Source organism: Aptenodytes patagonicus, chromosome 1, assembly GCF_965638725.1.
Source record: "Aptenodytes patagonicus chromosome 1, bAptPat1.pri.cur, whole genome shotgun sequence".
Lineage (NCBI taxonomy): Eukaryota > Metazoa > Chordata > Aves > Sphenisciformes > Spheniscidae > Aptenodytes > Aptenodytes patagonicus.
The window spans coordinates 178,517,175-178,661,353 of NC_134949.1; the positions used below are offsets into that span (position 1 = coordinate 178,517,175).

At 43.5% G+C, this 144,179-nt stretch overlaps 1 protein-coding gene across 2 annotated transcripts; it reads right to left on the reverse strand.

Moving 5' to 3' along the window:
• Window positions 1–20,922: 20,922 nt before the first annotated feature.
• NDFIP2 (Nedd4 family interacting protein 2) lies at window positions 20,923–73,579 on the reverse strand. Of its 2 annotated transcripts, XM_076362308.1 has the most exons (9): window positions 73,460–73,579; window positions 54,114–54,270; window positions 48,609–48,736; window positions 44,623–44,682; window positions 41,343–41,430; window positions 32,039–32,163; window positions 28,811–28,877; window positions 24,950–25,055; window positions 20,923–23,073 (listed from the first exon to the last, which is right to left on the reverse strand). In XM_076362308.1, exons 1-8 carry the CDS (start codon window positions 73,493–73,495, stop codon window positions 24,952–24,954), a joined length of 765 nt encoding a protein of 254 aa, XP_076218423.1. In that variant the 5' UTR covers window positions 73,496–73,579; the 3' UTR covers window positions 20,923–23,073; window positions 24,950–24,951. The 2 variants fall into 2 exon arrangements, with proteins under 2 accessions (XP_076218423.1, XP_076218432.1); XM_076362317.1 differs by lacking the exon at window positions 44,623–44,682.
• Window positions 73,580–144,179: the final 70,600 nt, after the last annotated feature.

The window sequence follows — 144,179 nt, forward strand, 5'->3', positions numbered from 1 at the left end:
TACAGATGAGCCACTATATCTGGAAGTTTTCTATTTTTTCAGTGGTATCAGTGTGTCTAATAAAAGACATCATTGCCTCTCCCCAGAGCTCTTGGTTCATATATATTTCCAGATCAGCATTTTTAGCTATTACATTTCTAATCCAGCCTTTCAGAAAGCTGATGGGAAAATAAAAATTAAGAAGCCACCGATCACAAGCCAGAGGGAGATGTAAATAGATAAATAGACTGGAAAGCCGTTATAACCCTAAGAATCACTTGGTCCTTGCCAGTTGCAGTTTTTGTACTCAGGCGTATACCTGTTTTGATAGCTCTCAGTATTGGCATGTGCTGAGGAAGAGAAAAGGGAGGGAAGCAGTAACTGGAGTTCCCAGCTTACCTGTGACAGTGTCAAAGCAATTGCAACAGACTGGGATGCAGACGGAGCTGGATCCCACTTCCAGCTGCGGTGGAAGATGGCCAGGAGGGACAGTAAGGATGTAGGATCGCCGGTCCACAGCAGAGCCGTGACTCCTCGAGGTGTGAGGCTGGCCTCAGAACTACAGGCAGTCTCTGCCTTTGCACCGTATGTAGGGGCTCTGTTCTTATTTTCACTAGATTCACGCTCAGGCTCATCACCACCTCCTACCTTTGGTCTATTCCTTCTCTGGCCTTCCCTCCACATCCGTTTCTGTGCTCCTCCACACTTCCCTGCCCCGCTGCACCGTCAGCAGCCCCTGCCGAGCTCTGCTCTTGTCCCTCTGTCTCCTCCTGGGCACGTCCTGCCCTGAGCCTTGTTAGCTCCCGCTCCGCACCGCTGAGACAAGAGCTGCTGGGCCCATCCAGTGCTCCTTCCTCACCAGAATGGCAGCAAACTGTCCCCAAGGCACCGCTGCTGTCACCAGGGGCTGGAGAAGGATGGCTTCTCATCTGCAGGGGACGGCTCCTCCAAGCCCCAACCCCAGCTCCTGCTCACCCCTTGACCTCCCTGTGCATCACCGGTAGCAGGAGGCTGCAACCAGCAAAGGCAGACCCATTGGCTGAAGATGTGTTAGACCATGGATACCTACTTCCAACAGCATGTTTTTCCCTACACAACACGAATTTTCTCACAGACAAAGGGTCTCTCACGTCACCATGAATGGGGAGCGGCGTGCTGCAGCGGGGAGCAGGAGAAGTGGGGGACCGCAGAGAGCAATTCATCACTCCGAGCACAGGGGCAACACAAGAGGCAGGAACATGCCCCAGTTTTGTAATGTGCTCAAGGAGAAACTCGGGAACTGTAGTTTTCTGAAAAATCACATCTATAACGATGTGACCCCTTTTTTCCCTTTTCGATCTCCTGTATCGTCTTTTTTCCCCATACACATACACGTCTTGCGTATTGTCCCAGCTGCAATAACAGTATTTGCCCTACAAACACCACAGAGAAAAGCTGCAAATATTGGTTATTCTTAGAGCATGTTTTTATTTCTTCCAGTAGAATTTAAATCTTTTTTTGCAATTAGCTTCCAAAGGGTTAACTTAAGATGATTTTTAAAAAAATAAAATAAAAGCTTACAGCTCCTGAGATAGTATCAGCCCATTAAACATAGGTAAGAATATGAGAGGGAAAGAGAAGGGAACAGATATTATATATGTAAGGAAAATTAAAACTCAGGATGTTGGGCGTGGGGGGAATGTGCTTTGAAGTACAAAAGATCCATTGTTAATGTGGGACAAAACCTCCCCAGTATGGGACAGAGATAAAAAGGAGGGAGTTTCTAACAGATCAAGGTCAACCAAGATATATGAATAACATAAATGCTATTAATCTCGTACAGCATGAATCAGAGAATTGCAGCAGGGTATAGCTGTGTGGCGGAGTCATGGCATGAGTGTTTTATGCCACTTTGTATTAGATAATGAGCGTATTCATCACAGACTCCTACACATCATCCAAACTGGCAGAGAAGGAGCTTTAAGGAGCTTGAGAGAACAAATCAAAGAGCTGGATCTAAAGCTCAGAAAGGTAATAGGGATGTTCAAATACTGCCCCAAGTTTAGGTATTTGCAGGCATCCATACAATCTCACTCTGCAGGAAATGGCGTGAGAAAGCAGCTCTTAGTTGGACAGCTTGCTGCTTATTATCTATGATGCTGCCTCTGTCATAACAGCCGATTTTACCAATTAGAAAAGATGTAGAGCAATACAGGAAAAGCCTACGCTAGAAAAAGTCTCTCTTTCTTGCCTTTTTTTTTTTTTTTATTTTTCTTAAATTCTCATGGCTGCAAATTCAGAGACACAAAGAATCAATTTTCATCTTGGAGGGCTTAATTTAAACATTGTTAGGAAGCAAGAGACTGAGCCATACTGGAGTCAAAAAGTACATAACCAGATGTAATTCTGATTTCACATGTTGCATTTCCACACATTTTAGTCTCCTGAAATTCCAGAGACACATGTGTTCCACAGGAGAGGCTTAAGGGATAATTTATCTTGGGGAGGAAGGAAATGAAAATGTATACATGTGTGTATATAATTTTGACAACAATCTGCAACCAGATTGTTTGCAGTGGTTTGCACTTCCATTTATTTATTCCAAACAAACATTTTAACTCAATGACATGGAACTATGTAGCATGGTTTTCCTGACTGTTATGCTTTTCAGATTTTTGAAAGAAAGCTGAAATACAGTTGGGACCAAATTAAAATTCCAAAACCGACTAATTCCTTCTCCCTGAGGTTAGCAGGGTTTTCTCAGCATGAACCTAGACTTGCATTCAATTCTACATTTTGGTGCCATGTAATCAATGGAAAAGGGCAAGCCCCATAATGGGGCCAGCTCTCCACAATGAACACATCCAAACTTAAAAAAAGAGATTTTGAAAGAGGGGTTGGTTGTTTGCAATGCAGTAGCATCTAGAGGCTACACTGCATTTGGAGCTATTCTGCACCTACTCTATATATGAATATACATACATACATAAATTCATACTCTGTGTGTGTACATATACACTATGCATGCACGCATATGTGTATTGTACATATACATACATGCAATATATACTATAAACTGCTTCTCTACCTGATCTTGAGGAGATATATTGTTTGAGCTTAGTGAAGTGAAGCTGCAGCAGGGGAGGGAGGAATAAAAAGAGAAGGAAGGGCTGGAACGGTTCAAGGTAAAGCACTCCTCAGCAAACATCTGAGGACTGTTCAAAGGCAACGCCAGTACTAGGAGCATGAATAATTCTGTCACTCCTCCAGCCTACTTACTAAATGGGCTTGAGCAGGACAGGAAGAGCAATGGGAGATCAAAGGAAAAGCAGCAGATTTGTCTAAAAACTGTCAGCACAATCATCAATTTGTGTAGGGAAAATCAGGTGAAAGCACAGAGCAAGATTCAGACCACCAAATTCTCCTTGTGGTTATCTATATCCAAGTAGCCAAAGGATCCTAAAAGCCTGTACTGTCCAGCAGCACCTAAGCCTGAGGATCCTACAGTCCCCCAGCGCCTCCCTGGTGAGCCCGGGAGTTTCCAGAGCCCCTTGTCTTGAGCACACTCCTCTCTGGGAAGAGACACCCGTCTTCCACACGGGCTCTGCAGACTCCTGCTTCACGTCCTGCAGGCCTTATCTACACTACTAAATATAATAGGCCTGGGATGGCTAAACGCTCTTCCTCTTAAAATAGGTGCTTGCTGCATCTGGGATCCCTTCTGGGAATTCCTCTGGTGCCCTACGTGGACGATGTCTCTGGAGAAGGCGTTTCAGGCTCATCTCACCTACAAGTCTACCTAGAGAGCCCGTGGTGCAGAGAAGTACCTTGCCACCGGTCTGCCCTGCTGCCAGCACCCACTACCTCGCCTGATGGGGACAGGCCACCAAGAATGCAAGTCAGAGGAGAAGGAGGAGTCGTGGGCAGAAGGAGCCTGACTCAATGGGTTGATTGTCAGGGCATTAAACTGAGAGGGGGGAATCGGAAATACCAGACCCAGCTTCCACAATTTTCTAGCCGATCCTTGTCTATGATAAGACCAGTCTCCTTCTTCTCCCTGAAAATTACCGGCTACACCAAACAGGTACCCTCAAGCAGCCATTGCTCACAGACAGCTGGGCTGCCCTAGAGAGGGGAAACTGAGGCAGCCACTATTTCTGTAGGAGGGGAAGAACCATCGTGAAAGGAGGCACAAGATATGGCACTTTCCCATGAAAAACTGAAGTGGGTCAGAGCATCTTCTTCCAAGCTATAGAGAATTAAAATATGAACTCTTCACTCACGACAGCAGCCCCACAAAGCTGGGAAGGCAATGGGAGATGCTTCAACCTTCACTCCTGCCCCGCTGTACAGACGCTCAGCCAGGGCATAAGAACAAACAAAAAAAATGGTACTATTCATAGTCGCCTAGTTATGGAGTTGTGAACATAACATTTGGTGTTTTTTTCAATGTAATTGCTACATTCAGTTTATTCGGATGTGCAAGACCAAAAAAAACACCTCTCAGAGGCTTTTACCTCATAGTTAAATATAGTGGTGAAGCAGTTAACATAGTTATGTATCACTGCGTTGGCATGGGGTTTTTATCTTTTATTGGCATCATTTTATCCCTGGAGACAAAAGGAGATTGTTCTCACTGTGTGTAAAAAGATCTTGTTCTGGCAAGTAGGGTTTTCCCAGTCAACAAGTTTAAAATCCTTAGTAAGGGAGACGTACGCCGTGTTGGGACCAGCCTGCTAAGCATCTCCGTGTGGCAGCGATCACTTCGCCATTAACTGCTCCCAGGGCTGCTGCAGCACGGAGCCTGTGCCTGCTGTCAAACGAGGCGGAGGAGAAAGCCAAACCCGCAACCCCCTACCATACTGTTACTGCAAAGACGGGGGAAAAGAGCTGATTGGTTTTCTGTAGACATAACCTATACCGTAATTGTTAGAAACTACGTGGTGAGAGGAAAATACGTGTACATAGAAGCCATTTTGTTTGCTAAAAAACACAAAATCCATATGAAAACAAAGGCTCTGATTCCCTGCTTCGGTTGCTTTTGTGTGCTCTAATATAAAAGATGTACAGGATTTCCCTTTTAATTTGTATCTTCCTGGTTGTATAAATAGTGCAATACATAATTACAGCAGTCAGAGGCATTAGGGATAAGAAGGTATTTACATCAGAGATGTACATACAAGATTATGTGTGCATGGTAAATTTTTATCTCCATCTTTAAATAAATATTATGCTTCATCCACACCCAAAGTCTTGAAAGAAAGCTGGTTTAGTGTAAACAATTAACTTCCTGGCCAATTGTTGAATTATTTGATGACTTGTTGCTGAGAAATTCAGATTCTGTACTGTCGAATACACCTTACAAATTTTGATTAGACAGATAATCCACCCTAGATTCACCCAGACATTGTAGTTTATTTGTAGTCATACCACAGTGCTTGGCTGACCTGGTATTTCAGTTGTTCTCATTTGCAGAGGCTATAAAGTGATTTGGTTGCTACCAGATTTGTCAGCAGTTAGAAATACAGGCATGAACGATGGCAGCCTCTGCTGTATATTTCATGAGTGCCCACAGTTCAGCCCTTCTGCAAAACATGCTTCGGATCTCAGATTACACTGAAAAATAAAGTCTCTAGCAGTTGGAGCTGCAGTCAACTTTCAAAAAGTTTACTGAGCATAAGACGGTGCAACAGTGATTACAAACCCAACCAAAGCCCCAGGCTCCACGGCGATATGAACCACCCAGAAGGTCATAGCTGAACTGCGATCCTATAGCCATGACTATTTTCCAGATGCAAAGAAATTCATCATCTTGCAGCAGATGGAAAACTAAAAGCTATCTCCTTGCCCTGCGGGGATCAACCTGCAGCTGCATTTCCCTCTCTGCCTTTTCTCTGCAAGGCCCAGCTAGCTATAGATGTGTCGATAAATTCTTTGGGTTTTTTTCATTTTACTTAAGCCTTGGAAGTAAACCACTGAAAAAATTAAAAGGCATTTTTTTCCAAAGCAAAATGGGACTTGAAGAGAGGTGTCCTCATTGACATTAAACCAAACCAAGCCAATATCTGTTTCAGGGCAAACAAAATGTTCAAACAGCTGTGCTTTGGCATCATTTGCAAAATGAAGGCAGTAGTGCTTTTATTCAACAGCCTGCATGCAGGATTTGGGAGATACTGGTTCAACCTCTCTCTTTCCCTACTGGGATGTGAAATTCTCAGCAGCCATCTCTCAGGAGAGGATCCTATCCGCCCCGACAAAGCAGCCCTGCTCTGCCAAACTCTCCTCCCGGAGCTGTTCCACCCCTTTGTATAAAGTAATTACTTAAATATGCATTGAACAAAGAGAGAGGGAAATGACTTTAAGGCCTATCAGTTAGGGCACTCTACTGGGAGGTAAAGCAAACCAGTGAATAATTCACTAATGATGTCGTTATTTCAGTGACCCAATAAATTTTTATTGGGGAAGAAAAAGTCATCATCAGGGATTGCGAAAATAGCCCCCAGACACCTTGTTACTTGGGGGCACTGTTTTGGGGGGGTAATTGTCATGGTTCAAATGGATACAAATTAAAAAAATCCCCTGCAGGTGAAATGAGAGTTGAAGCCTCCCCAGGCAGGTGCTCTAGTGACAAAATTTTTGGACAAAATGGGAAGTGGAGTTTGTTTGTTTGTTTGTTTCAGGGCCTTAAAAAGGCTCACATCTTAAAAGAAAATAATTGCAACTAAGGCTTTTAAGGAATTCAAGTCAGCCCACATCTTTAATAAACTAATTAAACATAGGGCCAAACTGCAGAGTTCCTGAGATAATTGTTTTAAAAACATCCTCCCTGCTTTATTTGGAGGCTCTGGACGCCGGTGGCAGGATACCTCTGGGTCCTGCCGACGTCTGGTACGGCTCCTTCGCTTGCCAGCACCGCAGCCCAGGAAGAGACGGAGGTGCCGGCTGGGCAGATAGACCGCCTGAGAGCAACTTAGATGCCACAAAAATCAATAATAAACTCCCACATTTCCTGATATATAAGAAAGGAATAAGACCAAGACGCTCCATGGTACCACATTACAGGCCCCAAGTCTTGCTGAAGAAGGAACTGGAAAATGCAGCTTAATGAACCAAGTGTCATCAGGAGTAATGACCATGTCTATCAAGGAAATTTATGCCCGTAATATTTCCGGCTTCGAACCATAGTAAAGCAAAGGGAGGGTGGCTGGCTACAAAAGGTAAGTTATTGCGACAAAAAGCACGTTGTTGGAGAATTTAGACATTCCTGCTGCAGAAGGAGGTGACGCGGTGCCCTGAGGAGAGCTCCTCATCCCACCTCCTCCTGGCCATGGAGAAGTGTCCCTCTGCCTTCCAGAGCCTGAAAACTTTGCCATCTGTTCTCACTTGAAGAAAAGTCTCATTTTATCTTTTCCATTTGTTTTAAGCTGTTTTTAAACAGAAGAGGCTCAAAATACAGGCTGTGCAATAGCATATGATACAGTTAATTTCTCTCGCCATCTAATGTTAACAACATATGGAGACTGGCCTGAGCTGCCAAGGACATAAATCTATCCTTGCCTCCCAGTTTGTTCACTGAATCTCCATTTTTTATTACTGCACATTCCTCCACAGGCCTTCACCAAAACACCTGGTGGGGACCATCCAGAGGAATGAATCTCACTGCGCAGAAGAGACTCCTCTTCCCCCCACCTCCAAAAAAATCCCATCTCCCATCAATCTCCTTTCCCCCAAATCTGGATTCCCATTTCTATTGATAAAGCACATGCCATTAATAAAATTGATTCATGTTTACAGTGTTATACAAATGCCTACAATGCACCGGGTGTTTCTTTAACGTTGTTTGATTTGTGGGTGACTTCAGAGCTCCTGACAGCAAGGGACGTTAGCATCAGCTAAGAGCCAAACCGACGGCCGGCAGGTATTGCGCAAGCTTCCTCGCCATTTTGCCAGCTGACCTCACTCCTGACCCGCCAGTTCGCTGCTATTCCCTTCCCATGCCAAACTATGCAGCGGTTTTGAGATGCACACAAATAAACCGTCAGGCTCTTTCCAACACACTGAACTAACCAATGTTTGAACTCAAGTTTCAGGCTAAAGAAATGACACAAACCTTGAACTGATGCAACCAAAGTTTGGCATTTTGAGGTCACTTGTTCAAATGGTTATCACTCTTGTACCTTTTATTAGTTACCGTAGAGAAATAGCAGGTGCAATATTGGGAAGCAAATTGTCATGACAGTTTTTTACAGAGTTGCAAATGGGCCTACCGACAGGGCAGCTCACTGGAAAACCACTGGAACAGGAAGCGTTGCTGCGGATCTCACATGGGCGTTTTTCTTTCACTTTCAGAGTACAACTTCCAGACAAACATGGATGTTTTTGCCCTTCTCCCTGCATACAGCATTAAACTATGCATTTTTAGGTACCGTAGACATGAAAGATGGACTCTGCTTGCAATCAACACGTGCATCTGGTCTCTCACAAAGCCTGTATGTGAACTCTAAAATGGAACAAAAGTCTGAGATATGAAACCCACATCTGCCTCAGGTAAAACCAGATGTTAATTGATGCTTGTTTATTCTCCTCTTTATGTATCCTGTCTCTTTACAACATATGTAATGTATACATTTCATCTTCACTGTAGCAGTACAAATGTCTTTCAAGTCTGTCAGAGATGGAGGACTAAGCTGTCATCAGTACAGTCTATGAATTCCTTTCTGTTAAAGCAAAAGGTAAGTAATTAAAGTTTACTGGTGACATTTTCTTTAAAAACCTCTTAGCTAACTGTCTGTGGGACAAATTCTGACCAGAGTTGTCCATAGAAGTTAACTCAGGAATATTTTCATAAAAAAATCTGACTGTATGACCTTGAGCAATAATTCTGTTTTTCAGTACTTACTGGAATATCATATGATGAACTGGATTATTCATTAGAAACTTCTTTTGCTATATTATCTTGCATAGTATGAAGCCATCTGGGTTTCAAAGAATGTGTAACATTACATCTTAACTTTACCTTTTTCAATCACTTCTGTTAATTAGTTTAACCCAGGTTTAGAGCTTTCCCTGCCCCCAGTTCTAGTTCTTAATCCCCCCTTTTCAGGAATACATTAGAATCATAGAGTCATAGAATGGTTTGGGTTGGAAGGGACCTTAAAGATCATCTAGTTCCAACCCCCCTGCCATGGTCAAGGACACCTTCCACTAGACCAGGTTGTTCAAAGCCCCATCCAACCTGGCCTTGAACACTTCCAATGATGGGGCATCCACAGCTTCTCTGGGCAACCTGTTCCAGTGCCTCACGACCCTCATAGTGAAGAATTTCTTCCTTTTATCTAATCTAAATCTACCCTCTTTCTGTCTAAACCCGTTACCCCTTGTCCTATCACTACACGCCCTTGTAAAAAGTCCCTCTCCAGCTTTCTTGTAGGCCCCCTTCAGGTACTGGAAGGCTGCTATAAGGTCTCCTCGGAGCGTTCTCTTCTCCAGGCTGAACAACCCCAACTCTCTCAGCCTGTCTTCATAGGAGAGGTGCTCCAGCCCTCTGATCATCTTCGTGGCCCTCCTCTGGACCCGCTATAACAGGTCCATGTCCTTCTTATGTTGGGGATCCCAGAGCTGAATGCAGTACTCCAGGTGGGGTGTCACGAGAGTGGAGGAGAGAAGGAGAATCACCTCCCTCGACCTGCTTGTCACACTTCTTTTGATGCAGCCCAGGATACAGTTGGTTTTCTGGGCTGCAAGCGCACATTGCCAGGACATGTTGAGCTTCTCATCAACCAACACCCCCAACTCCTTCTCCTCAGCGCTGTTCTCAAGCCATTCTCTGCCCAGCCTGTATTTGTGCTTGGGATTGCCTTGACCCATGTGCAGGACCTTGCACTTGGCCTTGTTGAACTTCATGAGGTTCACACGGGCCCACCTCTCAAGCCTGTCCAGGTCCCTCTGGATGGCATCCCTTCCCTCCAGCATGCCAACCGCACCACACAGCTTGGTGTTGTCAGCAAACTTGCTGAGGGTCCACTCAATCCCACTGTCTGTGTTGCCAACAAAGATGTTAAACAGTGCCGGTCCCAATACCTGAGGAATGCCACTCGTCACTGGTCTCCACTTGGACATAGAGACGTTGACTGCAACCCTTTGAGTACGACCACCCAGCCAATTCCTTATCCACTGAGTGGTCCATCCATGTCTCTCCAATTTAGAAACAAGGATGTCATGCGGGACAGTGTCAAATGCTTTGCACGAGTCCAGGTAGACGATGTCGCATGTTCTTCCCTTATCCACCAACGCTGTAACCCCGTCACAGAAGGCTACCAAATTTGTCAGGCACAATTTGCCCTTAGTGAAGCCATGTTGACTGTCACCAATCACCTCCTTATTTTCCATGTGCCTTAGCATAGTTTCCAGGAGAATCTGCTCCATGATCTTGCCGGCCACAGAGGTGAGACTGACTGGCCTGTAGCTCCCCAGGTCTTCCTTTTTCCCTTTTTAAAAATGGAGTTTATGTTTCCCCTTTCCCAGTCAGTGGGAACTTCACCAGTCTACCATGACTTTTCAAATATGACAGATGATAGTGGTTTAGCAACTTCATCCACCAGTTTCCTCAGGACCCACGGATGCATCTCATCAGGTCCCAGGGATTTGTGCACCTTCAGGTGCCTTAGATGATCTCTCATTAAGCCTAAAGAATACCAACATGCAGTAAGTATTATGTCAAGTAAGTATCTTTTATTTGTATGGAGCAATTAATCTAGAGGTTCCTATGTTTGGAGAAAAAACCCAATGCTCAGAGCACCAGGCGGAGGAGGAGGAAGCAGGAGTGAGCGCTGTTATGCTCCATCCAGACAGACACTGGGATCTCTCCTTGTAAAGCATGACACACTGGATCCAAACCCATTGCTTTTCTAGTGCTCAGATGCATTACACTTTTCAAAAGCAGTGAAAGAAAGAGTGCCGTAGGCTGCAAACGCTATTTTATCACTATGTCAACAATAGTGTGGGCCTCAGCATTTAGCAATAGCTGTTTACTTTAGGCCTGAGAAGTCTCTCACCGGTCAGGGCAGATGGTGCATGCCACCAGTTTCACCACAAGGTGCCTATTTTTTTTGGTGTTGACACAGCAAGGTGCAGAAATGCCATGTCCAGCCGCTGTATTTCACGGCTGGCGAGTTCAGGTCAAGCTCTCTCTGCCTCGCTTGGGTCGCATCAAGAGGGGATGGGGAGGAGAAGGCGGCCGCAGCGCAGAAAGCATGAGGAGCTCCCTCCACCTCCACGCTATTTGCCAATGTGGAAAGGAGTCTCACAAATAGGTCACTCATTAAAAGTTTATATAGCTGAATTCAGGAAGCCTCCTCTCAGTAGAACAATGGTAAAGGGGAAAAAAAAAAAAAAAAAAAAAGGTTTTTAATGAGCCTTCTGGGTGGGCACAGCCACTGGGCCGGAACATGAAGCCCAGGTGAAGCATTACCTTCCAGATACCCATCCAGCCCCTCAGAGAGCAGCCGGTTACCACTTACCCTTATGTCAACAGCTCTGCAATCCCTTCTGTACCTCTTTACAGAAACCCAGAAGAGGAAAACTTGACTACAATATTAAACAAGTCACGTTTGCTGCATTTTCTTTTTAACCAAAAACCCTAATTGAGATTTTAAAAAAATCAGACTAAAACCCAGTCCTACAAAAGAGGCCTCTCTTCTTAACTCGCCCTCTCTTCGAAAGCAAGGGGACCACTTACAAACACAAAGCAGAGATTATGTGCTAACGTTGGCAGGATTTGAGGCCTTACAGCTTGTGAAGCTATCCGAAACGTGGTCTCTCTGGCTGGGCAGGGCGAGTGCATTAGGTAACACACCTTCCTTTCATAGTTGTTTGGACCCGGGGAAATTTTCAGAGCTCGCTGCAACTCCCTTCCTTTGTACGGAAACCAGCCTGGCAGAAGATGGGACATGGAACAGAGTCAGGAGTGGGGAGGCACTCCTACATCTCACAGGATGAAAATTACATATTTATGTGCACCTTCTGCTACCTGCCTGGAAATCACACAGTCACAGCATTTTAACTTGTATAGTGGTGGCGAGGGCAGGTTTGAGCTTTGAAGTGGTGGTAGACCCTCCTGTTCCCCAGTGGCCACAATTAAATGCTCCTTGAGTCCTTCATCTTATTGCACTATGTTTTGGATCAATTCTCATTTCATATAACAGACTAAAACGTTCAGGCTTAACCTTCCAATTCACAAGAAAATCCTGCTTAGTTTGGAGCAACTGAATCAGTTTCCCGGAGCTGACAGAGGGAATCTGCACAACTTCTTGAACAGTATAGAGGCTTCTTCCAGGGTTTGATCTGATTGAGCTTGCCGCTAAGTAAATTTGTGGCATCATGAAAATAGGTTTTAAGGTTATGCCCACGTTGCTTAATGAAGGGGTCAGGGATTGAATGCAAGCACCGGAGCCCCGATCTTCTGCACTGCTTAGCTGTTAGGTCATTCTCTGGTGCTATTTTGGACTGCTCTAGCTAAGCTCTCTCCCCATGACTGAACTTGGACGCGGTTCTGGCAAGAAATTATTCCAGAGGAGGCTCCCAAAAGGCACATGGTTAAGACTGCACCAGGCTTGACTCTCTTTCCTCTGCTACTGTCTCAGTCCTCCAAACACTATCTCAGCAGCCTTTGAACCCTTGAGCACTCTAAGATATTGCGGATCGTCTGCTTCACACTAGAAAAGCACCAGTCTGAAAAGCTGCAATATAGGCCACATTTCAGGTGCTTTGAACTAAAACATAAATGCAAAACAATGCTTCTGTCTTAGGATCCAACAACAGCCAAGGCCACGTGGTGTGGACGCATGCAGTGTGGATGCAGCCAGCCTGGTGCAGGTCTGCTGGGTCGCAGTAGCGTGGATGTAAACCACTCTTGCACCACTGGCCTGGGGGCCAAGGATACCTTTCTGCAGCTGACATTTAGCAGTGTACTAAGACTCCCAGGCTGTTTCTGAAAATTGGTGTAATTCATGACAGCACAAGTCCCTAAGCCCTATCTAGAAAGTGTTGTCTAGCCGCTGAGCAGCACCCCGGCAGCAGGGTTTGTTATTCTTCATGCCAAGCTGCTAAGTAAGACTGAGAACTGGTAGAGCTCTTGCTTTTGTGGGGTGAGGATTCAAGGATCAAACGTGGCTGTAGGTCTCGGAGCACTTGGGTGACCTCTTGAAATCTCAAAATTGCTACAGTAGCAATTAATCCCAAAATAGCAGCTACAAATACTGTTCATAAACTAGGTAAGTGATCTGGGAATATGACAAATTTTGACTAGCCACCCCCTGCGTGGCACTCAACACACCTTGCCAGCTCTATCATGAAAACATACAGCCTCCAAAAGCCATACCAAAATGGAGTCTGGCCATAGAAATTTGTTTATCTGGTCTTTGTAAAGAACTTAGCCGCTTTAATCACAACAATATACCAAAATACTAGGGAAAGGAGTCCCACAGTTCAATGGCATGTTTTGTGAAAAAAATTCGACTCTGCATACTTGCTTCATTGTGTCCCCCTCAGTTCTTGGATCAGAATGGAGCGAACAGCTGATATTTATTTGCTTGTGAAACAAAGTCTGTAGGAAAACAGGATTTCACAAAGCCCAGACCATTCCATTCGAAACACCACAGACTGAAGTCTACTGCCAAATACAAGGCAGGATCCTGGGGGGACTCGGGGGACTGGCAACACTGGAAGTTGTGGTATCCTCAGCCACAGGACAGATGTGCCCAAAGGGCAGGAACACTGGAAGCTGGGGCAAATTGCTCAACTGAATTTCAAAGAAAGAAAAGCAATTTTCCTATAAACGAGGAACTCTTCAGCAAGCTCCAGTGTGACCAAAAGCTATTGTTTTCTTAAGAACCTGCAGGGCACACTTTTTAAAAGGTACTGAAAGGTGCAGTTTGCAGTCCAAATACTTTTCAACACCAATTCAGTTGGCTCCATTTTGGACATACAGTGTTGGGTGGAAAACAGCATAATTTGCAGACGCATCTCAATCTGACTACAGCATAATCCTTGGTGACTAGCTTAGACTAGATGACTGAACTTTTAGGCAACTGAAATTAGATGACGTGAGTCCTGCTGCAAGTGATCCAGATACTTAAACCTACAGTTAGTCTGAAATAGGAGTCACAGGAGAATACCCAGTTGCCATGAGTGGAAGAAGAGTCCTTGTGGAAGTGACAATTTTAGGAATGATTAATTGAATTGGTAGCACCCAGTGCTCTGAGCCCTAAGATACTTGAACAAGCTGGCAGGAAATAGTGGAAGACCCACCATCCCTTTTCAGTGTTGGAAATGTGGGCAATTCATTAGAGATTAGACACACTCTCTCAAAATGCTTTCTCCCCTTCATCACTTGACAGCTGAGCAGTTTGCAGGGCTGCTCAGTTACCCAGAGACCCGGGTTACATCCCTCCTCATACCAGGACTTGCCTGCCAGGAGGGAGCTCAGAGCTCTGGGCTGCTGCAGAAGGAGCCACTGAGCACATCCCTCATCGAAACCTGGTCAGAGATGGTGACAAATGAGGATAATGAAGCACTGGGACAAGTCACCCAGGGAGCATGGGGAAATCGCTGCGCTCTGGGGTTTTCAAGACGCAGCTGACAAAGTCTTAAGCAATATGGCCTGAATTCAGCACTGGCCCTGCTTTGAACAGGAGTTTGCACCAGATTACCTCCTGTGGTCCCATCCAACCCAAATGACTGATTCTGCGGTGAGTGTGGAAACTATTGGTCCAAAGGAAAGCAGGTAAGAGGCTACCCAACACTAACCTAGCTATAGCACTCAGATAGGAGTTGGGATACTCGGGGAAGGAGATTTTCCTTTACTCTAAACATAGAAGTGATCCTGAGAGCAGGTACTCAGCTTCAACCTGTTGTATACTTGAGCAATACATGTAAAACCAGGTTCATAAAGGAACTTAAATGTTGAGTACATCAGCCTGATACTCATTTCTCACTATCACGAAAAAAGGTCTTGTTAATATGGATATTCAAGATGTGCTGAAGAGTGCTGATGCTCAGAGTGGCCCAAAAGGCATAAGCTTGAGCCTGACCAAATTTGTTTTACCTGAGTTGCAACCAGCCATGTCAGACCCAAGTTGGCTCCACATAGAAATTTCTGCACGGTATTTCCCAGCAGTCCAGATACTAGAGAGACAGCCTAGGAAACCGAAGACAGCTCTGCATGCAGCTAGCTCAGTTGCAAAGGACTTACCAGCTCAGGATCTGGGACATAGGGCAGCTGTGATAGCACTTCCAAACTCAGACCTAGACCAAGGCTCATAGCAGTATAGTTGCTGTGACTAAACTGATGAGCGCAGAGCTGGCAGCCAAACAAGACCAGTGCAGGTGTCAGCCTGTGGCATTCACTGATTCATCACGCAGATAAGCTGCCTCTGGATAGCTGGGAGTTAGCCCTATGGTATTTCTCATTCGAAGGGCAAAACAATTCTGTACTAATTAGGAGCACAAATACTACTGGATTGCGTTTTATGCATTTCACAAGCCCCAAATCTGGATTAAATCACACACACTAGCTGTTTAATCACTTTTGTAACGCAGATGCTGTATAATTAGAAGCTCTGAAAAAGATGGGGAGCGGGACTGTGCTAAGCACTGCACAAACGTTAACACAGGCCTCAAAAACCAGAACAGAAAAAACCCAAGGAAATAAAGATGCAAAAGCCACCATTGTCACTGCAATTTACAGTTTAGGGCTGAGCTGCAGAAGTATTAAATGGTCTGCTGAAACTTCCAAAGCAAACCAAAAGCAAACCTCACTAGATTTATTTTTTTTTTTTTTAAAAAGAAACCCACACCCCCATCTTTTCTCATGATATCTTTGCAGAAGAAATGTATACTGTATATACAGAAAATACAGTAGGTCACTTTATAGGTATGGACCACAGACAGAGATCAAATTCTATGTATAGTACTTCTATAGCCCAACTATCATCCTGAGAAAGGCTTTACAATAGCAGCAGGGAAATAACAACAAACATACAAAAAATGCTTTGTAATAACATTTACTGACTGCAAACTTAGGAATTACTTCTAAGTTACTTGATTTTTGAAAGCAAAAAGCAAATGAAGAACAATGTATCTTCCCATATTCTAAAACTATTCATTTTTATACTACAAAGTCAACAAAGCTGAAGGATCTTCTTGCATTATGCATCTTCAAGAGAATTGAGGAAGGCAAGAATTATGTATCTTGCATCACACATACATGTCAGGGTTACCCTATATACCCAGTCTTAAGAACTATATTTGCTTCACAACATCCCGTTGAAGAGTCTGCTTGGGGGGGGTGGGGGGGGTGGGGAGGGAACCACCACTCTACATTTCTCAGAAAATGGCAAGTGCACAAAATTTTAAGTTAGTTCTTACCATAGGACAGATATCTTCCTTGTCTTACAAAATCATGAATTTTCTCTGTAGGAAATTTTTATATAATGGATTATATGTACGTTAACTGTGGGAAGACTCTAAATACAAATTCAGTTATAAGAGCATAATTGATAGAACACTTTCTTCTGCTGAGTTTTTATTAACACTGATGATTTGCAAGGCAAGACCTTGCAGAACTAAAGTTAGTTTTGCATGACAGGCTACAATGAAAATCAAAAAGCTGAGAGATTGAATTTTTTTTTTTCCTTTTATTTCTTGGGTATGCCGCCTTGATCAATTTGATTCTTAAATTCTTGGTAACTCATTGCTCTTGAAACCTCCCTAAGTAATTTTCACATTCACAGTTCAAAGAAGCACAACCCTCTAAGAACAACCAAATTAAGTGACTCAGCCTTTGAGAACTGCAACATTCACCCTTTAGCTGTCTACATCCCCCAAAGGAAAAAAAACTTCATACAAGTTAAATGTAAAAATCAAAGTTAGAAGCAAGTAAAAAACCCACTCCAACATGAAAAACTTAACACAGTACTTGAAATTTTTCATTCACTGAAATAATGTATTACATTAGACGGTATTAGTAAGAGCTATCAGTGTTCTGCGCTATGTTCCTCCTACAGCTGTCGCTGTAACTGAATAGATAACATAACTAGTAACAGCAGTTTCTCTTAAAAAGTGCAAATTTCATGAGTAAAATGGTAATTCCTAAGAAGCCAGTCACAAATCTCAGTGATCCCTTTGTACCGGGTAGTTATAGAGAGGTCCACACAAGATCAGGATCAAGCGTTCATGAACGCATCACACCCATCTAAGAGATTTTAAAACACATGCTGGGAGGGAACATACCTTTTTCCACCCTAAACTGAACCTCGTGTAGCTACCACTAAGTGAAACAGTAAGAAAGCTGCCCAGCATCACGAGATTTGTGACAAAATATAAAGTTGACAACACTGATTTCTTCGTTAAAGTAAACCTCAGTGTCGCAAGAGTTGAGAAGGCTGCATATGCCATGCAGATTGTATAATCAAAAACAGGGCTGCAGATTGCATTCCTGATGGCAAGGCAGGGAAAGAGCCAGAGGCATTTCCCATGGGGCCAGCTAGGCTAACAACTGCTGGCCAAGCGCCTTCGCGGACAGCCAGCTGGGATCTCCTTCTCTCTGTCCAAGTGGAGGAGAGTTTGCTATTCCAGTTGTCTGCAGGAAGGAAAGAAAACCTAAGGGCCGTTTTCACAGATTACGCAGGTACACAAAGTGGCTGGTCAACCGGGGAGGAAGGGGGTGAGGAGTGCACTCAGATGTGCTCCCATCATCTTGCCAGAAACACCTGCTACATCAGCTGTTGCAAACCCAGAGCTAAAGATCCAAGCACTCCTCCTCCCCTTGTTTCTCTTGCTCCCTTCACAGCGAATCTCTGCTTAATACGCAGCAACCTCAGCTTGAACCTGTGACGTACCCAGAGCACACTGCGTAGCAGCACTTGCCATCCTTATGAAGGAGGAATCGGGCAGAGACCGGAGCCAAGCCGTATGTAACCTGCCGAGTCCAACACGTCATGTCAGCTTTCAGTCAGAATTCGGAAACATTTAAGTCTCCTGAATGCATACACTTAAATTTTTTTAACCACAGGATTATGCTGTCAGTGCTTCTCGCATTTAACATATGACCATGTTATGACGAACACCAGCAGAACTGGAATAAGTGTTGTGAGTTCCCTACAAAGAAAAAACCCAAAACTTTGACTCCTTGGGGAAAAAATAGCAGCACTTGAGAATCCAAAGTAGAGTAACACTACAACTGACTGCCGATAATTATTTACAACAGAAATTCTCAGTTTTGCTTAGCCATGGTGTCAGACTATCCTCAAAGTAGCAGCTTTTAAGTGGGATCTGATTCACATTTCAGGTAGAAATAGGAGTATTTGGCTTATCAATTTAATCTGCAGAAATGATTTCCATTGTTCTGTGTATACAGAGAAGTGAACTGATAGGGCTGTCTTCAGAAGTTCCTTGTTCTGAGAGATAAGAGGTAAATTTGACCCATCAAAAACAACTCGCCATCCCTTAAGACGAAAATCCGTATGAAGACTTTCTATGAAAGATGCAAGAGACACTGTCAAATTAATTCATTAATTAGAAGTCAGTTAGAAACTCCGAGAAGAGCAGACCAGCTAAGCAATGGTCCCGCAGGTGCTCATGCTACCAATTACGGAACAATTAGCACTGGCTTTATTCCAGTAACGCTTCCACAGTAAGACCTGCAGACTTCGCTCAACCACCCTGTCACTACTAATGGAAAAAACACACCTAAGACTTCAGACTGCAGGAGCGAGCTCTCATCAGCTATGTACAGCAGCACAAGTGGACAGACCAGCAGTGCTGCTGCAATTATATTAAACGACAAGACTCAATTAATGCACACATGCAAGTGAAGCTTGCTTTATAGTTATTTTACTAATAAACAATTTATAGCAGCAGCAGCCTGTTCCATGTGAAACTGGGCATTTGGAAGTCATGGGACTACACCAACCTAGAAAATTAAGAGGGATGGGCATCTGTGCAGCCATGTATAATGAAGAATCAATGAACAACTTCTCGTATTACACTAAGGATACCCCCACAAACACAGTGTTTCTTTGACCACAAGAAAAATTAAGAGTGAAGACTACAAGAACAGATGTAAAAACATGCGGGTAACTGTAACCATGCCCCAATATAAAAGAACCAAAACATTTTAAACTTTTTTGAATATATACACCTTTCTGTTTCACACAAAAAAAAAATATGAACAATAGCTGGAGAGCTGATGCTGTTTGCAATACTTAAGCCTCACCGCATGCAAGTTTCCTTATGTAGAAAATATACCATAGACAAAAATTCAGGAAAGCTGGCTTTTCTTTCATTTGGGAAGGGTAGGGGGAAAAACCCAATTACATATGAGAAAAAATGTTTAAACTTGATCATGCAGACACTTTAGGAGCTAAAGGAAAATATGCCTAAAACAAATTCTGCCACTGTTTTAATTCCACTTGCATATGCAATACTTACAACGGGTGGATGGCGCAGTCATATATTCAAGCGTTTTCAGTTGTCTGAAAATCATTGATTTTAAAAAGATGGCTTACCTATAAAATATGGACCTATGAAAATACAAAGCATCACTGCAGTTAAGGGGGGGGGGGGGGGGAACCAAACTTAGAAATTGCTGGGTGGGTTATTTATTAACTACAGCCAACAGGCAGTAGGGCAGCCTTCTGCCTGTCCTTGCAGGGCACGTAACAAGTGCACAGAGAAAGGAGAAGGGGCATGGAAGTGGAAAGGATATGCTAAGTAGAGAAAATACAGATGGTAAAAGTACCCTTGGAAGTATAAAGGAAAAAAGATAAGGATCCTGGGATGGTGGAAAAGAACAACATACATAGGACAAACAATACACTGGACTCCACTGCTTCTCGGTAGCTTGCACATATGCTAATCATGTTTTAGCAGGATTAGAATTTTTTTTTTTCTTCCTTATTGAGAGAGATCTATTTCCATACCTTCTCTTCAAAAGTCCGGGAAACAATAGTAATTTCATGAGATGAACTTTTTGTTCAAGTGAACAATGCAATCAACCACACAGGAGGGACTAATGCAGAGTGTTATGGGAAAACATTCTCAAAAAGTGGAAAAGAGATTAAAAGCTTTCTGATGTTAGGATAGCACGTTAATAAGACCACTTTTCCTCACCTGTTGTCATCGTTCAAAGGGAGGGAGGCGGACCCAGAAAGAGTAGGGTGTTGAAACCAGGTTAGAAGGTGTTGCAGGATGAGGACAGCGTCCATGCTCGAGGTGGGGCAGCAAAGTGAAAGCCTGGAGACAACCTCCTCTCCATAAGAGGACTGGAAGTGTGAGTGATGGATCACTTCTGAAATGCATTAATAGAATCGCAGGCTACTGGAATCATATTCGAGATGCCCATCTTCCTGTGGTGTCCACATCAATAAAAGTAGATGACAAAACTAAAGAAATTACATTCATGCCAGTTGCTCGAATAAAATGGAATTTTCTCTCCCCACCTCCCCTCCCCCAGCTGTTTTTGCCCCAAACTTCAAAGCCTTTTTTGCATTCATACAAAATCTGTTTACAGTCAACTTCACTGCAATACTGGAGCTTCCCCCCCGCCCCGACTAGGACACAAAGCAAAGCTGGCCAGGTGTCTCTAAACCACAGAGCCAGCTGCTCCTAACCAAGCTCACAGGAAATAGCAAGGAAAATATGCAGCATTTGACACATCTGGAATAGATTGCAGAGTCTTTGAAAACAGCGTCCCAATTCCCTTCCTCCTGCTGATGAGATTTCAGGCTACCAAACTGCTGCATCGACTATAGAGGATTAGATAACATGTGTACACTTTTAACCCTACATATTCTTTCTGTCCAAATGAGAATTTTTCCAGGCTAGTCCAGAAAAAAAAAACCAAACCACAACAAAACCAAGTATCTGTATGAAGCTTTCTGTAAAATACAGTGGAGCAAACGGAAATAATTCAATCAGAAGACTTGTACTTTATTTGGGAAAATTGATATAGTTGGAAAATAGTACTAGCTGATATTGGTAAACACAGAAAATGAATCAATATTGCATGCTTTGCACAGTTATATTAACTCATTAAAAGAAATGTCCTTACAGGTTGTTGCCATAAAACATGAGATGAGAACGGGAAGTGTAGAGAGGATTGGTTAGTACCTATTTTGCCAAGAAACTTCTCTGTAATTCCATGTTGACACAAATATTGCAGTGTGCATTTTCCAATGCGAAGTACAAAAAACCCAAAAAGCGTAAGTCATAATTAGCAAAACAAAGCCATGTTTTATTATCCGCTTCTTTTTCATATGGACAATGAACGCAAAAGAACACAGAAACAAACAGATAAGTTTAGAAGGAAATCCCAATCGGATATTGAACATAATACTTAATTTTTATTCTTTCCATAAAAAGCTGGGCAGTGGAGGTGCCCCTAAAGTTTTAGTCACTTTCAGTATCTCTGAAAGATTAAGAAAATGAATAATGTGACCAGTTTACATATGTATATTTTAAACATTCATTATAGATACAAAACTGAATACAGCACTAGCTTAAAACAACATAAACCTCACTGGTTTTAATGTTAGTAATAAAAAGGCAGAATTCTAATATAAAAAGAAAAACTGGAGGAAAGTATTTGTATTTTTTTTCCTCAAAGGTGCAACCAACAACCAATGTATTTTTGCAACTGAGATTCCAGTTGTACAAAGGACTGAGAGATCTATTCTCCTACTTAAGGAGAAGCATAAATTTCACAATCTTTAAAGGAAACCACACATGCATGAACTGTAGACAGTACCCCTTAAAGAGATGATATTTGTAAGAAAGTAATGGTATATCTTAAAGGAATACTGGGAGAGGTGCAACACACATTTTCTACTTTCAGAGCTTTGAAAGTAAGATTTTTTTTTTTTTTTTTTTACCCCCTTCATAGATTATTTCCAAATTACCTTACATTTAAATTAGTTTATTCTTAGGAAATGGCAAAGTATTTATTCTAAACAAGCACTGTAAGATAGCTATATGAATTTTTGAGAAGCCCTCAGGGTTGTTGTTGTATTTACACTGAACTCAAGACTTCTTAAACAGAGCCAGTGTTATAACCCAGGGAATACATTTGCGATACTCTGTTTCAGGAACAAAGGTGCACCTACGAGGATCCAGCTGCATAACCAAGGACTAAAGATGTAAGGCTGTCCATCCCTGCTAACATGAACAAACTCTGTCTTCTAATGGGATCATGCATATGAATAACGACTTTCAGGCTCAAGCCCAAACCAGCTAATAATAATAATAATAATTCATGTGAGGAAAGTTAGGATGAGACAAACAATTCAATGCCTTTACCTCCAAAATTACATCTAATAGTAACTATACCCTTAATAGCCAATTAACAAGAAATATGTAGGTAGCTCTAAGATTAAACAAAATTTAGAGAATATGCTGTTACAAAATATATTTTGACATATTTCCTAAGAAGCAATTCAAACAGTCATTTACGCAGAGTTATTTACAGGGGACTCAAAGTGGAGTATCGGTTTTAAACAAACCAGTATATTGGTTTGAATTTGATAAAATATTGGCGAATACAAGTTCGTGACAACAAGGAACTTTGGGGTTTAGTAAACTTAAAAGTGTTCTACACAATCATTAGATGAATCTAAATTATATAAAAAACTGTCTGAACTGGTTAATCTGAATCATTGAATGCATTTCATTGCACTCAAAGTTCAGACCAACAAGTCAGTGGTACATACACACTGTGAAACAAGTTACCACTTAAATCTTTCAGATACAACAAGCACAGATTAACTGAGTCTGACTGTACCTAATCTATACTAACAGATAGTTTGTTCTTAGTTCAATACTATCTTTTTAATAAGCACATATGCAAATGTGCTAGAACAAAAGGCAGCAATTATAAATATTTACTAGAATGACCAGAACTGGTATTCGATTATAAACCATCCTGTCATTTGTTTTTGAAGCCGTTATCTTCACTAATTTGTCTTCTGGTTTTAGTAGTCTTCTATCCTATCAACTTGGAGGGTTACAGATCATCTGGAAGTTTCACTCTGGTATAGGAAAGGAATGTCTGTTCGATGCAGTCTGGAGATAAAGAAAGAGTTGTACTTCAGTGCATCGCAGTGATTCACTAGAAGTAGCGTTGCTAACTGATGTTAAACCTAGAAGCAGCAACAAAACAGCCTTTTTACCCCCCCACGTCAGGATGGAAGAAAAATGCGAAAACTTACAGTTATTGTGTTATCATTTCAAAAGAACACCTGAGAATATTTTGTAACTGTAGAGGTAATACTTGTTATTTATTAAAACTAATAGTCGCTGTAGAGGAAGTTACCTGTCTGTGCAAGAACAAGGGTAGTTAAGTGTGATAGCAGTTAATTTGAACTTCTTGTTTCAATACTGAAAATGCTTCAAAAAAAAAAAAAATTTATGTGTCCAGCTCTCTAAACACTCCACAGACCTTATCAGCCCATACATCTCAGTCATGCTTACAGGTAAAGGAAAAATTCAAAGCCACTGAACTCAGACAGGACAACTCATTAATTTCAGTTAATGCTGAATTAAATAGTGTTTTGTCCCAAAGCAGAATTTTAACTGCAGGAGAGCAAAGAATCCCAGACCACATTATCCTACACTCATTATTCTCTTCAAACTACAGTTTTCAAATACCAATTAGTCCTAACGATTATTTTTGAAATAGTATTTTTGAACTTTATTGCACTGAAAGCTAACAGATATTTTCAGTCTCGTCTCTACAAATTTTGGTGTTCTGAAGAGGTTACCACACTACTAAGAAAAGGAGTGATATGTAACTATTGTAAAAAGGAAACGCTGCCATGTAGATGCCAATTTAGGTTGGTTACTAAAAGGCAACATACACCTTAGTTATTTAACTTTAACTTACCACATAATTTTGACAAAATGGCACATTACAAAGAAATATTATGTTAAGAGTTATTTTAACAGATTTCTTCCATGATCAAGGACTATACAGTATAGCACAGATACTTATCATTAGCTGTTTTTACATGTATATCACTGTCTTATATAAAAGGAACCGTGTTTTTTTAGGCAAATACTGTCTCAGTTTTTTTCAGGCTTCAATAATGTGTTGCTGGTTACTTCATATTGATCCTGTGACCAATCTTGGAGAAAAGTTATGAAAACGTGCTTTATTACAGCAAACATAGACATAGCTTCTCAGTTAAGTCAAAATACAGTATTTAAGCATTTTAAGTAAACTGCAGAGTAGTGAAAATGCTAGGCTTAAATTTATCTTGTCATGCAGTTTAAGTGAAAAAAGTTGAACACAAACAGAGACTCCTGGTTTAAGTTCCATAGCGAAGTCCAATAGATCCACCTAACGGATAAAAAGTATGAAGAACAACAACAACAAAAGAGTGGATGTGTGCCACACTGATTAGTCAGCTACCTGAAGGACATACAAAGCACATTGTTGCATACACAATAATCATACTTGTACATGACCGTCTTAATCCAGTCATGTAAAGAAAGACAATACTCATCTATTGTTTGCATGTTCAGACCCATGTCAAATCAGATTTAATATGCAGGCAGATTAGTGCTTCCTAACTTGCTGACAACAGGTTGACTACTAAAGCCAGTTTTCTAACACAAAGGACAGTATCCTGACAGGCAGCAGATACTGCTACTTGCTTAGGAAAACAACAGGTTCCTCTTCGTTTCTGTTACTGAACAGTAGTTCCAGGGAGGACTGGAGGCAACAAGGATGCATTATTTACTTTCAAATTTCATGACTTCAAGAGACTTCAGATATTTCCAAGTCCATGTAGAATATATACAACATTAATGACAGATGTTAAAAAAATCATGCAACTTCTGTTTTGTGACAGAAGTTTGATTATTTATTTTTAATGTAAGTATTTCATTCTCCTCAGTTTTCCTGGGAGAGATAATCTTATCACTAAAAGTTGCTTACCTTCAGTACAAGAAAAAAAATCTTGTTCTGTGAGCAGCTGCCATGCTTTCAGACATATTTCTGACTTTAAGATAATTAACAAAGCCTCGAAAGAACAGGAGGAGTCCTGAAAGTGTAGAAAATGCACAAAATGAAGTATATCAACCTACGTACACGCTATCCCACATTATTCTTATTAAAATATTTTTTAAAAATCTAGATTATAGTAAGTAAAGCGAGGTCTTTATGCATAATTCACAAATTCAACAAGCACGTCTTCTGCTTTTATCTTGTGATATTAGGATATAGCCTTATGGAAGGCTTTTCAGAAATTTTACACTCATTCTGGGTTCAAGTATCATCTGCTAAAAAGACTGCATGAGAGAACTTAAAAAGAAGGGGGGGAAAGACAAGAATACATGCTGCACATTCTTTTCAAGTAGAATTCTTAAAAAAAGTTCCTACTGTGTTAGATGACTATCTGAACCACAAAACGTACAAGATAAACGTACTGAAAATGAAAAGAGGGAAAAAAAAAAAAAGACAGACAGTACAGATTGCTCTAGCAACAAGCCAATAATAAATTAGAGTAGATTATGGCTTGAGATTTAACCATGCAGGAAAATGCACCTGTCCAAGAGGAGGAAGACCAACAGTCGATTCAAAGAAAATTACTCAACATGTGTTATGATTACTTTTTTCCCCCGTCAACTCCACATTTCAAATTATTTTAAAATATTTAACTGCATTTGAAAGAATATTTCAGTTCTGATAAGAGGAACAAGAGATACAGAATAGTCACACAGAAGTTACAGTTGCAACAATGGAAATCACTAACATGATGTTGTCAACATCATTTTATCAATTCAGAGATTCACTGGACATCTGAACAAACCAACCCAGAAAAACACATCATTGCAGAGTGGACACAGTTCTTTGGTCCATTTTCCTCCATTAAGTAAACTTCAACAGATTAGTTCATTCATCAGTTGGATCAGAGAGAATCCAACACAGATAAACCAATCTGCCCAAAGACTTGCGGAGGGTGTGTGGGTGGGTGGTGGGTGTCGAAATCTGAATTCCATGTCCAGTGGAGAGAAACACGAGCCTAGAGAGCAATTCTCCTCATTTAATGAACACACAGGTACCTTGAAGATATATGCTTATGTGTATATATACACATATATACATTAAGATTCCAAAGGTTCAAACGAAAAACTAAACTGAAGCTTAACAAGTTTAGCAAAGGATTTCATCCTTTTCATCATCTTACGTCCTAATAAACAATCTCTATGGTTACATTGATATTTTGCTATGTGACGCACTTTTTCTTCCTGCTCTCCAGGTTGAGACTGATTTTTTTTTTTTCCTATGCTCATTTCTTCTCTAAGTTCTTTTTACTTGTAAATTCTTATTTTATTTACTTTCTTTTTGCTTTTTTAAAACCAAAGCCTCATTAGGACACACACAAAAAAAACCCCAAACACAGAGAATGCTCTGCTAACCACTGGAACTTTGACCTAAGCCAGACACATTTCTGTAATTAAGGTGAATTCTGCACAGAGAAGAAAGCACTAAGATCTGGATCAAAAGTCTACTACAAAAGCTGTTACCCAGACATTACCAGAGATAGTCCCACGTTCAACTGAAAAGCAGCTGAAACAGCAAAAGGTGGGCAGGCAGCTCTTCAGGTGCCTGAAAGCATACTTTCTGCATTACACATGTTGGAAAACCAGTCCAAGTTCAACCCATATTTTATATTTCTCTGTTCAGGGAAGAAAAAAACCCAACACTTGGCATTGTGTTCTTCAAAAAGAAACACTGGCTAACATTCAAATTTAAAAATTAGAATTGTCTCTCTCAAATTTGTTCACTGTACACAACCGCTCCTCGGAAGTAAACCACTTCACTTTTCTGTGAAGCGTGAACAGTTTTTTCCAGACATTGAAAGGGAAAGGAGCAGAAACAGGTGAACACCAGAAGAGGGGAGAAGATGGCAACAGGTGGGCTCAAGTATGTCAAAGGACTACGCAAAAAAAAGAATGCAACTCAGTTCATTCACTTCTGAAGAGATGCAGGATATGCTACTTCGCGTGCTCTAACGGGAAAGTTGTCCGAAACAATGAAACACAGATCTGGTTGGCAGAGCTCCCATGACTTGATAATACTCCTCCATGTCCTGCTAAGTAGCTCTGTTGGGTTAAATCCTTCTATGGTGTTCTAGCAATCTCAGTATATCCACTTTATCAGTTTAAAAACACTGCTGGCGTATTTCATGCAAAACATTCGTAAGACAAGGGAACGCTGACTGCTGGATGCATACTGCATGCCTCACAGTGCCTTTTATTCCAAGGCGTATTATAAACTTTGTTGAGTTAAAGAAAAAAAAAAACAAAACAACCTTCGAACAGTTAAGGCTGAAGATAAGGCTTTCCTAAATCTAAGTGAGCTAACTTCTGAACAAGTGCTGCAAAAGACTAGGAAAAAGAGGAACTACAAATGCACAGCTTTTTCCATAGACACAGTGGGGGAAAGTGGTAGGGGAAGAACACGCTATTTTCATCCAAGTGAAAACAACATCAAACCCCAATTTCAGGCACCACAAGGGTTTGTTTTAGTTAAAGGTTTATCTGGAGATGTTTGTACCTGTAAAGTCATTTCACTTGCTACTTAAATGCAATCACCTCAAGCAGAATATGAAAGCGTCCAAGGGACTGGTGCTGTGATGCGTTAAACATCTGCAGTTTCTATGTATCTCAAGCAACCAAGTGCATAACAGTAGAGCAAGCGGGGTATTAAGAACTCTGATGAATGCCCTCGAACTTTACTAAAAGGCAGATAGAGAAAGTTTTAGGTAACATCGTTTAAGGTTTCTGGCATTTCTTGTGAGATAAATAGCGAGTCACAAACAGGATCTCAGTGTTAGTTCGGGGCGGGGGGGGGGGGGGGGGCGGCGGCGGCGACGCGGGGGGGGCCAGGTTTTGTGGGTTTTTTTTTTAATTTCCTCAACATTTCATCCTAACATTTGCTGTTAGCCATTTGAGTCAATTGACTTAAAGGGAAGAGTGCCACCTACTGAACCAGGAACAGTTTACTATGCTTCCAGAGCTAGAAAATAAAACGGATAGTAGCATCCACTTCTGTAAAAGAAAATCATTCCAGATTCCATATTCAAATTACAAAATCCACAGTAGGAAAAAAGGTATAGTGGTTGGGGTTTGGTATATCCTAAATAAAAACAGACAGAAGAGCAGAATTTGATGCGTCTAAGACTTCGAACATGGGCAGACAGACCTCTTAAGAGAAAGCTGACATCATGGGAGCACTGTGATCAGAAAGCATGAAGCCACTCTCTTGTCCGACTGAGAAACTACTGATGCAGTATGCATTTCAAAGGACTAGGAAAGGACATTTCGTGACCTATGTACAAGACAGCAGACTCCACCTTCCTAGGATCAGTCACACTTCTTAAAATTTAGTACTTGACATACAGGTTTATACGTGTAAGTACTCGGTATCACTCACTTTTCAATATGTTCTCCACATAAAGCCGAAGTTTCATTACACAGTTCTGCACCCCTAGATCAGTAGAAGCAGCTTAAAAAGCACAAGTTACAAGTCTCAGGTATGTACATAATTACATATGTAGGACAAAATTTTTTGAGCTGAAGGTTATTTGAATAGTCCGCAGTTCACACAATAACACCACTATGGTAACCAATAACCTCGTGAATACTATGGAAATAAAAACAACACACGAAACTACCAGCAGCTAAAGAAAAACACATAACTAAACATGTTACAGAACTCTTACTTACAATGACATGATTCATCTTTAAGTACTTCCACATCAAAACAGAAATGTTTTCAATTGCCACTTACCAAGTACAAGAAATATCCACCAAAGCCAGTACTGTCCATTGAAATATCCAGTAAAGTAATCTGAAAACTGAAATTCATACACGAGGCTTAGCTGCAGTAAGACAGATGACTAAGACACATTTAACGCACTATGCAAATACAGAAAACACAGAGGAAAAAGCAAATTTAAATAAAAGTAATATATTCAACTAAAAAGCAAAACTGGTATTTGTGCAGCAGTTTAATATACAAATAACACTTCCAGTATCAGTTGGTCTGTGGCAAAGTTATTTTAAAACCTCTAAAAAAAAAAAAATATGTGTGTGTGTAAAAAAAAAAACCTAACCAAACTTCTATTACTTGCCAAAATCATCTGACATTTTCTATTATAATGAATCACCACTTGTCAATTTTCCTCCCCCCCCCCCAATGCCTGCCATCCCAAACACATTACAGCAGCCTGCTGCTTTAGATATTAACACCAAAAGCCACATTAGTTTAATCTTATCAGACAGGGATGTTCTGCTGACCCCTCAAAAGAAGAGCTTTTGACCTTCTGTATACCCCCTACTGTTAATCGCTGCCAAGAATACCAGCCCCATAAAGACCCCCAACTCATTAAAGTCTTTTCATTTTCAAACCAGCATTCAGTTCCCAGCAGTGAGCTGAACGCAGCTAAATGAACCTTGAAGTGGCATTTCAACTGTTCCTGTTAGTGACCATGGTAGACAGTTTTGTCCTCCCTGTGATGTGGGAGGCAGCTGGAGGGCAGGGTGTGATGGTATCGGAGACAGGTATCTGTGCCTTCACCAGACTCCAGACTGCATGCTTCACTGATAAAAAGGCTAATCAAATGTCTCCAAAACTCACATAAGAAGTAGGAATGGGGAGATGTGTAAAAAGTTGCCAGAAGGAATAAAATAACCTATTTAGTAGCTCTGCACACTTTTTGTACACTTCCCATCCTACTATCATTCAGTATGTTTACTGCATCCTGCCACAGTGCTTCTCATTTGCCACTTCTAGGACATTTCAGTAGTATCAAGCAAGAAAACACGTAATTCAGTTTACTCTTTAAAAAAAAAAAAAAAAGAAGAAAAGATACTGGGCCACATACGCAACCAGATAAAAATCCAAGACATTTAAAGAGCTCTAGATATAGTTCTTTTTTTCTTCAAGTAACTGTGCAGAGATCCACATGTTTTCTCCAGAATAAAGCCAGATCATGTGAATTCTTTAAAGGTTTAATCCTGTACTGTATTCATTTCTGTGGGCAATCCAAGAAAAAAATATCACGAAACAGAATTGCTAAGTTGAACTAAAGAACTGGTACTTACATTATCCTTATATAAATACCAGCATTTCTATGATTCAGCAGAGTAAGCATTTCTATGATTCGGCAGAGTAAGCATTTCATATTTTGACACTTCACTAAAATATCAAATGAATATTCGATTCCCAGGAAGTTGACAACATTATTAATCCCATCTCACTTGATAGTCAGTATTTTGAATTCCCTAAACATATATGCCAATACACTTTTTTTAAAGTTACAACTTCATTTAATTGGAAAGGTTTACTAAAACCAGCAATCAAATACTGGCCTATGTGTGTTACTCTCACACTTTCTTTAGGCAGAAGCATGGTTGCAGAATTTCCCCAACAGAAAAATTGTGCTTTTGTTCTCCCCCCCTCCCCAGTAAACACGGATACAGAGAGAGCATATGTGAACTTGGACTGTTTAGACACTATAAAGTTTTGTACTACTGACCCTGAGTGAGAAAGGGCAGCACAAGCCTTCAGAGGAGCTTGAAACAAAAGAACAGAACAATCTTGTGCACACACGCGTGCTTGTGTCTCACCATTAAAACAAACCTTATGAGCTTTCTGCTGTTGTCTCTAAGAAAGGGAGACAACACAGGAAGATGATAATCTTCACTATGAACCCCCCCCCGAGGTCTTGGAATTGGTCAGCTCTAATATTTTACAATCAGTAACAGATTGTATACAAGAATTTAAATATAGTCTAGAACACAGTAATTCTTCAAGGAAGTTCAGCATATATTAATTTTGTGTTTGTTATGAGCACATTTTCAAGCAGACGGGAATAATAAAACTGACACAATGAGCAAGTTCTGCCCTCTGTTTGGTATGCCTCAAGGGAAGTTGAAAATATCCTCAACGAATGCATAGTTGAAAAATTCATGTCTTCTTGCTCCCTTAAGATAAATTCCATCCCAAACCCTGAATTCCAACTAAATACTCCAGAATCACATCTGGTCCAGTAGCATTCCCCTGCCCTGAAGAAGCAAAAAAGAAAAGCAAAACCAAAATCACCCTCAGCTCTAAGAAGGATGCAGGACATGTCCAGGAAGGACCATGCAATCTCTTCTCTCTACAATCCTTGTACTATCGTGCTAAGACCAAATCAAGTTAAGTTCCTAGCACAGACACAGGAGAGGGGGAAAAAAAAAAAAAAAAAATTATTCAGAGTTGGCAGGGCATAAAAGATGACTAAGTTATCCAAGAGCTCTTTCTTCATTAGACAGGATGAGATTTTAAATGTTGTGTCTAACAGACATGTAGAATTCAAGGAGAATTCTTTCTATTCAGAAAGAATCATTACATTTCATCTAGCATCCACTTAGTCAGCTAAGTAACTTCCATTTGGCTAACGTACCTTTCTGAAAGGTATCTAGTCTTGCAGTGAAAATATCAAGAAATTGAGCATCTATGATGCTAAAAATGTGACTAACTTCATATTCAATTTTTACTTGATTCAGTAGGTATCTTACAAGGAATAGAATCAGATACAGGGAAGAAATGTTTTCTGATCCATTCCTCCCCCCCCCCCCCCCGCCCCCCGCCCCCGATAGGCTGAGTCATTTATAAATCTTTCATATAGGACATTACAATACCAGTGTCATTTTAGGTACTTGCTCCACTTCTTCTGTATGCTTTTAAATATTTGTACAAAGAATGAGTCATTCTGCATTTATTTTAGTGGAAGATAAATGTAAAATGCTGTGTCAGATAAAAATAGATTAAGCTTCATCATTAGTAAGCACGTATGAATATATAGCAAGTAAATTCTCTACTAAAGTGGAAGTCAGAGAAAGTTCTAGGCACTCTGTTAAGCACTAGACTTTAACATACTGAATTTTAATTCCGTTATTATATATCCTTGAATAAATTGTTATGGTTTGGTTCTACAAACAAAGTCTGTACAGTGTGAATCAAGAAACATACCCGTACAATGAGAATCCATTTGATCAGGGACAGACCAAATCCACAGATTGCACCATACCTTCCAGCTATGGTATTTGTTATACAGAAGGATAAACAAAATCCAATCCAGTTGAAAATAAATGCCACTATAAAATAAAAGAAACAGTAGCTTCTGTTAATCTGTATAGCTAAGCAAACAGACTTAACACTAATTTCACTTTTAAACTAATAAGGACATGCTTACACAGTCAGTAATTCCCTTCCGGTAATTCAGGCTTTCAGAGATTGACTTTGAACCCAGACATTCCCCATGGTATAGTCACTTAATAACAAAGCAAATGGTAAACAGGCTGGAACCTACTACTTTAAACAAGAGAAAATTCCAACATAAAAGAAAGTATTACATTGCTACAGAATCTAACCAGGTGACACTAGATGTGAAGGGTAAATGCAAACAAAGGACTATAACATACAAGACTTGCATTAAAACAAAGAAAAAACCTTACTACACTTTTATAACCAAAAATATAGTTATATGCACACATACGTGCATGTATCAAGGCTGCATATTCAGCTTTATCCAGTTTGGATCGAACAGAATAAAAGTATCCGCTCTTGCTCTGTAAACATAGTATAGAAATGAAGATAAGTTGAGAAGCTGATGTTTCAATTGGTTACTGTCTTCTCTTTTAGATCTATATTCAAGCATAAGATATAAGAAGCCTTGGAAGTTTTACATAGAAGCTTAAGAAATCAAGAAACAAAAAGGACATTGAGCATAACTACTGCTGTTACTTCAATTAACGCTTTTACATAACTCCCAGTAGTTTTTAAAGTTTCATATCTGCATATGTACTTGGCAAATCAACATCATCACCTGTATTGAATTCAGTTTGCGTGCATTAGGTCAAAGTGTGGGAATTCCCAATTAGGTGATGTCCCACCTTTGGGAGTAAGTGAGGGCAACTAATGAGAAAACCATCAAACAGAATAGCTGGGGGAGCTGGTGGAAGAAGGCAATTCAGGAGTTCTGGAGAGGACAAGACAGTGGAAAATTGAAAACAGTTGGGAAGCCCACAATAAACACAAAAACCACTGAAGAGGCAAGCAGGAATGGAAGGGGGGCAGAGGGGAACAAAACCCCTGCACACAAGTCCTTAATGTTTTAAATCCCCAAACTTAGGGGAAAAAAACAAAACCCACAAAATTCAGACATTAAATCACCACAGAAAAAAAAAAGTCTGTCTTTTCAGTAAAAGTTTGAACACTTATAGCAAAACATTAGGAACAGAAAATTGTTCAATAGCTTTCTTAAATAAAAGTCAGTTTGGGAGGATTATCTATAAACAACCACTTTTTTTGTAATTTAAAACCTTGTTACAACTCCTCCAACAATCCACATGAAGATGCAATGATTTGTCCACAAATGCAAAATTAATCTGTAAAACTGCAGTGGGATTCCATGAACTGTAAAGAAATTGAAGTTCCAAGAGAAGTTTTGGAAGACTTTACATCCACACAGTCATTTTGTACAAGTGAGAAAACATCTTGCCTCGGACAGAGCCAGAGGTAACAGATGGTGGCAATGAGAAAGCTTACTTCTATGCTAATTACAAATCTTAAAAAAAAAAAAACAAAAACCAAAACACACCACCAAAAAACCCACAACACAAAAAAAACCCAAAACCAAAAACACAACTTCGAATAAAATATTGGTATACGCAGAGAAGAAAAAAAGAGAGCATTTCTATTACATAAGAACAACATTGTGACCCTAACGTTTACCTATCTTTACAAAACACAAGTGTTTACATTTGAGAAAGCTTGGATACATTGTTTTGAAAACAGCATTTCCCTATTTCAAGCAAGCTCTCCAAATCCACCATACTTTTAAAAGCAACAGATTTCAGAAGCTAGTTCTGCAAGGCGCCTCTGTTCCTGTCGCAGCGTAACAGCTTACTGCTCTCTCCCTTTCTCCCCACTACTCAAGCTACAAAGGGTGACTTCAACTGTGACTCCAAAGATAGGCATGCAAAAAAGGACAGAAGATAGACACGTTTCTAATGGACTATGCAGACTAGAGGAATTCCCAGAATACTTACTATTTTAATAGGTATATGTTAAAAAATAAGGATTTTTATAACACCTGAACTAATTTGTACATGCATTAGAAAAGTTAGAGATTTCCCAATCATAAATATAGGAGAGGGAAAAAAATTAGTTCTTATAATCAAAGTTGAATACAGTGACAACTTTACCTTTCTTTCAATTTGACCTAAAGGAATATTAAAAATAGAATCCACAGTCACTGATGAGTCTTAGGTGGGTATTTAACACTAAATTGTTTGCCCAACTCCTGAAAGCAAAGGCATCAGCATGTTCCAATGTTGTTCACAGTAGCCTTTTTTCCTTTAACCAGTGTGCTCTTCCATCAATTTATATAAGCAGACAATGCAAATGGGAAAGAAAAGGCATAAACCATTACAAAAGTTGTAAACTATGCAAGTTCACATACCCCAATAAAAGTAGACTATATACGAAAGAAAAATCTCACCATTTAAGTTTTGATCTGTAACCATCCACTAGAAAAATTCTGCAGCGAGGACCTAATCAAAATTCCCTGTATTCAGCAGTATGAGGAACATATTACTTCCACCTCTGTAAAACCTAGGCAACGTATTAGGGAGATTCTCCCAACATTGCCTTGGTGTTGCATCATCTTAACAAATTTAAGATGGGCAACAATAACATCTACATGTTTTCAATCTTGCCCGTTGCTTCTCCCTCACCTCCCCTGTGTCCTATTACTACTCCAAAAATCATCTTCACTGTCTCATTCTGGTTGCAAAACCCATTCTTTCCTTTCAGAGATGCATCTCCAGCTTCTGAGAGGACTGCAACAAGTTAAGATTTTTATCTATCTTCCGATTGTTTTTCTCCGTATTAAGATTAGCCTCATCTACCTATCTGTATCTTATTCCACAATGATTTCCACGTATATCCTCTGCCAGTCATGCAAGTTGTCTGAGCTTTGCAGCCTACGCTGCATCTGCTTAAGAGTTACTAACGTTATTTTCTGTGTAATTCCTGCCTCACCTAATTATTGCAATAAAAGTTGTCCATAATTTTCATCCCTATATTGCCATAGAGAAGCCACAGCACAAGTTTCTCCACCAAGCTGAGAGAGAAAATACAATGGTGAGGGGACAGAGTTAGCAAAAGGAAGCATCTACTATTTTTTTTAGATGTATCTACTTCCTTCTCTATCTACTAAATAGAGGCAACTAAGTCATTGTGTGAGCTTCTTACTGCAACAAATGCAATCCTCCACTATTTGCCTGCATCCACTCACTTGCGAAATGTAAATGACACCGTTCAGCAGTTAAAGAGATGACCTTGTCCTTCATACTGCTTCAGCTTCCCCTGACATTCTCATACAGACAATGCTCCTGGTCTGACACTAGAAATCACTATCATAAAGAAGAAAGCCATTCCCAAAAATGAGATAGAAAGTCTAACAAGCTGCTACAACCACATCATGGTTTTAATGAAAAAAGCGTTCTTAACTTCTGTTTGCCCATCCTCTTCATGCAGGCAGGTTCTGTGCTCATCTTCTAGATTCCCGCTGCAAGACTAACCACTCTGCAGCAAGAATTGTTTCCTATCCCAGAGATCGCTAGCGTTTGGATTCATACTTACGCCCAACTTTCAACTATTGTCCTCTTTCTTTTAATAGATTTCAGGCATTTAGATGAAACTCACACTGACTGCGCTGGCATCATGATTTCAGTCTCTTTCTTTGCTACTCTAACACCATACAGACAAGTGGGACTGATAAAGTAAGATTTCTGAGTTTTACACATTCCTGAAATGTCAACAAGAGGAGAAAGTAAGTCTATATTAATGTAAGTCACATAAAAAGAATATAACCATTAAGAGTTATTTCCTCATGAAAACAAAACTCGTAATGAAAAACAGGTAAAAAGTTGCTTTTTGGGAGGAGGAAACTTGGACTAAAGGTCTTTTTTAATAAAAAGTCTTCTTGATATCCAATGTAGCGCCCACAACAATTACGTTATACTTGTATTTCTCTTTATGGTTTGCAGTAAGATAATCCCAGCCAAAAGCACAGGGGTGTTCTAAATGTTGTAGACGTCTTAGAATCTGACACGCAAAATAAGGCTATCCATCAGCTATTTCCACACCCAAAGCCCTCTTCTGAGGGGAAGTGGTCAGCATAGGATTTTTCATATCAAAAATTAAAGTTAGAAATCAAAAGTCTTTTCTCTATTGGCAATTCCAAAGAAGCTGGAGTAAAATAATTCAACTTGGTTTTGACAAACAAGCTTCCATTCATTGCCATTCTTCATTCTCCAATAACTACAGGGGCGAGGCAAAGATGATGTATGAAGCTGTACTTTGTCATTAATAATTTATTAATCCATGCTTGCTTTTTGTCAGTGCTCATTAAGCTGCAAAGCAATATTGACACATCCTTTCACTCTACTCCCACAATTTACAGTAAACGAAGAAAACTTAGTTTTTCAAGTTTTTAAGCAATCTTGTGCAAAGGTTTTGAGTTGTACATACTGCAATACATCAGAAGATGCAACCATAATGACAAGCATACTAGAACAAATCTGCTTTTTCCTCAACTGTTCTTGCACTTCACTTGCTGATCTTTTTTAGCTTTCCACAGCCACACATTAATCACTTATGTTTATATTCAGTATCAAGAAAAGAAGCCAGCAAAACTGGTCTATGTCGGTTCCAAATATTAACCATGGCTCAAGCCTGTGATAAGATTATAGTGGCAACTATATACACAAAAAGCAACCATGCTCAGTTACATCCTTTATTCCCCGATTTGTTTGTCCAATGACTTATTATTTTAATATACAGCAAACACCAAAGAGCTTAATGTTTCACACCTGGCCTAGGTTTACTAAGCATACTGCAATAAATAACACTTTCCAGATCTTCATGCACCACTAGAAATTATTCTTCCCCTTCCTGCACAGAATTTATTCCATTCTTGAACCAGGACACATTTTTGCTCCTTCCTGAAGGGCTCACCTGAAATCTGATGATGATCACTGGAAGCATTTGCTATCAACTTCAACGGACAATTTTTTTTTTTTCCTCCTACTCAGTGATGAATGTTCAAAAACTTCCCTAGGCAATTTATTTCTACTGCTTCATTACCCTTGTTGGTAAATTTTTCCTAATGCCCAGCTAGAAGCTTGCTCATTCCATTTATTTTGTATTCTATCCAACATGTATGGAGAAACCATGTAAGTCAAATTCTTTCTAATTAAGAAAGAAGTTAGGTGATTGTGGACGAAGGTCAGCCAGGCTCCCCTGATAACCAGAAATACGCACTCCCAAAACAGTTCCTTTATCTCCTTCCAACATTTGCAATTTCAGTCAAATGACTCCCCCTCAGCTTCGCTGGCATCACTAAGGGAAACCTGCATCACATTCGTGATGTGGACATACAGAAGTTGGGTTTCCTAAATTCACACAGAGGAATCCTCCCACTGGAAATTTAGACCATGCTTACCGCTCCTCGGGCAGCGTACAACAGGAGGCTGTGCTCATCCTGAGCTCGTGCTACAACTCTGCCTTCCAACTGGTGCCCACCTGAAAGCCCCTAAGTAGATATCCTAGCTTGTATGCAGTTTATTGACTGCTTGAAGCATCTAATAGCTTTGAAAACTGTATGAAGATTAGTTCACAAAATTTTGGTATGGTTACTTATCTGTTCCAATATAGCATCTGGGACGATATGTACACTTACATTCCTCCACATCATGAGACTTTATTGGTGTGAGTTGTACAGTGTTTACATTGCCCAGGTGTTGCTCAAAAAGAACAAATCAGATCTCTATATGAGAACTTGAACTTCAGCTGTATGATTGAACACTTTTCTCCATTTCTTCTTCCTTATTAACCCACCTGTGAGGTTCAAATTAATATTCATTTTTCCTAGGTTGTAAGGACAACCCAAAACTCCCCTCAATGGTTTCAAAGAATCTAGATGAGCTCCACAATTCCTTCTGGGGCCCACAGGTGAAAGGGCTGGTTGATATTTCTAAAGCACTCCTTAAATATAAGGGAAAACCATATAAGCCTTTTATTACTGCCCAAAATTACCTCCTTCACATAATGAACCAGGATGAGCAAATCAGACGTGATTTGAAAGAATTCCACTATGGGCAGATTAAGCATGAAAACCAAACCCTTTAGGTCACAACAGTTACTTGCTCTATCACCATTACAGCTGTATTCAAAATGGAAAGAAACAGCTCAGAAATTCCTCCTTTTTGTTGTGCATACAAAAAAAAAAAATCACTCTGAGAAACTCACCAATTAACAACTTCCTCTGGCATTCTGAGAAGTTTCTACTATGCTGCATAAGGTACAGCTGACTTAAAAATCCATAACAGAAAAAAAATATATGAAGTGGTCCGACAGCAAAATTTGTTGCATTTCGCATTCACAGCAAAATGGAATATATTCACTAATATATTCATTTACCTCAAAATCAGAAACTGACAAACAACAGCCCTGACCATTAGAGAGCAGATTCCTTGCTCACCAACATAATCGCAGATTTCAAGAGCAACACCAATTTCTCAAAATATATGATTTTACCACATATTAGAAATAAAATAGGTTGTTTTCCAAATTTTTCCAGTAAGTTTCTGAATCAAGTGCTAAAGCAAAAAACCCACCTGTTCATGCAAAGGACTTTTATTCTTTAGAGTATATCGTCTCATTCTATTTAGTTATGCTAACCAGAACAGTACTTTACAACTTAGGTGGGAAACAGGTTTGTAACTTGCATGCACCAAGCTCCTGAAACAAACAAAAAACCCAAACAAAACAGATCCGGCCACTAGATGGCCTCAAGACAGCAATTTTATGCAACTTGGGCAGCTACCACTAGATGGTAGCTACATATCACTAGTCGATTGCAATATGCAGGTAAGCTTAGTAAAAAGTTCATTTTATTATACTTCAGTTGAATAAAATTAAATTAAAAAAAGCTAACTTCACTGTTTTATATTTAAAACAAAGGCAGCCTGTGTCGTCGTCCCCCCCCAAGATCCTTCTGCTGACACTGTACATAACAGTCACAGGAGGAGGTGGGAGAGCACATCTGGAACAAGCCATTCGTTCCATGCTCCTCTCACTAGAGCACAGTTCCTGACACTGTTCTTCTGCATTTTAACTAAGTGAGGGAACTTATTCTAAGCTGTCTGTGATCTGCCAACCTCTACTTGAAGTGTTTAAACACATCCCACCCTGAAAAAAAACAGAAGATAGCCATACTGTAAACTTCATTTTAATTTCTGCTCTCTTAAATCTACATACATCAACTTTATGGAGACTTATCTCCTTATTAGAGGGACAGGAATGCACCACCCACTATTTACGATCTACCCTTATTAAGTTAAGCTCCTTTTTCATTTAGTTCTCCAATTTCCCTAAGAAAAACTACTGAAAATTGATATTACAGGTCTATAAATGCTATGAATTTTTGTGAACTCCTCATACTATGCACACAAACAAGTAAACTTTATCAATTTCCATATGTAACCGGTATCCATAACAGCCACAGATCCCAATTAAGCACACACTTGCATAAATATCTTGCAATGTGTAAGCCCTCATTTATGCATTTCATTCATAAGCAAGCAAAGTTGGCAGTAACACAGTCTCAGAATAATCAAGAAAAATTATGATCTACAGAGTATTTTTGTTAAATGTGTAAAAGTAGTGCTCTGTGCAGTCAGTCTCAGCTAAACAGCTATTTGAAGAGAAAGTTGCCAGTTTATCCAAGTAAACGTCTGCATTCTGGAAGGTGCACACAAGGTTCTGGGCATGCAGTTTTGGCCAACTGCATGTGAATATCACTGGAGCCCTTCTGCAGCCTTTGATTCCAGTTCAGCTTCTGCATAGCAGGATTTTCACTATTACTGTGCTCCTAGCTGCAAGCTAACAAGTCTGTTCTCAGCTGTGATTTTAAGGACTTAAAACATATTAGAGCCAAAAATCCACTTGACCTCCAAGTGCAGTGCTAATGAAGGCCTGAACCAGGATTTAAAAGCAAGAGCAAGTTCACACACTACAGAACCTACATAGGTGAAATACAAAAAGTTGTAACACATAGGGAAGGGGGAAAAAACAGAAAGAGAAAAATTAAGCCATACCCCCCCTTTTCCCCCAAGAATATATACCCTTTCTATGGTCCAACTACAGAAAGAGGTCAGACTACAAAACTCACTTTGTTACCCTATATATGTATTTATGTATTTACTATGTGAGGTAGACATATATTTTTATCCCAAGATGCAAACACCACATTGTCCTAGTACTTCGTATGCCAACATGGAAAAAACTTTTGTGAAAGTTCTGTAACCTGCATCTGTTAAATAAAGAGACTGTGAAAGACATTAAAGAAAAAAGAACTAAGATTAGATCTAGCTTGAAAGACATAAAGGAGATTTCAGTGGATAATCAATCAGCTTTCATCCTGATGAATGCTAAAAAGGACAGCTACGTCCCCAACACCAAGCTTCCATCCAGGCTGCCAAACACCTTTGCTTCAGAAAGGGAAAATATCCTCAGAAATTAGAAAGAACTATGCAATTGGCAAAACAGAAGCAGCTTCTTTCTAGAAGTAACTTATAGTGGCTAAATCTAACTTTGCTCAATGCAGTACGTAAGTTACAAGATAAGGCATGCACAGTGCGCACACACAGTACCTGAAGAAGTGCCATAGTAGTGCTGGTTGCAATCAGACGTTACCTGAAGACAGTACATTTTTATATGCTAGTGATTAGTTCAACCTGAAAATAAGCGTTGTTGGATTTGTTCGAAAAATCCACCCACAGCTATTTAATTCACTACGCTAACATCAGCAACTTTTATATAGCACATCATCACACTCTCAAATTTCTTCTACTTAAAAATCGATTGCCAGATTTCTGTGATCCAGCCTTTAATTCAAGTTGGTAGTCCAACTAGAAGATGACAGAATTTCCCAATTCGTAGTTAACAGTGCAGCCTTGCTATGCCTCGGAACATTTACTATGATTTTGCTTTGTCCCCTTATTTGTGACAGATGCCACAGAAAAAAAGTGCAACATATTTGCTACATCTGGAACGGGAAGTGTTTATATCTGTGTACAGGTAAAAAAAAATCCATTCATTACAGTACATTAATGCAGTTTTTCCACAGCTATCTTTTATATTCCATAGAAATAAGGTACAATTAAGATATACCTCAGTAGGTCTGGGATACAAGGTAACTTACTGAAAAATGCCAACATGAAGATGCCATCATTGCCCACTCTAAGCTGATCTGCATCACTGAAATCATCCCGTGGTGGATACTCTTCTTCCTGGATTTACAGGTTAGTGATAATTTAGTGAAAAGTTTATTTTAGAATAACTATCTGTAGGATTAAAGTATTAATTATGTTTCCAAATCTAGAAGAAAATTGACATTTCTGTAACACGTCCACATCAAGGAAGTTTAAAAGAAAGATAATTCGTATCTATAAAACAACTCTTATTTGTTGCTTATATTGACAGAGCCCAAATTTCACTGAAAAGTTTCTGTAGAAGATATGTACATACTGCCTAGTCATCTTAAATGAAGCTAGAAATTATTTCAGATGAGTACTTTGACAATCAAAACCAACAGAAATCTTCTTTTACTGTAACTATCTTGATATGCATCCAAGCTATTAAATATTTTTTTTTAAAATCACTACATAGTATGTTCTATATTTTTCCTGCCAGAAAAGTCTTTTAATGCTTCCCAAAATGTAGAATAAGGTTAGTATCTTAAAATAAATTGCTGATGCGACAGCATTGCAGTAACGAATTTGACTATGCTATAACCCACAGAAAAACATACACAAAACAAAGAAAACCTCTAGGGACACTAGAGGGCGCGAGCACATTAGAAGTGTTTAAAACTCAAGAAGCGCAGTACTTTAAGTCAAACAAAACTAAACAGAGATGTCAGTCAAAACAATCCAAAGGTTCCTCTCATCGTGTCAGAATATTAGATCTTAAAATACTGAAAGTATGAGTTTGTTTTGTTTCTCAGTACTTGATTTTCAACAGAACTTGGCAGATCTTACGTATGCAGTTCTGTGCACAAGTAAAACATTACTGCGACTCTAGACTGGCAAACGTTAAAGTTTTCATGATGTCAGCAGTTAAAGAGAGCCTGATGAAGACTGTAAAACCAGTTAAACACACCATTTTAATACTTAAATGAGTAACGTCAAAACAATGCAGGATGATACAAGTTAAATAATGCTGTCAGTAACAGCAGTAATATGGGCTAGACGTAAGCATGAATAACATTCTTTTCCTGGTTTTTCTCCAATTAATCATAATGTATTAGAATTGAGATAAGAAGTGACCTATTAAAAAAATGAAATCAAGGGAGATCAGTTCAAGTGAGATTTACTTAGCTGTTTCACCCACAGCAAACACTTACTACTAAAATAATGTAACTAACACATTATTCAGTTGCTGTACCAAATGTTATTTTGTATATTAAGTTCATAACTAAAAGGGCATTAAACAATCACAGTGATCTAAAGCTCTGTGTGATTGACATGTCCACCTTTGTCAACACAGCAAAATAATTTACCAGGGTATAGCGATTATGGTTAAAAATGTGCTAGAATGAACTGTACCAACTCAAGGCAGCCAGCTTTACTCTTCATAACATGGCCGTGAAATTCCAGCTGTGCTCTTTATTTCAGATTAATTAACCAAGACTCTGTATCAGATAACTTACTTTAAAAACACTGCTATTCACATAGACAATTCCACAGAAAGCACAAAAAGCTAGTTGAACAACAATCTTAAGGGGCTATAATTCAATTCTATATAATTTCAGATGTCCCTAAATGGTCATCTTAGTGACTGTGAAAGCATTAGTTTATTTAGCTCAACTTTGCTGCAGCCACAAGACTGATGGGGGGGAAGGGCAGGGAAGGGAAGGAAGGGCTGAAAATGCATTAAACAAAGAGCTGCATTTGAATCTGGTTATCTCTGAAATGTATGCCACAAAAGTTCCTTTTTCAAGTCAGGACAACAAAAAATACTTTCAATTTTCATTTCAGAAGGTCTAGAAAACCCCATACAAAATAATTCTTGGACTTTTTTTTAGACTGTCTGCTAACTACTGTACTTCATACTGGCATTTCCAAACCAGTTAGTGAATCACGCTCTATGTAAAATGTTGCTTCAGAAAAAGAAAATTTTGTTCAGCTACAGTAACAAGTTAGCAGGTTTCTCTATATGCACAGGCTTCTCCAAGATTTACACGTGTGAGAAACACAGGTCAATATACAACCCAGGGACATGAAAGCAGACAGTTGCAAGCAGGCACTGTTGTAGTAAGCGTGAACAAATTGTAATTTATCACACTCAATGTCAAACGGGAATTATATTAAACTGAGTTCTATTTACTGTCTCCAAAAATTGGCATATGAAAATTATCAGAACGTTTAAGAAATTAAACAGTTTCCTGAGCTTAAATCATGTCCAGCCTGTATCTACATCATTTAATATTATGTGGTTTTATGATCAGTCCTGCAGGTAGAAGACACTAATTAGCCACTGCTCAAGCCCCGCTAATATTGGCTGTCTGTCACAGTGCTCTCATTTGATCTAGTTGGTGTCAACTGCCCCAGCCTTTCTTCAAAATATAAATTGTTTGCCACCATTCATTGAGGAATGAAAAGGGACAATGCAGAATGGCTGTCCTCTCTGCTGATGCTTAGAACTAAACGTAATTTCACAGTAATACTTCTATTAGATATTGACATTTTTATCAATGAGAATAATTACATATTTTATTTATATGTATTTTTTCTTTTTTAATGAGAAGAATGTCATATAACAACACACAAAAATCCGTAAAATATGTAATACTGTTTCAGTATCTCATATTGATTTTTGACAAATTTAGCCATATTAAGGATCACGGACAATATTTCTTGTTTGCTAAATATGCTGAGATCTGTATAAACAGAAAACTTACTGTTCCTATGATCAGAGAAACATCTAAACAGCAAAATATATTATCAACATAAATGGCATGTCACACAGTAATTTCTCTAAGCAAAAGAATATCAAATGGCACACAGCATCTACTGAAGTCAAACCTATTAAGTCCTCTGAAACTACAGTGCTCTCTGTAGTATTCTGCAAAAAGAGGACTGTTTTTTCGCCCCAATGCCTTTTACCTTCTATCAAATTGAAACCTAGCACGGAGTAGAGCGAGACAACCACCTTTAATCAAGTAAAGAACCCAAGTTTTCAGGAACCCCTTGGATAACTAAACTGATGTAACTCTTCTCAATGCAGTGGATTTACAGAGAAAAACTTCTGAGGACAGGGTCAAATTACTTAATAAACCCCATAAATGATACCTTCAGCATACAAAACAATATGGAGAAGTTAATGGTGGGGGAAAAAAGGCACAACGAATCCCAGAAGCATTTGTTTGCCAGCAGGAAAATTCAAAGTTAAAGTCTAAACTAGAGAGAACTATACCATACCTCTGGACGACTGAGGAATATTTCATCAAACAGACTCCTAGACTCCCTAAACTGGGCGTGCTAAGCATGTAAAAACAGAAAAACATAAGACAAATGCAACTGAAAAGCATTAAGTAAAAGCCATTCATTGCAACATACAAACAAGTCATTTAACTGTTAGCAATATTTTCGTCCATTTAAATTGACCTTTCAAAACTGACCTTGAAAATTTGAAAAGGAAAACATCAAAAGCCAGGGTAACTAATGCCATCACTACCGATGACATAGGGCTGCTACAATTTCTTTGATACATTGAGCTATCTGGGAGCATTTGAAATAAATAAGTGTTTATACACAATCTATTCTTGTAAGACAAGCTACACAAAGAACTACAAAAACAAGTACTGAAATTTTCAGTAAATGTTAAGTTTAGATTGTTCGTACAATCTGTGGATGCAGGGCCTATGATGAAGTCTTTAGTATGATCACACTAATGTTTTTTGTAAGATCCCTACACAATTCAGGGGAAAAAAATATGAAAGCTGTTTATTAAGTGTGCTGCCTTTTTATACCGTTTTCCTCTCTTTTGCTCAATGAGTAAGTTCGTACCTTCCTTTACTGCACACTTTTAAGTATACCATGAAATAATTATCAGGTTCATGTTAAATGTCCTTATGTTACCTTGAATGAACCTTTTTCCAACTGTTCACATTATTGTAGTGAATAGGCAATATATCCTCGTTTTATGAAGAAGAAACTAGAGGCACAGATCAGAGTTCACATTCATAAGAGCACTAATTTCGTAAGGCTGAAAATAAAAACTGAAAAAAAATACGTTATATGGTCTGTGTATGTTTTGCAAAGTGTGTAATATGCAAGTCAGATACCATCTGCAGCCGTCACTGCTTGTGATCTCCCAGACAGTGAAAGTGAGAAAACAATTAAATACATATCAGTAGTGCAAAGTTTAAGTCACTTATCTGTTCTTCCATGGGTATTCAGAGCTAAGGATCAATATCCTTCCCTTCAAGATGGCAAACCACCACTCTAACCATAACATGACCTTTTTTCTTATTCCAGGCATCTGCCAGATTAAGACAGTCTTATTACAGAGTCTTATTCCACCCCAGAATAACTCCATCAGAGGTATTAAATAAGGCAGGGATTTTGTGGCAGTGTCACGTGGTAATTAAAATGGCATTAATTAAAAATGTGACGGCACATAATTTTTAATATCATCTACAAAACTGGAACTCAACTTCAGCATTTCCTACTTTTCCCCCAAATCTCAACTTTGCAACCTTTCATACTGTTTCTTTAATATAGCTGCATGTGTACGCGCGTGTGCTTTAAAAAAAGAAAATAAAAAACACAGAAGCAAACTGAGCAGAAATTCTATCAAACTTGAGATCTTTAGCAGTCAGCAGGACTGTGGCTTTTAGGTACACTGAATAGACTTCTGATACTAACTTAGCACTGCCGTAAGACTACAACTTTTCAGCCAATCTCTGCTTTGGGGGAATGATGGTGTGTTCCTACAGATTCTTCATAAGTAAGTCAAATTCTTGTGGTGTCAGCACCTAGTTCTTGAACATCAACTTCTACTATACATTTTGGAAAAACAGACTATGTAAAAGTTTATTTCTCACTTTGTCACCATATCCTACTCTCCTACCTCTTAACTCCAGATCCCTTCTCCTTCCCTACTCCTCGTTTCACACACCAGCTTCAGCTCCTTTCCCAGTACCACATTTTGTCCCCACTTGGGTTCCTTTCTCCACCAATCCCAGTTTATCCTTCTCCCTCCTGTTTCTCATCTAAATCTCTCTGTACTCCCTCCATACCACTGCTCTCCGTTCACCCCTGCCTTTTCTTATTTGGACTTGGACCCATCCTCTCTGATCCCTGCCTGTGTTCACTTTGAGCCAGTTACCTCCTTGCCCAACCAAAACCAGACTTCTCTTCCCACAACACATAAGCTTCAGAAGCTCAGAGCCATTGTCCTTCTTTGCTCCACCTAACATTGATACCCTTGCAGTTGAATCAAGTGGCTTTCCCCTTCCCTTCTAACTGAAGGCCAACGATAATAGAACTACTTCAGGGCACACCAGAAATTCCTGTTTCTCACTTCCAGTGTTTTCACCAAAAGCAGTCAAGAGCAGTCATAAGGTATATCTACTTTTAGTCCCATAATCCTACTCTGATACAGAACATTTGAGAATGTTCTCTGGGGACAGCACGTCTGCAGTCCCATCCCCTTCAGAGCTATGAGCAGTCTAAACTTGTTCATGTAAGACAATCTCCACATGTTTACTAAATTTGAAGCTGTATGTATCAACTGTGGAAACTAATTTTTCAAAAACTTGTAATTTGGCCAAAACCAGGCAGATTTTCTGAGGAAGGGCAAAAGATGTTTCTGACAGTGACCTGAACTTGTGAGAAAGGGTTCTCCAAAGTAAAAAAAAAAAAAAAAGGTTTAAAATGACAAGACAAAAACCAGTGATTTTTTGGGGTTTTTTTTGCTTAGCTTTATTCTTGAAATTGGCTGAACCCCAGCCTGAGGTTTTCCCTGTAGAATTCAGGTCAAGGAAGATTGCTTGTATGTCTGAAACTTTCACCTCAGAGTTCTAGACATACAAAGTTAAAAGCAACAAGGATCTTGCAAGAGAGTTGCACACGTCCTGTGTGAAGCATCACAGGACTGGTAATGGTACTCTAAAAGTTGAAGGTTTGGGTTGCTAGTGTTCCAAGTAAGTTTAAAGGTTTATAATTTCAGATTGAGGGTTTCATTCAGACCACTATTTCAGCAAAAGTTTTACTTGCATGACAAGCAGTAAGGACAGACTACATAGAAACCAAGCTCCTGCTAAAGCAGTTAAAAGGTTACAACTGGAGATCATCACCTCATAGCAGAAACTTGGCAAATAACCATTCCAGTGTCCCTGGTTCCCTACTGCATTTAGTAAAACAGATTTGTGTAACACGTTCACTGGCGATGTTACACAAATCCACTTGAACTTTATCTGTGCATACCTTAAAGTGAGTGTTGTGCACTGTGATTACTGCACAGCAATCAAGGAAGGAACAGCCTCCCCCTGGGTGAGCAGAATTTTTTTTCCAGTCACAAGCACACTGCAGTCAGTAAGATTTTAAATGCATCCCAAATGCAACCATATTTGATCTGAAGGTGGAGATTTTTAGTGAAAGCACTGAAAGCCTAATTTGGGTATAGTATATTATGGCCAATACTACCATACAGCAGATTTCCACATTCCAAAACTTGGGAGAAAAAAAAAAAGGAAGAACTTTGCTTACAAAACTAACATTTAACACTAATTGCAGGTATCAGTTCTCTATTTTGAAGACTGTATTCTTTGTAATGTTAATTCGTACAAAACTATAAACACTGAGTATATACCTATTACTTAATTTATGGTTTATCATAACTCGTGGTGTGGGGTTTTTTGTTTGTTTGAGAGCACTTGGAACATTTCTTTGAACTTCAGTGTTAAAGTTTTCATGGAGCAAACAACAGGGACCTTTCTTTTTAAAACAGACATACATTATTTGGGGTTTTGTCCCTTCCAGACTGTTGGAATTCTCCTTCCTCTCTAAAGGTCTACTTTGTTCGTTATTTTTTTTTTTTTTAACCATCTGAAACGCTAAATATCAGCAATAACTCTACAAAGTAACATTAGTAGCAGATACCTAATTAAAAGATGACAAAACATTGGATAAACTATTATAACAGGGCAAAATTTGACTTTTAAAGCTGTTTAGACAGCAGCTATGCCTCAGAAAAGAGTGAATATGATACGCTTTTCATAGTACTTCACAACTAATTTACACTATCTATACAAAACCTAAGCATCCAAAATATTTAAATCACCAACCCACCATTTTTTTACTAAATAGGCCATAATATGGGCCCAATTGTTATACATAATTAATTAGATTAGCCTAACATGTTGCACAAAATTGAAATAAAGCAGAACTATAACACTTACTCGTTGGGCAACTTCTGCTGCAGCAGCTGCCATTGCTGCAGCTTTGGCCTTCTCTGCTTCATCGTAAGTAGGAAGAGAGGTAGCTACACTGTATGGAGGTGGTACAGGATAAAATTCATTGTGTGTTTCTGTTCAAAATAAAGAGGTTAGGCATTTTTAAGCCAGAAAGATGTCAAGAATATTAAATTTTACATGCACATAACTATTGAGCTTTAAAGTATATTTTTTTCAACAGAGGCTGAAATTGATGATATTTGTATTTCAAGTTCTTATAAGTTTTAAAAAACTTTATAAAATAAAATAGTGAACCGCTTGATGGTGCTTTTTAGTTGCTACTCAAGGCAGAAACCTTAACCTACATGCTGCAAGGAGCAAACAAATTTATGAACAAAAAAATCATATTTGCTGAGTTACATCCCTAGGCATTCCAACCAAAGGCTTTTTATCAAATCATACAAGAGACATGCAGAGAAACATCCCCCCAAAAAGCTTTTAATTATCAACAGGACGCATGATACGGAGCATTCCCTATCCTCTCTCCGCCTGGCTGAACACAGTGACTTAAGGGATAGGGGACAATGGCAACAAGTTCCTGCCCGGCGCAGCAGGCACGTCTCCTCCGTGACTACCCCACCTTCCCAGGTGTCCTTGCATCATGGGTATGAGGCTCTGCAAGTGGAACCGAACAGTAACGAGGACGATGGTTCATCCAGCTTGGAGGTGCTGCCGAGGTTAAGTCGGCCTACACCCTGCGTCAAAACTGCTTCCATAAAGAAAAAAAGACAGGTCATTGTCATGGGAGACTCCCTTCTGAAGGGAACAGAAGGCCCAATACGCAGACCGGACCCACTTCTTAGGGAAGTCTGCTGCCTCCCTGGGGCCCGGGTAAAAGATGTGAAGAGAAAGCTTCCTACCCTGGTACAGCCCTCAGATAATTATCCGTTATGGATTTTTCAGGTAGGCAGCGATGAAGTTGCAACTAGAAGTCCAAGGGCAATCAAGAGAGGCTTCAGGGCCTTGGGACGACTGGCTAAGGGATCAGGAGCACAAGTAGTGTTCTCCTCTACCCTTCCAGAATGATGAGGGAAGAAACAGGAAGAGCCAGCAGACCAATATCTCATTCCGAGCCTGGTGTCACCAGCAGAATTTGGGGTTTTTTGATCATGGGTCAGTCTACACAACACCAGGCCTGCTGGCGACAGATGGGGTACACCTGTCTCAAGGGGGGAAAAGGATCTTTGCACAGGAGTTAGCAGGGCTCATTGAAAGAGCTTTAAACTAGATTTGAAGGGGGAAAGGGATAAAACCAGGCCTGCTAGAGATAAGCCTGGGAGAAGCACGCCAATGTTTGAGGGACGGTGTGCTAGCAAGGTCCTTTGGTCTGCCATCTCAGTGGAGACAGGGGATGGAGATCCATGTGGCAGCAAAGGCGCAAGGGTTATGGATGTGTTAGAAACCACGGAAGCACCTGAGAATGGTCACATGGGAATTAGGGCTTCTTTCCCCAAAAAGGTGGCAGGATCAATAGCCCAACTGAAGTGCATCTACACCAATTCACGCAGCATGGGCAACAAACAGGAGGAGCTGGAAGCCATTGTGCAGCAGGAAAACTATGATACAGTTGTCATCACAGAAACATGGTGGGATGACTCACACATCTGGAGTGCTGCAATGGATGGCTATAAACTCTTCAGAAGGGATAGGCAAGGAAGGAGAGGCGGTGGGGTAGCCCTGTATGTTAGGAGTGTTTTGATTGTCTAGAGCTTAATGATGGTGACGATAGGGTTGAGTGTTTATGGGTAAGAATCAGGGGGAAGGCCAACAAGGCAGATATCATGGTGGGAGCCTGATATAGACCACCCAACCAGGGTGAAGAGGCAGACAAAATATTATGTAGGCAGCTGGGAGAAGTCTCACAATCGCTAGCCCTTGTTCATGTGGGGGACTTCAACCTACCAGATGCCTGCTGGAAATACAACACAGCAGAGGGGAAACAGTCTAGGAGGTTCCTGGAGTGTGTGGAGGAAAACTTCCTGACACAGCTGGTGAGTGAGCCAACTAGGGAAGGCGACCCGCTGGACCTGTTGTTTGCGAACAGAGAAGGACTTGTGGGTAATGTGACAGTTGGAGGCCGCCTTGGGCATAGCGATCACAAAATGATAGAGTTTTCGATTCTCGAAGTAAGGAGGGGGGTCAGCAGAACTGCTCCCTTGGACTTCCGGAGGGCAGACTTTGGCCTGTTTAGGAGCCTGGTTGACAGAGTCCCTTGGGAGGCAGTCCTGAAGGGCAATGGAGTCCAGGAAGGCTGGACATTCTCCAAGAAGGAAATCTTAAAGGTGCAGGAGCAGGCCGTCCCCATGTGCTGAAAGACGAGCCAGCGGGAAAGATGACCGGCCTGGCTGAACAGAGAGCTTTGGCTGGAACTCAGGAAAAAAAAAAAGGAGAGTTTACAATGTTCGGAAGAAGGGGCAGGCAACTCAGGAGGACTACAAGGATGTCGTGAGGTTATGCAGGGAAGAAATTAGAAGGGCCAAAGCCCAACTAGAACTTAATCTGGCTACTGCCGTGAAAGGCAATAAAAAATGTTTCTATAAATACATTAGCAACAAAAGGAGGGCTAAAGAGAATTTCCATCCTTTATTGGATGCGGGGGGAAACATAGTGACACGGAAAAGATGAGGAAAAGGCTGAGGTACTTAATGCTTTTTTTGCCTCAGTCTTTAATAGTAAGACCAGTTGTTCTCCAGGTACCCAGCACCCTGAGCCAGAAGACAGGGAGCAGAATAAAGCCCCCATAATCCAAGGGGAAATGGTTAGCCACCTGCTACACCACTTAGACACACACAAGTCTATGGGGCCAGATGGGATCCACCCAAGGGTACTGAGGGAGCTGGTGGAAGTGCTCACCAAGAAACTTTCAATCCTGTATGAGCAGTCCTGGCTAACCAGGGAGGTCCCAGTTGACTGGAGGTTAGCAAATGTGACACCCATCTATGCGAAGGGCTGGAAGGAGGATCTGGGGAACTACAGGCCTGTCAGCCCGACCTCGGTGCCAGGGAAGGTTATGGAGCAGATCATCTTGAGTGCCATCACGTGGCATGCACAGGACAACCAGGTGATCAGGTCCAGTCAGCATGGATTTATGAAAGGCAGGTCCTTCCTGACTAACCTGATCTCCTTCTATGACAAGATGACCCGCTTAGTAGATGAGGGAAAGGTTGTGGATGTTGTCTACCTAGACTTTAGTAAAGCCTTTGACACCATTTCCCACAGCATTCTCCTGGAGAAACTGGCTGCTCATGGCTTGGACAGGCGTACTCTTCACTGGGTAAAAAACCGGCTGGATGGCCAGGCCCAAAGAGTTGTGGTGAATAGAGTTAAATCCGGTTGGTGGCCGGTCACAAGTGGTGTTCCCCAGGACTCAGTACTGGGGCCAGTTCTGTTTAATATCTTTATCAACAATCTGGACAAGGGGATCGAGTGCACCCTCAGTTAGTTTGCAGATGACACCAAGTTGGGCGGGAGTGTTGACCTGCTTGAGGGTAAGAAGACTCTACGGAAGAATCTAGACAGGCTGGATCGATGGGCCGAGGCCAACTGGATGCGGTTCAACAAGGCCAAGTGCCGGGTCCTGCACTTCGGCCACAACAACCCCATGCAGCGCTACAGGCTTGGGGAAGAGTGGCTGGAAAGCTGCCTGGCAGAAAAGGACCTGGGGGTGCTGGTCGACAGCCAGCTGAACATGAGCCGGCAGTGTGCCCAGGTAGCCAAGAAGGCCAATGGCATCCTGGCTTGTATCAGAAATAGTGTGGCCAGCAGCAGTAGGGAAGTGATCGTGCCCCTGTACTCGGCACTGGTGAGGCCGCACCTCGAATACTGTGTTCAGTTTTGGGCCCCTCAACTACAAGAAGGACATTGAGGTGCTGGAGCGTGTCCAGAGAAGGGCAACGAGGCTGGTGAGGGGTCTGGAGAACAAGTCTTATGAGGAGCGGCTGAGGGAACTGAGGCTGTTTAGCCTGGAGAAAAGGAGGTTCAGGGGAGACCTTATCACTCTCTACAACTACCTGAAAGGAGGTTGTAACGAGGTGGGTGTCAGTCTCTTCTCCCACGTAACAAGTGATAGGATGAGAGGAAACGGCCTCCAGTTCACCAGGGGAGGTTTAGATTAGATACTAGGAGAAATTTCTTCATGGAAAGGGTTGTCAAGCATTGGAACAGGCTGCCCAGGGAAGTGGTGGTGTCACCATCCCTGGAGGTATTTAAAAGACCTGTAGATGTGGTGCTTAGGGACATGGTTTAGTGGTGGACTTGGCAGTGCTAGGTTGACAGTTGGACTCGATGATCTTAAAGGTCTTTTCCAACCTAAATGATTCTGTGATTCTGTAACACCAATTAGTTACTTAAGTCCAGTAATAATCATGCTGTATTTTTATTAGCATGGCCTTGTTGCCAGCTGCAGCTGTTCTGTGAAAATCAGTTTTTCCAAGATTTCAATTTCACCACATTCTTTTAAAAATGTTCCTTCTATGAAAATGGACCACAGACTTCATTCTTATGTATTGAAATAGAAAATATCGTCATATAGAATAGAATTATTAACAAAATTAGTAAAACTAAAATACACCATGAGCTTCCTCCTACAGCCAGCAGTAGTTTATAACAAGATTGCTTACGTGGTAAAGATTTGTCAGCACAGGTCACACGGTAAAAAGATTTGCTAGCACACCACCACAAAGATGTTATATATAGGGATAATTCTGCGCAGCTACGTATTATACTTGCAAACACTGTCTCAAAGAACAGGAAATTGCTCCTTTAATCAACATTAAAAAAATTAGGTTGGAAGTTACTTCTACAATATTTATTTGGTACATGGGAGATGCAAATCCAAGCAACTTAGCTTAAACAGGCACTTCGATGTTGCCCGCTGTTAAGTCTCCCATACCCCAAAGAAAAGTCACAACCTCATGAGAAAGGGAGTAGTGAATAAATGGAGAAAAAGACCCCGTTACTCATTTTCCACAAGAAGTTTTATCAAGAGCCTTTGAGCAAAATGAATCTTTTCATGGCAATATTTTCACCAAACAATGGCACACACTGAAGAAGTTTGAGTTTTGACAAATCAGTGCTTTGTTGTTTTTTTTTTAATAAAGAGGCAATGAAAATTGCTAATGAGGTCTAATAACGGAGCAGTACTCAAAGATGTAGATTAAATGTGGAACTGAACTACATGCAGACTTAAATAAAACCTATTACACTAATTAATGAACATCCATTTACTCTAGTAATTTGGAACAATCAGCATAATTTAGAAGTGTGCTTCTTCTGAACAAACCAGACAAAGGACGGCTGTGCATGAAAGCATAGCTTTTTACTGCAATTGTGTGCGTAGGAAAAAAAAAAAAAACAAACCCAAAAAACACATACCGCAGCATCGTACCACTTTGAACCAAGTGCTGATTCATACACACTCTTCCCTGACAAGCTGTTATGCAAGAAAAATACCTGAGGTTGCAGCTGCTTCTACAGCTATGCTACAGTAAGGTGGAGGGGAAGTATCTGCTTCAGATAAGGCTGCTGTCTGGGGAGTCTGCGTAGTCTCTGTAGACGTGGAAGGCTGCTCAGCTGCTGAAGACTCTGGGGGGTCATCCTCATTGTGAAGCTTAGAAGAAAAACACAAAAATTTCAGAGGCGTTCAGGGAATACTTTCCATGACAACCTAGTACTTGCAGAACCATCTTCAAAAAGAGAGAAGATTACTCTTCAACAAAACAGAAGTTATATACAAAACAGCATGGACTACTACTTTAAGTAGTTAAATTCTTTTAAGCAAACAGTTAAATATAGTCTTAACTGCCTTTCCCCCCTGCCCCAGAAATGGATTTCTTCTCATCAGTGATGTTCACAGAGTCATAACTATCTGGGTTTTTAATGTTTACTCTATGGGAAAATGCTGACTATAAAATATTCATATAATAGAAAGTATGGTAACACTTACTTTTTTTTCCTTAAATACATTCATAAAATGTATTAACCCTTTTTAAAATACAACAGGTGAGAAACTATCTTTTATTGTATTAACCTAGAAGAAATAAAAAAAAGGACACATTTCTACTTATGCAACTGGGATTTTTATACTCTTATGTCCTGTCAGAGAGCTTCTCCACTCCAATTCTAAGACTTTGCAAAAACATTCTGCTTTTCTTTACAGTCTGGAAAGAATCCTTTCCCCATAAAACTTCAAAGTTGCTGGTTTGTTTGATTGTTTTTTTTTTTTAAAATGCAATTTTAAAAGGACATGTCCAGTTAAGCATATACAGAAATAAGAATTTGGATAAGCAAGAATGTTGATTAAAACCATGGAATTTGGATCCAGCAGCTAATATCTTTTCTTAGAGAAGGTATTTTTTATTATTTTGGCTAACTTGACAGTGGTTAGAATATGAATCAAACTTTAAGAAGAAAGAGTACTAGCATTAAACAAAAAAGTGCTGGTTCCCACTAGTAAACTACAAGATAAGATGCCTAGAAGGCAACTACTGAAACACCACATTTAAAACCCAGAAAATAAGATTAGTAAATTGAACATATCTGAAAAAAGAATTCTGTAACTTCAAATTGGTAGTTTCTGTGAACACCCTACAGAAAATTATTATTTTAATTTCAATAACAACGTTAAGAACATAACTACATTACTTTCATATTAGGCAAAGTACAATCAGATTATTGGAAAAAGCACACTCTGAGAAGAACAAACACTAAATTCCTTGTTAAGTAGTGTAACATTCACACCAAAATTGTTTTATATCCAGAGTATATCAAAGTTCACAGAATGGTTGAGGTTGGAAGGGACCTCTGGAAGTCATCTGGTCCAACCCCCCTACTCAAACAGGGCCACCTACAGCCGGTTGCCCAGGACCCTGTCCAGACGGCTTTTGAGTACCTCCAAGGATAGAAGCTCCACAACCTCCCTGGGCAACCTGTTCCAGTGCTCAGGCACCCTCACATTATAAAAAAAAAAAAAAAAAAAAAAAAAAGAAAAGAGTGTTTCCTGATGTTCAAAGAGAACCTGGGAACCTCCTGCGTTTCTGTGTGTGCCCACTGCCTCTGCTCCTGTCACCGGCCCCACTGAGAAGAGCCTGGCTCCATCTTCTTTGCACCCTCCCTTCAGGTATTTATATACACTGATGAGATCCCCCTCTGAGCCTTCTCTTCTCCAGGCTGAACAGTCCGAGCTCTCTCAGCCTGTCCTCATATGTGAGATGCTCCAGGCCCTTCATCACCTTGGTGGCCCTTTGTTGGACTCTCTCCAGCATGTCCATGACTCTCTCATACTGGGGAGCTCAGACCTGGGCACAGCGTTGTGGCCTCACCAATGCTGAGCAGAAGGGAAGGGTCACCTCCCTCGACTTAGCGGTAATGCTTTGCCTAGTGCAACCCAAGATAGCGTTAGCCTTCTTTGTGGCAAGGGCACACTGCTGGCTCGTGTTCAAGTTCTGCAGGTTGCAAATTCCGTGCTTTTCTTTCTAATGAAAAACTAAGGACAACAGCAGGAATTACAAACATGGAAGACATTTCAACAGTAGGCAGGTAAATTGAAAAGATAGTTCAAGGGAAAACAGAATATGCTTCAAAAGAAGTTAGTGCAACAGAACAACTTCATGCAATTTTCATATGGCTTCTACCACACTCTTCTCTTTAAATGTGTCAATTAGAAAAAGTGATAAAGTTACTTGCTAAAGCATTTTTCATCCTTTTTCAGGAGTCCCTCCAAATACTGTATTCAAAGAACTATAGCTTAAAGATTAAAGGGTTTATCTATACATATAAACTACATATATATGCACACACATATGTAAGTATATACATACACAGGCACAATACACACATGAGCACATACTAGGACAAGGAGAAGTCACCTTCAGTGGAACTGATAGGGTTTATTGAGGGGTTTTGGGTACTAAGCAATCAGGTCATTTAATGGCTAATCAGTGATCCAGAAGAAGTAGTGACCTGAGAAATATGTATAGCCATTTAGAGTAGTTAAGGCCAAAGAAAACAAAACCACTTCAAAATAATCTAACATATTTAGGGATACAGAAAGCAAGTGAGAAGACAAAACACTCAATTCTAAAAAGGTCGAGCAGGTCAGAAAAACAGCCTGAGAGCTATAAATGTTATGGTTCTAAATTAAGTACAAACATTCACAAGAAAAATCCGGTATTGCAATGGATATAGCTAAAATAAAATCATTTTTAAATAAAACTGTAATTTGATTAGCAATGAGACAACTAACAGAACATTACCGGCATACTTTTACACTAATGGCTGGTACACTCACCCTCATTTGGGGGGTGTGTGTAGTTCTGACTACCCCACCACAACAACCTGGTCTACGAGCCAGGGAAGAAGTAAAGCCTAGTTAATGGATTTCTGTCTGTTACCTCCATTCTTCCTCTCATTTCGCCCTCCACTTCAATCACTGCAACTTTTTCCCTATGAAGCCATAGTATGTGCTGTCACTATCCTGAAGACATGCAGAGATCCACAGCAGCTCATTGGTCAAAAAGCATATTACTGCTCAAAACCCCCTTTGCCATTACCGAGGAAATTAATTTTGTGTCTTCTACATGCTTTCTTGAAAGTCGCCTTTCTCCAAATTATCTGTAATTTAATAACAGTTACAAATGATGGAGGTAACATGAGTATGGGAGAAGAACATGCACATGAGACTTCGTGCCTTCGAAGACCGAGTTAACAAGTCATTCAATTGTTATAGCAACTGCAATTAGGAAACAGAAAAATTCCATCCTAAGGGTTCCATACAAAAGAGCCCCGTTATGCCCTTTAGCCCATTCAAAAGGTCTTTATTTTGTAGGACTCATATTCAGGGACCAAGCATTTCTATTTATCCTGTCTTCTACTACACAGACCTTTCAGAAATTCTGAAAGGCATCAAGGCTACCCTAATGCAGCAACTTAAAGAAAAATCGGAAGACTCCTTACAGAATACCCCATCATAAAAATCACAAGAAGTGGATTAAGCAGCTTGAGTGTTTACAGCTAGAATAATAAACACAAGTTGTTCGTGAACAGAAACCAGCTTTTCTTCGTTCTCATTGAAGTGTCCTGTCTCCTAGTCTCTCCGCAAGGCAGTAACTTCAGCTCCTCTCAGGGGACTCCACTGGTGTAAAAACCAAACCAAAACAGTAAAAACCCACAACTGCAGCAGAATTTGTCCCAGCAAGCTGGAAATTTTGCCTATGCCACCAGGGTAGACAGCAGTGGTTATACCATTTTGTCTTGTAGCAACTCTGCCTTGTCTTCACATGGCACTGATTCTCCTCTGTGGAGTCACCAGTTTGCTTAAACCAGTAGGAACACGACTACCTTTGAGCCTCCCCCTTCCCATTTAATTTTGGCTTATACCGGCTGGTAAATTTAGAAGTTATTTTTGGAGGCAGGGGAAGAAGAGGCCTGACACTCTGCATAGGTTTCATTGCCATAGAAACGAAGCTAAAAAAACTCAGAAGGGAACAGAAAATGTCTGTTTCAAGTCACTACTTATGCTATGTACTTATATGTTACCTGAAACAGCATTTAACATTGGAAGTATAGAAATCGTATCTAAGATTTTTTTTTTCCCCCAACAGTAAGATTATTTTACCCACTTTTTTAATTAAAGGACTAAGAACTCAGTTCATCATCCCAGCCCCCCCCGCCCCAAGCCCCCAGTGAACCATTGCATGATAGTAAGCAATACAGCTGCTTTTACCAAGATTATGGTCAAAACAATTGCCAGGACCTATTAAACTACAAACAACTGCAAATTAGTACCTTCCCCTCACATTCTGAAAGCAGGACACACAGACATTTTTTTCCTTCACATCTTAGTCTGTACGCAGAGTATCTGGCTTTACAATAGCTTTACAATAAGAAAAAGGGAATACTTTGTTATTAGACATATTACTCAAACTGTTTATAAAAGTATTTCAATCCCTGCTTTCACAGCCCTTGAACTACGGTACGTTACAGGCTCAAAAGTCACGATGCTCGTATTCAAGATATATCTATGTCAGGACACTTAAAATTCCAAGTTCAATCGAGGAGCAGTGGCTCTTCTGACACCAATGACTCAAAAATCTCATGGTAACTACTAAAGAGCATACAGTACAGGAAAAAACATTAGTTTCCTTCATATGATTTTTTTACCCTATACTATCTTCAGGTTTTTTCCCCAGAAAGGCGCTATAAAACAATGATTCACTATTTCATTTCAGAAGAAGTTAAAGTCAGTGTCAGACCTTTCAGCACCAAAATACTGTGGAAAATACAGCTACCTTTATATATATTTTTTTAAATAAATAATTTTTTAAAAGAAGTACTGCATCTCCTCCTGTAATTTATTTCCTTAAGTCTGTTATTTTTTAATGTAATTATTTCCAAAGTAATCAGATGCAATGCCTGAAATCAACTGACATCCTACAAAGAACATGAACCACAAGAAAGTGCTTCGTACAGAAGCCTTTACTGAGAGGACTGATATGGATGCTTTTACTCTTTAGGCTTTTCAAAATAAAAACTTAAACTGGGAGGAAGATCTCATTCTCTACTTAACACTTTTCATTTACCTACAGATAGCAATTTTGTCTGACCTACAAAAGTTTGCTTGGATAAACAGAGTTTGCTTCATTTGTGATGAACTGACTGATTGTACAAGAGTGGCAATATAGGCAAGTTATTAAAATATGCCAAGTTTTTTTAAAAAAATCGGGGAAGAAGATATAATAAGATCTCTTCTGTCTCCTGTACCATACATACACAAGATTAGAACGATGTTTTCTGATAAACTGCATTAAAGTAGCACACGCTAGCTCTAGTCATACTCATAGTGTAACACACAAACAGCACTCACTATTTCCGTCACCTGATTTTACGTGCATTTCAAAAGCTGCTGTTTTCGCATTTCATAAAAAATGATTTACAGAAATCAGTACATTATAAAACTACTGCAACATAATTAACTTCAACAGCACACTGCAAGCATTTTAAAAGACCTTCTTTATAAACATACACTGTTTTCATGCTATTTATATAATTTCTTTAATGTAGCATAAAATTATGCAGAAGATACCGCCATACGGGGCGGGGGGGGGGGGAACCAAACAACTAGCCAGCTTTTTTTTCCTGTTTCCTTTTATACCTTTATTCCCAGCTCATCTTGATAAAGCCTGACTTTTAGGTAAGCTTTTGCGCAAGTTTTAGTAGTGATGGTTCTGCCTGGGGCACCACAGAGCTTCACAGCATTCTCACTAGCAATCGTAAATTACGAGCACTTTTAACATGCCCTCCTTTCTAGCCTTTCAAATGATATTACATTTTTGAAGAAGCCTGGCTCCTCCAGTTTTGACCTCACACCGACCAGTTCATGCGTTCTTTCAAACTGCATTAAAATACATACAATGCTTAGAAACTCCATAACACTGGACCTAATATTCTGCTTTAAGTAAAAGTGTGGAGACAACTAAGTAGATCATGCAAGTTCAACCTTTGTATGCAAACCAGTCAGTTGGTACACTTTCTCCACAAAAAGCAAGACTCTTAGCAACAGAGGTTCATCATCTTCACTTTGTAGCAGTTAGCCCTTTGGCCTTCAAGAGTCAGTTTTTCAGACTATGCCAAAAGGTCAACCAAAAATATCCACTTACTGCAGCTTCTAGTGCTGGAAGGGCGGGCATGAAAGACTCATCTCAAGATTGCCTGTGCAGTGCCCAAAAAGTATTCCAACATTTCCGCATTAGATTCATGACATCTTCCATACTGGTACACAGGTATTTATTACTACAGTAGAATTTCTGTGGAAATATGAGAGGTGTAACCAACAGTAGGCTAAAAAGAAACTGCTGCCATCTTCATTAAGCTTTCAGGAAGCTTCTCACTTCTGTGTTACACCTCATACTTTCATTTGCCGAAGAACTCAAAGGCCTTTTACACCTGCCTACTGGTAGTGATTTGTAAATCTGTACTAAATTGTTCTCTACAAATAAGGCTTGAGATTGAGGCTTGAAAGCAGAACTCTCTACCTACATAAAAATAATTTCACTTGAACAAATACAGGCTGTGTACTAAATGCTTGGTTTGTAACCACATTTTGCATTTTTTCAGTTTTTGTAGACTAAAAATAGGTTCATTCATCTGTAAATAGCAAAATATTAATCTTGGGATTTTTAAGGGAAAAACAAAAAGGAAATCTTGAAATAACATTTAATTCTTAACCTGTTATAAGAATACTTCATGTTGGAGACAGCTTTGACCTCTGTTTACCCATCTCTATTGTTTCTGAATGACAGCTAATAGTCTCAAAAGCTCATGTTATCGACTATTACTTTTTATTTTTAGAAAAACCTATAAAACCTATACCATTAACCCATAAACGCCATTCAAGTGCTAAGATCAATCAGTCCTAATTCAGGTCACTAGTAGCCACTGAACAATCAAAACTAAAATCAATAATCTGTAATTACACTTCGATAAGAATTATAAGAGCGGAAGAGACAAATAAATCCTTCTGCAAAATGTTTTAATTTTCTTGTTTATGAGGAAAAAAACCATATCCACAACAGCCTTTGAAAGAAATATTTCACAATTTTGTAAAATTCAAGAATTCTTGAGAAAAGGAAAAAACATTGTATTTTAACTTACTAGCTTCCTCCTCAGGATCAGTTTTTATCCTCTACCAATAAGGTAGTTTACAACAACGTCATGCCTTTTTCTTCAAATTCCTGTTGTAACATCAACCTACCACGAACCCATACAGACCAGATTGTTAACTTCTCAGCTAGTAGGAAGGCAGCTATTTGCAGTTCAGCACCAAACGCAATCTCTCCTGAAACACAGTCCTGGCCACAGCCACAACACTCCAGAGAAACATCACCCTCTAGAGACTGGGGAGCCTTCAGATTAACAAATACTCTACTAAAGTACTAAGCAATTAAACTTATACGGCACTTCAGTACATTCCAGTAAAACACAAAAGTCCAGCAACTTTCAGCTACTTTTTGCTCTTATGTATTTAAAACTAACTGATCAAGTTTGATCAGAATTCCCAACTGCACAGAACAGATCCACATCATTTTTCTTCCCACCATCCCACCACCTGGCAAGCATCAACTACCACATACCCAGATCTAGCAGTAGCCCTTCATGACAGTGGAACGGTGGGTTGTTTTTTTTTTTCCCCCTTGATGCATCTCTGCAGAAAGTTTTCAACAGCAGTCAATATGTTAGAAGGTCAAAGGTGTAAAATCTGCACTAGAAGCAGGAAAGCAGAACAGAAGTCCATTACTGCCATTCCACAGCTGTGTAGAAATACCAAGGGTGTCTGCTAAATAAGGATTAGGTACCATGGAAACCCACAACCTCTGGAGGCAAACTTCTACCAAAAAGAATCCAGAGAGATTTATACTGAATGTTGTTGAAAAATATGTTGCAACAGAGAGCTATTCTGCCAAAGTGAGACTCCTCATGTAAAAATAAAGTGATCCATAGCAATTGAAAGTGTTTTAGCTATCACCTAAGTGAAGGGCATGTAAATAATTTTAGTCAGTTGGAACTTTCAAGTTTTTTTAAAAAGAAGCTTATAAGCACATCAGGAAGAAAAAAAAAAAACAAACAAACCCACAAACAAAACCCCCCAATAATTGTGATCAGGACTTTGTGAAGGAAAAAAATGAAATAAAAAAAAGTATATATATCTATATATAATGTGTGTGTGTAGATAGATAGATATATACACACAGATATCTCTCTCTCTCCCCATCCCAATGGCTACTTTACATATAACGTTTTACTTGCTCTTTCATTTTTCGTGGATTATAATCCAGATTTAAACAATTAATTACACATTTAACAGCATAACATATACATTTGCATTCATTCCCTATGGTTTCTAAGACATCTGCTCCTTCCCATCCCCCACATTAGCAGCGAAAGTGGAGCTATTAGTACAGGACAGTAACATACCATGTGTCAATATGAGAACTCTTTTAGAGAAGTAAATATTCTGAGACTAATGCTACTAGGAGTATAGTGTTATCCTTTAAAATACATCCATTTCTCTGCACTTTTTTTTTTCCGGTTTCTTCTCCACTAAAGAATTATTCAGAAATAACTCTGAATACTGGAATTTTGGTGTGATCCAAACAGATATATGCCTTGTATTTATTGTAAAATTATAAATTAAACAGAGTTTCCAAGCATTTTTCCTATTGCATGGTAATAGGAATTAATTGTGAAATTTGTTAACAAAAACCTTAAGTCTCTAATACTAATAAAGACTATGGCTGGAACCAACATTTTTCAAATCTTCAAGCACGAGTATAAAAATATTTCTAGAAAAAAAGTTGGTAAAAAGCTTACTCTAGAGCTTGTACACTATGAAGTATTGCAACTCTGAGTTACTCTGTAATTTAGAAGTTACTAAAAAGATTACCTTGTACCATGTAGCCTTCTGTTTGTCAAATGATAACTCAAGAACAGCTTGAGGAACTGGTTTAAATTCTATAAACAAAGTAAGGCTCTCCTCCTTGAAGACTTTCTAGGTAGAAGCAAGAGTGTATAATACAGACCCATTAATAAAACAGAAGCATGTTATCGAGACCAGCGGTCAGTCTAAGGAAGTGTTCCATCTCCAACACAATCATCAGGAGACACATGGACAGCACACAAGCCTTCGTCACTATTTGCCATCCATTTTCCTCAGACTCCCCCGACATTCACAGCTGTTGTAGTATGGCTGGTAACGTGTACATCTCTGCCTATTCCATTTGCATCCCTTATGGATCTGTGTGTGTGAATTTGTGTTCCTGACGACAATCTGCTAGTACTATCTGCCTCAGTCGTCTTGTGTATTAACAAACTGCGTATGTTCACTTCTCCTTGTCTTTTCTGTGATTCAAACTAAATTTCAGTGAGTGCTCTCCAGTTTTAGTATTGCACAGTTTGGTGAACAACAGCTCCGCAACCGCTTTGTCCACTGCCTTGGTGACTTTGTAAGTGCTGATCACTTCCAACTGCCACCACCCATTTCAGACGCCACTTTTAAGAAGGCTGCTTCCCTTCACCTTCTGTCAGTAGCTCCTCTAGGCTCCTCTTGTGAGACCCCAAAACTGCGTACAGTACCCAACACGTGGGCAGGTTTCATACAACAATGCTTCCTGTTCATTCTCACTATCTTCCCTGACGATGGACAATGTTTTATCAGGATTCGTTGGCAGCTGCCACTAACTAACAGCTTCAGCAAACCATCAGTGACAGCTCCAAGAATTGCAAGTCGAAAGGTCATGTCTTTACTTGCCAGCAGCTTTATAGAATCAGTACAGAAAGTAGATCCCAGTCACTCTAAAGTCGCACCGAACATACAAAACAGGTAAACTGTAAAAGTAGAGGGAACAGGAAAGCCTGTAAAATTAGGAAACGACAGGGCTGTCACCAAGAACAAACTCAATATTCAACAGTTCCAGCTTCCATTTTAGCCTATGTTCATCTGGGCTGAAAAATTCAACATTGATTGAAAGAGCTGAGTATTTCTCCAAATATATTATGCATGTTTCACTTAAAAGGCCAAGTACAGTAGGAAGGTTCATGCACAGTGCTTCCTAACGAAGACAATGCAGGAAGATGCTAAAAATGGCCAATTCATTATATAGGGGGAGGGATGAAGAAAAGGAGGTTTTTTTCCTGGAGAAGGATCATGGTAACTGAACTGCAGAAGGAGCATACAGTTTCACCTTAAGTCCCTGATTTGAGAGGTAGGGAAAAAATGACCCGAGTTTGTGTCTCTATATCACAGGTAAGTGTCCTCAAAAATTCTGCAGTAAAACTCTAAGAAAAACTTCAAATGTCTCAACTTTATTGACAACATTTATTGCTTGTGTATTTGAATAAAGCTAGTCAAGCAGGAACAGTTTCCTACTCTACAGTACCGGTTAGCCCCAAATGAAATCATTCATTAAATAATACATAAATCAGAGGATATTATTAATCAATAAGAGCAAACCCTCTTTATTCTTATTAGGGGGTCAATTGTGCCTGACTTTTTCAGCATTTCTCATTTTCTTAGTAACTGGAAAATGGAGTACTCAAGCTCCTTAATTTAAGATATCAGTAAATCAAATCAGTAGAGAGATAATACAGACAGAAATTTCAACAGCTGAAAAAACCCACACACATACATGACACCAGCTGAACATACTTCTTTGTGCACTGCACGCAGAAGTACAGGCTCTACTGAAAAGATTCTCATTTTGATTTGTGGTCTTCTTTCTCTTCCATCCACTATGGGACTCACAGCTTCAATAAAGTTTAGTAGCAAAGACAAACACAACTCACACAACAACAATGAACATTAAAGGCCCTTTCTTTAAAGAATGCATTTTTAATGTCTCAACAGACAGTATCGAGTTTTTTCAACCCTACTGTTAGAGCTAAAGAGTGTCAACTAAGCGTTTTAAAGCAAGCCTACAAAATACGTGGCCCAAAGGATAATGCTCTGGATCTCTCAGTTGCTAGACAGATGACGCATACATCTAGAGGCAGACACTTTCCAGCAGGTCAGGTTTTTTTGATTATAAGTCAGCTAAACAAAAACAACAAAAAAAGCAGCAGTCTAGGAAGCTCAGCTCTTCAGGGAGTAGAAGATGACCAAACTAGTGCTACCTGTAAACCATAGGGAGTACTTAAAAAAAAAGTAGCAGACATTGAGGTACATGAGAAAGGAACGCAGGCCACACCGCTCATCGTCAGCTGTGGCCCAGCACTGCAAGGCTTTAGCGGCCTGCTCGTTTGTTCGAATTATGCACTCTCATTCTAGAATCTGGAACAGGTTTTTAAGAGTGAACAGCTTGTGCAAGTCTTTTTCCTAATCATTTACTCTACGCATTTGATGCAAGTCAGTTTTATGACCCCAACTCTGGAGTTTCAATTAAGAGTCTTAATGCTCCAATACATTCCTTAAAAATACCTTAAGTACTGTTTCCCTTAAATTCCAAAATACAACAATTGATTCAAAATATCATGATCAAAATGGAAAACTCGCCTCAGTATCACCCAGGACTCTTATCCCAATTGTCTCATACTTTACCAAAGACATCACTCACTCCTCAAAGATGACAAGCGTTAACTACGTTAACCATTACCAAAGCAATACTTAAGCCTGAGCTTGTGCTACTTTACAAAAACAACCAAAAAACAACCAACCTTGTTTTCTGCAGTAAGGACATAACTGATACTGTAAGCATCCTTTTGTCAACAACTTTTCCTCAAGGTCACTCTACATAACCTTTTCAGATTGATCAGGGAAAAGCAAAAACACGTTCGATAATTCAAGCTACATATACAACTTTACCAAGGACGTGATTCTAGCTTCTCCTACAACAATAATCAGTCAACATTACTGTCAAAAGGTAAAACATTGTTCAAAGATAAAATGGACAAACTATGTTTGTGAATATATTAAGTTACCATAAAATAGTTGGAGACCAAAATTTGTCTTCATTTTTTTTACTGGAAAGCCACATTTTACGAGAAGGAAAATGACAAATCTCTGCCGAACGCCTTGAACAGTAACTCAAGGAAAATGGGATTACAAACAGAAATAAAGTAATATACAGGTTATTGACCAGCTTTTGTTGTGTCTACACCACTCAAAGTTTGGAGGCTCGTTTTCTAAATCATTCTGCCCATTCCAAACACAGTTGGAGGAGGCACAGCCAGGGATGGGGTTGGGGTGTGACTCAATATCTAATGTTTTGACTACAGAGTGATTGAGGAGTAAGTTAGACTATATCAGTTTTAGGCTAATCTTAGCCCACGATAATGGAAACAATGCTTAAGTGGAATAAACAGTTAAATGTTAAAATGTAAATATTTTCCACTTTCACTGTAAATCTCAAAGCTGTAAGGCACCCGCATCCTGACATGTGCTGTGAGCCCCGGCTGTGCAAGTCTGAAATGACTTCAGCACAAAACAGAAGTAGTCATCTTCATTAAAAACACAGCTGGCGAAGGGGGTGCCCATTTTACTAAAAATCAACTAGCTGTGACAGTACTTGTCCAGGAAGTGGGAGACCTAAGACTGAGGCAGCTCAAACCCACAGTCTTGGCTGTGCAATAGCTCAGTTTCAGTAGGAAGAGTTGGCAGTGCCTCTCCGACCTAATTGCCAATTTTTTCATTCTTTTTTTACTCATCATCTCTTAGGATTACTTTTCTTCTCCATTCGAAAATGGCTTGCCTAATGTGGGTGTACTGGTATACGTCCGTTTGTTCATTCCCCTTTCCAAAGTAGCTGACGCACCTGAAGTCTAGAAGGAGGTTCGAGGCTATGAAGCTCAACACAACATTCAAATCTATGACTGTAAACTGAGCACTGAGGTCTCACAAAGCTAGGTGTGATGACATTACCAGTTGCCACATCTTCCTTGTTTCGTCAACATCGTCACTGGGAAGAAAGTTTCAAAATAAGCCTAGAATTAGCCGTTTGTCAAAAGTACCTCATTTTCCCCATCTAGAAGACTGCTACTAACATTTTATATTAATGTAGCGCTTGATTTCTGAGATTATCCTGATGTGGTACCTACCACATTTTTCAGATACGAACAAGAGAGAGCACTTAGAGTTTCTCTTTTTTAAAGTAGCATGAAAAGAACATCTAGCTTGGCCACATCACAGCTGACTTCTGCTAAGAACCCTACTATTTGAAGGCATTTTATCCCCGTTACTGAACTTCCACCTTTTTTAATAGAAGACGTACTAGATGTGGTATGTACGCATGCCACAGCCTGAAGCTGTCCTTTTACGTTACGTGACTTAGTGTCACTACGCAGATCAGGTACATCTTTCCTTTGGTTTTGTACGTCTTTCAAGAACCCAAAAATCCACAGTTTCACAAGATATGTTCAGCCATGCCAACAGCTTGCTGCCACCAGAAAGGACCAGAGTTGTTCCTACCCTCTCCTCCTGCACGACCCTCGTGCACACTCAACCAAGACCTTTGGAGAAAAACCCGAGTGGAACAACCCAGGTACACCTTGATGGTTTTTACTACTCATTTTATTTTGTTCAGCGCAGTAAAACTGGTGCCCTATATAATTAAACCAATTTGTGCACAGGGCTGATAAAAACCACCTTATGTCCCTCTGTGCCCACGCCAAAAAGAAAGGAAACTGCCCACATGCCACAAGCTGTGCCCACATAAAGCACCAGAAAGCTATTGTAACCACTGTTACTCCTGTTGTACCAGTGAGCCAGCGTTTCTTCCTGTGAATCAGTTGCAGGGCTGGGTGTTGTATCTGTGGCCCTCCGAAAGAGAGATCCAAAAACCAGACAGTGATGGCAACACACGAAGTTAGACCACCCTGCTTTAAATTTACAAAGGGGAACAGATTTGGGAGGAACGCAAAGAGGTATGAGTTTATTTCCTTGTTCATATGAAACATGAAAGTTCTTAAAAACTTAACTAAAAAGTGGAAAAAGAAGTAAAATTTATTACTGTTTAAGCATTAACTGCATCACTACTGTATCTGCAAACATACCTCAACATCTATAATTTTTCTTCTTCATTTGTGGCTGTATTCTTCATAAAAAAATAGGGGAAAGTGTTTATAAAAATATCAAAGCTATTCTTTGAAGAAAAAACCCACTATGTTTAATAGACAAATTTGTCACACGTAAAAATGTTACAGAAATAAATTTTAAATTTAAAATGTTTATTATTAAATTAAAAAAACAAACAATTAAGATGCAAGGACAGCACATTGTCTGAAAGTGTCATTTACCTCATTTCAGAAGATCCTCATTTGCCCTTCTAAACTGTTAAAGGTCTATGCTAGGTGTTTCACGTGCAAAAAGCCAGCGCACTGAAAAATTTTATCTTCAACGATTAAGAGGTTCATATCACTAAAAATATCAGTGCAACTATCACAAGCAAGTAACAGTAATGCTTCTCACTTAATGCATCTTTACTCACTATTTTTCAGTACTATAAATATAGTCCCCTAAATGCAGTAGTTTATCTTCCAGTTACGGCTTCACCACCAGATCTGTGGAAAGCAACAGAACTTCCCTAACGTAAGCTAGCTCTATCTGTTCAGTAACACCAATTACATAAGAGTTCTCCAAAGACAATAAATACTATAGAAAATATGCTAGATATAAGCTAGGGGTCTTATATCAAAGGCATAGAATAAACAATATTTGGGTTTTTATTTGCCAATCACTATTAGGCTCAGTCCTGTGAAAAGAAAGTAAGGAGGAAGAGATTTTTCTTTGTGCACATTTCCTGTGTAGGTTGACTTTCATGTGTTTGAGACCTACAAAGACAACTTGACTTTGATTAAGGTTTTTAACCAGATAACATTGTGAGAGTGAAGAGTCAATGACAATGGAGTTAAGAGATACAGAAAATTAAGCCTTATCTGAGACAGTTGTAAAACTATTCACAACACGTAGCATTATGTAGGCAAATGGACTGGGACAGAGTGTTTACAACAGCAATTTTCATCTCTTAACCCTGTTTCTAAAAAGCACACACAACTACATTCGTACAAGATTCACACACCTTTTAAAAATCACAATTTCTTTATCCCTGTATAGTGCTGTACAATAGCAGGCTGCCATCTCAGAGTCTTGCATCACTTACAAACCCCACCAAACCCAGGTGCTACAGTGGCACGGCAAGTTCAGTGACAGCTAAACTGGCATCCACATGGACTGCTGCCTTTGGCTCCATCTGTCCTGGTTTGCTACCTGCCCATTTTACCACTTACCTATCTAAGCTCCGACCACCCCGTAAGTCAAAGATTGATGACGACCTGACCCCAGATCGATAACCCAAAGCTTCAATCAAGAAAGACTGGGGGGAGCGGTGAGTTGGTTGTAATTCTCAAGCAATTCAGCATGTAAGCCCTGCAGCCTTCAACGGGAATTCTGTGCCTAAATCACTGCACATGAGGTCTCCCCTCATGACTCGGTTATCTGGAAAAAATCACATTTCACAGAAAAAAAAGGGAATCCTGAGCTTTAATACTTAGTTACTCACCCAGTTTTACGCACTGCAGAAAACGGCTGCATTTCTTTTTTTTTGTTTCAGTATAGATTCACAAAGCATCATTCAAATAATTTTTTCTGCAAACAAGCTGGACTAGGAGCAGACATTTCAGACAAGACAGTAATGCACAAATTAAGGTCAGATGACAAAGAGCTAGAAGGTAAAAAGAATCAGGAGAACGATCACTGAAGAATTTTTATTATCATTTTCTTAAAGTTGATGCCTCAGTCCCCTTATCCAACAACAAGCAGAACAGGGAAAGAAAAAGAAAAAAATACAGCAATAAGGAAATGACACAACTGACCTGACTATACCTGTAATGAATGTGAAATTTAAGACACATTTACCAACAGGATTGCAGCGTGCAAGTGACTAAGGAGGGAAAAAAAAAAAAAAAAAAGGAAGTAAAGCAAGACAACAAAGGTTGGCTAATTTACTTCTGATGTCATATTCCTGCAGGGAACCATGACAAATTCTTACCCATCAATTAGTTGTCTTTTTGCCCTATGAAGAGAGGACAAAAAAGGAGGGGCAGAAAGCAATACAAATCGCACATGCCCGCGGCAGATAGTTACGTAATGCTGATGTACCGCCTGCTCTTTGCTCACAACGCTTACTTTGCTGCAGTTCCAAGTACCAGCTTTTTAACAGTTGCCTGGTTTGAACATTTTTAAACTGCTTTTTAAATAAAACACAGACGCGCAAGAAAGAATAAGACGCAGAACGAAGCTTTAGTGCTATTTCTGACAGCGATAAAAAAACAAGAGAAGCTGAGGGTTAGCTTTACGATCAGACATCTTCTGTTTCATAATAAGTCATAAAACTGGCTTCTTGTGCTAAAGCTCAAAACTAAATTGCCTGGCATTCTTAAAGTCTTTTAGTTTAACTTATTTGAAGAAACCACAAATAAAAAGAGGCAGCAGTGACATAGCTCCTTCAACTTCACTGAAGTGGTACTGTCACTGCCAGGAACGGAAACACAAGTCAGTAATTCCTTCGATAATAACGTACACCTGTAATTCTTTCTATTTAGAAGAGAACTTGCCCTGAAGAGAGCAAAACAGATCAGTTAGACGTAAAGGCAGAATGGGTACAATTGAAAAAAAAGCGTTTGCTATTATTCACGGGGGGGGAGGGGGGGGGGGAAGACATGCAGTGAGCATAGCAGAACTAGTCAGATTTCATAAGCCTAGCACTAGGTAGCGGGACGTTCACAAAACTAATGCGATATTAGCCACGTTAAGTTGTATTTTTCTTCTATATTTTGTCGTTAAAAATTAGGACACAACCATAAAATGTGCAATAATCTATTGCTCACTACCTATCACAGCCATTATGTAAGCAGATACATCATAACACTTAAGATCACATGCTTGAATAATCAGGTGCTAATTAAGTATATCTGCAATTGCCTTGTTCCTTCCATTCTCTGACCCAACACAGTAAGTAAATAACATTACAAAAATCTCAATGTCTAGCAGTCAGATATAACAGAAAGAAGATAAAACAAAAGCTCTTTCCTATGGTACAGTAATCAGTAAGGTCACATTTTAATCTCTGGAGTACATCAGAGATTAAGATAGCCCTTTCATTGTGACTTACAACAAATTAAATGGAACTTAATGTGCTGTAATTGCGATGGCTTCAGAGAACACTTCCGTAACAAAATTCAGTGGCACTAATTGACCACAAAGTTTAATATACATGGGGAACTGACTAAGCCAACTCCTGTTGTCAAATATTAAGATTAGCCCTTTTGGAAGGCCGCACCAAAGAGCATTTACATAAGTTGGGCACCAGCACCATCGCGGGAAGTTCCTAGTCAAATGCAACATAAAAATATTACAGAGGCAAATTATTTCTTCATTCCATCTTACCGTGGTTTTTTCTACTCTTTTGAGTAATGAAATTAAAGTTTCCCTTATATTTGTCTGAAGTTTAATAGCATATACTTTTAAGGCCTTTTAAAACATACTCAGGTTACTTCGGGCCTCAGGGAGGATAGCGTTTGCAGGCTCTTAAGAAAACGCTCTGCCAGCATTTTCGTTCTCCGTTGCAAAGGAGGAGGAATGACTTTAGCACTGATTCTAAGCTATGGCAGCATGGCGCAGGAAAAGAAGCGTGCTGGAAAACACAGGCCCGTGAAGCACCCGGCAACCCGCTAGCATCCTAAAGGCATACGCCACTCCTGAGAAGTCGTAGGGTGCTAGGTGTGTTCATCAGCTATATGTCAATCCCAGCATACAATCGTCCAAGAGCATACAGAAAACTTCCCACACTGCAAGACTATCAAAATAAGTATTCCAAACCTATTACAAGGGTTTTCGTATTCCTTTTTTTTAGATCATAACCTAGGAACAATCTGAATATAAGCATCAGCATTTAGTTCTACATATGCACAGAAGTAAATGGGATGACTTCTGTGGACGTTGTTTTCATTGCTTAAGCTGTAAAACACAAACAGTAAGACAATTCAAGATTTAGCTAGAAGACTGTAGTAGAAATTTTAATTACAGACAGTAGCAAAGATTTCAGACTTCTGTAGCGCAACCTTACATACATAGCAAAGCCACGAAGTACAAGGAACTGAAGGATAAAATTGAAAGTTTTGAGGAGACTGACTGCACCTAAGTAATGTTTGCAACCAACAATCAGAAAAGCTTATATATTTCGAGTATAATTGACATTAAGCCCGTGACTGCAAGAGTAACATAACTGACGTTAAACTAATGACTGCGAGAAACAAGCAGTACAATCAATCTGGGCGGGATGAAAGTCTTTGCATCCTAAACGATTATATTTCTGTAGCGAAGTTCAGGAAGGAGAGAACGGACATCTCACTCGGACTCAATGAACTGAAAAGCGCTGAAGACTGCGCTTTCGTAAGCGAGGGTGCCCATGTGCGGGCGGGCGTGTGTCTCCGTGCGTGTGCATACGCACACACACGCAGAGGCTTACTGAAGGTCAGCCCGTCTTCTGCGTTTTACAGCCCCCTGCACCTAATCTTCAGTAAGCCAGCGCACGCGTCTGTGTGCGCGTACACACACGCACCCTGGCTTAAAGACGACAACCCACACACACGCATTACACTCTATCCCTGTGCCAGACAGCTACGAACTATTAAAAATAAGGTGGGTTTAGAGCAGAAACGCCGCTTCACTCCCGGACGCGTACTAACCAGAGATAACTGACCCTACCTCTTCCCTAACTCCGCAGCGAGGCAGGCGTGACCCGCTGTCCTGCTTCGACTAGGCTCTGCGGAGAGGCCCGCCACCCCCTCACCGGCGGGGGACGCACTCGGGAAAACCCACCGCCCCCGCCGAGCGCCGCCGCCCCCAGACCGGACCCAACCGCCGAGGGGGAGCCGGAGGGAGGGGAAGGGGGACGGGCAAAGGCGGTTTCCCGTGCAGGCCGGCAGCGCGGCCGAGGCCGGCCAGCCGCCCCCCCAGCGGCCGGGCGCCAGAACGGCCGGGGGGAGCAGCTCCCGACGGGGGCCGCGCCGCCCGGGCAAGGCCCGGCTGTCAGAGCCCCGCCGCCGCCGGGGCAGGGGAGGGGACGGGGCCGCGCTCGGGCCCGTACCGGCGCTGGAGAAACGCCAGGGGGTCCCTGCCAGACCCCCGCGCGTGGGAGCCGAGAACCGGGGGATGGGGGGAAGGGCGCCCCGGCCGCCCCCTCCCCCGCCCCGCCGCGCCGCCCCGACGAGGCGGGGGGAGGCGAGCGGGGCCGAGCCGGAACCGCCGCACTCACCACTCGGTAGCGGCTGGCGGGCTGGTGGTGATCCATCCTGGCCGCCCGCGGACACGCACGGGCGCGGCCGCAGCTCCTCCGACCGGCCCCGCGTCCCTCGGCCTTTCCCCCGCCCGCTCGACCGGCGCCGCCGCCCCGGCCCTCCCCCGCTGCGGCCGCCCCCCGCCCACCCCGGCGGCGGAGCCGGCCCAGGCCCCGCCCTCCCCGCGCACCGCCCCCGCCAGGGGAGGTGCCGGCAGAGCCACGCCGCGCGGACGGCGGCGGGGCGGGGCGCTGGGGAGTCACCGCCCCCTCCCCATGACGCACCGCGACGCGCATGCCCCCGCAGCCCGACACCCCGAGGCTGCTGGGCGCGCATGCGCCTGGCTGCTGCCGCGCCCGCCCCGGCCGTCGGGGGCGGGCTGCGGCCGCGGGAGCTTTGTTCTCCCCGGGCCCGTGGGTGGGCGGCCTCGCTGGCTGCTGCACGTAGGAAGGGCCGCGCCGCCTTCCTCCTCCGCCCGTCGCTCCTCTCCCCGTGCTTCCCCCGGGGCGGCTGAGCCCGCGGCCTGGCTTGCGGCCTCCCGCCTGTGGGCTTCGCCACCTCTGCCGCTGCTGAAGGCGCTGAGGGTTGCTGCCTCCCGTCGATCCACTAGGCCGAGGGCTGAGGCCCTAGCCCTGCTGCAGGCCTGCGCGTTCTGCTGTGCTGTGCTGAGCTGAGCTGAGCTGAGCTCGCTGGCCGTGCTGGTGGCCGTCCCCAGCCCCTCCCTGGGTGGCTGTGCATACACAGCGCCCAGCTCACGACCGGATGTCTCCACCTCTGCCCTTTCCCTGCTCTTTTCTGTTCAGTGCTATTCTGTGAAGCTGTTCTGTCCCAAAACCGTGCCTTGCTTAGATACTTCTTTCCAAGGGGCGAGAAGAGGTAGGATGTGGCACTGAAGAGATCCTTCAGACCAGGACAATGATCTTGAATAGGCACCTCCCTGTAACAGTTTGGAGTTGTGAGCTTATTTGCCCTCGGTTCCTTTGAAAATTCGAGGCAAAGCACTGTCTCTGACAAGAAAATGTGACTTTCTCCTCTCTTTCTCCTAAAACTGTAAATGTTTATGCGTTTATATGGTTTTGACCTCCTGGGGTAAAAATGTTGAAAAACACCTTTACCCATAGTGGCGTATCAGATGAGGATGACTCATTCCTAGGTTCCCGGACTGTCAGAGATGTAGCTGTGGTACGAAACAATTTCGAAATAGCTGTAGATACAGCTCCTAGCTGTGGTGGAGAGGAGTGTCTGTACATGTAGCAGAGTATACTGATCTGCAAGGTAAATGTTCTCACGAAAGCAGCTTCTTGCTATCACTAATGGCTTGCACACGGAACTTTACCCTGCAGCCCAGATCATTGCCTCTATTCAGGCTGCTTGCTTGGGTGGGGGCTGACCTGTGCAGCGGGGTAAGGGTTTTCGTGCAGGCAGTCATTACTGATAAGCTGGGTGAGGACTTGAGGGAGTGGAGTTAAGTCCCAGTATGTGCGCGTAGGAGGGCAGAGAGGTGGAGAGCGAGCTCGGAGTTTTGTTTCTAGATGGGGATGGGAGGGAAGACATACGGAATTATGAGGGAGGAGGGGGTGGAAGCGTGAGGCTTTGTGCGTGCGCCCAGGACCTTGCTTGCAGCCCCTATCTGGCTAACGCAGCGGTTACTAAAGGTAACCAAACAAAACAAGTCTGGGAAGTGCAGGCCTATTCTATTGTTCGTTGCGTTTGTTATGTTTCTCATACGCAAACTCTGTTGCACATCAAAAGCCCTAACAGTTAGGAAACAACGTTGGCAGAGAAATATAGGTTAGAAATGGATTAATGTTATTATTTTCCTAACAGGATTTCCTCCTTTTTCCTCTTTACCTCTATACAGAATGAAAGTTTCTATGTTTAATTATTCTGTCTTAAAAGGAACAGTTATTAGTAAAGGTCATGTTGAGTTTAAGAATAGTCTGTACAGAGTACTGCACTGTGCTTCTGTTACCAAATAGAAGGAAAACCTCTTAATTATATTACCAGATTTCACGGGAAATGGAATTTGGACCATTCATGTAATAGGTTTAACTTTTAGTGTCTTATATATTGTTAGAAACAAATTTTCCCAAAGTAAACTCTTTCTGAGGTGTTGCATGTGACATCTGAGCCCAGGAAGACGTTTCCTGAAAAGTGTGCAAAACGGAGATGGAGTGTTGATCTGAAATTTTGAAAATGTCACCTGACCTCCATGGGTTTTTTAAGTGTTTCTTTGTATCTCAGCTCCGTGGAATACGCTGTCCTAGAAACTCCAACTTGGGCACTAGTTAATAGCTGCCAAATAGCATTTCAGTCTGTCAATGTTAGAATACAATTGTTTAAGCATTGATTTAGATGTAACTTTCATTTTTAAACTTGTGCAAATCACTTCTTTTAAGGGAAGAAAACAGTGGGCAAGAACCAGAATGTCTTTAACAAAGAAATTAGAAGATATTCCATAGAAGCTTGGGAAAAGAGTCAGTAGAGGCAGGGGTAGATTCAGTAGAGGTAGTAAAGGTGTGTGTGGGGAGGGAGTTTCACACTTGGGGACAAATTTTAGATGAATGATACAACTTACAAGATACAGAGAGACCCAGCTTCTTTTTCTTCAGGAATATTATCAGTGTACTTACGGGACTTACCCTCAAAACCGATGATGTGACGAATTTAGGCTTTAATATGTCCATCTTTCAGTTCTTATTCTTTCTGGAGCATTGTAACTTTTTTTTAAAGCTATGTAACTGGATAGGAGGCTATGTCATTGTATTGGTAGAAGGCTAAAAAAAGGAAGGTCATGCATTTCTGTCGGATCTCTGTATTTTCAAAATAGTGTTATCTGTATATTTTAATTTAACTGTCTGGTTCCAGAGGTTTTGACTATGGCATAATATTAATAGTAATCAGCAAGCAGTAAGGCACCTTTAAATCACAGAACCATGGAAGGGTTGAGGTTGGAAGGGACTTCTGGAGGTCATCTGGTCCAACATCCCTTGCTCAAGCAGGGCCACCCTAGAGCCGGTTGTCCAGAACCGTGTCCAGACAGCTTTTGAATATTTCCAGGGATGGAGATGACTCCACAACCTCTCTGGGCAACCTGTGCCAGGGCTCTGTCAATCTCACAGTAAAAAAAAAAAAGTGTTTCCTGATGCTCAGAGGGAACGTCCTGCGTTTCTGCATGTGCCCACTGCCTCTGCTCCTGTCACTGGCACCACTGAAAAGAGCCTGGCTCCGTCCTCTTTGCACCCTCCCTTCAGGTATTTATATACGCTGATGAGATCCCCCGCTGAGCCTTCTCTTCTCCAGGCTGAACAGTCCCAGGTCTCGGAGACTTTCCTCACAGGAGAGATGCTCCTTCATCATCTTCATGGCCCTTTGTTGGACTCTCTCCAGTATGTCCACGTCTCTCTTCTACTCTCCTGTATGAAATATATATTGAATGTGAGAAATGTGTATTTCAGAACTGTTAGGACTTTATTACTTAGGTGAACAAGTCATGTTGACTAAAACACTTTAATACTGGTTCTAAGGTTTACTTTTTCAATTTGACCTTCTTAAACCTTAAGGGCCTACAGTGACAGTAATGGTTATCACTCTTTTCTGGATCCTGCAGTAAATTGTTTGTTGTAAAAGATCTGTATTTAAGGAAACATAAATAGTGTTCTAAATAGCATGTAAACAAAATAGTGTCAAAATGACATTTAAAAGAAAATATTGCTTCAGATTTGTTTTAGGAAAGAATAAACTTAATTGCTGTTAGTCAACAAGTTTACAACAGTTTAAACTTTGCTCCACCACAAAAACGAGCCAAGAAAATAATCTTCTTGGTAGTAATAACTGTTGCAAGCTCAGTTCTGCAAAAAGTTGACTTGAAGGACATCATCTGAGTTCAGACAAGTCTGAAGGTAGTTGCACAAAGCAGTACAAGACTGTTAGCAATTTTAAACTTGTTTTTCATTCATTATTCAATCAATGGCCAGCAAATAAGAAAGCACTGTATTTGACTTTACACTTCCACACCTGTATAAGCCTATTCAAATTTTTAAGGTTTCTGATGGAACTTACATAATAGGTAGATTTCAGAACTAGGTTAATTTTATCTTAATAAACATACATAAAACCAATACTGCATATTGATATTATTCTACAATTCTGTACTATTTTAAGTAAACATTATGCTTACTGTCCTATTTTGCCTGCTGTACCATATAAAGAATTTAGAATAAAAGCTGTACATTTCTACCCAGAAACTGAACAAAAAAAATAAGATTTCGGGTTTTGTAGCTTCATTTTGCATCTTGAGCATTGGTTTTCAGACCTCTAATGCAGATAATGTCAGTAGGAAATAGATTTTTCCAAATGTAAATCTAATGAAATTAACGTACCTAATTTACTCATGGGCCAACCTGAAACCAGGCTGTGAATTTACTGACTGTATTTGTTTTCCTCACTGTTTTCAAACTGTTTATAAACTATTTAGTTTGAATTGCATGTTCTTGGTTATGTAAACTGCACAAAATTTCTGGTCTCTGTATGGGTTTAGATAGCTACTTTAAGCAGGAAGTTGGCTTAAAGAAACCACTGGGACTGAATTTCTTAGAAAGAAACAGCAGGAGGTTGGCTTGGTTTTCTTCATCTTTTCTTCTCTTTTTTTAGGCAACACAGGCGATGCCAGAGCGATCATTAACAGGAACACTGGGCTACTTTTAAGATTTTGCAGCTGAAAACAGATTTTCAATTACATTGTCGTCATCTTTGTTCAGTGTGTATGTACACGTGTATAGTCCTGCAAATCTGGTCCTTGGATATGTCCAAATACCATGCGGATATATCTGAACCAGCTTTAAATGTCATTAGTGCAACACAGAGCTCGGGGTGGGAAACATCTCAAATACTCGCCTTGGTCTGGGACGGATTTTGCAGTCTGCACGGATCTCTGTACTGCCACAGCTATTTCCTGTTAGTCACAGAGACAGTTTTAAACTGGTTCAGGTATATTCTGACAAGCTCGCCATAGCTGTGCATCGCTGTACTTTGTCTAAATTGGTAGCACGGTCAGACCCCTATGTCTCTGTTGTCTCCCTTACAGCCTACGCTAATTACCTTTGCTGGCCACAAGCACGGTTAAAGCAGGAGACCGTAGAAATGAAGGAACATTATCTGCCAAACAGACATAGCTACGCTTCAGGCAAGGTAGCCAAATTCAGGGAGCCAATGCTCACTTTAGCAGCAGTACAGCTTCTTCAGTATAGCTCGGTGTTTTTGCAGAAAAAAAGAGCGTAGCGAGCTGCCGCTGAGAGATCGTTGCTTAAACCCGTTTTGTGGAGTAAGCTATGAATCTAGAGGAGATGGTATGGAGTCCATAAATAAAGGCTGAAGCAGTGTGTGCTTGTCTCTCAGAGTGGATTCTTCTTAAAAAGTCGTATTTCCACATAATGTGACACAAACTGGATGTTGCTATGAAGAATGAATGCAAAGGCTGACGGCGTTTCACACAGATGGCAGAGGAGGGTCTACAGTGAGTAAGAAGGATCTGCTAAGTCCCACCTCTTCGGAGAGGCGTGTGTGCTTTGAGAGAAGTCAGTACGAAGCAGAAGAATCACAGCAGTAAACACTTGAGTGTGCCAGTTTGAGGTTGTTCTCTTTAAAATTAGTTTGTCTCTTTAAAATCTATGAGTTTATAACTATTTTTTGAAAATGCCTTGTAATAAAATATAATCATTTAAATACTTGTGTGTAACAAACACCAGTGGAGGACACTACCTAAAAAAACCCCAAACAACAAAACCGAGAAGTAATTACAATTTTTTAAAATTTACATAGTATAGTTTTTCAGTGTTTTTTTCAGATACAGATCTGACCTTAAAAACCTAGTCTTGACAGCAGCCAACATGTGCTGTTATGGAAATAAACGATGTTTAACAAACAAAAAAATCCCCATATGGCTTTGAAGTTTCCATTTATCAAATGGGGTTGAATGGAATGTGCAGAAGTCAGGCAGAGTCGATAAAACCGATGACAGTAAAGTAGAAATACAGAACAAAGAATGTAAATATACGCCAAATTATGAAGGAATGTGGGAAATACGTGAGAAAATACCTCCAGTTAGAAAACAAAGAACAAAAAAAAAATCCCCAAACCCTTGAGATCTGTTGGGAAAAATGGAGGAAATGGTAGAAAATACAGATGGCAATATGCTTTGTGCATTGAAAGTCAATACAGATGTATATTGCAAGAAGAAATCCATTGCTATTATGAAGTCCTATTTGGACAGGACATTTCCACTCTGATCTTGGCAATACTTGTATTTTTTGTACTATCAATATGGTATGATTAAGTAGAAAACAGTTTTAGTGTGTATTCCTTAGGAAAAAGGTTGTTCAAATATTTGTTCAGCCATTAATATGAAAGCTACTTTGTTTTTAAATTGGTTCTCAGTCTTCCGTGAATGATGTGAATATTGTCTCTGTTTTAAAACAACTTGAATGAAATTATATGAGAATAAGTGCGCAAAAAACAGTAAAGGCCTGGATGTTATCTGAAAACGTTTCGTTACACAACCAGAAGAGGAAAGGCCAAGTAATAGATACACAAGTAACTCCATGCTCTTGTAGTGCCAGTATTGCTTGAAAATATTAACTGCAATGCGTGGTCTCTGTCCTACAGGAACAGAGGAAAGCTGAGTATATATATTCACGGTAAGTTACTGCTAGGTCGGTTAAGTCTAATGTATTGGCATTTCTCCTAACACTTCTATCACACAAAAACTATTTGTAAAAGCTATAAAGTGAAAATGATCTTTTCAGTATCAAGATGATGCTGATCATTCAAATTAGATGTCCTGCACAGTACCGATAATGGTTTTGTTCTAAATAACTTTCAGTCTGTTCATCATTATATGTGTTTCCCATATATACAGCTCTTGAGCAGGCTCTATGCCCAAATTGATTTTCTTCTATATAAAATAAATCTCTGCAGAAATTATAAACCTCTTGGATTAGGAACCACCCTTTTATTCTGTGTTTGTAATACAACTGCATTAGAAACTACACAGTGCTGCGCTGCTACAGTGGCTCCTTGTAATGCTAGCTTAATCTTCCTTGAATGTAAGTCAGTATATAAACAAAAATAGAGCATTACCATGCCATTAACCACCAAATCATCAACCAAACCTAGCCAGCTGCAACACTAACTCAGCCTAAATTCTGTCTAAGGCCCCATGCCTTGAGTTTCCTGTTGAGTAAGCGTTCTGTGTCTTGCAAAACCCTTGGAACGACTTTTAGAGGATTTCTGACATACATAGTTTTTACCTAGTAACTAGACACATGAGCTTAGACGGCACTTAAAACTGTCTGAATATGACCACTTACCTCAACAGGTAGCTTATTAAATGTGGAGAAAAATGTTCTTTTTCACTGGTCTAGCATGTTAACAGTCAAACAACATGTATCCCACTGTCAGAATACACTGAACTATTTCAGCTAGAGGCAGTCGCCTAAATTTTATACAGACACACCTCAGGAACTAGTAAAACGCAAACACATAGTCACAACTGTAATAAAAATTGCTCAGGTCTTTTCCATACTCTTGTCTTCAAAAGCACGTAGTTTTCTGGAAAAAATGCCTGGTTTGCTGAATCTGAGTGGAAGTATCCACCAACATCTGAGCTGACCTAGGACTGCAGCGGCAGAAAGTAAAAATGCATTTTGAGAAATAATCTTCAATGACAATTTCCACTGAAGCTAGCTTTGGTTCAGTTGTGTGGCACATGTATATAGCTTCAGGCATGATATTTCAGCATTCATGTCAGTTTTGAGGCAAAAAAGACAGTGCTATGTTTGAGTGTCTTAAATGCTGCTGGGAATGTACAGAAGTGCTCTAAACTCAGCAGTTCAGTAAGGGTTTGATCCTGCACATGGTTATGCGAGTTTAGCTAAACGAAAGGAGGAACAGTTGTCTTGAAATATTTGTCAGTTGTGTTGCCCAGATTTATTCCACTACAGAGCAGTTAGCTCACCTAAATTTAGAAGTTTCTGTTACAGATGTCCGCATCAGATTTAGATATCTGGATATGTTTTATAGTGAGTGGAGAAAAACAGGCACTTTCATGATGCAATTCATCTCATTCTAAGATAAATGCCTCTGGTCCTGTCACTGGGCACCACTGAAAAGCGTCTGGCTGCCTTTTCTTCATTCCCTCCCTTCAGGTATTTATACACATGGATGGGATCCTCCTGAGCCTTCTCTTCTCCATGCTGAACAATCCCAGCTCTCTCAGCCTCCAGGAGCCAACAAGGAAAGGTGCTCTCCTGACTTGATACTTACAGACAAGGAAGAACTGGTCAGGGATATGAAAGTTGGAGGCAGCCTTGGCTGCAGTGGCCATGTGACCACTGGAGTCACAGGATCCAGGAGGATCCAGGAGGAGGAGGATCCTAAGAGGAGGAAGCAGGGCAAAAGGCAGGACCACAAGCTTGCATTTGAGGAGGTCAGACTTCAACCTCTTCACAGATCTTCTTGGAAGAATCCCATGGGATATGACCCTGGAAAGAAGAGGGGTCCAGGAGAGCTGGTTGATACTCAAAGATCACCTCCTCCAAGCTCAAGAAAGGTCTGTCCCAACAAGTAAGAGATCAAACAAAGTCAGCAGGAGTCCTGCATTGATATGCAAGGAGCTCCTAAATGAATTCACACATAAAAAGGAAGCGCACAAGATGAGGAAGCTGGCAGGTGACCCACAGGGTGTGCAGAATGTATCTTTAATAAGGGTATGTTTCTCAGAAAAATAGCAGAAGGTACTTCATCTCAGTGTTGCAGCGCTTTTTTTTTTTTTTTTTTTTTTTTTAGGGTATCTCATTTGATTAGCCCTTTCTGGATGGAAAGTTGAGGAAAAGGCCACTTAAGGGCTAATTTTGCTTGTTACAGAATAGGGGAGAAAAGACAAAAGAGGGAAAGGATATTCAAGAGTTTAATTCCAGGCATAAGAGACTAGTCTCCTGCACTTCTGGAACTGTGTTCACATGCAGCCATGTTCTCTTGGAGGTGAAAACCTTGTGGGCATCAACCACCATGCTCATTCTGCAATGTGGCCTTAACAGAAAAAAAAAAAATCAGGTGCCCATCTCAGAAAGGAGAATGAGTGACTGAGGATCAGGACCGCAGCATGTTCCAGCCATAAGTCTATAACTTAATAAGTACATTGAGTCAGAATTAAGTGAGTTTATTTCCTTGTCATTTGGAATACTCTGCAGTGAGAGCTTCCAGACGTGTCGAATCACGTACTGACAATACTGCTATTAAGCTGTTTGCGCTGACAAATATAATAAGAAGCAAGAGGGTGGGAATTGAAAATGGGAGCCACTGTAAAATCTGCAGGCAATGTTACATCTCAGACAGAAGAGAAGGCACCAGACAGGAGGAGAAACAGGTGAAAAATGATTTGCAAGAACCTTTGGAAACTTAGAAACCAACAGATGTGAGAAACCATATTGCCTAAGATGCTGGCTGATACTTTGAGAGAGTTTGACTGGAACTAAGAAATAGTCCTTTGCTCCCTATATAGTCCTATATTGCTCCCTATACTTATGGATCTAAGATTGCTTTCCTAGGTCTTGTTTCCATTGACCATATCCCAACTCCATTTGAAGGACAGACTCAGGCATGCATCATATCAAATTTCCTAGCCTTTGTTATATACCATACCAAGTTTCAACAGAAATGAAGCCCAGAATTGCGGGCTGAATGGGCCTCATAGTGTTTTTGCAACATTTTTTTCTGATATCTACAACTGGAGATGAAGATCTGGGTCTTGTGCAAGAATCCCAGCAAAAGTGAATCCACATGTGGCAGATATAGTGACAAGTCAGCAAGTACTACAGGAATATGACTGCAACTCAGGTGTCAACAAGCAACACAGAATGTTGTTCAACTCGGCACACAAATGTCCACTTGGGAGGACGTGCTGGTCTCGACTATTTCTACTCTGAGGCAAATGTCCCAGTCATGAAGGAAGCATGGTATTTGTTGGGCTCGTTCGGACAACATCAGAGTTATGAATGATAGAAAAGCTGGTTCCAAATGTGTAACGTAGCAGTTGTTCTGATGTGTGAGCTCTCGCAGAGGTAAAGCATGTGTAGATAAGACCATGGCATTTGTATTTCAAAACAGTTTTGCCAAGCATGTGCTTTTCAGGATGACTTTTAGAAACATTATTTGATCTTAGCACTATCAGAACTAGGTAAAGAAAATGTTAGTAATTCACTCTCCTTGAAGATCAAGGAATGCATCGCCAGGATTCAAAACACATTCAGGACACTATAGGCAGGACTGGGCTCTTCAAATGGCAGCATCTGTTACAGGGTGAGCTGAATAGCTCTTCAGACTCTTCAGCCTTACAGCCCAGCGCATACAGTGCTACCATTACGAGTAGCAGGCTGCAGGCTCTGTGTTCAGCTGACAACACAGGCATTAGGACATGTCAGGATTCACCTGGACTTGTCTTGACCTGCCTGGAGGTTGGGTTTAGTTTTTTTAGCTGTAACAGCAGTTGTCTGATAACCAGGTGACTGTTACCTGATTTGTTTCAGCCTTTGCTTAGCTTTGTACAGTTGAATGGTGTAAGGCTTCTTGTAATACACATTTTTATAAGTAGTAGATACAACATGTAGTTTTTCTTTCTGTAGTGATCTATCTATGATGCTAGAATAAAAATGCAGTATGGAGAATTACAGGCATAGGATGGTAACTGGAGCCTTGAAAGCGCAGACACAGGATGATAACAGAGGCCCCTGGGTCATAAACAACTCAGCAGTAGTCAGTTACTGGCCGCCAAAGGAATGCAGCCTTGAGAGCTGCGTGAAACAATTTAGAAGTAATGGAAAGAGCAAAGAACAGGCATCTGATATATGTAAAACATACCGTACATAGTAGATTTGGATGTAATAAGGGATTGTGAACCAATGAATAAGGAGCAAGTGGACTGTGTTAGCAAGTACATAATAACGACACTAAGCAGACCCAAGAGTAAGGAGTAAGGAACCATCAACACCAACATCATACTTCCAGAAAAGAGGAGGAAGAACCCCCCAACATCATACCTCTTCCATGGATGACTTGCCATGACACCCTCCTCCCAAGACAAAAGCCATCAATCTTAGGACGTGATCTCTGTGACACCAGAATGACAGTGGAAGGGTGAGCATAATACCAGAAGGGACAATTACTATAAAGTTTGGGTATTTCGGTTTTCACTGTATCATTATTGGGATGACCCGTAATGTTTGGATAATTTGAACTATAATTGTTAGTATCGTTGTACCTGGAGTAATAATAGTTGTTTCATTAGACTGTCAAGACTTTAATTAGACTAGCAGTAAATTCTCAGTTCTGCGTAAAACATGTGTGACCCACATAAACTGCACAAATTGTAGTGCACCACATTGGCAGGGGCAACCTAAGCTGTAATTTAAATGCAGCAAATTAGTAACAAGTTTGTAAATAATGTGGGCAACCTAGACTCATAAAATTTAGTGCAACGATTGACTATATTGATTTGATTTCCACTGACTGTAATGGGAGCTTGGGCATCTAGCTCATAGGTAGGCATCTAGCTTACCCTGTGTGCCTTCAAAAAGCTACAGAATGTGTGTTTTGACATTCTCATTGCATAACTGAAAAGATCCCAGATGAGTGCGAGAAGGATTTGTTTTTCTGCTACCAAGGGATTAGCAATAGATGGATGCTAAATAGAAAGGGTAAAGTCACAGAATCGTGTAGGTTGGAAGGGAGATGCAGAGGTCAGCTAGTCCAACTCTGCTCAGAGCAGGTCCAGTTAGATCAGGTTACTCAGGCCTTGCCCAGTCAAATTTTGGATGTCTCCAAGGGTGGAGAATCTGCTTCAACTGGAGTCCACGTTTAGTCCATTCTCTCTGTTGGCTGTAAGAAGGGCTTCTCTGCTAACTTCAGGCAAGGCGTAATGAAGCATTGAGGAAATCAATGTATAATCATGCTAGCGCTGTCGAATGTGTCATGTGTTGTCGATCGGTGTCAGAGGGAGGATGCTGGTCTAAATGTTTGTGGGTTTTTTCGCCTGACTCAGTGTAGCTATTCTACTGCTTTTATATAACCTCAATTTTCTTCCTCCTTCAGCAGGTTTTGAAGATGCAGTCATAACTCTGAGTAAGCACTCAGATGGAGGAAAGCTCCCCTCATATAAACTCCTCATCTATTTTTTAGAAAAAGAAGCCAATGGACACAAAAAATTTGGAATCTTACGAAGGCATGAATATTTATAGTACCAGATGTTTGAATGAACTAGAAGACCCTTAACTCCATCTGAACCAGATGCCCAGAAGAACAGAGCTAAGAGAGGAAAAAAGACAGCTTTTCAGGCTTTTTTCTGAATCAGAGAAACAAGAGTACCGTTTAAGTAGGAGAGATTTTTGTAATGGGAGTTTAGGGATACATCACAGAGTTAGCCTCTACTAATTCTGAGAAGGCTACTTACCACCATGGTAGAGATAACTGATGCAAAGTTCAGATTTAGCAAAGGAAAAAGCAGTATGGATCTTTGCTGTAACTTGTTACTCTGCTGTTTCTAAACGTTACACCTGACATTTATTACTGAAAAATATAGTGATTCATGTGTCAGAGAGAGTAATAGTGAATCAGACAGTATTCAGGAAATCAGTGCTGGTATACTCTATCTTTTAGGATAAAAAGGCTGATACCACACTCTCTTATAATACTTTTTTCCAAATCTAGCTGGCAAATTAATATATCCAATAGATCAAGTTGCTAATTCATTTCACTATTAGTACTGTTGCCACTAAAGGCGAATAATTATATTTAGTGCCTGTGTTTGTAAACCACATTAAAATTGGTTTATGTGATCATCATCTCACAGCCATGCTATAAGAGCTCTTAAATCTGAAAGACAGATTAAATACCTATACCAGAAAAAAAAAAAAAGACTTTCTATTCAAAAACATATGACTAGGGCAAAAATGTCAATGAGTCAGAGTCTATCGATGGCCCCAATACTAAGTGACAGGCTTACTTCCCAACAGCATGAATAGGATAAAAACCCACTAAGCGGTGATTAGGCTTCTTTCATTCTTCGTGTCTTCAGTACAGAAGTCTGGCAATATTCAGGACACAAGCACAATCCCAACAGACATTGCGAACTAGAATATGTCTTAAAAATGTGCACTATGTACACCACAGCTGGAATATTCATAGGCAAGTGCTCAGACTTGGTTCTTCAGAAAAATAACACTGTATGTTGACTTTGTATTGAATGTCGTGCAGAGTTCAAGATTTGGAATACCTGCCTCCGAACCTGTGATTGATTTATGTCCACAACAACCAAGAAAAGTTGCAGAACCACAACTGCTCTCTGCTATTTTCACAAAACGAAGCAAGCAAAAGTAACGACTGCTTGTGATTTTTGAATAATCCCTCCGTGACTCAGTATCTCCTGTAGAATGTAAAATCTGCCTCAGCTTCCTCTTTTTTGCTTCAAAGTTCAAGGTGTAATCTAATTTTCTCTCATTGTAACACACAGACAATGACACAAACTGTCCAGTTTCCCTTTATGAGAGCAAAACTGAAGAGGCATCTGATGTGCAGCACCTCAGCACCAGGTATTTCATCAAGAGAGTGGCAATGGATACAAAAAGACATAAATAGAACTTTTGGGGGGTTTTATGAAAGCACATAAAGCTAATGTTCTAAGGCCATAGGAAGACCTTAAATGTCTGTCTTCACTTTTAGAAGCTAAACACACATATACATAGCTGATAGCAATAAGAGTTTAAGGTTATTTCTGAATTGCAGGTAAATGGAGTGGAAATGCTATTGCTGTGAACCTTGCGATAGAAAATTCATGAAGGCACAGGAATGAACTCTTCCTGAAGGACCATTTCCTTCCCGTAAATTTCTATGGAACAAAAGCAAATTTCCTGCAAAAGCTCTCATTCACCTCAATGAGAGCAGAATTTGGTATTGAAAAGGGAAAGAGGATAAAAACAAGGTTACTTAGCAGCTAACTGTAAGGGGAAGTATGTTTTCCCTGGCTACTACAGAAGAGCTACTATATTGTCTGGCATTCCCCTGAAGCAGTGTCCTTGTCTGCACAGAGGCTGGATGAAAGCTCTTGCATTCACCTTTTATCAGAGGGAGGCACAAATGTTAAAGATCTTGTGCCAAAGTACACATTAGTATTTGATTTTTTAAAAAATACCATTGTGTCCAAAGCTAAAGAACAAATACAATTTTATATTTTCCTGTATCTTGGTACAATAACATGTTGTCACTTCAGCCAAGTATGAATAATTCATTCAGTGAATCACTATCATTTCTTTTTAAATGAGCCTAGAATAAGATAATAGTGCCTTTTGCAACAACAGTTAGTGCCACAATAGTAGAACTTCCTAAGGTTAAAATAAGCAAGGCTAAAATAAACATCTTTGAACTGTAAGGGCCATATACTTTGCATGTCCCTAACTGTTTTGATATGCCTAAAGGCATGAAGCAGCTATAAAAACAGGATTCATAAATCCCTCTGAAATAAATTCTCAGGTGTCATCAAGCTGCTATATTGCACCAAAACTTTTTGTTTTGGTAACTTTTTTTAATAATTATTTCCTGGAATACAGTAGATACCCCATGAATCGGAACACAGACCACTGGAATTTAAAAAAGCATAGCTGTAAGACACTATTAATTTACGACAGTTATTAGGCTTGCCCCAGTTCATGGGAAAGTAAGGCTGGATTACTGCAATTATTTCCTTTCCTTGTCTCCCTTCACATTATAGTTGTATTACACAACTTACAAATCAACTGGAAATGCTAGATTAAAACAAACAAACAAACAAACAAAAAACCCCATGCTTTTTCCATCATTTGAGACTCGATAAGTGAGGGTCATCTGAAATGCCCTAGGATACTCAAGCCATCCTAATAGGGCTGGCAGAACCTAGGGGATACATCAGCTTTTTGAGGTGTCAGATGGCATCTAGCTGAGCAACCTGAGAGCCTTTGAAATGGCCACTGAAAGTTGAGGCAACTGAACCAACCTTTTGTATCTTTTCTGTCTAATTCTCTTCCTTCTCCCCACCCAGCTCAGGAAGCCCACACAGCAGCCTCTTACGAAATGAAGAAGGAGCTTACAGTAGCAATTAATTTTTTAATTGATAAAATTATTTTTCTGAGATACTTTTTTTTTTTTTAAAGTTCTCAAAGATTAAAAATGGACAAACTGGCTTAAATTATCACAGAAACAAAAGATTAGTAAATGAAACAGCAACAGGCTAACAACAAAGGCCCAGCAGATGAGTAAAATACTGTATAGATCCATAACTATTTCCATTAATAATCTGCTATTACAAAAAATGCCCAGGCAAATAGTGAATCATTTTAAATTATGCAGATGTTACATAAAGGAGGAAAGATATGTAGGGAGAGATAATATCCTGAAAAAAGACTTTTATGCCTCAGAGCTTGCCTTTTTCCCAGTTCTAGCAGTTATCTAGTAAATGAAAATCTCTCTCCCACAGGTCTTGCCTAATTTCTATTCTTGCACCACCATGAAAATTACATCACTACTTCCACACATATTTTATAAATCAAATAAATGGTAAACTTTAGAGGAGATATAGCAAGAGATCACAAATACTGAGAATGTCCAGGTCATTAAAGACAACAAAAAAAGTTTTTACAAATATATTAATGACAAGAAGAGAGCCAAGGAAAATCTCCATCCTTTATTGGATGCAGGGGGGAACATTGTCACCGAGGATGAGGAGAAGGCTGAGGTACTCAATGCCTTCTTTGCCTCAGTCTTTAATAGTCAGACCAGTTATCCTCAGGGTACTTGGCCCCCCGAGCTGGAAGACAGGGACGGCGAGCAGGATGAACCCCCCATAATCCAAGAGGAAGCAGTCAATGACCTGCTATGCCACCTGGACGCTCACAAGTCTATGGGGCCGGATGGGATCCACCCGAGAGTGCTGAGGGAGCTGGCGGAGGTGCTCGCCAAGCCACTCTCCATCTTTTATCAGCGGTCCTGGTTGACGGGGGAGGTCCCGGACGACTGGAAGCTTGCCAATGTGACACCCATCTACAAGAAGGGCCGGAAGGAGGATCCGGGGAAATACAGGCCTGTCAGCCTGACCTCGGTGCCAGGGAAGGTTATGGAGCGGTTCATCTTGAGGGCGCTCACAAGGCATGAGCGGGACAACCAGGGGATCCGGCCCAGCCAGCACGGATTCATGAAAGGCAGGTCCTGCCTGACCAACCTGATCTCCTTCTATGACCAGGTGACCCGCCTAGTGGATGAGGGAAAGGCTGTGGATGTGGTCTACCTGGACTTCAGTAAGGCCTTTGACACTGTCTCCCGCAGCATTCTCCTTGAGAAGCTGGCGGCTCACGGCTTAGACAGGTGTACTCTGCGCTGGGTCAAAAACTGGCTGGATGGCCGGGCCCAGAGAGTTGTGGTGAATGGAGTTACATGCAGTTGGCGGCCGGTCACGAGCGGTGCTCCCCAGGGCTCAGTTTTGGGGCCGGTCTTGTTTAATATCTTTATCGATGATCTGGATGAGGGGATTGAGTGCACCCTCAGTAAGTTTGCAGACGACACCAAGTTGGGCGGGAGTGTTGATCTGCTCGAGGGTGGGAAGGCTCTGCAGAGGGACCTGGACTGGCTGGATCGATGGGCCCAGACCAATTGTATGAGATTCAACAAGGCCAAGTGCCGGGTCCTGCACTTTGGCCACAACAACCCCATGCAGCGCTACAGGCTTGGGGAAGAGTGGCTGGAAAGCTGCCCAGCAGAGAAGGACCTGGGGGTGCTGGTCGACAGCCGGCTGAACATGAGCCGGCAGTGTGCCCAGGCGGCCAAGAAGGCCAATGGCATCCTGGCCTGTATCAGAAATAGTGTGGCCAGCAGGAGGACGGAAGTGATCGTGCCCCTGTACTCGGCACTGGTGAGGCCGCACCTCAAATACTGTGTTCAGTTTTGGGCCCCTCACTACAAGAAGGACGTTGAGGTGCTGGAGCGTGTCCAGAGAAGGGCAAGGAGGCTGGTGAGGGGTCTGGAGCACAAGTCTTATGAGGAGCGGCTGAGGGAACTGGGGTTGTTTAGCCTGGAGAAAAGGAGGCTGAGGGGAGACCTCATCGCTCTCTACAACTCCCTGAAAGGAGGTTGTAGCGAGGTGGGTGTTGGTCTCTTCTCCCAAGTAACTAGTGACAGGACGAGAGGAAATGGCCTCAAGTTGCACCAGGGGAGGTTTAGATTGGATGTAAGGAAAAATGTCTTTACTGAAAGAGTGGTGAAACATTGGAAGAGGCTGCCCAGGGAAGTGGTGGAGTCCCCATCCCTGGAAGTATTTAAAAGACGTGTAGATGAGGCACTTAGGGACATGGTTTAGTGGACATGGTGGTGTTGGGTTGGCGGTTGGACTCGATGATCTTAGAGGTCTTTTCCAACCTCAATGATTCTATGATTCTTTGACTTGAGCTGTCAGATTCTCTTGCCTAGCCATTATCTTGCTCCATTGCAAAATATCTTTTTTCCTGGGATTTGTTGGATAATAAAATTTGGCCCTATAATATTCCTTCCTGGAATCTGACTGGGTTCCAATCAAGTATTAATGAAAAGTAAAGGCTATGGACGGTAATTACACAAGCCTAATAGCCTCTACCTCTCAACCATTTCGTATTTAAGGAACATCTTTAGCTTGCATTACTCATATTGACTTCTTTTCTATATTAGATATGTAGAACTTATAGATATGCTTTACATATGCAAAATGGTAAGTTTAGAAGATGCTTTGAAAAATTGTGATGCCAGCTGGTGGTCATTTAACTTTTGTCTGTCAGAATACTGATAAGGGAAGCTGACTGTGAAGCTGTGAAGCACTGAAAGGCAGCAAAAAAAAACCTTGGCACAATAAAGAATGGAAAAAAATAGCTGAGTTGCTCATAAAATACAGTGTTTTGGAGGAATCCAAATAAAGATAGGCATATCAGATAATATTAATAAAACAGGCTTGTGGATTTTAAAACCGTGTAAATGTTATGGCTGATCTTGATGCAAACAAGGAGGCCATCAGATAATATGGCAACAGGAATGATATGAATAGGGTTTAGATAAAGACTGGAAAAGAACAACTGAGAATTGATGTGCCTCAAAGATCATATGTCTTCGGAAACAAAATCTCTAAAAATGTGATAAGGCAGAAGAGAGGCCAAGGACAGCCTTGGCCTCTAGGTCGTACAAAATGTCCCACTCCCTCAGGATCTTGCTCCCAAAAGCTGCCTATAGTAGATCTGCAGAGAAGAGCACAAGCATATAGTGCTTGTGGAGGACAGCATATAGTGACAAATCCCCAGAATATTTGCCCAGCTCCCAGCAACCTGTGGCTTACAAACCATATGCACCATCTTTGTATCCAACAGTCCCCGGCAGGCTTTTCTTCAATAAATTTTTTCATTGCTTTTTGAACTCTTGTGACATTTTAATATTCCGGTGCCACATGGCCAAGATTTCTACATTGTGTGAAGAAGTATTTCCTTCTCTGTTTTGTTATCTGTCACCCACCGCCTTTATTTGAGACCCCTTATTTATTTTTCTCGAAAAGGCAATGAGCAATTGATCTCCATTCACACTGCCCACCCTACTTGTGTAGACTGCTGTCATCTTCCTCTTGGGTCTTCTCTTTTTCAGACCTCCTAGGTCTGGTATTGAAAGAGCCAGTGAAGAGCTGGTGGTAAAAGCACTGCATATGTAGCTCTCTGAAGGAGGTGGAGCAGGGCAAAAGGATTATGGGAAGATGTTACCACTGAACTGGAGAAGAGGTTCTGATGAAGAACAAAAATGGGCATCTTTTCGTTTCAAAGAATACAGTTATAGAACAATTGAGGGAAGGTTTGAGTACACTTCTTAATTATCTTAAAAGCAAACAACTTCTGGAAGCAAATATGGGAGAAATAATTTTTAAAAGAAACTGAAGAGGAAGCTAGATTGCTTGGGAACAGCAAGATGACAGATACTGGTAAATCTCTTGATTAATTATTAAACACATAAGATGATAACAGAAAGACTTTACAAGCTAGGCTTAGTAACCTGGAAATATCTCAGTGGAACAGATGAACATTAACACATACCAAATTATGAGAGAGCATGACGAGATTAAATTGAAAGATTATTATGGCATCTCTACCATTAATGCCATCTTTATTACATTATCCCAAAATCAAAGAAAATGAGAAGGGAACATCAATATGGGATTTAGAATAAAGGTACCCCTGGGGGATCAAGTATTTTACATTTGTCAGCTACTCAAGAAGAACATGGAAAATACTATTAAATGTATTGATTTTATAAAATCTGAAAAAAAAAACCATCATGACATTCTGTAAAACAGTCTTGGGTTTCGCTGAAAAATTTGGAATCTCAAACATTTGAATGATAAAATTAGATGCTTGGAACTGAAAAATGTACTATCTAGGTAGGGAGGGAAATCTCTCTTCAGTTTTGTAATGGTTCATGAGTACTCTGGGATATACTCTATCCTCTTTAAAACCACTACTGAAAAAGTGGTTTAATAGAAGGTAAAATTTTCAGAATATCACAACTATAGAAGAGTTCTACCGTCTTTTTAGATATGCTAATAATTTGGTTATGATAGGAGATACATAAGGTATGGAATTGGATTAAGAAAAAGGAGTAAGTTAAAGCAATTTAAATACCTACAAGCATTAATTGAGAATTATTGGGGGACAGAGTAAATTAGGGCCTGGGTGCACAGATGGAATGCTTATAATTATTCTTCAGATAATTTTAGCTCCAAAAATTAATTGCAACAGACTATCTCTTATATAAAAGATTCTTAAAAGTTTTTTTTCCTATGGATGGAACCTTTGAGTAAGAAAGACAATTCAATATATTATAAAATAAAGTAGCAATTTATGTTTGTGTTAGTGATTTTTTTTTCATTACATTTATAACAACATAATTGTCATTTGAATTTTCCATCCCTTCTTCCAGAATACCTTGAAATAGTAAATAGGTTCAAAAGGAAGGACACACTCAAGTGTCATTTTCCTAGGGAACAGGCTGATTCTTTCACTTTCCCTGCACATTTTTCCGCTGTGGGTTTTTAAATGATCATCACCCTGCAGTGACTGCTGAAGAATGTGTTCTTTAACAGAACTAAACATTTGAGACAGTTGTACCAACCAAAAAATTAAAGTAGGAGTGTGTGATGCAGTGCTGTACAGTACTGGTACAACTGTTTATCTTATTAAAGCAATCTGAGGATTTATGAACAGTGAAGTACCTAGGTGCAAGTTATCCCGTTGATATTTTCGCAGTTCATTAAAGCCAAAAGAAGTTGTGCACTTCAAGGAGTAAAATCTGGGCAGTGGTTGTTTTTCCATCTTTGAAGATCGAACATGAGGATTTATTTTACATATTTGAAGCCTGAAAGCTGTTAGTTCACCAACTAGTTTTTAGACATAATCTGCTTGAAAATGCAGTGCTGTAACAAAGAGGGTAAAGGAATATAAGAAAACGAAGTCAAGTCAATCGTGCTGCTACTTTTGTCACAACTGTTTGCCGGTGGTAACCTAAGTCTTTCTGTGTGCATAAATTATGTACAAATGGGCAATGGAAGGAGGATTTTTGGGTGCTTACTGCGCAGCCAGAGGAGGGGAAAGCCAGTACAGTGCTCGGAGGGAGCGATCCAGCTGGCAGCTGGCCTGTCTCCTAGCCATCAAGTTTCCTCCGGCATTAAGGAAGAACTCTTTGCCCTGTACTTGCTCAGTTATTCAGGCCAACATCTTTTTAAAAACAGGCCTATAATTAGGCCCTAAATCCATACATTCAACTTAAGCAACCGGACTTTCTGAATTGTCAGGCATCTGGGAATTTCGGTCTGTACTAAGAAATCAAATGTACCAAGGACTGGTCTCTGGCACTGAAGGCAATTGGCATGGAGCAGCCCCCACCTCCACACCTACGCGACTAGGCTCTCCAGGACAGGGTGGCCTGGCAGAAATTGCCTATTGGGAACAGTCTCTTACCCATGCCATTACCCAAACCACGCCTGGGAACTGTTAGAAAGCTGGGCAAAGCCCAGGCTTCTCCAAGGGATCACACTTGCAGTTTAATGATATAAAGCATTCAATTACAGTGCCTGAGGATTCTCCCCAGTGTTTTTAAACTGCTAGCACAGGCATGGCTAGTAAGCACTCCTAACACTAGCTCAGCATTTCTAAAAACAAGGCCTCTTGGTTTTGTTTTTTTCTTTTACTCTTTTACTGTTCCCGTTTGGAAAAGATTAGCCTAAGCCACTTTGTTTCTTTACTAATGTCAGTGAGAAAACGGCTTCCATTATATCTTTCCCACTAGACTAGGATGTTCTTTCCAGCTTTTCACCACCTCACTTTCTTAGATACGGAGCTACACATTAACCTGTGAAAGTTAGACGTGGACTGGTGCAGTACTTTGGAGATTCAGTCCTGTGCCTTGTACTGTACTTTTTAGGCAGCCAGGCTGTGATCCTCTTACTTGTATTAAACGAGATCTTACTCTGAGTAGTCCACTGACGTCAGTGTGATTGCTTCTGGTGGAAATAAATAACAATGGTGAAAAACGCTGTTATACATAGTTCCTGGGAGCCACTCCCCACCTTATTTTCCATGGGTTTATGATTTTTTCTGGTCTCTGTCACACAGCAATTGAAACTTGGAGTCTTTCACAATGTAGTAAATCAATAAAGGAAAGGAAAAATAGATCACAATGCTGATTTAACAGTTAAAAATTAAAGATGTCCGTGGTAAGACCAAAGCTATATAAAAAGGAAGAAAGATCAGTCAGCCAAGTATTTGCATCTCTTCATGCATGTTTAAGCTTTCTAGCAAAAATAAACATATAGTTATTTGGTTTGAAAGACAAAACGTCATGAACTTTCCAAAGAGAGCTCTTACGAAGCTACCTTTGTGAATTGCTTGGTTTCACTGGTAAGCGGAAATGTATCCTTAGTTCCTCAATTATCTCAATGACCGGCACGAGTGGGTGGTATGAGATGTACTGATGGGGGCCGTGTCATGTGAGGACAGAAGGACCAGTCAAAAGAGAACTGCCATCAGGATTATATGAGAGGAAACTTGGGGACAGGAAAATTCCCAGATTTAATTGGCATTAGAGAGTTGGGTCAGAGTCTAATCACATGTTTTAAGAAAACAATACTCTCTCAGACCTCAGATTGTTTTGAGATTGCTCCTTTTAATATTTAGAAAGTCTGAGAAAGAAAACAGCAGTCTACCTATATTTAAGTGTACCGTGGTACAGTATGCCACAGAAAGTAGCAATGAGGACATGTCTAACTCTCCCATAACTGACAATTATAATCTGAAAGCTGACTCAAACTGAGTTCAATCATTTTAATTTAAAATTTAATTAAAGAGTTTTCTTATCTTCCATTTGGATGAAGACCACAAAAATTCATAAAAGGAGCTCCTATTCCTCCTGATTTGCTATTAAAAAAAAAAAAAAAAAGAGTCTATTTTGTCAGAGCTGTCTGCTTCTTCTGGTATCAATTTAAGGAGGGAATTATCTACACATGAGATCTTGAAACTATATTTTTCAGTCCTAAAATACTGTAAAAGAGAGCAGCCAAATGGCAACAAAAGCTAAGATTAAGGCTTAAGTTTCTTCCATAAGTAAGTAAAAAGACACAGCTCCCTATTGAGAGTGCAGCAAGCCTTAGGATCCCTCAGACAAAGAAAAAAAAAAAATCTGAGCAGAACTTTGAGGAGAAGCTTTTAAACATCTGGTACAATTATTAGCGTGGCTGCCTATTGTGCTTACATCTCCAGTTGAGTTGCCTCAATACATCAGCTGTACAAACACAGATAGAAAAAAGAGCTGGAAAATATTTAGTATATTTTTCTCTGTTCTTCAGAGAGGCTTTTGGTCTTTTTCTTTTTTCTTCCCCCCCCCCCCCCCCCCCGAGATGACATGCCGGGTAAAATCCATCCTTTTATTATGCCAGTGCAGTAAGCAGAACTGAACCAGAGATTATTTTTCCCAAAGCATATAAACGTTTAATGTTTATACCGAAAAATTCCTTATAGACTATACCATAGTCAATCAGACTAATAAGGATATTTCATGTATATAAGAACTACTGAAATCTTGATTCTCATTTTTTCATCTAGAAGTCTTCACGTTCAGGCTGTGCAAAGGGCTGCGCATCATTGATTTTGAGACTCCAAATTCCATTTGAAACCCTGTAATATTCAAAATGCTTGTGTGACATCAGTAACATAATTGCAAAAGGAGCAGCACCTGGCAAAGTAGAGAGGCATTACAAACAGGTGCATAGAATGGTTACACATTCTCATATACCCACAATATTAATTTTCTTTTTTATTTGGGCAACATCAAAAAAACAAAATTGAATATGTTATTAGACCATTGTAATGGAAATGATAAGTAAAAATCACAGTCATTATCAAAATACTGTTTTTTCTAAAAAATTAAGAATCTAGTATGATTTTTTTATTATTCATAGCTATAAAAAATAAAATCTGGCTAGGCGCTCCAGCTTACTGTCTAGTGAGCTTTTCCCTATAAATCAGGAGAAATCCATGTTTCTAATCATCCCTCATCTCTCAAATTGTCATAGGACTTGAAGTGATAGTGTCCTGATCAACAGTCACTTTCTGTTTTATCACAGCATACATTTTGCAGGGGAGGGATAAGCAACTGAATGGGAGTAATTGCTTCCATATTTGAGCAATGTCTGCTTTAATAACTAAGGACATAACTACCAGTTTTACCAATCAGGCTTTTAATGAAAAATATGGAAGGCTTGTATGAGAGTACATTTTAATACTATTTAGTTTCAGTTTTGCCATTCAACTAGGTGATTGTTCTGTATATATCCACAAAAGTACTGACTGGTTCAATTTAGTGGAAAGAGAAGCTGAAGAGTTCCGTATCTAGAGACAGCACAAATTAATCACTGGACTGACTTCAGTGAAAATCATGAATAAAAACAACAGAAGACTGAGCATATAGTATTTGCTGTAAATCCTGACAGTTTTTTCTGTGAGTGTCTACTGGAAATACAGTTATTTAACCTACTACAGTTGTAGGAAAAATGTAAAGGAAGAAGAGAAGTCTTTGAATCCTAAATGGGGAATTATAACAATACCAGCATGAAAAAATATAAACCTAGGCTAGCAAGATCTGTCGTAGGCCACTCATGGTCAAGAGTCAATATCTGAAAGAAAAATTCTGGAGACACAATGGCAATTAATTTTGCTGAGTGATAAATATGGTTCCTGCAAAGAAAATGTGACTCTTCTGCAGTGGTCTTCAGGCAAATAACTAAAGCATGTTAGTACAGAAAGACTCCTGTGTACAGCAGATGTTCCAAATAAGACCTTGCAACAGTGATAGCATTAACATTGCCAAGTAACAATAATAAAAAAGGTAATTTGAACATTGTTTGCTTTCTGTGACAGATCTATGACAATATAGAAGTTGTTCTTCTGACATATAATAAAGCATGGGTATTGAGTGAAGCAGGGAGGAGGGAAATTTGTAAAATACATCTCAAATATTGTTTCACGTAATTCTTCAACAGGACTTATCCTGCATATGTTTTCCCAAGTATAAAATTTACATGGGAACAGTACTTTTTATGCCATTTCTATTGAGACCAAAAAAAAAGAACAATTCGACTTTTGAAGGAGAGCATTTGTACAAAATGAAAAAGGAAAGCAACGTTATTTGGATGGGTATCTGAGATGTTATTTTATCTCCTCAGTTGTTAAAGACCTGGGAGGGCGGTTTGCGTTTACACTCGTGTTTGTCATGGTTTAACCCCAGTTGGCAACTGAGCACCACAGAGCCGCTCGCTCAGCCTCCCCCCCCACCCCCAGTGGGATGGGGGAGAGAATCGGAAGAGCAAAAGTAAGAAAACTTGTGGTTGAGATAAGAACAGTTTAATACTTAAAATAATAGAATAAGAATAAATTGTAATGGAAAGTAAAACAACGCGAGAGAGAGAGAGAGAAACAAAAACCCAGGGAAAGAGGGGAAAAAAAACCAAACCAAAAAAAGTGATGCAATTGCTCACCACCCACCAACTGATACCCAGCTAGTCCCCGAGCAGCGATCGCTGCCCCCCGGCCAACTCCCCCCAGCTTGTATACTGAGCATGACGCCACATGGTATGGAATATCCCTTCAGCCAGTTTGGGTCAGCTGTCCTGGCTGTGCCCCCTCCCAGCTTCTCACGCACCTCCTCACTGGCAGAGTATAGGAAGCTGAAAAGTCCTTGACTTAGTATAAACACTACGTAGCAACAACTAAAACATCAGTGTGTTATCACATTATTCTCATGCTAAATCCAAAACACAGCACTGTACCAGCTACGAGGAAGAAAATTTACTCTATCCCAGCCAAAACCAGGACAGTGTTTTCAAACAATTCTTTCCTAGCTTTATCTTTCTGTTCCTTTTCTTAATCATGAAAAGAATGGGTCCAAGCAAACAACTCCTATCCCTTGCAACCTAATCCAGGACAAAATACACTCTCATTCTAGAGACATACACATGTGAGTCCAAGTAGCATCCTAATCCTAAGGAGAGCTGAACACATCTTGAAAGGTGCTGAGGGTTCTCAGTTCCCATTGGCAGTAGGACTGGGTATGTAACTAGTGTTTAAAGCGATGCAAGTACTCAAACTAGCTAAATCTGAGACATGTAGTAGGACTACTTGTATTCTTGAAGTTAATCACCCACTTAATTTCTATGAAGTCACAGGAGTCACCTTTTAATCCAATATTTTTCATTTAATCTACATTGCATATACCAACAAATGTTATTTCAGTGGATATGATCTTTTACCAATTTTGTTATATAAGAAGTATTTTCCTTATAATAGGTTAGCAAAATAGATGCAAACCAGTCTCTTAAGAGTTTTCTGTAATAGTCTAGTACAAAATTAATCTGTCAATATGTACGAAGTCTACAGTTTGCAATAATTATGGAAACAAAATTTACATGTCTATGGATGAGATGCCGAAAATAAAAGAATGGTAATCAGTCCTTATTTCTGTGCTCAGAAATCTTAACTTTGCACCCTATTGTGAATTAGCAATGCAAACAAACTTCAAAAGGAAGTACACATTCCCAAGGCTCAATCACACATGTGTCTTGGGGCGCTAATGTTTGAAGACAAAATACACCATGTAGAAGTAAGAGTTGTGTCAGGAACACCTACGCTTTCAAATTCTTGCTTTGAATTAGTATGAGCAAAGATGTTGTTGCTTGAATCACAAAGGAAAAGGGTACTAACGTGCAAAGTGATAGAAGAAAAGCAACATAAAGTGTCTTGGTATAATGAATATACATGAAAAACAAGCCAAAGGTCATAAAGCACGGAACACTAATGAGGCATGAAAAACCATGGTTATAATTAAGCTAAAGACATAGTTTTGGAAAGTCTAGAAATCAGAGTGATATTGACACACCATGGGATTTGTGGGCTGTTTGTAATAAAAATAGCCAAGAAGAGCAAGGGTGGTTCTAGCAAGCTTAACTTTGGAATATTTTTCTCCTGTATAGGAGATCCACATATTGAAATGGATTGAAAACTACTGAACTTTTTCACACAGATAACCTGAATAGAGTATTCAAGGGAGAAATCAACAGTATTATCCCTATGATCATTTATTGATGTACTTAATTGTATTGTTTGTTGCCAACATGTTATTAGTAACATAAATAAACATGGCAATGTTTTTTATGTCTATACATACAGCTAGAAAATGTATGTATAAACAGATTATGTCAGAGTTACTGTTACACTGGTAAAAGGGGCAAGATGCTGTGGTAGCATGAACGTAAGTTCTGTAGCTTATTTACAAATTACGTGAAGAAAGGTGTTTTTAAACAATTCAATTTAAAAATCAGAATGTGTCCCTTTGCCACAAATCAAAGCACCTAAATGAGCTATTTATAATTTTGCCGGTGTCGAGACGAGCTAGTAATAGGCTTAGTAGCAGCTGGACCATTTCCTGAGGAACAAGGAGAGCTGGCCCTGCAGTTTGTTCAGGAAGAAGCCACGGCTCCATGGAAGAGAGAGCACAGGGCAGAGGGCAGAGGGCACAGCCCCGTGCAAGGCATAAGGGGCCAGAGAGAGAATTGGGCAAGAAAAGAGACAGAATGAACAGAGAGATGGAAAAATCCGTACTCTACACATTTATTAGTTTGGTAACAATGAGGTTTTGGATAAAAAAAATAAGAATTTGGGGAATACAGTCCAGATTTCAGTTATCTTTCTTTTGAGGCAAGTGTAACTGCTATGACGCTGTACAGAAAAAACTTCTTCCTTTCCCTGCCTGGTATCCAACTGGGCCCTTCAGGGAGCACAAACACCCAGGATAGGATCCACCTGACCTAATTTTGGACACTTAACATGTTGATAATTAGATCTGAGTTAGCTGTCTGGACTATCTTCATAGTGAAGAAACAGGCAGTTGTATGGCACCATTCCTCTCAGTTAAAATAAATACTCATAATAAATAGGTCAAATTAATCACTTCCTAGAAATGTTGTTAATCACAAAGGGAGCCCGAGGTGACTAACAGAGACATAGATCATAAATGCACAGGATAATTCAGGCTGGAAGGGACCTCAGTAAGTCTCCAGTCTAACCTCCTACTCACTGAGGTCAGACCAGGTTGCTCAGTGTTGTGTCCACTCAAGTCTTGACCACCTCCAAGAATGGAGATGGCACAACCTCCCTGGGCAGCCTGCTTCCCTGCCCGACTGTCCTCATGTGGAAAAAATTCTTTTTTATGTCCAGTCTGTTTCAATTTGCACCTGTTGTCTCTTCTCATCCCACCATGCACCGCTGTGAAGAACAAGGCTCCATCTCCTTGCTCACCTCCCCACAGGCACTGGGGGCTGCTGTTAGGTGTCCCTGAAGCCATCACTTCTCCAGGCTGAACAAGCCCTGTCCTCAGGGGTCTTCTCACAGGCCAAGTGCTTCAGCCCCAAACACTCTGGTGGCTTTTCACTGAACGCACCCCAGTTTCCTGTACTGGGGAGTCCAAAACTGGATACAGTATTTCTAGAATCATAGAAATAGAAGCCATAGGTTTGGGACAGAAGGGACCTTTAAAGACCATCCAGACCAATCCCCCTGCCGTGGGCAGGGATGTCTTTCACTAGATCAGGTTGCTCAAAGCCCCGTCCAACCTGGCCTTGAACACTTCCAGGGATGGGGCATCCACAACTTCTCTGGGCAACCTGTTCCAGTGTCTCACCACCCTCATCATAAAAAATTTCTTCCTTATGTCCAATCTAAATCTACCCTCTTTCAGTTTAAAACCATTGCCCCTTGTCCTGTCACTACAGGCCTCGGTAAAATGTCTCTCTCCATCTTTCTTGTAAGCCCCCTTTAAGTATTGAAAGGCCACAGTAAGGTCTCCATGGAGCCTTCTCTTCTCCAGGCTAAACTACCCCAACTCTCTCAGCCTTTCTTTTTAGGAGAGGTGTTCCAGCCCTCTGATAATTTTTGTGGCCCTCCTCTGGACCCGCTTCAACAGCTCCATGTCTTTCTTGTACTGGGAACCCCAGAGCTGGACGCAGTACTCCAGGTGGGGTCTCACGAAAGCGGAGTAGAGAGGAAGAATCACCTCCCTCAACCTGCTGGCCACACTTCTTTTGATGCAGCCCAGGATACAATTGGGCTTCTGGGCTGCGAGTGCGCATTGACGGCTCATGTTCAATTTTTCATCTGCCAATATCCCCAAGTCCTTCTCCACAGGGCTGCTCTCAATACATTCATCCCCCAGTCTGTATTGATACTGGGGATTGCCCTAACCCAGGTGCGAGACCTTGCACTTGGCCTTGTTGAACTTCATGAGGTTCATATTGGCCCACTTTTCAAGCCTGTCAAGGTCCTTCTAGATGGATCCCTTCCTTCTAGCTTATCAGCCACACCATTCAGCTTGGTGTCATCTGCAAACTTGCTGAGAGTGCACTCAATCCCACTGTCTATGTCATTAACAAAGACACTGAACAGTATCTTTATTAAGTGGTGTCCCTCAGGGGTCTGTATCAGTATCTGTACCGATACAGACCCTTGAGGGACATCACTTGTTGCTGATCTCTGCTTGGACATTGAGACGTTCACTGCAAGTCTTTGGATGTGGCCATCCAGCCATCAAATAGTGCATCCATCAAACCCATATCTCTCCAATTTAGTGACAAGGGTGTTGTGTGGGACTGTATCAAAGGCCTTATGGAAGTCCAGGTAGATTACATCAGTTGCTCTTCCCTTATCCACCAACGCAGTCACTCCATCGTAGAAGACCACCAGATTAGTCAGGCATGATTTGCCCTTTGCGAAGCCATATTGGCTGTCTCTCATCACCTCCCTGTCATCCTGTCATTTAGATATGGTCTAACAAGTGCTAAGTGAAGCAGGGGATAATCACTCCCCTTGACCTACTGGGCTCCTGTTAACACTGCCCTGGATGCTGCTGGCTATCTTTGGTGCCAGGGTGCACTGCTGGCTCACGTTCAGCTTGCTGTCCCCCAAGGACTTCTTCCCACAGCTACTGCTCCCCAGGCCATTGGTCCCCAGCCTGTATCACCGCCAGAGGGTCTTCCTTTCCAGAGGCAGGATTTTGCCTTTGTTCTTGTTGAGTTTAAAGAAGTTCCTGTCAGTCCATTTTTTTTCCAGCCTGTCTAGGTCCCTCTGGATGGAAGCCCTGCCTTCCAGCTTATTTACTGGTCCCCCCAGTTCAGTATCATCTGCCAACTTTCTGGGAGTGCAGTGCATCACCTCCTCCACGTCACTGATAAAGACGTTAAACAGGACAGGTCACAGCATAGGTCTTTATTGTTACCGGCCTCCAAGGAGAACTGCCCTCTGACCCCATCATCCAACCAGTTCTTTACCCATCTGGCTGTTCACCCATCTGGATTATAGCATCCTAACATGGATACAAGATTATGAGAGACAGCATCAAAGCCTTCCTAAAGTCAAGACGAGTGTCATCCCGTGCTCTTCCCTTATTCATAAGTCCAGCCACCTTATCACAGAAGGCAGTCAGCTGGGTCAGGCATGACTTGCCCGTGATAAATCCATGCTGACTGTTCCCAGCACCTTCTCCACCTTTGTGTGCCACAAGTTTGTTCCCAGAGGACTCGTTCCATGATTTTCCGTGGGGACTGAAGTGAGGCTGACTGGCCTATAGTTGCCCAGATCATCCTTTCAGACTTTTTTGAAGATGGGTGCAACATTTGCCTTCCTCCAGTTATCAGAGATCTTCTCTGATCTCCATAACTTTTAAAATATGATAGAAAGCCACCTTGAAGGACATCGACCAGCTCTCTCAGCACTCAATGATGCAGCCCTGCAGGTTGCATGGACTTGTTTAGTATGAGTCCTCTGAAATAATCCCTGACTTCATCCTCAACCACAGCTGATTGCTCCTTTTTTCCTTGAACCCTGTCTCTAAGCACAGGGGCCTGGGAGGCCTTGTTGGTGAAGGCTCAGGGAAAGAAGTTCTCAAGCCTCTCAAGCTTATCTGTGTCTGCTGCCACCTAAATCACCAACTGCCCTCGGCAAGAGGCCCACATTTTCCTTGGTACAGTCCCTCAGTTTTCTTGTTGACCCTATAGACATAAAACTAGGTATATTGAATCATAACTCTTGTTAATGTCACTGCCTTTAGGTCAAAGGCAAGTTAGGAGTTAAGCACAGTATGCAAAATAGTAGTATTGTGGATGCCTACATTACTGCAGCTTTAGTTAACTAAGTATTTCATTATGAAGTGTCTTTGATTACTGAAGTTTTGAAGCTGATTTTTTAAAAAAGGTTTATTTAGGTGTCTAAAGTCTGTCTAAAGTGAAAAAAATATGTAGGTTCTGAGGGCCTGATGTTTTTTGGGTCTAATGTCCTGTAAAATACACGGCGCCAGTGCCAGGTCTGGTGTTTCTACATCTGCAGAGTAGATATCCTTGCACTATCTTTAACTAAACCAAAATGGCTATTCTATCCATTGAACCCTTTCAACACTTAGTGAGGAGGAGCAGCAGTGGATCCTTTCCTTACCTTGAGAGGGGCATTTTTGCTTAATCTCATGAAACATAAATATGCCATGAGAGTGCCACGGGCATAGGAGGTTATGCAGAGCACTGGTCAGCCGTTCTTCTTGGAGGGGTCCAGAACCTGTTTACCTGCAGGACAGGAAGAGCTTAAGTTTACTGGCTTCAGCTGGACTGAAAAACGTATCTGAACTGAGCACGTGGTGGAGCAGCTAGCTAAGTCCAGGATGGAGGATGCATTGTAAATGAATGGCTATTTCATTTCTCTACTCCATTTTGACTAGCAAAATCTTAAAGGACTTAGAAACCTTCAGCACAATGAAGATATTCTAATGAGATGATCCATGGCTTTGGCAAATCTCTGTTTCTACTGTCATCTTTTCCTTGTTTCCTACCTTTTCTCTGTTTGCACTTTACAGCCTTAATAGCATGAACTGTCACATACAACGTATTTGTTCAGAGCCCATCATCATTTGGGATCTCTAGACACTTTAATATTTTAACAGTGATCAATAATATATAATGTGTATGCATTTAATAAACTATTACTTATGCTACTTGTTGTACTTTATGCTATAGTTTTACAGTATCCTTAAAAATTCATAAAATATTATGTCTAATTTATAGCACACGTACATACCAACCTCCATGGACTAATTTGAGATGCAGGGTTAGTCTGTTACAGCTTTTATAGGTTATAAACCATTCCAAAATTGGCTTACTTTTTAACATCTGCAGGGCAGCACTAATGCACAAAACACACTATGAGATCCAGAAATATTCTGCATCATGGATAGTATGTCAGCATCTGTTCTCACATCTTCAATTTTAGCAGATAATGTTAAGATGAAAAGTATGCAAATCTTTTACCTTTTGGAGGGCTTGGTTACACACAGTTATTAAACAAATCACATAGTTAATTTGCATTTAATTGAAAGTCCACTGTGTACGCTTAAAATAAAATGAGACTACAAAGCAATGCGGTTTTTCAAGCTAAAGCTGTGACTACTTGACATTTTGCTCCTCTTGCGTGATGCACAGTGATGGCTCTTGCATTGCTCAGGATCAGGTCGCTTCAAAAATCACTGTAACATTTTCTCACAGAAATTTGAGGAAAAAGACTTGGTGGGAATAACAACCTAGATGCTCTGTGTTGCCCAGTGGTCAGTGTGCGCAGCAGGAAGGGGCTAAATGGTAGTAGGAAAAACAAGGGACTTGAGGGTTAAATGATGATAGGAAATGCCTCAATTCGAAAAGCGTTTCTCTTTAGGATAGGACTTAAGCAGCCATGTAAGTCTCTGTGTCTATGTCTAGCCTGACCTGCTGGGGTCATGCTGTGGGGTCCTGAACCCCCAATAGAACAGACATGGAGGCCGCTGTGGCTCTCTGGTTTCTGTCTAGCCTCAGTACCTCTTTGTTTCCCTCAGAAGTGAGGCCCTAGGAGTAGATATGGATGCCAACATGTGCCTGTGTCTCGTAGCTGGCTGTGCATCTGCCCTGAGGAACGTGAAAATATCCCTGGGTTTGATAATGTAAACATTACCGTTGCGATCACACACTGCTCAAGTAGCGAAAATGCTTCACCCAGTTTGGCCAGAGCACAGAAACCCTCCAGTACTGACACCAGTTCTGTGTCATGGGCACTTCCAGCTGGGAATACGCAACTGCTGGTCACTACCAGGGAACCTGGACCAATCATCAGCCAAGTGATGGACAGAAGGATGGTCTTGCACAGAAATCATGAAACTGACTTCAGGTCTTTTTGTATAACTTTGACCAAGTTCTGCTCTTCATCTGAAAAATGAGGCTAATAATATTTGTATTTTCTTGTAAACTTTCCCACGGCAATCTTTCAGTATGCATTGGCATTCTGACTGACGAAGGTCTCAACGTCAGCTGTAATTTGTAGGTATTTAAAAAAGCGTGAAACTATCAAGGAGAAAAACAGCAACGTAGCATTTAGCCATGTTGCTGGCAGCAGCACGGTTCCAATACTTGAGATTAAATGTTGGCTAATAAAAAAACCCCTGCAATATATCATTATTTTGGATGGCTGCAAGAATCCTTTCCTGATCCATTTGTCCATCATGCCAGGACCCTGACCTTGGACTTGCCTCATCACTATGGCTGTGCCTGGAGATCGCTGGACAGTGTCTGACCTTGGTTGCTGTCACAGACATGATCCCCACCCACTGATCTGACTTCACTTGACCTCAAACCTGCCTCATCCCCACGGACGTGTCCAGCGACCCAGATTGCTGGCTGGCCCGGTCGACGTCACCGGCTCTCCTCTTTTCTCCTTGTTTGGGTGCCATGGGACTGCGCCTCATCGGGCCGTCGCTGCCCTGCCAGCCCCTCCATCACTCCCAGCTGCCAGTCCCCCTGCCCTTAGGGACCACCCCATGGTTGCTGCTTCCTGGCAGAGCCTAGCTGTAAAGCAGTCAGCAAACACAGCTGTATGTTGAGCACCAGGAGATGCATATGGGTGCTTTTATTATAGGTAGTGCTACAGACTTTTTTGGAACTGCTTGTAACTTGTTGTGAACCAAATACCCCCCCCCCTCCCCATTCAACTCTCTTCTTAAAATACATTTTATGGTGGGTTTTTTTTTTCCCAATTTGGCCTGTACTTTACTGCTTTGTGTATGCCTCAAAGTATTATAAGTAGCTAATGTTTTGGATAATGTTTGAGCAGGAACATAGCTATTTTCTATGTATTTGTACAAAACCAAACACACATTTGAGGATCAATAAATAACAGAAGTATGACCTCTACCAGCTAGAAAATGCCAAAATTACAGTGAAAAAAGGCCAAGTGTAGACAGTATATCTGACCAACAACTTTTTTATTGCCTGGCTCTATGGAAGTCCTTTATCCTCTCTTCCTGCTCATTACCCTGTAGAAGAACAATTATCCAACATATATTGGATTATTTTGGCTACATATATATTGGGTTGTATATAGCCCAATATAATCTTGGGCTATATCCTTGAGAAAATCAGTAGAAAATGTCTGCAGGTTTTTGTAGTGTGTTTAATCCTAAGATTCCACTACTTTAATTTCACTTATTAAAATGGTTGGGGAGGGGGAGGAAATTAACTGTACTCTACTTAAGTTACAGTTTAGTTAGCTTTATAACTTTTGCCAAAGAACAATTAGATTATCTCTTCCAAAGTTGTTTTGTGCCCTTAGCTAAGACTGCCCACTGACTCCAAATACAAACTGACTTTAATGGGGCCACACGTGAACTAACTTAACCCACTTAAATCTGGCTGGGCTTCAGGGCCAGCTGGTATTTTCCTTGCATGGCACAGCTGAGAACTCCTCAGTCAGCGAAGCCGGGTCTTCCTCTTGCTCCCTCATAATCTGACACGGCATCTATCCACAGGCTTTCCGCACCCCCCACCCTCTTTGAATAAATAGTGAGGAGCACTGTTTTTTGAACCAATGAGATTGTAATAAATGTTGACAGAAGTCAAATTCTGGAGCTGAAAGAGCTCCCTTTCTGTGTCTTGTGTCTATGCTTTCATGGCAAATAAATTTAAAGGAATTATTTCTGTAGCATTCCTGGTGTAACTTGTGACTGTAAGCTGCATTATTATCAGTATTTTTATCCATACTATTATCCTCATCAATATTTTTAAAACTTCTGATATTATTTTTATGCGTGAGTTTTGTTAAAATCCTCTGAATATCCAACTAATTTCTAGCCATCATTTTCTGTTTACAGATAAATATGGAAACATAAAAAAGGTTATAGCAGGCAAATAAATTATTCTCTATAAAATGTTTTCGTGTCTCTAATTCCATGGCCTAAATTTTAAAATGTCACCAATTATTTTTAGTGAGTTTTCAGGACCTTCACCTGAGTTATAAATGTGCCTGGTTTTGAGAAAATGCTATAATCAGAAAATGCTAAGCAATCACCCTCTGAAAATGTGCCCCTTTTCTGGTATCTCAGGCAGAAAATTAAAATTTAGATACTCAAAACCACAGGTTGATATTTGAAAATGTAAGATAAGTATAGAAGAAATCCTGTTCCTGTTGAAATTCTTCGTAAAATTGATTGACTTCTTTGGAGACAGTGTTTTACAAGTTCTTAATGTAATGGTTGCTCAACAAACAAGAAACTTTGTTGTTGTTGTTTTAAACAAGGCATAGTATGAAGGATCTTAACTAGCAGAAAAGTTTCTCTTGAATATTTTCTATGCATCCTACTTCCTCCATTCAAAGCTCTGTCCTTTGGTTTGTTTACATCTTCTTCATTAGGTTAAACTAATCCACATGTATCTTAGTATATTTATAGGAAATATCATTCCCTCATGGATACCCTTTGCTGATGACAGTAATTTCTATTTTTAGTTGAACGACATATTTACTGAGCACTGGTGCAAGTGTTTAGTTTCAGATTTGTAACATAGTCAAGGTTTCTTGAGCCAACAGCTTTATGGACATATTACTATGGGTGATAACGAAGATGTCAAATACTTGTGCACAAATTGTGTTTATTCTTACATTTCCAAGATTTATATATCTAAAATTCTGCCAGCTTCACTCCCCAGAATATGCATAGGTTTTTTCTGTGTTAACCCCCCAGCAAATATATGCCTATATTTAAAAAAATAAGCGAATACCAATATCCAATTCTTTTTACAAAACCTGACAGAGATTTCATTTCATTTCATTGCAGGCTAGCCATTACCATGCCTGTAAGGCATTACTGTAAATGCCTATGTAGACTAGAAGAGTCTCTGTCAGTGGATCTCTCATGAGATCATGGGAGAGCCCTCTAGTGGGAAAAGAGGAGGGTTTTTGGAAGAGATTGTTTTCTGTCACACCACATGACTGAAATACACGATGGGCCTACGCTGCAATATGGGGAGAGGAAAGAAAAAAAGGGCATTTTGCTAGAATAATCAGAAGTTAGATGCAAAAAAATCATTGTAGATCAGGCCAGGTCATAGTGCTTTATGGAACTGTATAAAATGTGATTATAATCTCTGTGTGTGTCTTCATTCCTCTTTTCCTAGAGGGAAAAAACCCCCAGGTTTCTTACATTAGATGTGCTGCATCTTTTTTTTAGTAGCAAAATCCTGCATATCTTTGCATAAAAAGCAGGTAGAAAATCCTTGTATAGTTATTGATTCTCCTAGGAAGTAATTCAGTTTCAGATTAGCCTCTGAGAAAGTTCTGTATTCTTGCTGTATCAGCATTTAACATATGAGCCTTACTAAAATACAGAAAAACTACATCCACCGCCTTCCCTTCATCCACTATGATTCATCCATTCTGATAAGCTTCATCCGTTCTGATAAGCTTCACCTTCCTCAGTGGCTGCAGAAGAAAATGTAAGAACACTCTGTAGAAGATGTTAAAAATGGGAAACCTTAATTTACTTCATATTACTATACCAGCCATTCACCACAACACTTCGAGCTGTGCCGTTCAGCCAGTTCTTCATCCAGCACACCGTGTACCTGCTCATCTCACAGTCGGACAACTTGTCCAGAAGGATGCTGTGAGGGACAGTATCAAAAGCCTTACTAAAATCCAGAAAAACTACATCCACCGCCTTCCCTTCATCCACTAGGCGAGTGACCTTATCATAGAAGGATACCAAATTAGTTAAACAGGACTTTCCTTTTGTGAACCCATGTTGACTGTGCCTGATGATTGCATTATTCTTTAAATGCTTATCAGTAGTACCCAGTATGATCTTCTCTATAATTTTTCCAGGAACTGAGGTTAGACTAACAGGTCCCTGGGTCTTCTCTCACACCCTTTTTGTAAATTGGAATAACATTGGCTAGCTTCCAGCCAACAAGGACCTCCCCGGACTCCCAAAACCTTTGGTAGATGATTGAGAGGGGTCCTGCCATAACATCTGCTAGCTCCTTCAGGACTCTGGCATGAATCCCATCAGGCCCCATGGACTTGTGCACATTCAGCTGATATAGCTGGTCCCTTACAATTTCAGTGTCCACAAATGGAGAGTCACTGTTCCCGCACTCGTGCTCCTCTGACTCAGGGCACTGGGCACCCCCAAGGTTCATCATTACTATTAAAGACTGAGGCAAAAAAAGCATTAAATGCCTCCACCTTTTCCTCATCACCGTTTGTCAGGTGACCATCTTCATCCAGTATTGGTCCAGTATTTTCTTTAGACGTCCTCTTGCTATGAATATACTTTAAAAAAGCCCTTCTTATTGTTTGACACAACACTGGCCAGTTTCAACTGTAGTTGAGCTTTGGCCTTTCATGTTTTCTGCCTACACTTATGAACTACAGCCCTGTGATCTTCCTGCGAAGCCTGACCTCGCTTCCAGAGATCATACAATTTCTTTTTCCGCCTGACTTGCAAACAGAGTTCCCTGTTCAGCCAAGGTGGTCTTCTGCCCTTCTTGCTTGACTTACGACACCACAGGATTGCCTGCTCCTGTGCTTGTAGAAGGTGATTCTTAAAAACTGACATGCTCTTATGGACCCCTAAGCCCTCAAAAGCAGATTCCCAGGGAACAATCCAAACAAGCTCTCTGAGAAGCTTGAAGTTCGCTCTCTTGAAACCCAAGGTAGCAATTCTGCTGACCTTTATCTGATTATACCAAAAATTTTAACCTCACGTGTTTTGTGATCACTGTGGCCAAGACAGCCTCCTACCATCACATCTCCTATGAGTCCTTCTCCATACACAAACAATAGATAATAAGATATCTGTTGGGTAGATAAGCAGCCATAGGGAAACACAGTGAGCTACGGAGTAACCTACTGTGTTGGTTATGTGCTGAGTGAGAAGCCAGCCTTCTGCTCCATGAGTGCCCAGGAAAGGGAGTCTGTGGACATGAATGACAGAGCCGGCCATCAGGACAGCCGGCAGCCTTCACTCAGGCATTGCCTCACTTGTGAGTGGTCGTCCTCGTGATGGAGTCAATGCTCTTTGGACACAGATCTCTTGTGTTGTATTGTATTGTGGACCAGGCCTCCAAAAGTGTGCCCTCTCCACCCATTGAAACACAAGGGACATTTGCTTCAAGGGCAGCAGCTAGGCTTTGGACAGCCTCGCCTCATGGTGCTTTTCACTTTGCCAGCGAGGAACAAGGTTCTATCCTTGGCTGTTCAGTTAGAAACCTATTACTGAACAAGTACTATTTTAATGGAGTAATATTAATAAATTATAGACTAATTTCTCAAATAAATACATTATTATATATTATTAATAGATATATTTTTACATGTATAATATAATAATAATTAATAAAACAATATTACATTGGTAGAAAGCCTTCAGAAGAAGTCTGGTGTCACATCCTAGGTAGTCAGGGCAAGTTCAGATCAACTATCTTCTAGATCCCCTTCTTGATGACCTGGATGTTTCAACTCTTAGAAAGCTATGGAATCAACTAGAATAAATACTGAAATGACTGTACTGGCTACGGAATGACTAGAATAAATGTGGAAGTGGAAGATACACCCAGGTCTTAATCAGTCCTACACGGGGCGTTTTCCTGTCGTGGACGGTGGGTGGGATTCTGGGCACCATTTAACCTGGTTTTTTTGACTCCTCCTTCCCCTCAGTCCCTCGGCATGTATTGTGGCTCAAAGCAAAGCATCACCACTTTACGCTGCAAGAGCAAGGCAACATCACGGTCAGGACCGAGACACAGGTCCGGACCTTCTTGTCACTCTCACCAGCTGAGCACAGGGCCAGTGGGAAGGTAGAGGAGATCAAAAGCATAGCAAGAGAATGGAAATATTGACCAGTGGCTTCCTGGACAAAAAGTAGTGATTTCCTTTCCCAGATCAGAAGAAGTAGTAACATACTCAGCTCTTCCCTTGTCAAGACCTTTTCTTGGATGCAGGTGCCTACTCAGGTTTCCTATGAGAAAAAACAAAGCTCCTGGGAGAAAGAAAAGGCTTATACAAGTGCAACCCTTGCATGACCTTTTCATCTTCTTGGACAGTTAAATATCAGAGAGAGAGAGGTGAGACACAGAGAAGGAGAGAGGAAGAAAAGGAGGGGAAGGGAAGGCAAGGCAAGGCAAGGCAAGGCAAGGGACTCATCCAAATACTGAGACTGGCCAGATATACATTTGACACTTTATTTCAGTAGAGAAATGGTAAGAAATTTTAGAAAGAAGGACATATGAAGAAATGCTAAGAACTGCAGACAGTCCGTACAATGTATTCCAGCCAAGGCAAGGGGAATAGGCGCGTATCGGTCATTCAGTCGTATTGCAAAGGAATCTCTCTGTCAGTACTCAGACTTGAGACAGCTTTGTCTGCAGACGGCTGGGATGCCTGCTATCATTTCCTGATGGCATTTCAATAATCCTTGATTTATTAAGTGTTTTGGTTGCAATAGACATTGGGACATCCGTGCTACGGAAAAGAGAATGGGGCACAGCTTTGTATCGCAATGTTTTAGCAGAGACTCTAGGTCTGTATAAAGCGCTAGCAAATAGACAGCTGCGCGCACAACAGCACCATCGACTCTGGTTAGTAACTGCGGACCAAATGCTGGTCTGCAGTTCTCAATTAACCACAGAGGCAGGTAAATGAATGGCAGGGAAATGGTAGGAAAGACCACACTAAGCTCTCGACATCTGACGTTGTGCACAGGGTGTTTTTTGGGTTTTTTTCTTTCAAAAATGACGTAGGGATATTTTTCTAAAACCCTCTGGTTTTGCCATGGTGCAGAGCTCCTAGCAGCTAGGAGAGTAATTACTTAGGGCAGCGATTGCTGAGGGTATCAAGTAAGCCTTTGCCCGTGAAGAAAAGATGGCATTGCCTCTGAAACACTTCAGATGCCAGCTAGGAGAGTTGCACCTGAATTTCCATGCTCTGCTGGCTCCTGCTCGATCATCGCAAGGCCTGCAGATCAGCCATGCAATTCCTTTCCCCTGTTGCGGCTGGCACTTGTATTTTTCCTTCTGAAAGGAGCTCGCCCCCATTAAGCATCACGCAGGGCTCAAGTATCAAAACGAGAGAGGCTATTTAAGCGTTTGGAGCTTTGGGAAAAGGCGCTTTGAAAACTCCGGCTATGGCTGACAGAAAGGGGTGTGTTTGCATCGGTCCAGAGGGAGCTGGTCTGCAGGAGAAGAAGTAAGAAAGGAATATTTGATGTAGCTGATCTGGAGTTATTAACCTAGGGGAAACTGCAAGCTAGTCGTGTTTGAGCAAGAATTATAAGAAAGGGTATTCTGCTGCGTGCTGCGTACAAGTACTTGCGCTGACCAGAGAGCAGCAATGGGTGCTCCCTTCTTGTATTGAGCAAGTTGGTTCAGCGTCTGCCCGCCAAGGATGGGTCGTTGTAAATGAAACCTGGAGGGTTTTCTAGTATGGAAGATGCTGTCCAGCATGTCCCTCGTGTCCCTCCCAGGTGATATGCACCGCCATGCGTAAGATGCTCCGTATAACCTGAAGTTCATGTGCCAGCTCCTGGCCCCCTGGGGAGACGTGCCAGCTGGTGGGCGTTTGCTCACGGAGCTGATGAGTGAGCCAGCAAGGCCTCCTGCGAGGGGTGGGATGGGTCGGAGGGCGGTGCGGGGCCGCGCCGGCTTAGTGGTGCAGGAGTGAAATCTGCCGGCCAGAGCAGAAGGGCATGGTGCCTCTGTCCTCGCCTCCGCCGAGGTGGTGCTGGGGTTGCATCGTGCCCCTCGAAGCCCAGGCGTCAGAGCTCATCCGGGGAATCCAAGCAGCAAAACTAAATCGGCACCTACAAGGACAGAGTCAGAAAGCGCTGATGAAACCACAAAGGCAGGGACAAGCGTGACGTTGTCCCCCGTTCTTTGGGAAGTCCAATGAAAAAGGGGTAGTTCCTGGCACAGGAGAGAGACCCCTTACTGGCAGCCCCTACGGTCTTGCTTTGGCCCCTTCTCAACACGTGCGATACCCTCAGAGCACGGCAAGTTGACAGAGATGTGAGGTGCCCCTTTGCCAGGCAGTAGGGCTCAGCAGGGAGCCCCTGGGGAGCTGTGACGTGGTCCTTTCCAAAACCCGAGCAGCAGCATCCCTTGCTGTCCCTTGCTAGAAACCCAGGTCTGAAGGCAAAACACGCTTCTTTTTTATTGTTGGTTGTTTTTTTCTTCCCTCAGTTATCTCAGGTGAGATGGGAGCTTTGTAAGGAGTGCCGGTATCTCGGTGTCTACAGCTACTTGGAGCAACGCCTTGCGGTGTCTTTGGGACTCAGGCAACACCAGCCAGTGCTAGGATTGCCAGCTGACATGAACAGAAAAGTGGGACTTTGCCTCTTTGTGTAGGTAGCGGGTCAAAGAGCTCAAAGTTGCGAGTCTTGTGACCTTGCTGGATGTCTGCTCAGCCTTGCACAAGCAGAGCTTCAACAAGCGCAAGACGAAAACGGCCAACGCTGGAGTGGTATGTTTCCCCTGACACGCACGTTCTCCCAAGGGCGGGTGCATGCTTCCTGTCTGGGGCCACCTCTGTGCACCTCGGAAATATTTCCTATACTCAGAGCAGTGTTCAGAGCATTTGAAAGATGGACAACAGGGTCTGCTACACACCTGGGCTCCTCGTTCTTCTTGCCCTGCTTGGATTTCCTCAGCTGCCCATCCCTGCGAGCTCTCTTTCCAACTTTCCCCTCTTCCTGTCTGGCTGCCCGTCGCTCCCCTCTTCACAGGCTGGTTTTCTCTTTCTGTTTTCTCGCGAAGAGCCTGGCAAGCTTTCCATTCAACAGTATTGTGAGACAGGTAAAGCCACGATAAACTCGAACCAATTCTGCTCTTAATCAAAGCTAGCTCATTTTACCTTCTCTCCCCAGGTGAGCTCTTCAGGTGTTTGCTTTCTGGAGCGCCTGGAGGCACCTGCAGTGGAAATGTGGAAGTTAACAGGTGGCAAGGACCTACCTGCCCAGTTGCTACCTTAGCTCTGAAAGGCAGATCCCTTGGATGGGTTTGCTCAGCTCAGCTGAGCCCGTTCTGGTGGGATCACCACACAAAGCGCGATGGCCAACCTGCATCGGCCTTACTCTGCCCTTTTGCAGAGCTGCAGGCTGGTGGATGACCTTGCTTGTCCCTGCGGCAGCAGTCCCACCTTCCGAGGGGGGAGGCTTTTGTTGTCACGCTCACTGTGGCCCTGACATACCTCTGCTGTTTCTGCTTCCGCCCCCGGTGCTGGCGACTCCTCGGCCGATGCGCCGGCAAGCCTGGCCACCTCCTCCCCAAAGAGTTCCCCCTGGTGCTCAATGAGGAACTCCACCAGCCACGTCACCTGCACACAGCAAACCCTTGGTTTCCGCCTAGGTGGCTGAAAATGGGTCAAACAGCCTTTCCCCCTCCTGACCCTCGCTTCTGGGCACAAAGCTGCAGCTGTGGGGCTGCTCTTCCCGGCAGCTCCCCCACGAGTGTTTGCTGAAGAGAGGAGGCAGCCAGGTACCTCTGCGCAGCAAAGCTCGAGCGGGCCCAGAAGGCTGTAGCCACCCGGTAAATCCAGCGTACCTTCCCCGTCACCTGCACCAGGACGTCCAGGGGGAGCGTGTGCTCCTCGGCTGGGCTCAGGAGGTTCGGCCCCACGCAGATGGCCAGGTTGCCGGCAGTCATCCTGCTGGTGGCCGCATTTCTGCTGATGTTCTGCAGCAGGGACAGCAAGCTCTTGAGGAGCAGGAGGTTGGCCTTGGGCAACTTGCTGGCCACCCTGAGGGAGCCGGAACACAACGTTAATAAAGTAGACGTTGTCAATGCCAGTCGCCCAGGCTGGTCTCACCCAAGCCCACCCGAGGGAAGGGTCCCCGGCCACGCCTGCTCTACAGCAGAGGGACTGCCTTCGCTGAGATACGGCCACCTCCCTCCCTCCCTCCCTGCCCTTCTGGCAAGAGGCCCTTCGTGGAGCAACCCCCAACGCCTTTGGGAAGAGCTCCAAGGAGAGAAATGCTTCTCTGTGCCGCTTTCCCCCAAAACCCCACCCCACAGCAGCAAGAGGTGGCTGGCAGAAAACACGGCTTTTTCAAGGAGGCCGGCGCTTTGCAGGCAAGTCCCAGCCTCCGGCGGTCCCTGCGGAGCAGGCAGGCTGCTCGCCACACTTACTCTTTCAGTCCTGCCAGCCTCTCCTGCCCGCTGGTCTTCTGCAGGGCGCTCATCCACTCCTCGTAGAGCTCTACCTCGAGGAGCTTGGAGGGGATCTTACGGAGGAAGTCCTGCAACGCCAAGGGCTCTGGGTGAGGCTTTGACCACTCCCGCCGGGAGCACAGGCAGCGTCCCCGGCACTCTGGCTGACAAGCAGGAGGCTGGCTTTCGGCTCCTGCTCTTGCAGGTGCCCATCAGCACCGAGAGAGACGGGAGCTGCCGGGCTCCAGGTCAGCAGGGTTCACCTTCAAGATGACGGCCAGCAGGTGCGCAGGCTGGCTTTCGAGGTGGACCTCCGCTCCGCTGTCGAGGGCCTCCCTGAGCTCCCGGGAGGCGTGCTCGCTGTCCGCCAGCCGGAAGATCCCCTCCGTGGATGGCCCGTGCTCGTGCAGGAGAGCCAGCAGGTCCTGCAGGGGACAGAGGAGGAGAGCTGCTTGGCTGGAGACAGGCCCTGGGACAGGTGAACCTTCCTCAGGGGCAGGACCGTGTGTGGACGGCTCTGCTTGAACTGGGGCAGGACAGGGGTGGCTGAAGGTGGGGGACGCGGGGAGGAGCCAGCTTTGTCCCCGAGCCCCACCCAGGGTCCCTCTGCTGGGGTCACCAGCTCTCCAGAGGAGCCAGCGGGATGGGGACCCCCTGGCCAGGCTTGCTTACCTGGATGGGCTGGGGCAGCGTGCCGTCCTGGCTGCAGAGAGCTGCCAGGGGCCGGCCAAAGAGAGCCCCCCTGTCGCCAGCGCCCGACTGCCCGGGTGCCTCTGCAGCGGCCGAGGTCCCTCGCCGTGCAAAGGGCCAGGGCAGCCCCCTCCTCCTCCTGCGGGTCCCGCCTGCTGCCAAGGAAAAGAGAGCAAAGAGCCGTGGAGGAGAAGCGCCAGGCAAGCACTCCCGGACCCTCTCAGCGCTGTCCCCCGCTGCCAAAAGCAAGGGAGAGGTGTTCTGCTGCAGAGTGATGGGGACGGACGTGCCCTGTGGGAAGGGCAGCAGCAGCCCCAGGGCAGCACGAGTGCCCGCCTGCAAGAGGAGGAGAGAAGGGCCGCCCTGCCCCCATCTTCTCCAAACTCACCAGCCGAGTGGCCAAGTCCACCTTGGCTGCCAGAGGGGATGGGAGCTGCCCGCTGCTTGGGACCAGCCTGCAAGAAACACACTGCGCTCACCGAGCAGCCCCGCAGCAGAAAGGCCCCCCGGCGAGCTGCATCGGTCCCTGGCCACATATGAGAGGTGGGGACAGCCGAGATTGCACCCCGAGCAATCCTCACCTTTGCCTGGCCCTCAGCCAGCCTCTCCAGGCTGCTGGCATGCAGTGTCGTCGCCTGGGCAAGGGGAAAAGAGCAGAAGGCGAGAAGTGATGCCCCTGATGCTGGGCTGGAGCAGCGTCTCGGGGCAGAGCGGAGGCAGGAGGGACACTCACGGCATTGTGGCCGCTCAGCTCCTTCAGCAGGAGCTCGATGGAGGGCAGCTGGGTCACCCGGGCTCCCTCCACTCCTTCTGGTGGCCTGTGCATGGGGAAGGGGCAGAGAAAGAGCTGTGTGAGACCCAAGCCGCCTTTTCCCTCTCCTGCCAGCCTGGGAAGCACTTCCAAGCTAACCCACACCACCCGGGTACCGCGCGGCAGGCGAGCGGAGAGCAGTAGCAGTGGTGAGGACGGGGCTGGGCAGGTGTTGGCTGGACACAACTGGGCGAAGCAGCTCTGCCAGCTCTGCCCGCTCAAGAGCTGCCCGCACCCGTGGGGGCAGCTCTCCCCAGCTCGGGAGCGGTGTTTCCACGTATGACTATGCCTGGAGCATCCCCCCGTGATGTGAGCACGGGCCCCCCAGGCTGCACTGCCAGGCAGGGCTTACCCAAGGAGTGCGCTGACCCAGAGCTCCTTCACCTCCCGGGAGCTGCAGAAAGAGAGGAGAAACAGCCTGAGTGCCCGCTGCTCCCCAGCCTGGGGCAGAGGCGGGCGCCGGCACAGCCCTGCCCCATGGGGACCGCCACAGAGGCAGGACAGAGCCCCGTGGGGCAGGACAGAGGTGCTGCCCACGCCTCTGCCCATCAAGACTCACCGGAAAGTGACGACGCAGGAGCCGCAGGGCCAGACGAGGACAAGGGAGTTGGTGGGCTTGCCTTCTTCCTCCTCCTCGGCGGCATCCCCGACTGCCCCTTTCCCGCTGCTCAGCACCTGCAGCTGGCCCAGGGCCAGGCTGAGCTGCGGGTGTGGGGCGCTGCCACGTCTGCAGAGAGAAGCGGCAGGGAGTGACCTGGAGGTGGCTGAGCCCGGTGGCTCCCCTCTAGCGTCCGCCTGCCACGGGCATGGCCATGGGTGCAGCCAGCACCAGGGTGCCGGGGGCCTGGGGCTGCTCCTTGGGCGTCCCTGCCCTGGTGCCAGGGCCAGGGCCTGGGAGGAAAGGCAGCTGGGGTCTGCGAGTCTTACTTGGGCTTGGCGATGACCAAGGCATCGCTGAAGAGGAGGAGGTCCCTCTTCCTCGTCGCACGGCCCTGGGTCACCCGCACGCGCTGGCGGAGCAGCGGCTCGGGTGATGCCGGGACGGGCGCGCACTGCTGCCCGGGGTCAGGGTCGTCCCTGCAGAGCAGACGGCGTCGGGCGTGAGAAAGGCGGCTGCTGCGGGGCCCGGCTGTGCCGGCGTGTCCCCGAGCCGCGAGGGGAGCTCACCTGGAGCCGCGGCAGCAGTTCACCTGGCCCATGCCGCCGAGGCCAGGAGAAGCCTCGCGTGGGTCACGCTGGTGGGGCTCAGGACAGTGCCCTGCCGGCTCGAGCGAGGCTGCCAAGGGGGTCCCGGTGCCGGGCAGTGCTGCTGGGCAAGAGCTTGGCTCTCCCCAGTGCCGCTCTGTGCCAGCACCGCACCGCCCCTGCAGGCACTGGGGCCGTTGCCGGGCCAGCGCCGGGTCAACACAGCATGCCATTCTGACCCCAACGGTCGCACTGGGGGGCGGTGGTGGGGGAGGGGCACAGAGGTGGGGGGCTCTCCCCAGTATGCCCATGTCTCTCTCGTACTGGGGAGCCCAGGCCCGGGCACAGCGCTGCAGGCATGGCCTCACCAGCGCTGAGCAGAGGGGAAGGGCCACCTCCCTCCAGCTGCTGGCAATGCTTTGCCCAGTGCAGCCCAGGGTACCACTCGCCGCTGCCTTTGGGCAAGGTCACCTTGCTGCCTCCTGCTCAACTTGGTGTCCACCAGGACCCGAGGACCTTTTCTGCCACGCTGCTTTCCAGCAGCTCTGCCAAGCTGCTTTTGGTCACGAGTATGTGTGGATGTGTCCCGGGATGCTTCGTGCCCGTACCGGTGCCATCCGCGGTCGGTCCCACCCTCTTCCTGCAGATCTCCCGGTGCCAGTGCCGTGAGGGTGAGGAGGGCATGTTTCCTCCAGCCAAAGCAGTGGTCCAAGTGGAAAGGCTCTCTCTTCTTACGGGACAGGGAGAGAGAGGGTGCACCCTGGCGACAGAGTCCAGAGACGGAGTTTCCACAGAACTCCAGCTTTGTCTCTTTTCCTTAACGCCAACTTTTTCACACCAACTTTGTTCTTCACATAATGTCTGGGTAAAAGGTGGTGATTGGCACTCTCTTGTAGACCCCAGCCTCCCAAACATCAGGGGGAAACTGCAAGAAGCAGAGCAGACCAGAATAGTGCAGCCCAGGGGGTTGCAGACACGTCCTGCCCACTTCCCACTCTTCCTGGTAGGCTTAAGACAGTCGGCAGAGGGAAGAAAGCCGTCCTCCTGCCTGCTCGAGCCAGCCTTGTTCTCTCTTTGGCTCCAAACGTAGGAAGCTAAGTCAGGGGAAGCTAAAAACCAAACCCCAAGCTGTTGTGTGACATTTTGGGGAAGGGAAGGGAAGGGAAGGGAAGGGAAGGGAAGGGAAGGGAAGGGAAGGGAAGGGAAGGGAAGGGAAGGGAAGGGAAGGGAAGGGAGGGAAGGAAGGAAGGAAGGAAGGAAGGAAGGAAGGAAGGAAGGAAGGAAGGAAGGAAGGAAGGAAGGAAGGAAGGAAGGAAGGGAGGGAGGGAGGGAGGGAGGGAGGAAGGAAGGAAGGAAGGAAGGAAGGAAGGTGTCCTGGTTTCGGCAGGGATAGAGTTAATTTCCTTTCTAGTAGCTGGTACAGTGTTTTGGATTTAGGATGAGAACAAAGTTGATAACGCACCGATGTTTTAGTTGTTGCTAGGTAATGCTTACACTAGCCAAGGACTTTTCAGCTTCCCATGCTCTACCAACTGAGAAGGCTGAAGGTGCACAAGAAGCTGGGAGGGGGCACAGCCAAACTGGCCAAAGGGACATTCCATACCATGTGACGTCATGCTCAGTACATAAACTGGGGAAAGCTGGCCGGGGCGGGGGGGGCCGCTGCTCGGGGACTGGCTGGGCATCGGTTGGCGGGTGGTGAGCAATTGTACTGTGCATCACTTGCTTTGTGTATTATTATTATTATTATTATCATATTATTATTATTATCATTTTATTTCAATTATTAAACTGTTTTTATCTCAACCCACGAGTTTTTCTCACTTGTGCTCTTCCAATTCTCTCCCCCATCCCACCGGGTGGGGGGGAGTGAGCGAGCGGCTGCGTGGTGCTTAGTTGCCGACTGAAGTTAAACCACGACAGTCCATTTTGGCGCCCAACGTGGGGCTCGAAGGGTTTGAGATAATAACAGGTTAACCGGAGCGTATTAAAGAACTTATATCTGTTAGTAGTTGTGGGTCACAATGTTGGTTTCTCTGTTCTCGATATTGATTTGTATAATCTGCATCGCGCTCTTTTTCCTGCTGTACATGTTAAAGATTGGTGTTGGGTTTTGCAGTTTGCTGTGGTCTGCAGTGAATAGTAATGTCTCGCTTGTGAGGTTTGTTTTTAGAACATTGACCTTGACGTTAGTGTGGTATGTAAACTTCGCAATGAAGCCGTTACTGTACCACGGAGATCATTTCGTGGAGACAACTAGCAATTGCAGTAACTTTTCTGAGAGTTTTTTTACGGAGGAAATACAGAATGGCAGGGTCACTACCTTCTTCTATAATGTTTCCTCCTTCATTACAGTAATTTTTCAGTATTTTGAACATCCTTGGGCAGTTAAGATACTTCTATTAATACTTCTTGGGAATACTGTTTCGGTTTTGTCTAAAGTTGGTAAGCAATTTAAGAATATCATCCAGAGATCTGCCCCAAGGCTGAATAATTATGAGTGGCAGGGTGTGTGGGACAAGATGGGCAAGTACCTAGGCCAATGGGCACCCCCAGTGTTTTGGAACTTCACCCCTGAGCAAGTGCAGAATCCTGAAAAGTTAGTAGAATATTTGGACAAAGTATGCTGTCACCCTGGCAACTCCAGAGAGATGCAGCTCATTGCAACGTGCTGGGGCCTGGCCCATGCCTACCGAGCCCTGTTCAACACCATTCAGTGCCCTCAAAGGGAAGGGAAGGTCTCTGGCTCTGACAGTAAAACGACACGCACTGCGGCCACTCAGACCCGGGCAACGCGCCCTGCGGCCACTCCGACCCCAGCGACAGGCCGTGCAGCCACTCAGACCCCGGCAACAGGCCCTGCGGCCACTCAAACCCGGGCAACACGCACTACGGCCACTCCAACCCCAGCAACATGCACTGCAGCCACTCAGACCCCGGTGACATGCACTGCGGCCACTCAGACCCTGGCGACATGCACTGCGGCCACTCCAATCCCGGCGACAGGCCCTGCGGCCACTCAGACTCCGGTGACATGCACGTGCACTGTGGCTACTCCAACCCCGGCAACAGGCCCTGCGGCCACTCAGACTCCAGTGACATGCACTTGCACTGTGGCCACTCCAACCCTGGCAACAGGCCCTGCGGCCACTCAGACTCCAGTGACATGCACTTGCACTGCAGTCACTCAGACCCCGGCAACAGGCCCTGCGGCTACTCGGACTCCGGTGACATGCACTTGCACTGCGGCCACTCCAACCCCGGCGACATGCACTGCGACCACTCCAACCCCGGCGACAGGCCCTGTGGCTGAACCAAAGAACCAACCTGTGCCGGTATCAGTCGCCCCTGTACACAAGAAGAAATTTTGGAAGCGGAAGTCGGCTCGTTTAGTAAGGGAGGAAGAAGCTTCTTCTAAAAGGGAACCGGAGGAAGAACTGTACGAGTACCCTGGAGAAGGGCCATCACGAGAACGGGAGGAGGAGAGCCGGCCGCTGATCGGGGAGGAGGAAGAGGAAGAACTCATAAACGAGGCAGTGACCACCCGATCTCTATCCCTGAGTGAGCTGCGAGATATACGAAAAGATTTCAGCCGTCGTCCAGGTGAGCATATTGTCACCTGGCTGCTCCGATGCTGGGATAATGGGGCCAGTAGCCTGGAATTAGAGGGTAGGGAAGCCAAGCAGCTGGGATCCCTTTCTAGGGAAGGGGGCATTGATAAAGCAATTGGAAAAGGGACACGTATCCTCAGCCTTTGGAGGCGACTCTTGTCAAGCGTGAAGGAAAGGTATCCCTTTAAGGAAGATGTCATATGTCGCCCAAGCAAGTGGGCCACCATGGAGAAGGGTATCCAGTTTCTGAGAGAATTAGCTGTGCTGGAGGTGATTTATGGTGACCTGAACAATAAACAACTATCCAAAGATCCAGACGAAGTCAAGTGCACACGACCCATGTGGCGGAAGTTTATAAGGAGCTCACCATCGTCATACGCCAATTCATTGGCAGTGATGACCTGGAAAGATGGAGAGGAACAAACAGTGGATGAATTGGCTAGTCAACTCCGGCAATACGAGGAAAGTCTTTCTTCCTCCATCGTCTCGGCTGTGGAGAAACTGTCCGAAAAACTGTCCCGGGAGATCCAGCAACTCAGAGAGGATAGGTCCTACTCCTCACCTGTACGGACCAGTATCTCGGCTATTAGAAGTAAGCATTCTTTTGCTCAAGAGAGAGAATATAAAGGGTACACACCACGGGGCACCCTATGGTTTTATCTGCGTGACCACGGAGAGGACATGAGGAAGTGGGATGGGAAACCTACCGCAGCCCTAGGGGCACGGGTACGCGAATTGCAAGGGAAAACAATCACAGAAAGAGGTTCTTCCAGGAAAATTGCTGCTCCAGTTTCCAGCGGGCAGTTCCCCAGAGAGAGTAGAAGGGCTGATCTTACTCTTGATCTTAATGAAGAAACTTCTGACCCGTACGTACAAGAAATGAGAAATGAGTACTGTGATGAGGATTAGAGGGGCCCTGCCTCCAGCCAGGGGGAGGAAAGGGACAACCGGGTTTACTGGACTGTGTGGATTCGGTGGCCTGGCACGTCAGACCCACAGAAGTATAAGGCTCTGGTAGACACCGGTGCACAGTGTACCCTAATGCCATCAAGCTATATAGGGGCAGAACCCATCTGTATTTCTGGGGTGACGGGGGGATCCCAACAGCTAACTGTATTGGAAGCCGAAGTGAGTTTAACTGGGAACGGGTGGCAGAAGCACCCCATTGTGACTGGCCCAGATGCTCCGTGCATCCTTGGCATAGACTACCTCAGGAGAGGGTATTTCAAGGACCCAAAAGGGTACCGGTGGGCTTTTGGTATAGCTGCCTTGGAGATGGAGGAAATTAAACAGCTGTCCACCTTGCCTGGTCTCTCAGAGGACCCCTCTGTTGTGGGGTTGCTGAAGGTCGAAGACCAACAAGTGCCAATTGCTACCACCACAGTGCACCGGCGGCAATATCGCACCAACCGAGACTCCCTGATTCCCATTCATGAGCTGATTCGTCGACTGGAGAGCCAAGGAGTGATCAGCAAGACCCGCTCACCCTTTAACAGTCCCATATGGCCAGTGCGGAAGTCTAATGGAGAGTGGAGACTAACAGTAGACTATCGTGGCCTAAATGAAGTCACGCCACCGCTGAGTGCTGCTGTGCCAGACATGCTAGAACTTCAATACGAACTGGAGTCAAAGGCAGCCAAGTGGTATGCCACAATTGATATTGCTAATGCGTTTTTGTCAATCCCTTTGGCAGCAGAGTGCAGGCCACAATTTGCTTTCACTTGGAGGGGCGTCCAGTACACCTGGAACCGACTGCCCCAGGGGTGGAAACACAGCCCTACCATTTGCCATGGACTAATCCAGACTGCACTGGAACAGGGTGGAGCTCCAGAACACCTGCAATACATTGATGATATCATCGTGTGGGGCAACACAGCAGGAGAAGTTTTTGAAAAAGGGAAGGAAATAGTCCAAATCCTGCTGAAGGCCGGTTTTGCTATAAAACAAAGTAAGGTCAAGGGACCTGCACAGGAGATCCAATTTTTAGGAATAAAATGGCAAGATGGACGTCGTCAGATCCCAATGGATGTGATCAACAAAATAACAGCCATGTCTCCCCCAACTAGCAAAAAGGAAACACAAGCTTTCTTAGGCGTCGTGGGTTTTTGGAGAATGCACATTCCAAATTACAGTCTGATTGTAAACCCTCTCTATCAAGTGACCCGGAAGAAGAACGATTTCAAATGGGGCCCTGAGCAACGACAAGCTTTTGAACAAATTAAACAGGAGATAGTTCATGCAGTAGCCCTGGGGCCAGTCCGGGCAGGGCAAGAGGTAAAAAATGTGCTCTATACCGCAGCCGGGGAGAACGGCCCTACCTGGAGCCTCTGGCAGAAAGCACCAGGGGAGACTCGAGGTCGACCCCTAGGGTTTTGGAGTCGGGGATACAGAGGATCCGAGGCCCGCTATACTCCAACTGAAAAAGAGATATTAGCAGCATATGAAGGGGTTCGAGCTGCTTCAGAAGTGATCGGCACTGAAGCACAGCTCCTCCTGGCACCCCGACTGCCGGTGCTAGGCTGGATGTTCAGAGGGAGGGTCCCCTGTACACATCATGCAACTGATGCTACATGGAGTAAGTGGGTCGCACTGATCACACAACGGGCTCGAATAGGAAACCCCAGTCGCCCAGGAATCCTGGAAGTGATCATGGATTGGCCAGAGGGCAAAGATTTTGGAATATTGCCAGAGGAGGAGGTAACGCGTGCTGAAGAGGCCCCAATGTATAATGAACTACCAGAAAATGAGAAGCAATATGCCCTGTTCACTGATGGGTCCTGTCGTCTTGTGGGAAAACATCGGAGGTGGAAAGCTGCTGTATGGAGTCCTATGCGACAAGTTGTAGAAACTGCTGAAGGAGAAGGTGAATCGAGCCAATTTGCAGAAGTAAAGGCCATCCAGCTGGCTTTAGACATTGCTGACCGAGAAAAGTGGCCAGTGCTCTCTCTCTATACTGACTCATGGATGGTGGCAAATGCCCTGTGGGGGTGGTTGCAGCAATGGAAGCAGAGCAACTGGCAGCGCAGAGGCAAACCCATCTGGGCTGCCGCATTGTGGCAAGATATTGCTGCCCGGGTGGAGAACCTGCTTGTAAAAGTCCGTCACGTAGATGCTCACGTACCCAAGAGTCGGGCCACTGAAGAACATCAAAATAACCAGCAGGTGGATCAGGCTGCTAAGATTGAAGTGGCTCAGGTGGATCTGGACTGGCAACATAAGGGTGAATTATTTCTAGCTCGGTGGGCCCATGACACCTCAGGCCACCAAGGAAGAGATGCAACATATAGATGGGCTCGTGATCGAGGGGTGGACTTGACCATGGACACTATAGCCCAGGTTATCCATGAATGCGAAACATGTGCTGCAATCAAACAAGCCAAGCGGTTAAAGCCTTTTTGGTATGGAGGACGATGGTTGAAATATAAATATGGGGAGGCCTGGCAGATCGATTATATCACACTCCCACAAACCCGCCAAGGCAAGCGCCACGTGCTTACAATGGTGGAGGCAACCACCGGATGGCTGGAAACATATCCCGTGCCCCATGCCACCGCCCGGAACACTATCCTGGGCCTTGAAAAGCAAGTCCTATGGCGACATGGCACCCCAGAAAGAATTGAGTCAGACAATGGGACTCATTTCCGAAACAACCTCATAGACACCTGGGCCAAAGAGCACGGCATTGAGTGGGTGTATCACATCCCCTATCATGCACCAGCCTCTGGGAAAATTGAACGATACAATGGACTGTTAAAGACTACACTGAGAGCAATGGGTGGCGGGATGTTCAAACATTGGGATACGCATTTAGCAAAGGCCACCTGGTTAGTCAACACTCGGGGATCTGCCAATCGAGCAGGCCCTGCCCAGTCAGAACTTTTACGTACTGTAGATGGGAATAAAGTTCCTGTAGTGCACATAAAAAATATGCTGGGGAAGACAGTCTGGGTTATTCCTGCCTCAGGCAGAGGCAAACCCATCCATGGGATTGCTTTTGCTCAAGGACCTGGGTGCACTTGGTGGATAATGCGGGAGGATGGGGAAGTCCGATGTGTACCTCAAGGGGATTTGATTTTGGGTGAGAATAGCCAATGATCTGAATTATGTGATGTTAAGTACTAATTATAGTTATAATAGTTATACTAATAATACACAGATATACTAATAATACTAATAATATTATATGCCATACTAATGTTATTACAATAAGAATCACCCAGACTAATGAAGAATAGCTTCAGTGAAACCAAGCAAAGCACAGTGATGATGGTACCAGAACTGACTTCAACATGGAACAATCCAACACCACATACCATCTCCATTTTTCCTGCCCTGAAAGATTATTATGACAGATGGAGCCCGAAGTCATGGACTAAATGAACTCACCGAACATTTTAGAGGGATGGCCCACAGACGAAGGGAATGATATCTCTGTGTGTGTGTATATATATATATATATATATAAAGGGGTGGTGATTAATGAAAATGTACTGGAAAATATGAGACTTGAGCATGACACAGATGGTATAGAATAAGGGGTGGATATTGTCCTGGTTTCAGCAGGGATAGAGTTAATTTCTTTTCTAGTAGCTGGTACAGTGTTTTGGATTTAGGATGAGAACAAAGTTGATAACGCACCGATGTTTTAGTTGTTGCTAGGTAATGCTTACACTAGCCAAGGACTTTTCAGCTTCCCATGCTCTACCGACTGAGAAGGCTGAAGGTGCACAAGAAGCTGGGAGGGGGCACAGCCAAACTGGCCAAAGGGACATTCCATACCATGTGACGTCATGCTCAGTACATAAACTGGGGAAAGCTGGCCGGGGCGGGGGGGGCCGCTGCTCGGGGACTGGCTGGGCATCGGTCGGCGGGTGGTGAGCAATTGTACTGTGCATCACTTGCTTTGTGTATTATTATTATTATTATTATCATATTATTATTATTATCATTTTATTTCAATTATTAAACTGTTTTTATCTCAACCCACGAGTTTTTCTAACTTGTGCTCTTCCAATTCTCTCCCCCATCCCACCGGGTGGGGGGGAGTGAGCGAGCGGCTGCGTGGTGCTTAGTTGCCGACTGAAGTTAAACCACGACAGAAGGGAGGAAGGAAGGGAGGGAGGGAGGAAGGGGGGGAGGGAGGGGGGGAGCGGGGAGAGTGAGAGAGAGAGAGAAAGTGTGAGCAGCGCTCTCTGTAAGCCCTCTAGGAGTAGTGGTAGGAAAGCGTTTCCAGGACTGCAATACCTCCTCCTCATGCAATGCGTATTTGCAAAGATGAGTGTCTGAAGAAGGACGCATTGGATGGCTGAAAAGTGAGGTAGGGGAGCACACACATATTTTATCTTTGTCTCTGCCACTGGCATTTTACAAGGCTTTCTGGGCACCATTTAACCTGTTTTTTTTGACTCCTCCTTCCCCTCAGTCCCTCGGCATGTATTGTGGCTCAAAGCAAAGCATCACCACTTTACGCTGCAAGAGCAAGGCAACATCACGGTCAGGACCGAGACACAGGTCCGGACCTTCTTGTCACTCTCACCAGCTGAGCACAGGGCCAGTGGGAAGGTAGAGGAGATCAAAAGCATAGCAAGAGAATGGAAATATTGACCAGTGGCTTCCTGGACAAAAAGTAGTGATTTCCTTTCCCAGATCAGAAGAAGTAGTAACATACTCAGCTCTTCCCTTGTCAAGACCTTTTCTTGGATGCAGGTGCCTACTCAGGTTTCCTATGAGAAAAAACAAAGCTCCTGGGAGAAAGAAAAGGCTTATACAAGTGCAACCCTTGCATGACCTTTTCATCTTCTTGGACAGTTAAATATCAGAGAGAGAGAGGTGAGACACAGAGAAGGAGAGAGGAAGAAAAGGAGGGGAAGGGAAGGGAAGGCAAGGCAAGGCAAGGCAAGGGACTCATCCAAATACTGAGACTGGCCAGATATACATTTGACACTTTATTTCAGTAGAGAAATGGTAAGAAATTTTAGAAAGAAGGACATATGAAGAAATGCTAAGAACTGCAGACAGTCCGTACAATGTATTCCAGCCAAGGCAAGGGGAATAGGCGCGTATCGGTCATTCAGTCGTATTGCAAAGGAATCTCTCTGTCAGTACTCAGACTTGAGACAGCTTTGTCTGCAGACGGCTGGGATGCCTGCTATCATTTCCTGATGGCATTTCAATAATCCTTGATTTATTAAGTGTTTTGGTTGCAATAGACATTGGGACATCCGTGCTACGGAAAAGAGAATGGGGCACAGCTTTGTATTGCAATGTTTTAGCAGAGACTCTAGGTCTGTATAAAGCACTAGCAAATAGACAGCTGCGCGCACAACAGCACCATCGACTCTGGTTAGTAACTGCGGACCAAATGCTGGTCTGCAGTTCTCAATTAACCACAGAGGCAGGTAAATGAATGGCAGGGAAATGGTAGGAAAGACCACACTAAGCTCTCGACATCTGACGTTGTGCACAGGGTGTTTTTTGGGTTTTTTTCTTTCAAAAATGACATAGGGATATTTTTCTAAAACCCTCTGGTTTTGCCATGGTGCAGAGCTCCTAGCAGCTAGGAGAGTAATTACTTAGGGCAGCGATTGCTGAGGGTATCAAGTAAGCCTTTGCCCGTGAAGAAAAGATGGCATTGCCTCTGAAACACTTCAGATGCCAGCTAGGAGAGTTGCACCTGAATTTCCATGCTCTGCTGGCTCCTGCTCGATCATCGCAAGGCCTGCAGATCAGCCATGCAATTCCTTTCCCCTGTTGCGGCTGGCACTTGTATTTTTCCTTCTGAAAGGAGCTCGCCCCCATTAAGCATCACGCAGGGCTCAAGTATCAAAACGAGAGAGGCTATTTAAGCGTTTGGAGCTTTGGGAAAAGGCGCTTTGAAAACTCCGGCTATGGCTGACAGAAAGGGGTGTGTTTGCATCGGTCCAGAGGGAGCTGGTCTGCAGGAGAAGAAGTAAGAAAGGAATATTTGATGTAGCTGATCTGGAGTTATTAACCTAGGGGAAACTGCAAGCTAGTCGTGTTTGAGCAAGAATTATAAGAAAGGGTATTCTGCTGCGTGCTGCGTACAAGTACTTGCGCTGACCAGAGAGCAGCAATGGGTGCTCCCTTCTTGTATTGAGCAAGTTGGTTCAGCGTCTGCCCGCCAAGGATGGGTCGTTGTAAATGAAACCTGGAGGGTTTTCTAGTATGGAAGATGCTGTCCAGCATGTCCCTCGTGTCCCTCCCAGGTGATATGCACCGCCATGCGTAAGATGCTCCGTATAACCTGAAGTTCATGTGCCAGCTCCTGGCCCCCTGGGGAGACGTGCCAGCTGGTGGGCGTTTGCTCACGGAGCTGATGAGTGAGCCAGCAAGGCCTCCTGCGAGGGGTGGGATGGGTCGGAGGGCGGTGCGGGGCCGCGCCGGCTTAGTGGTGCAGGAGTGAAATCTGCCGGCCAGAGCAGAAGGGCATGGTGCCTCTGTCCTCGCCTCCGCCGAGGTGGTGCTGGGGTTGCATCGTGCCCCTCGAAGCCCAGGCGTCAGAGCTCATCCGGGGAATCCAAGCAGCAAAACTAAATCGGCACCTACAAGGACAGAGTCAGAAAGCGCTGATGAAACCACAAAGGCAGGGACAAGCGTGACGTTGTCCCCCGTTCTTTGGGAAGTCCAATGAAAAAGGGGTAGTTCCTGGCACAGGAGAGAGACCCCTTACTGGCAGCCCCTACGGTCTTGCTTTGGCCCCTTCTCAACACGTGCGATACCCTCAGAGCACGGCAAGTTGACAGAGATGTGAGGTGCCCCTTTGCCAGGCAGTAGGGCTCAGCAGGGAGCCCCTGGGGAGCTGTGACGTGGTCCTTTCCAAAACCCGAGCAGCAGCATCCCTTGCTGTCCCTTGCTAGAAACCCAGGTCTGAAGGCAAAACACGCTTCTTTTTTATTGTTGGTTGTTTTTTTCTTCCCTCAATTATCTCAGGTGAGATGGGAGCTTTGTAAGGAGTGCCGGTATCTCGGTGTCTACAGCTACTTGGAGCAACGCCTTGCGGTGTCTTTGGGACTCAGGCAACACCAGCCAGTGCTAGGATTGCCAGCTGACATGAACAGAAAAGTGGGACTTTGCCTCTTTGTGTAGGTAGCGGGTCAAAGAGCTCAAAGTTGCGAGTCTTGTGACCTTGCTGGATGTCTGCTCAGCCTTGCACAAGCAGAGCTTCAACAAGCGCAAGACGAAAACGGCCAACGCTGGAGTGGTATGTTTCCCCTGACACGCACGTTCTCCCAAGGGCGGGTGCATGCTTCCTGTCTGGGGCCACCTCTGTGCACCTCGGAAATATTTCCTATACTCAGAGCAGTGTTCAGAGCATTTGAAAGATGGACAACAGGGTCTGCTACACACCTGGGCTCCTCGTTCTTCTTGCCCTGCTTGGATTTCCTCAGCTGCCCATCCCTGCGAGCTCTCTTTCCAACTTTCCCCTCTTCCTGTCTGGCTGCCCGTCGCTCCCCTCTTCACAGGCTGGTTTTCTCTTTCTGTTTTCTCGCGAAGAGCCTGGCAAGCTTTCCATTCAACAGTATTGTGAGACAGGTAAAGCCACGATAAACTCGAACCAATTCTGCTCTTAATCAAAGCTAGCTCATTTTACCTTCTCTCCCCAGGTGAGCTCTTCAGGTGTTTGCTTTCTGGAGCGCCTGGAGGCACCTGCAGTGGAAATGTGGAAGTTAACAGGTGGCAAGGACCTACCTGCCCAATTGCTACCTTAGCTCTGAAAGGCAGATCCCTTGGATGGGTTTGCTCAGCTCAGCTGAGCCCGTTCTGGTGGGATCACCACACAAAGCGCGATGGCCAACCTGCATCGGCCTTACTCTGCCCTTTTGCAGAGCTGCAGGCTGGTGGATGACCTTGCTTGTCCCTGCGGCAGCAGTCCCACCTTCCGAGGGGGGAGGCTTTTGTTGTCACGCTCACTGTGGCCCTGACATACCTCTGCTGTTTCTGCTTCCGCCCCTGGTGCTGGCGACTCCTCGGCCGATGCGCCGGCAAGCCTGGCCACCTCCTCCCCAAAGAGTTCCCCCTGGTGCTCAATGAGGAACTCCACCAGCCACGTCACCTGCACACAGCAAACCCTTGGTTTCCGCCTAGGTGGCTGAAAATGGGTCAAACAGCCTTTCCCCCTCCTGACCCTCGCTTCTGGGCACAAAGCTGCAGCTGTGGGGCTGCTCTTCCCGGCAGCTCCCCCACGAGCGTTTGCTGAAGAGAGGAGGCAGCCAGGTACCTCTGCGCAGCAAAGCTCGAGCGGGCCCAGAAGGCTGTAGCCGCCCGGTAAATCCAGCGTACCTTCCCCGTCACCTGCACCAGGACGTCCAGGGGGAGCGTGTGCTCCTCGGCTGGGCTCAGGAGGTTCGGCCCCACGCAGATGGCCAGGTTGCCGGCAGTCATCCTGCTGGTGGCCGCATTTCTGCTGATGTTCTGCAGCAGGGACAGCAAGCTCTTGAGGAGCAGGAGGTTGGCCTTGGGCAACTTGCTGGCCACCCTGAGGGAGCCGGAACACAACGTTAATAAAGTAGACGTTGTCAATGCCAGTCGCCCAGGCTGGTCTCACCCAAGCCCACCCGAGGGAAGGCTCCCCGGCCACGCCTGCTCTACAGCAGAGGGACTGCCTTCGCTGAGATACGGCCACCTCCCTCCCTCCCTCCCTGCCCTTCTGGCAAGAGGCCCTTCATGGAGCAACCCCCAACGCCTTTGGGAAGAGCTCCAAGGAGAGAAATGCTTCTCTGTGCCGCTTTCCCCCAAAACCCCACCCCACAGCAGCAAGAGGTGGCTGGCAGAAAACACGGCTTTTTCAAGGAGGCCGGCGCTTTGCAGGCAAGTCCCGGCCTCCGGCGGTCCCTGCGGAGCAGGCAGGCTGCTCGCCACACTTACTCTTTCAGTCCTGCCAGCCTCTCCTGCCCGCTGGTCTTCTGCAGGGCGCTCATCCACTCCTCGTAGAGCTCTACCTCGAGGAGCTTGGAGGGGATCTTACGGAGGAAGTCCTGCAACGCCAAGGGCTCTGGGTGAGGCTTTGACCACTCCCGCCGGGAGCACAGGCAGCGTCCCTGGCACTCTGGCTGACAAGCAGGAGGCTGGCTTTCGGCTCCTGCTCTCGCAGGTGCCCATCAGCACCGAGAGAGACGGGAGCTGCCGGGCTCCAGGTCAGCAGGGTTCACCTTCAAGATGACGGCCAGCAGGTGCGCAGGCTGGCTTTCGAGGTGGACCTCCGCTCCGCTGTCGAGGGCCTCCCTGAGCTCCCGGGAGGCGTGCTCGCTGTCCGCCAGCCGGAAGATCCCCTCCGTGGATGGCCCGTGCTCGTGCAGGAGAGCCAGCAGGTCCTGCAGGGGACAGAGGAGGAGAGCTGCTTGGCTGGAGACAGGCCCTGGGACAGGTGAACCTTCCTCAGGGGCAGGACCGTGTGTGGACGGCTCTGCTTGAACTGGGGCAGGACAGGGGTGGCTGAAGGTGGGGGACGCGGGGAGGAGCCAGCTTTGTCCCCGAGCCCCACCCAGGGTCCCTCTGCTGGGGTCACCAGCTCTCCAGAGGAGCCAGCGGGATGGGGACCCCCTGGCCAGGCTTGCTTACCTGGATGGGCTGGGGCAGCGTGCCGTCCTGGCTGCAGAGAGCTGCCAGGGGCCGGCCAAAGAGAGCCCCCCTGTCGCCAGCGCCCGACTGCCCGGGTGCCTCTGCAGCGGCCGAGGTCCCTCGCCGTGCAAAGGGCCAGGGCAGCCCCCTCCTCCTCCTGCGGGTCCCGCCTGCTGCCAAGGAAAAGAGAGCAAAGAGCCGTGGAGGAGAAGCGCCAGGCAAGCACTCCCGGACCCTCTCAGCGCTGTCCCCCGCTGCCAAAAGCAAGGGAGAGGTGTCCTGCTGCAGAGTGATGGGGACGGACGTGCCCTGTGGGAAGGGCAGCAGCAGCCCCAGGGCAGCACGAGTGCCCGCCTGCAAGAGGAGGAGAGAAGGGCCGCCCTGCCCCCATCTTCTCCAAACTCACCAGCCGAGTGGCCAAGTCCACCTTGGCTGCCAGAGGGGATGGGAGCTGCCCGCTGCTTGGGACCAGCCTGCAAGAAACACACTGCGCTCACCGAGCAGCCCCGCAGCAGAAAGGCCCCCCGGCGAGCTGCATCGGTCCCTGGCCACATATGAGAGGTGGGGACAGCCGAGATTGCACCCCGAGCAATCCTCACCTTTGCCTGGCCCTCAGCCAGCCTCTCCAGGCTGCTGGCACGCAGTGTCGTCGCCTGGGCAAGGGGAAAAGAGCAGAAGGCGAGAAGTGATGCCCCTGATGCTGGGCTGGAGCAGCGTCTGGGGGCAGAGCGGAGGCAGGAGGGACACTCACGGCATTGTGGCCGCTCAGCTCCTTCAGCAGGAGCTCGATGGAGGGCAGCTGGGTCACCCGGGCTCCCTCCACTCCTTCTGGTGGCCTGTGCATGGGGAAGGGGCAGAGAAAGAGCTGTGTGAGACCCAAGCCGCCTTTTCCCTCTCCTGCCAGCCTGGGAAGCACTTCCAAGCTACCCCACACCACCCGGGTACCGCCCGGCAGGCGAGCGGAGAGCAGTAGCAGTGGTGAGGACGGGGCTGGGCAGGTGTTGGCTGGACACAGCTCTGTGAAGCAGCTCTGCCAGCTCTGCCCGCTCAAGAGCTGCCCGCACCCGTGGGGGCAGCTCTCCCCAGCTCGGGAGCAGTGTTTCCACGTATGACTATGCCTGGAGCATCCCCCCGTGATGTGAGCACGGGCCCCCCAGGCTGCACTGCCAGGCAGGGCTTACCCAAGGAGTGCGCTGACCCAGAGCTCCTTCACCTCCCGGGAGCTGCAGAAAGAGAGGAGAAACAGCCTGAGTGCCCGCTGCTCCCCAGCCTGGGGCAGAGGCGGGCGCCGGCACAGCCCTGCCCCATGGGGACCGCCACAGAGGCAGGACAGAGCCCCGTGGGGCAGGACAGAGGTGCTGCCCACGCCTCTGCCCATCAAGACTCACCGGAAAGTGACGACGCAGGAGCCGCAGGGCCAGACGAGGACAAGGGAGTTGGTGGGCTTGCCTTCTTCCTCCTCCTCGGCAGCATCCCCGACTGCCCCTTTCCCGCTGCTCAGCACCTGCAGCTGGCCCAGGGCCAGGCTGAGCTGCGGGCGTGGGGCACTGCCGCGTCTGCAGAGAGAAGCGGCAGGGAGTGACCTGGAGGTGGCTGAGCCCGGTGGCTCCCCTCTAGCGTCCGCCTGCCACGGGCATGGCCATGGGTGCAGCCAGCACCAGGGTGCCGGGGGCCTGGGGCTGCTCCTTGGGCGTCCCTGCCCTGGTGCCAGGGCCAGGGCCTGGGAGGAAAGGCAGCTGGGGTCTGCGAGTCTTACTTGGGCTTGGCGATGACCAAGGCATCGCTGAAGAGGAGGAGGTCCCTCTTCCTCGTCGCACGGCCCTGGGTCACCCGCACGCGCTGGCGGAGCAGCGGCTCGGGTGATGCCGGGACGGGCGCGCACTGCTGCCCGGGGTCAGGGTCGTCCCTGCAGAGCAGACGGCGTCGGGCGTGAGAAAGGCGGCTGCTGCGGGGCCCGGCTGTGCCGGCGTGTCCCCGAGCCGCGAGGGGAGCTCACCTGGAGCCGCGGCAGCAGTTCACCTGGCCCATGCCGCCGAGGCCAGGAGAAGCCTCGTGTGGGTCACGCTGGTGGGGCTCAGGACAGTGCCCTGCCGGCTCGAGCGAGGCTGCCAAGGGGGTCCCGGTGCCGGGCAGTGCTGCTGGGCAAGAGCTTGGCTCTCCCCAGTGCCGCTCTGTGCCAGCACCGCACCGCCCCTGCAGGCACTGGGGCCGTTGCCGGGCCAGCGCCGGGTCAACACAGCATGCCATTCTGACCCCAACGGTCGCACTGGGGGGCGGTGGTGGGGGAGGGGCACAGAGGTGGGGGGCTCTCCCCAGTATGCCCATGTCTCTCTCGTACTGGGGAGCCCAGGCCCGGGCACAGCGCTGCAGGCATGGCCTCACCAGCGCTGAGCAGAGGGGAAGGGCCACCTCCCTCCAGCTGCTGGCAATGCTTTGCCCAGTGCAGCCCAGGGTACCACTCGCCGCTGCCTTTGGGCAAGGGCACCTTGCTGCCTCCTGCTCAACTTGGTGTCCACCAGGACCCGAGGACCTTTTCTGCCACGCTGCTTTCCAGCAGCTCTGCCAAGCTGCTTTTGGTCACGAGTATGTGTGGATGTGTCCCGGGATGCTTCGTGCCCGTACCGGTGCCATCCGTGGTCGGTCCCACCCTCTTCCTGCAGATCTCCCGGTGCCAGTGCCGTGAGGGTGAGGGGGGCATGTTTCCTCCAGCCAAAGCAGTGGTCCAAGTGGAAAGGCTCTCTCTTCTTACGGGACAGGGAGAGAGAGGGTGCACCCTGGCGACAGAGTCCAGAGACGGAGTTTCCACAGAACTCCAGCTTTGTCTCTTTTCCTTAACGCCAACTTTTTCACACCAACTTTGTTCTTCACATAATGTCTGGGTAAAAGGTGGTGATTGGCACTCTCTTGTAGACCCCAGCCTCCCAAACATCAGGGGGAAACTGCAAGAAGCAGAGCAGACCAGAATAGTGCAGCCCAGGGGGTTGCAGACACGTCCTGCCCACTTCCCACTCTTCCTGGTAGGCTTAAGACAGTCGGCAGAGGGAAGAAAGCCATCCTCCTGCCTGCTCGAGCCAGCCTTGTTCTCTCTTTGGCTCCAAACGTAGGAAGCTAAGTCAGGGGAAGCTAAAAACCAAACCCCAAGCTGTTGTGTGACATTTTGGGGAAGGGAAGGGAAGGGAAGGGAAGGGAAGGGAAGGGAAGGGAAGGGAAGGGAAGGGAAGGGAAGGGAAGGGAAGGGAAGGGAAGGGAGGGAGGGAGGGAAGGAAGGAAGGAAGGAAGGAAGGAAGGAAGGAAGGAAGGGAGGGAGGGAGGGAGGGGGGGGGGGGGAGGGAGGAAGGGGGGGAGGGAGGGGGGGAGCGGGGAGAGTGAGAGAGAGAGAGAAAGTGTGAGCAGCGCTCTCTGTAAGCCCTCTAGGAGTAGTGGTAGGAAAGCGTTTCCAGGACTGCAATACCTCCTCCTCATGCAATGCGTATTTGCAAAGATGAGTGTCTGAAGAAGGACGCATTGGATGGCTGAAAAGTGAGGTAGGGGAGCACACACATATTTTATCTTTGTCTCTGCCACTGGCATTTTACAAGGCTTTCTGGGCACCATTTAACCTGTTTTTTTTGACTCCTCCTTCCCCTCAGTCCCTCGGCATGTATTGTGGCTCAAAGCAAAGCATCACCACTTTACGCTGCAAGAGCAAGGCAACATCACGGTCAGGACCGAGACACAGGTCCGGACCTTCTTGTCACTCTCACCAGCTGAGTGCGGGGCCAATGGGAAGGTACAGGAGACCAAAGGATGATGGGGGCCTGTCTCGTCTCGTCTCTAGCCACATTGTCTCCTCCTTAACAGCCTGTGTGTGCCCTGTCTTTGACAGGTGCCCTTTTGAGGAAGACAAGACCTTGAAAGGACTTGAAATGAACAAGCTCCCATGTGCCATTTAAGAAGATGAAGATACTGTTGGTAACCCCTACAATAATTTGATGTAGGTATATGTAGGAGAGTGGATTGTTTAAGTATGACCACAGCTTTTGCAAGTGATCAAGGGTTGCTACTCACACTGAAAAAGCAGTCAAGCCCTCTTGTATATGACACCAGTGGGAGTCAAGCTCCGTTCTTTGCACACAAGCTACTTTACGGGGTGGTGGCCAACTGTCCAAGTGACTTTGGACTCTTGGAAGTTCTGCTGCTCTCTTGACACTGCAAGCAAACCAAAGCATCCGCCAAAAAGCAGCCACAGGTATTTCTAGCTTCTCAGGAGACCTTCCGGCTGAGGTGGGAAGGGCTGCTCTTTGCCCTCTTAAGAGCTTCATAAGCCAAAACTCATGCTGACATTTGTCCTGCATCCAGCTACAGTAGCCACCAATGGGGCCTGCGGCTTGAGGGGCTCCCCGTGACATTACTGGTAACGGTGGCCTGAGACGGAGAAGTGTTATTTAACAACAATTAAAGCTACCCTGTAAAAATTGTTTTTCCTGCTGCCTGGCAGTTTCTTTTGAAGCCTTTCCGAAGGACAGCTAGGATGGGTCCGTCACAAATCATTGCTATGGTAGAAGGGCACAGCCTTGGCTCCTGTCACTGCTGTGCTTGCTGTTGCCACAAATGCAGTGGCTGACCTGGCTGCAGCTGGTGGGGTTGTCTCCTCTTTAGAAGGAACAAGTCATGAAACAGAAAATGGAAAACGGAAAAAGCAAAGTTAATGACTGAGCAATTTATTGTACCAGAAGAACCTAGAGCTGAGCTCCCTCCCCTTGAATGCCTTAGCTAAGTACCTATGAAAATGCATAAACATAGAGCTGGTGAAATGTGGCTTTTTTAGGATTTGTCAGGAATGGTGTGGAAATTATTAAGTAGAAATTAGTGAAGAAGGATAATTTAGTCTGCCCTTCACCTAAAAATGTAGCATCAATTCTATATTATATTTTATATTGTTCTCTGTGTTGAAAGACTAATTTCTGGGTTAGAGTAGAATAGCATAGAATATTTCAGTTGGAAGGGACCTAACAACGATCATCTAGTCCAACTGCCTGACCACTTCAGGGCTGACCAAAAGGTAAGGCATATTATTAAGGGCATTGTCCAAATGCCTCTTAAACGCTGACACCTTGGGGCATCAACCACCCCTCTACAAAGACTGCTCCAGTGTCTGACTACCCTCTTGGTAAAGAAATGTTTCCTAATATCAGGTCTGAACCTCCCCTGATGCAGCTTTGAACCATTCCCACGTGTCCTGGCACTGGGCACCATGGAGAAGAGATCAGCACCTCCCTCTCACTTCCCCTCCTCAGGAAGCTGTGGAGAGCAATGAGGTGCCCCTCAGCCTCCTTTTCTCCAATCTAGACAATCCCAAAGTCCTCAGCTGCTCCTCATAGGACGTTCATTCCAGCCCCTTCACCAGCTTTATTGCCCTCCTCTGGACACATTCAAGTACCCCAACATCATTTTCAAATTGTGAGGCCTAGAACTGCACACAGTACTCAAGGTGAGGCTGCACCAACGCTAAATACAGTGGGGTGGTCACCTCTTTTGGCCGGCTGGTTATACTGTGTTTGTTGCACCCTAGGACGCAGTTTGTCCTCTTGGCTGCCAGGGCACACTGCTGACTCGTATTGAGCCTGCTGTCGACCAGCACTGCCAGAACCCTTTCTGCAAGGCTGCTCTCCAGCCACCTCTCCCCCAATTTATACTTGTGCCCAGCGTTACTCCGTCCCAGGTGCAGAAACGGGCATTTTTCTTGTTAACTTTTATGCCATTGATGATTGCCCAGTGCTCCAATCTATCCAGATCCCTGGTCAACAGCACCTCCCAGTTTAGTATCATCAGCAAACTTCGTAGGGGTGCATTCAACTCCTGCAGCCAGATCATTGATAAAAATATTGAACAGAACTGGCCCTAGAATTAAGCCCTGAGGAACACCGCTGGTGACTGGCCACCAGCCAGATACAGTCCCATTCACTACAACCCTTTGTATGTAAGAAGCTAAATTGTTAGTCATGGCCATCACTGTGAGACTCCATGCTGCCTGGACCTGGGCAATTGACAATCTGTAGAGAAAAACGACCTCTGGGACAGGATCTGTTAGTGTACGGATAACCACAGGCTGATGGAGTTGGTGTCCTTAGTCTACGGCATTGGCTGATGCTGTGCAAGGAGGGAAGGACCAGGGCTTGGTCTGTTGCAACCCATTGCGCTTCTGGAATGTTGTGTCTCCATCGTGTCTTTGATGACAATGACTTCTGTGCCGGCTGCCAGAATATGCACTGCCATGTTCTGTTACATTTCTAATTTTATAAGGTTTGTGGCTTTCTCTCTGGTATGTTTTCTCTCCAATGACAAATTACAGGAGAATTACTGCCTGGGAGCTCAGCAGAGTATCCAATATTCTCAAATGGGGAACGCTACTGGTGGGGGTCTTCTACCAAAGGACTGTACTGTGAGCACAGGAGTCTCAAAATGCCCACCCCCGCCCACCAGAAAACCCTCCATCTTACTGAGATTTAACAAGTTATTCTCCATCTACATAGTGGCTAACACAAATGTTCTTTGGCTGCAGGGCATACCTTCACCCTTACAATTCTTAATAGGCATTTACAAATCCTTTCCTCTGCTGTGGGGTTCTATGTGCTTTGTTTCTGTTTGGTTTTCTTTTTTTTTTTTCTGTTTCTTCTTTTTTGGTAATTGTTTAATTGTTAAATTTGGGAATTTTCAACCAAATTCAATCACTATGGCAGTAGGGCTATCCTAGGGATGAATATGCCAAATGAAAAGACCCCTGTAGGCTGCAGTTCCATTGGCTTCAGCAGAACTATGCTAAGGTATAAACTTTTGGATTTGTGAATGTGACCATCCTGCAGTGCCAGCACAGGAATATGTGCTCAAAATATAATACATTCAGTAGTATATCCAGAATACAGCATAAGTAATATTCTCCCTATCTTATTTCGATGCCAGCCAAAATAATTCTATTTGTGGAGTTTTCCTGAGTTAATGCCTTTGGGACCTGAAGTTCAAACCTAGTCAATAGGATCTGTAAGATTAATTTCAAATACAAATAAACATCATTAATAATCTGACCACCCGCAAGCAGTTCTGCAAAGAACACTGACTTCAGGAAGAGATTTGAAGGACACGTATGGTACTATTCAAAAGACAGATGTTGGCATGAAAGAAAATAAGAAAAAAAGCTAGTTTCATTTAAGTCTATCGCAAAATCTACTTATACTTCTGTGAGGCCAAAACTCGCTGGTTAAGCTTCCATTCATTTACTGGGGCTGTAATTTATCTCACAGGGAGTAGCAAAAGGACCAAAGTTTGAATAGTAAGTGCAGTATTTAACTATGCTTATCCAAGAGGACAAGACCAAGATCATAATGCCACACATCCCCTGCAAATGTCCACTTTTGGAAAGAGTAATCCACAGATGATCTCGGGTCCTGCTCTCACAAATCCCACAGAGAAGCCAGTTTAGGCAAAACCAATGGCATGAGAGTGAATCTTTTTTCAGTACCACATAGCCATCACACAAATTATACATTTCAATTTTATTCAGGGAATTCTTAAAAAAAGCTTCATACAAGGCCTGCTACAGGAAAGCAGTGTGACTCTCCTATATCAACAGATTAAGCAGCAGAAATGATTATCAGGGCGCAACAAGGCACTTTCTCATGACTTTCTCTAAAAAGTCAGGAACATCTAAGTAGTATGAGAAATTACAACAACTGAGAATTACAGCAACTGAGAAATACAAGAAACTATGACAGAAGTGAGATCTGAGAAGTTCCAACAATTACTATTAAAAAGTTGGAGAGAATTTACATATCCTTTGTGTCTTTAAAATAACGTTTTTAATACAAATGTGTTTGAAAATTACTGAGTAAATATATGATCTGAAGTTAGAATACAAATATAGTAACATGCTTAAAGAAACTTTCTAATATTAGACTGAAGTGAATCAAGCTTTTCTACTATATTTGGATTCTGATAAGCTTCACCTTCCTCAGTGGCTGCAGAAGAAAACGTAAAAATACTCTGTAAAAGGTGTTAAAAATATTAAAATACTATACCAGCCATTCATAAAATTACAAACAGATTTTTTTGCTTGATAAGAATTGATGAAAATATCCAGTTCTTAATTTCCCTTTAATTAAATCTTATTAAAAATCTTAAAAAAAAAAAGAAGGAAAAAAGTATTCTACAATACCTCCTCTAAAAACAGATTTAGTGATTTTCCTCTGCAAAATAATCCAAGTTGCCTCTACAGCATGACCAAGAAGAAACAGTGTCTGTGCTCCCTCTTCTGGCTCTGCAGCAGCATTGACCCAAATCCTAACCATGCTGACATCAGGGCTGAGGCCTGTGCACAACAGAGAGAATAAAAATGTAAAGCACCGTACTGTTTCAGCTTCCTTAAAGAGAAAAATTGAAAGTTGCTTCAAATGGAAATTAAAATGGTTAAAAAAATAGTTTATTTCCAAACTTCCTGAAAGTTTTTTCTAAGATCTGACAGTTGAAAAATACAAAAATGCCTTGCACAATGGACGACAGCATTTTTTCAATACTTGTAACACTGCAGCAATTTTTAATAATCCAGCCAGTACATTTTCCACTTGTGATCGTTCTTTTCCTTTACTACAAGTTCAATTATGATCTTAGATAGCTGAGCCATCTCAGCGGCAAAGGAGGTTCATACCGTGGCTCAGGAATGCCTTACCTCCAGCGTGGTGTATCCTGCACAAACGCTGGCTCGGAAAAATAATTTTTCTCTACACTTGTTCAATTTAATGGGAAGGTGGGCTGGGCATAAGGGGTAGCAGGAAGGGCAAAATCAAGATCCTGCTTGCGTCCTCCTATGGTTTGTGTATGACTAACATCTGAAATGGGAAGTATACTGTGTTTTCTATTTCTGCATAGGATTTGCATAGCAAAATACACTAGACAGCGCCAACTCAAAATATGCCACTCCAGGAGTCAACAGTCCATGTGCTGTGCAATGTGGCCCAAAACTGTAGGCTTATGGCCAAAAACGGGGCAGAGCATTAGCTGGTGTATAAGACACACAGTAGACAGGAGTTTGGAAATAACATTTGGGATGGACCTACTTAATTACTAAGAAGCCCGCCTCCCTCTCCAGCAGTAAATCCCACACACAGAGCATGTGCTTCATGACACGAAAGCTGAGACTGCAGCACCGTCATCAGTGTCACAGCTGCCTCCAGCCTCAGCCAGGATTATGGAGCCACCGTGTTCCTGCAAGGCACGGGGGCCTCGTGGCCACCTCCGTCACAGCGGTTTGCCCAAGGGAATCGGGGAACGTGGGCGGCTGCTTACCCCCATGTGCAGGTACAAATCCAGGTGTGGTTCTGGCCCGTAATCGTTTGCTCGCGCAGACCAGAATGACACAGTTGGAACTTGCTGACTGCACTATGAAGATTTCTGGAAGATGAAGCTCTGCTGGTTGGTGTCATAGGGGCAGTTATGAGCTATGTCTTTCCTGCTCCACCGCATTTTGGGAAGAAGATGAGGTATTAATTACACCCTGGGCCCTTTCCCAGTCATCCTTCCCATAGGCACAAGCAAGGGCTAAGCTTAATTTTGCTGCCATTGGCAAACTGAAGCAATCCTGTCCCCGCGTTAGTCCAAGCTAATGAGCAAGTACACAACAAGCTGTCCCCGCGTTAGTATAAGCTAACGAGGTTCCACAACACGAACATCTTGTATTACAAAACTGACCCATTTTATTTTTTAAAACACAAGTACATTTAGAGATATACAATATAGACTTAGCATAGTGTGACTTCAGAAGTGTGATGTATGTTGTTAAATACCCATTACTGGTAATGTCTCTATATTTAAACAGTAAAAAACACAGTTTATAGATTTGACTTTTGACTGTAACAACTTGTCCTGACCTTGGCTTTCAAGAAAACCTGTTTAACAACTGTTAATGTCAGTTCAAAAAAGCAATGCTCAATTCTATGACTTGCAAACTCAGGCTAAATGCTACATGCACCAGCTACACAAACACCCGTGGCTTTGGGACACTTTGCCAAAAGCCTTTCACAGAATCGTGGGATGGTTGAGGTTGGAAGGGACCTCTGGAGGTCATCTGGTCCAACCCCCCCCGCTCAAGCAGGGCCACACAGAGCCCTCTTCTCCAGCTGTATCACTTTTCTTCTTCCTGCAGCAACAGAAGCAGGAGAGAGACACAATCCCATGGCTTAGGTCTGTTCTATAGAAAGACCATGGTCACAAAAAGTTGTCTAATGTCCACAGCATATTTCATGACTAAATTATTGTGGTTTCAAGATTAGAGGAAGACATTCAGATTGTAAAGACCATCTGTTCTGAGAGCTTTTACAGGCTCCACTTTTTAAGTGGCAATGGCTCAGTTTGATTCAATTCACTATGCAGGAGTCAACAGTAAAAAAGCAAAGGACTAAACATTCATATAAACATTGATCTTTTTGAGGCAGTCAAGTAAAAGTAATAGGAAGCTGACCTGCTGCTCTGTTGAAGCACTAATAGGTGTATTTATGGGGAAAGGAAGAAGTGCCTCAGCTTTCAGATGCTCAGGAATTGATAGACATTTGCTATTTGTGAAGGATGGAAGGGGGAGTCTTCAGGTCTGGATC

What these genes read in the sequence shown, in the direction of transcription:
- NDFIP2 (XM_076362308.1), bottom strand. Translation starts at nt 73,495, where the DNA reads ATGGATCACCACCAGCCCGCCAGCCGCTACCGAGTG. An exon ending in AATGGATTCTCATTGTACGG is followed by an intron (nt 28,878 to 32,038) that starts GTATGTTTCTTG and finishes TATGAATTTCAG; the next exon opens with TTTTCAGATTACTTTACTGG. An exon ending in GTGGATATTTCTTGTACTTG is followed by an intron (nt 25,056 to 28,810) that starts GTAAGTGGCAAT and finishes CTACACTTTCAG; the next exon opens with GACTCCTCCTGTTCTTTCGA.